This window comes from Sorex araneus, chromosome 1, assembly GCF_027595985.1.
Source record: "Sorex araneus isolate mSorAra2 chromosome 1, mSorAra2.pri, whole genome shotgun sequence".
Lineage (NCBI taxonomy): Eukaryota > Metazoa > Chordata > Mammalia > Eulipotyphla > Soricidae > Sorex > Sorex araneus.
The window spans coordinates 442,861,945-443,006,123 of record NC_073302.1 but is presented as its reverse complement, the minus strand read 5'-3'; positions in this window follow the sequence as shown (position 1 = coordinate 443,006,123).

Below are 144,179 nucleotides of genomic sequence, written 5' to 3'. Positions count from 1 at the left end.
CCTGCATATTGTACTATTGCTTTGGCTCCTTAGGTACTTAAGAATAAATAAATAAATAAATAAATAAATAATTTGGAGGGAAAATAAATGGTTCCTCCCCGCGTGCAGTTTCTTCCCAGGAGAGAGACCATTCAACCAAAGCTCAAGACCATCTCTGCGCATTCTTGCTCGATATGCCAAGAGTAAGAGGCCCAGAATCTACGTCCCTTGGACCATTTTTCAGGACTGTGTCAAGGAAGATATTGCCATTAAGAAACATGTCTTGGGGCTGGAGCGATAGCACAGCGGGTAGGGTGTTTGCCTTGCATGCGGCCAAGCCGGGTTCGATTCCCAGCATCCTGTATGGTCCCCTGAGCACCGCCAGGGGTAATTCCTGAGTGCAGAGCCAGGAGTGACCACTGTGCATCGCAGGGTGTGACCCAAAAAGAAAAAAAAGAAGCATGTCTTCCTCCCGGACCAGATACAGACTTACTGCAAACCCCAAAGCCCAGGGTTCCTGCGAGGCTCCTCAATTCACAGTCTGCAGGCATCCCTCTCTCTGCACCCGCTCCCCCTCTGCACTGGATATCCTGGCAAACGGGCTGCTGAAGACAGAGCAGCCCGTTTGTCTTTTTTTTTTCTCCCCCTGCAGTAACCCAGTCCTTTCTCTCGCTTCCAGTAATCTCTGCCTGCATCCTCGAACTGGTTGCAGGATGCTTATTTAAGTGGCCAAAATTTTAGACCTCCTGGTGTAAAACAATACAGCAAGAAGCACTTGGCAGATACTCATCATCTGTGTATGAAGTGCAGAAATTTTCTTTAAAAAAGAGGGAGGGAGAGGAGGACCCGGGGTTACAGAGACCCTGGGCTTCTCCCGAGGGAGGAGAATCTCCCCTGCAAAGGCAGGCAACCGTGGACAGGAGTTGAGGGACAGGTAATGTGGGTAGAACAAGTCTTTGCTGCAGAGTTGATTTTGTAGGGCGTTTTTACAAACGGTTCCAGCCTGGGGAGTTTCCACACAGATCAGAGTCAGCCGGGAAACAGGATCCACTTTGGGCTCCTCGTTTTTGTTTGTTTGATGGCCCGATCCAGCTGTGTTCAGGAAAACACTCCTGGCTCTGCACCCAGGGCTCACTCCTGGTGGGGCTCAGGGGACTTTTGGGATTCTGGATAACAAACCTGGAGGGGCAGTGTGCGATGTCTGTGCCCTGCCCACTGGCCTGTCTCTCCAGATGCTTTCCACTGTGTTTAGTCATTCCGGAGCAATGCCAGGAAGTCAAGGTATTCACAAGTCCCCACGCTTCTTGCAAGGGCAGCTTCAGCCTGGCCGTATCACCAGATTGAAGGCCATAGGGCTCCTTCCGTTGAGAAGTATCTTCTAGAATTATCTTCCACTAAGTTTGGATAAACGAGGATTTTCTCCCTACATAGCTATAATAAGCCTCAGAGTAGTGAAAACAGCTCCTCCATTAGCTCTGTGAGATTGTACTGTCTCAACCTTTCCCCACATTCTAGCTATAGTTCCCAAACGGGGCCCTTTTTTAGTTCTTCAGTTACCCTGGTAAGTAAACCATTTGCCACATACTAAGATACCAATAAAAAGAGGCATTAAAAATAAGAAAATAATTTTTAATTGAAAATAGCAAAAATACAGCCTGCTCTATTAGACTGGAGCGATAGCACAGCGGGTAGGGTGTTTGCCATGCACGCAGCCGACCCAGGTTCAGTTCCTCTGTCCCTCTCGAGAGCCTGGCTACAGAGAGTATCCCACCCGCACAGCAGAGCCTGGCAAGCTACCCCTGGCGTATTTAATATGCCAAAACCACTAACAACAAGTCTTTTTTTTTTGGTTTTTGGGTCACACCTGGCGATGCACAGGGGTTACTCCTGGCTCTGCACTCAGGATTCCCCCCTGGCGGTGCTCAGGGGACCATATGGGATGCTGGGATTTGAACCCGGGTCGGCCGCGTGCAAGGCAAACGCCCTACCCGCTATGCTATCACTCCAGCCCGAACAAGTCTTACAATGGAGATGTTACTGGTGCCCGTTCAAGCAAATCGAGGAACAACAGGATGACAGTGCTACAGTGCTACAGAGACACTGTGGTTTGCAATAGCATTAATAATGGTTTCTCAAGCCCATAACTCCAACACCACACCCTTCTCCACTTACTTTATTTGTCTATAATATAAGACCACTCTATAATCAAGTGGTCTCACTCTATACAATAGGTGACTGGTCACTCGTATCTGTCTTTTATTGTTGAGATTAGGATTAATGAGTAACATAGAATATAACACAAAGGCTTACACAGGACAGCCTTTCAATAAAGACCACTTCATATATTTATGTAAAACATTACTTCCATATCTGTATCTGATTAAATTGCAAGTAATTTAATAATTTAGGGCTTAGTTTTTACTCCCATCACAAGTTTAAACACATAAGAACACCTAACCATGTGCATATACAAAATAATTTTTATAGTCCTATTATATAATATAGCATGTTCTGAGTCATTTATTGGATTAAGAAAAAAAACCCTCAAGTGTAACAAAATATTCAGCTATTCTGCCTGCATATAATATTCTTCTTTAGAGTCAGAATGATTCAAATTAGTGGAAGTGAGTCAGAAAGAAATGAACCTTACACTAAACCTCTCTATTAAACCATTACCGAAATCTAGACTTATTGATTTTAGACTTGCTTGAAGGGTCCTTAGAAGCTGCCTGAAGCAGTGTGGTAGTAAGATTCAAGTTTCATAACTGAAAAGCACGAACTTTTTAACTGTATATACTATTCTAAAGGAGGTCTGTGGAGAGGGAGGCTTAATAGTTAAGTCTGAAGACACTCAAGATAGTAACTATTGTAGTACTTAAAATCTGTATATAATATTAAAAATCCTTCCTATCCATTTTATGATTTTTAAGTCATGAGATACTAAAATAGTGTTAAACTTATGCTTATGTCATTTGCTTAAACATCCTATTTTTATTATATTAAAAGCTTCAAAACTATTTAATGTAATTACTGTTTTTCTAATTGCAAATGCGTTGAGTACTTAGTGCAGATAACTAGGATATTAGAAAATAAAACAAATGATAGTTTGTAAGGTCATGATGAAGAATAGAACAGGTAATATAGCAGCATGCTTATAGCTCATTGTTTTCTATAAGCAGTTATAGATTCGAGATAGTATTACTAAGTTTTATTACTGAAATTATTACAAGTTTAACTAGGTATGCTGTTTCAAAACAAATACCTAGAAAGTGCTTTTGCATAACATCATAATATCCTATTAGTAGTAAAATAACACTTTCATATATACGCCTTTACTTAGGCAGCATCTTATTAATGTGTATACATTTTAAATATATTATTTTAATGCTAATAAATAAATACATATATTCATTAAATATATATCACATTAGTCCCAAATAATTTTTGAGATACATTAACTGATTAAAACTATACTCTTCCAATTAGTTTTTTATAACATACTATTTAACTATCTTTAAAATAAATTTACAAATTTTCACCAAGGAGGAACATACTAATAGATGAAGGGTCAGACAATTTATTGATTTGAATTTTCTTTTTTATTCTAATATTTACCATTTTTGTTTAACTGTGCAATTTGCATTACGTCTATGGGTTATGCATTTCTTTTTTAGAAAGTGTTCACTTTTTAATGTAAAGTAATAGTGGTGATACAGTAGCAACATATACCACAAAGATTAATATAAACACAATTGTAACTGTGGCACCTCAAATAAAATATTTAAAAAATAAAAATATAAAATATTAAAAGACACATATGTATATATGCATACATACATAAACTGAAAGTAAGTTTATAAATAAAGTCTTTTAGGTTCATCTTATGAAGAATAATATTCATATAAACATGTGACAAGTAAACTGTAAATATAGAAAATGACAGACCGATTTCCTAGATTCCTTATTGAAAAGATCTTAATGATATCAAATATATTATCAAACTAACTTCAATAGAAGGTAAATGTTGCCAATACCTTTATTTTTTATTATTTATTTATTTATTTATTTATTTTTTGCTTTTTGGGTCACATCTGGCGATGCACAGGGGTTACTCCTGGCTCTGCACTCAGGAATTACCGCTGGCCGTGCTCAAGGGACCATATGGAATGCTGGGATTTGAACCCGGGTCGGCTGCGTGCAAGGCAAACGCCCTACCCACTGTGCTATCTCTCCAGCCCCGCCAATACCTTTAATTTGATTAACATATTTACAAAGAAAAAACATTTTACTTGCTAAAATATACAGGATAATCATTACCAAATATGGCTGGAAAGATAACACTGGAATTAAGGTGCTGGCCTGGCACACAGCAGCCCCCATAGACAGCTGGACTAAAAAGTTTCAATAAATGTGGGGAAGGAATGTTGTTGGCACATTAATTGCTGGCATTGGATTGTACATTGTGCTCCAAAAGCATATCAGACTTCACTCTCCTTTAAACCAGTGTCGCCTCATAAAAGTGAAAACTTAAAAGATTGATAGTAAAAACTATAAAAGAGGGGCTGGAGCAGTAGCACAGTGGGTAGGGCATTTGCCTTGCACGCGGCCAACCCAGGTTCGATTCCCAGCATCGTATATGGTCCCCCGAGCACTGTCATGAGTAATTCACGAGTGCAGAAGCCAGGATTAACCCCTGTGCATCACTGGGTGACACAAAAAGCAATATATATAATATAATATATAATATATATTATATATTATATATGTAAACATTATATATAAAACATTACATATAATATATTATATAATATATGTAAACATTATATATATAAAACATTATATATATATATATATATATATATGAACAGAAAGAGAAGCTAAAGTAGGTGCCCATGTGAAGCGGGAAGGAGGGAGCCTTGTTTCAGGAGGCCCCTGCTCTCCCCTTCACTCAACCCATTTCCTCTGGAAGTGCCTGGCAAGGTTGGGGCTGCTAGCGTGTAGTCTGAGCATCCTTCATGACATAACCAGAACATCGTCCCAGCAGCTTCCCCTGTCATCAGACTGTGTCTGATTTTCTTGGCACAGGAATGAACCCCCACCATCTGGTTCCGGGGAGCCAAGGAAGCGAGTCGGGAGGGAAGAATTTGCTCCTGGTCAAGAAAGGAAAAGGATCAGTCTGATTTCTGCACAGGTTCTCTCTGGTCTACTGCCCGCCCTCAAGTAAAGAATTCCAGGAAGGAGACGGAAGGTGATGCAAGATAAGTTTATTTGGGAAAACTGAGAGAAGAAGAGAGCCACGTGCGCAAGAGAGAATGCGGGCCTCTCTTAGATTAGACACTTTCCACTCGCAAGGTGAGGAATAGAGATGCAACTGACTCCCAGGGTGGAGAATGAAACCATGAAGGGAAGGAGAGAAATCACGCATCTCAAAGGCAAAGATGCAGGCCACCCCCCAATGAGGAAGTGCATGCCCTTGCCTTCGTATGGTTAGCTTTCACAAGGTTTAACAAAACGGCTGCCAGTCCCATGTCCTTCTCTCCCAGAAGGGAGCACAACATGACACCTGCCATAGTCATGCCGCTGGACCCCAGGGCACCCTAGGGGGGCAGTGAGACCCCTCCCTGCAGTCTCCCCCCCCCAAGAGACCCAACCCCTGCAGTCGAAAATGTCCAGAACTCAACCACTGCCATACTCACAGCTGCTCTCCACAAGCTGAGGCCAAGCCTCACCCAGGAGTGACCCTATTCCTGGACACTTCATACGCACATCACCCATGCTCCAATAGTACCACGCCACACTTGATGGGGTTCAAGGCAGGAGGCAACCAATTTTAGAGGGAAACTTTTTTTTACATATATATATATGTATATATATATACATACACAAATACACACACACACACACATATATATATGCACATAAGTCATCTTTAATAACATGTTAGTGATCTCTTATAGAAGGGATTAATGGCCCCTGGGTGAAATACAACAATCTTCATACTCTTTCCTCTAAGGAAACATTTTGTAGCATTTTCAGCAGTTTTTCATAACAAACAATCACTATCACTGTCACTCACACTGTCATCCCGTTGTTCATCGATTTGTTCGAGCATGCACCAATAACGTCTCTCAGTGTGAGAATTATTGTTACTGCTTTTGGCATATCCAATACGCCATGGGTAACTTGCCAGGCTCTGCTGTGCGGGCGTGATACTCTCGGTAGCTTGCCGGGCTCTCCGAGAGGGGCAGAGGAATCGAATATGGGTCGGCTACGTGAAAGGTGAACGCCCTACCTCTGTGCTATTTGCTTTGGAGCAGGGGTTGTGGTTTGGGATGGAAACACCTGAAATATGGTGGTGGGAAGAAGTAATGATGGTGGGATTGGTGTTTGAATATTAAATATAATCAAGTATTGTCAACCACTTTATAAAAATTTTATTAAAAATTACAAAATGGCTGCCCAAAGTCTATTCTGGGGTGTTGCCAGCAGGAAGTTTGGACATGTTGGTCGTCTTCTCTGGGCCTTTTTTCCTGCTGAAGGAATGTTCTTGGCACCAGTTCATCAGGAACGTGTGTCAGTATCCATGTCAATCATTTCTGGAATAATGACCAGCAATAATGAACATGTTGCCACACTTCCATGGCTGATGGGCAACCCGGGCCCCCCAGAGATGGGATAAGGAATCCTGAGGGGCTTCAGAGAGGTCGAGGTGTGGCTTCTGGGGAGGAAGGAGGAGGCAACCTCTCTGCTCACCTCAGACACCCTGGGACACGTCTGGGAAATCTAGGACTTCTGAGTGTGCGACAGGCCACTGCAGTCAACACCTCACACCCCACACCTCACCAGCCCCACAGGCAGTCGTGAAACCAGACCTGGGTTCCACCTGTTCTACGGAAAAAGTGGGAAATGATCCCTGCCACCAACTTCTCAGGTAATCACAAGGAAAAAAGGCTGAAGTGAAGCTTTGCTCTTTGCAAGAAAGCAAGACAAACAATGAAAGCAAATAAAATAATTTCAGGAAGAGAGAGATAGTGAAATAATTTGGGAGAGAAAGAGAGAGAAGGAGCAACGGAGATGAAAATAATATGTTCAAGGTCTGAATAGGGCCTTACCTAGAGTAGAAAAGCAAAGAACATGACCCAGGCAGGGACGTCCCGGGGAAATGTGTTCCAAAGTAAGAAAGTCTACATCTCAGGGAGATGCTGACCAAAGACGCTAAGGAAGTCCATAAGGAAGTCCATATGCTAAGAAAGTGCATAACCAAGGAGAGTGTGGACAAAGGCACCTCCTCCTCTGCCAACTTAGCTGAATGCAGTTTCCCTTTGTTCCAGAGGCTGGAGAGATAATATACTTGGCTTGCACACAGTCAACTTGGGTTCCATGCTAGATATCCATGAGGTGCTTGGAGTGATCGCTGAATGATCACTGAGCAAAGACTCCAGAGTAAGCCCTAAGTATAGCTGCGTGTGGCCCCAAGCCCAGCCAAACAAAAGTGTAAGACCCAATAGAAAAGTCACTTATAGACATGCATATGCCTTGCCCTCAGACGTAGATCATTAATAATTGTATTCTGGCAGTTTCAGATTAATATATTAGTGTAAGAGTGGATTCTTCCTGAGCCATGGGATCTCGAGAATTGTATGGAAGTTTCACAAACAGAAGTGAAAGCTTAAGAAGTTAGAGTTTATTGTATGTTTGAAGTAGATGGGTGCAAATCTCTCCTCAAGGTCCAGGTGTCTCCCTTCACCCATGTATGCTATCACTAATCCTGATGTCAGTGGGCGCCACGGGTGGCTCATGTGAAGTGGAGAGGAGAAAGACGGTCACTTTCTCCCGATCCACCTCTGCCACCCAGGACCCAGGGTTACTGGGTTCTTGTCTTGCCTTGCAGAAAGGAAGTTCAGGAGTAGACAAGCAATGAAATAACAGTTTTTATTTGGAGGTTTTGAAGGGAAGGAGGGAAAGAAAGTGGGAGAGCGTGGAGAATAATGTGCTCAAGAGAGAACCCGGGCTTCTCCAAGGGTGGAGAGAGCCCCTACACACATCCCAGAATTAGACAGGGAAGCATACAACAAATAGCCTGCAACAAATAGAAACCTTATAAATTATATGCTTTTTTCCCCCACACCAACTGTGTGACTTTAGATGAAAGACCTCCTTTCCTCACCGTTTTCTACAGCCATATAACAAGAAATTGGAGTTGGCTGTGCTAATCTTTGCATTTTTTTGTAAAAGTTAATTTATCATAAGGCTTTCATGACTTATTTTTCCAGCTACCTGAGTGACTGTGTGTGCCATGCAGAACTCACCCAGAATAATGGATCCATTCACATTATAAAATAAAAAACAAAACAAAACAAAACAAAACAAAACAGAACAGTCACTTGTTAATCATCTTGCTTAATACTGCTTCCCCAGAAAGGGTTCAATCATTTCTGGGAACTAGGCTGCAATTCAATCTTTTTTTTTCTATTTACAATCAACAAATTCAATTTCTCACATTTTTGTTTTAAAGGTAATTTAATCACTGATGACGCTAAGGAGCTTGTACTCTGACACTTGAATGCTGTCTCCTGTAGACAAAAAATGATGAGTGAATATTGATTTCCGTTGAAGTTAACAAATGTATTTCCTAAAGTGTCTACCTTCTTGTTTTGAATCATCCTACGGCAGATATGAAGCTGTAACTCCAATTTTAAGTATCTCTTACTTAGCAAAATTAACAAAGCCAATTAAATAGTACCTGACACTAGAATGTGTGTTCTTCAAAATAACTTTCTGAAGAAATCTTATTTGTGTGAATTAAGCAGGCAGATAGTAAAAGTATGTACCGGTTTTTCTACTTAGTGGGCACTAATTTAACTGAAGTTTCCAGTATTGTTGCTCAGAAGCAGCAAGGTAAATTTTAGAATAAAAATTAATATAAAAAGTTTGCTTTTGGTAATCTGCTACTTTAAGATTAATTAATAAAACAATATTTGGCTCAATTATCATAAACTGTGAATAAAAATTAAAACTTTATCTACAATACCTTGGAATGACAGTGTTTATAAGAGCAACTCTTCATGATTAAAATGGCATCCTTTGATTTAACCCAGGGCTTTACAGTACATTTTATATCTTTACAGATTATAACTTTTAAACTTCCCATAACTGTCAACTATTAGCCTAATGGGATTAAATATCTTCATTGCATTTATGCAAATGAATGGAACATTTAAAGAATGTATCAATGTTTATTTATTGGACTGGAGCGGTAGCACAGTGGGTAGGGTGTTTGCCTTGCACTCGGTCGACCCGGGTTCAATTCCTCCATCCCTTTTGGAGAGCCTGGAGAGCTACCGAGAGTATCCCGCCCACACGGCAGAGCCTGGCAAGCTACCAATGGTGTATTTGATATGCCAAAAACAGTAACAACAAGTCTCACAATGGAGACAATTCTGCTGCCTGTTCGAGCAAATCGATGAACAGCAGGACCACAGTGCAACAGTGCTACAGTACTATTTGTTGCATTCCTTCCCTAACAAATCCATTACAACAATGAGTCTTTCATGCCTGAGCTATTCTTGCCTCCCGGAAAGACTTTAAGACATCATGGTCTTTCTTTGAGTCTAGAAAATGTAAACATCAAGCTGATCTCATTTGGAACCACTGGATTCTCAGGGTCCATTGACAAGGAATATGTAGAAAATTAATGAGCACAAATGAAGAAATATGACAAAAAGTGGTTGAATCATTTCTGTGACATACTCTTCGATATTACAGGAAAAGGGTTTATTTTGCTGAAAATAATCTCAAGGCTGCACAAAACCATTGCTTTCGAACTCTAAGCCTTTGACAGTAAATTGTAAAAATAAAATAACATTTGCCAGCTTTGATCATGATTTGTTTTTGGTTGGTTGGTTGGTTTTGCTTCAGGGGCCATGCCCAGTGGTACACAGCGTCTACACTCTGTGTTTACCTCCTGGGTCACTGCGGATCCTGCATGCGGCACAATGCAGTGCTAGAGATTAAGTTAGGGGTTCCTGCACGCAAAGCATGCGCTTCTGTCTCTGGCCCAATCCTTAGTTTTGTTTTTATCATGAGTCAAATAACCTAGAATTTTTTCCCACATATCGTATTATAATATTTTCTCTGCTACTTTTCTCCTGCTGGGTTGTAACTAAGAACAACTTTAAGAAACACTGTAAAATAATTTATGCCAGACACCCAAACCCCATAATTAATCCATTAATGTTAGTCCCAGTATTTTGTTCATTACAATAATCCCGTCCTACTACCTAAATGCTAAATTATTCTGCCTGGTGAGAAAAGTTTCATGACTCAATAGTCTCCATTATGTAAAATCCATGTTTAACAAATGAAATTTTAGGTATGATTATTCTTTTTAAAATTCATGTAAACCATTTCTTTGCTTTTTTGGAAAAAATTTTATTAGATATATGCACTGACTCTCCTGCCCCCGCACCAGGCTGTCTTCACCGGGGGCCCTTTGGAGGGGGGTGGGTTGAATCTCCCTCCTCTCCCCAAGCAGAATCCCAGCAGCCAAAAACTTCCAGAACCCAACCACAGCCGTGCTCAATGCGACTCTCCACACACTTGGACAAGCCTCACACATGAAGGAACAGGCAGAAAAACCCAGGTATACAGGACTCGTAGCTGAGATCTCCAGGATTGCTCAAATCGGGACTGGGTCTTCTACACCCAGATCCCTAGTTTTCTAGTGGCTTGGCAGTCACACCTACAAACTGCCTCTGGTGCCATGAAATCTCATCAATGACCAAGATGCATAGACTATAAAACAAAGCTCCCGGAAGAGAGCAATGCAGAATCTCAAGTGCTAGAGTTTTTCAAGGTACCTGTGGCATATTAGATATGCCCAAGCAGTAACAATAATGGGCCTCATTCCCCTTATCCTGAATGCAACAGGGACAAATGGAGACATTACTGGAGCCTACTTGATGAACAACAGCATGACAGTGATACAGTGATATATGCACAGTTCCTTTTCTTTCCTGTGACTAAAATTTAATGACATATTAATACATAGTCAGTTATTAACTCTTATTCTCATTATAATATGTCCCAGGTCCTTCATTTAATTCTTTAGAATATGTCTAGATTATAGAAAAATTGTAAACAGAGTATGAGGTTTACCAGAGACCTATACCCACTTCCCCCAATTATTAGTATTTCATATTTGTGTTTGTTAAATTAACAAACTTATATGGAAAAATATTAACTAAATGTTATAGATAAGCCAATCCTCATTTTTACCTCATACTTGGTTAATTAATTACCTTAATTCATATTTGGCATTACCCAAAATATCCCACAGTATTTTGTTATGTCTCTTTATGCTCCTATACTCTTCATTGTGACAGTTTTTCAGATGCTCCAAGCTTTTTACAACCAGTATTTTGAGATATTTTTTGAAATGTATTTTAATGTAAGTTTTACTTGTGATTGTACTGGAATTAATTTATTTTTGAGAAAAATGACTGGAGCAATAGCACAGAGGGTATTACCTTGCATGCGGCTGACCCAGGTTCAATTCCCAGCTTCCCATATGGTCCCCCAAGTATTTCCAGGAGTAATTCCTGAGGAGTGATAGAACAGAAGGTAGGGCTTTTGCCTCACACGCGGCTGACAGAGTTCGATTCCTCCATCCCTCCTGAAGAGCCCGGCAAGCTACCCAGGGTGTATTTGATATACCAAAAACAGTAACATCAAGCCTCACAATGGAAACGTTACTGGTGCCAGTTCGAGGAAATCAATGAACAACGGGACAATAGTGCTACAGTGCTACAGTGCTTTGGAGAAAAAACACCCATAGAACTCAGGACTAAATCTGTCACATCACATAAAATTCATGTTTTTCAGCATGCTTAATGACTTGCTGTTGGTCATGTTCCCTAAGCACTGCTCCCCAAGAGTTTCCTCTGGAAAGTTACCCTTTCCCACCTCCCACACAGTTCTCATGGAAGGTAAAAGCAGTCATATTCAGATAAAACATCAAAATTTGATGGTAGAGGATTAAGATTAATTATTTGGAATTCTTCTGCACAGTTAGTTTGACTCTCTTCTCTCATTTATTCAATCACTTCTTTAGGTCATCATTACCTCATGGATACTTTTATTTTATACCAGGAATGATAAGCAAATTCCTACTTTGGCCATCTCATGATCTTATTATTTCAATAATAATTTTATAAATAAAATGTCCATTGCTCTCTTTTACAGTTTTTCTTAGTTAATTTCTTGGGGTGCTTTCCCTGCATGCAGCTGAGCTGGTTTAATCCCCAGCTCCAAGAATGATCCCTGAGCACAAAGCGAGGAGTAAACTTTAAGCACAGTCAGATATGACTGACTCCAGCAAAACAAAGGAAGATAATTTATTTCACTACATTTTTAACCTCCCTGTCTTCCCCAAGGCCCGCTTGGAGGGGGTGGGCTCCAGCTTCCCTCCCCACCCCGAGCAGAGCTCCCGGCGGCTGAAGACCTCTGGAGCCTATCCACAGTCATGCTCAAGGCCCCTCTCCACATGTTCAGACGAGCCTCATGCACGAAGGAACCGGCAGAGGAACTCAGGTGTGTGGGACTCGGGGCTGAGACCTCCAAGGCTGCTCAGATTGGGACTGGGCCTCTTCCGCCCAGATTTCCCATCTCCCAGTAGCTAGGCGGTCACACCCAGAGACTGCTCCTGGCGCCGTGTAATCCTGTCAATGGCCAGCATCCAGAGACTTAAAAGCAAGCTCCCAGAAGCGTGTGGCCATGCAAAGCAGACGCTCAATATCTTGTAACCTACTTCTCCCTCTGGGAGAACCTGGCAAACTACTTGGAGTTTCCTGCCCACATGGGAGATCCTGGCAAAGTTTCCATGGTGTATTAATATGCCAAAACCAGTAACAAGCTGGGTCTTATTCCTCTGACCCTGAAAGAGCCTCCAGTATGACATCTTTGGAAGGATGATAAGAGAGAGGCTTCTAAAATCTCAGGGCTTGGACACATGGAGATGTTACTGAGACTGCTCAAGAAATTCGATGATCAACGGGATGATGATGATGATGATGATGATGATGATGATGATGATGATGATGATGATGATGATGATTTAACCTTCCATGATCCCATGAATCTCAGACCTCTGGTCTTTCTAAAATATTTTTTTAATTCGACATTTTGTTGGAGATAAAATTTGATAAATCTAATAGTTTTGTCATCACAATGTTGGTCACAACTTATTGTTTTAAGAACATATTTGAATTTTTAATTTTCTTTACATGGAGGTTGTAAATCATATGTTGTAAATCATATGACATAAATCATGGGCATTGTAAATCATGCATTTTGGTTCTTGTTAATATTTTCAAAAGCACTGAATTTTGTTTCTTTTTTTTCTTTGGGGTGGCCACACTCAACTGTGCTCAGATATTACTCCAGACTCAGGAATTAATCCTGGCTGGCTCAGAGAACAACATGTAATGTGGGGATTGAAAGTGGGTCAGTTGCATACGAGTTAAGTGCCTTACCCACTGTCCTATCTCTGTTCCACAATGGAATACTATGCAGCTATTAGGAAAGATGAAGTAATAAAATTTTCATATGAGTGGATCGACATGGAGAGTATCATGTTAAGTGAAATGAGTCAGAAAGAGAGGGACAGACTTAGAATGACTGCACTCATTTGTGGAATAAAAAATAACATAATGGGAGACTAACACCCAAGGATAGTAGAGATAAGGGCCAGGAGGATTCCTCCATGGCTTGGAAACCCCCTCACATGTTGGGGGAAAAGGCAGGGACCACCAAGCAAAGGATGCTCGGAGGACTCGCTCAGGATGGAAATGTGTGCTGAAAGTAGACTATAGGCCGAACATGATGGCCATCTATTATCTGTATTTCAAACCGTAACACCCAAAAGGAGAGAGAGAGTAAAATGGAATGTGTCTGCCACAGAGGCGGGGAGGGGGGAGTAGAAGGGGTGGCGGGAGAGAAACTGGGAACATTGGTGGTAGATAATGTGCACTGGTGCAGGATGGGTGCTCAGCCATTGTGTGACTGAAAAGTAATCACAAAGGTATGTAAGTCTGTAATTGTATCTCACTGTGTTTCATTCAACTTTTTTTTGAAAATTGAAAAAAAAGAAATTGTAAGCAGGCTAAATGTTTCACATTTCACGTGACTATAAAATTCGTGATACCTAGACTTGGTGGAATATTATGCCACTGTAAAATTAATTCATAGGAAATGTTTATTATGAATTTTGGTGAAAAGGTAACTTTTGTGTTGGTAGGCAAACTGTAAATTTTCTTTATTAAAAAGAAAAGCTGATTTTAAAAATGTTTGATATAGGGCTGGAGCAATAGCACAGAGGGTTGGGCATTTGCCTCTAAGCCCTGGCCAACCCAGGTTCGATTCCCAGCTTCCCATATGGGCCCCCAAACACCTCCAGAAGTAATTCCTGAGTACAGAGCTAGGAGTAGCCAGGAGTAACCCCTGAGCATTGCTGGGTGTGACCTAAAAAGCAAAAAAAAAAGCTTGATATAAATATAGACATATATATATATGCTTATCTATCTATCTATATATATGTATATATATAGATATATATATATATATCACAGCGGTAGGGCATTTGCCTTTCATGCAGCTGACCCGTGTTTGATTCCTCCGCCCCTCTCGGAGAACCCAGCAAGCTACCGAGAGTATCGTGCCTGCAAGACAATGCCTGGCAAGCTATCTGTGGTGTATCACAATGAAAGACGTTACTGGTGAACAAATCGATGAGCAAGGGATGACGGTGACAGTGATATTTTAGTAACCACACTGATTCTAGTGAACTTGAATGAGCTTCTTTTACACCTTTTATACTTGGAAAGGCCAGTGTGCATCACAAATTTTTCTAAAACATCAGGAAAGTGTCTCCAAATTCCATCTTCTGTGTAGATATTTTGATGGTTTGTTTTCAGGCTGTTTCAGGGTAGATCTAAAGGCTCCTTGTAGAAGGGGACATAACTCCCCAAGTCTCCAGTGGCCTGGACAGGAGAAGATGTGCCCCCTGGGCTCCCTGGAACTAAGACTGTGTCAGCGTCTCCCAGAGAACTCTAGCAGGCCGTGCTTCGCTCTCCGACCGCGAGCATCTATGCTTGACTTTTACTTCCGGTAGAATTGCTGAGTATCGCATCATATATACACAGCCTCATCCTGAAGATTTCAGGGAACTTCTTACTGACCTCGTGGACATCTGTCTTCCTTCTCGCTCACTCTTCTGTTCAGATGAAACCTTCACCTTGCCCCAACTCTGCTGCCTTCCCTACAACTTTTGTAAGTACCACTATGCGCTGGCCAATAATTTGCCCATGGCAGTGAGGGTTTTCCTTGCAAATGTGCATTTATCAGGGATAGAGTTCTTGCATTGACTGTTTTTCAATAGTGAGGTTTTTGTTGTTGAAAAATTGAATGTAATCAAAGTAAAGAGAAAGTAAAGTGAAATTTATCAGCTACACAGGCGGGGTGGGGGGCTGGGGGTGTGGGGGGAGGTTTACTGTGATTCTTGGTGGTGGAATATGTTCACTGGTGAAGGGATGGGTGTTTGAACATTATATAACTGAGACTTAAGCCTGAAAGCTTTGTAACTTTCCACATGGTGACTCAATAAAATAAATTAAAAAATTAAAAAAAATAGTTTACACATACACACACATTTTTTAACTCTCCTTGGTCATTTTATAGTAGTAAATATAGTCTGATGCCAGATGGGGGAAAATCTTCTGAGAAGTGAGTTAAAGTATCTTTTTGAGTTTATAAAATTCTTATGAATAATTTCAGTCATCACTACTAAACTTAGGAACATTGTTAATTATAAATGTTATTTTCCTACTGTACTTCATGTAGAATGAGTTTTGTTACACAGTGCTGGAGATTATTTACATGTTTTCCTCATTTCAGCAGAAATGTAATTCTGGGATATTTCCAATTCTATTCCAATATTCAGAAATAAAACTACAGCTATTTTTCTTTTTTACTATGTGGACTGGTGCAATAGCACAGTGGGTAGGGCATTTGCCTAGCACATGGCCGGCCCAGGTGCGATTTCTTTGTCCCGCTTGGAGAGCCCAGCAAGTTATTGAGAGTATCCCACCCGCACGGCAGAGCCTGGCAAGCTACCTGTGGCTATTCGATATGCCAAAAACAGAAACAACAAGTCTCACAATGGAGATGTTACTGGTGCCCGCTCAAGCAAATTGATGAACAACTGGATGACAGTGCTACTATGTATTTAACTTTGCATCTGAAGCATGGAGATTTTGGGGGTTTTGTCAGTTTGTTTCTTTGTTTTGGTTTGGGGGCTGTACCTTGGTGATGCTCAGGGTTTACTCTTTGTTCTGCGCTCAGGAATCACTCCTGGGGGTGTTCATAGGCCATACTGAGTGCTGAATATTGGATCCGTATTGGCTGTATACGACACAAGTAAGCATCAATTAGGGGTGTCATCTTAGAATAAATCCCTGCAAAATTAATTTATTTCATTTCCATTCAATTTCACTGCAAGAGTCCAAGATTAATACATGAATATATACAGAATTCAATTACACTAAATTTTTTCTCTACTGATGCAAATATATATATATATATATATACACACACTCTTACATCTATGTATATACGCTTTTTATCTTTAAGTGTTTTGCTCTTTCCATTATTAAATTATTATCTGCGACATTTATCCACTGAATGCTTTAGACCCAAGAATTACTGTGTTAGAGCAGGATGAAAAGTACTTAATAGTTTTATAAACTGAACCATCTGAGGCCATGTTTTAAAGCTATTCTATGCACTGCTGAGATTCAGCCTTTATCTTTTTTTCCTTGGTGAGCCTTCTCCATCAGAAAGTTTCCCTTACCTGGGAAGTTCCTACCAGAATAGGTTGCAGATAATTCTTATCATGTGTTAATCAATTCATTAATTAGGCATGGGTTTTATTTAGTATCTGATCTCTTAAAGAGAACAACTAATAAAACCAATTATTTCAAGAGTTACTACATTACTGTCTAGTGGAACAGATTTCACCGCAGATGGTTTCGGGGCTCTAATAGTAGAAGCAATCTGCTAGTACTGGCTTGGAAACTAAAGAAAAAAGGAAAAAATCCTTTCTCTCCTTTGCACTACCTCAGTCACGGGCAAGACTTTATCTTGTAGGACATGACATGTCTTTTTGTAAGGTTTGCTTAGGGTACCCCTTCCCCTGCCCCGCAAGGACTGTATTCCTCCAGGCTGCATCCCATGGCCCCTTGTGGATAGAGGGATGCTCCTTCCGCACCTCTTATACCTCCCTCCGTTCAAGAGCACACCTGGCCCCTTCACATCACCAGGGAAACCATCGTGTCCTTTGTCCTTTTGGCGCTAGAGAGCCATTATCAATCCCGCTGAGTCCACCCAGGCTGTTCTACTCCAGCCTTTCCAGTGCCCTGTTGTGGGGTCTGCCCAGGAGGGCACCTTTCTAATTCTCCTTCATAATAGACTTCTATTTCTTCTCTTAACTCACCTCTGCCCCTCTGTCAGCAATGGGGAAAGTCAGCGATCTATTACTTTTCAGTGATCTTGGGCATACAAAACATTGGAGAATTGCCAAGACATAGCAGATACATAGAATACATATGTATCAATAATTTCAGGGGCCGAAATGATAGCACAGCGGGCAGGGCATTTGCCTTGCACGCGGCCAACCCGGGTTCGATTTCCAGCATCCCATATGGTTCCCCGAGCACTGCCAGGGGTAATTCCTGAGTGCAGAACCATCCAGGATAACCAGGCAGGAAAACAAAATGAAGCAAAAGGATAGTTTGAAATACAAATTTAATTTTATTATTAATTTGGAGGAGTATTTGGTTGGACGACAGCAGGCAGTGCTCAGGGCTGATTTCTAACTCTGTGTTTGGGGATCACTCCTGATGGGCTTACCAGAGGCTAGAACCCCGGTCAGCCACACACAAGGCGAGTGCCCTACCCGCTTGTGCTGTCTCTCTGGCCCTGAAAGAAGTTTTAAAAGCAAATAGTGATAAGGGCAATGACAAGAAGGGAAACGTTGCAGAATGCAGCTAGAGAGGGAAACTCCAGTAAGGAATTTAGTTTTGTTGTTCACTTGACATTATCAGGGAGCCTTCGGGTGTCTTAAGGAATGATGGAATGAGGTCAGACCTGTACTTAACTGTCGGAGTCCCTCCTGGCGCAGCTCGAAGTCCATCTGGGCTGCTGGACAAGAGCAGGAATACCCCTGAGACCCGGCCTTGATGGGGGAGGGGGCGAGCTGGTGCCAGGGGAACTGGCATTCCTCGTTGATTTGCATGGCTTGATGGCCTTGCGATTGCCTGTGACTGAGATAGGGAGAGTCGACACTTGTCGCGTCTGTAAAGCTCATTGTTCCACCTCTGCCTTAGCTCATAGAGAGCCTGTGGCACTTGGTGACGTTTCGTCCTGCCTAGCCCAGGTGACCATGGATTTCAGCTTCCTCTTCCTATCTCGTGATCTGCACGGAGTGCATTCATTCCGTCCTGCCCCTCTACAACCATTGTTCTCCCTTAACAAGTTTTCTCATAGCTACTGAATCTAGAGCCTGCGTGATTGATTTTGTCTTGGCCGCACTGTGCGCAGGAACCTTTGAGCACTTGTTGCTTTAGGTGTCAGAAAATAAGCTCAGTTCCCAGGGTTCAATAGCTGCAGGCCTGCTACAGTTGGGTATGCCAGTCTCTGTCTGCCTGTCGGTCTGCCTGCTTGCCTGCCTGTCTATCTGCCTGCCTGCCTGCCTGTCTGTCTATCTGTCTGTATGTCTGTCTTTCTGTCTCTCTCTCTTTCACACACACACAGCACACAGACACACAGACACACACAAACACACACACCATGTGTTTTTCTGGGGACACACACACAGACACACACACAGACACAGACACGCGCACACACACATAGACACACGTACAGACACACACAAACACACACACCATGGGGGACACAGACACACACAGACACAGACACACACACACATAGACACACGCACAGACACACACAAACACACACACAGACACAGACACACACACACACGCGCGCGCGGGCGCACACACACACCATGAGGGATTTTCCAAAAGGAACTCGATGTTGGCTCTGGTGACTGCCCATATACTCCTTCCCTTCCCTTTTATGCTGCTCTTCACCTGCCGGACACATTGATTCCTCGGCCATGTTCCCAGAGTTTTTCTTTCCATTGAAGGAGAGTCTAGAGAATTGATTTTAGGTTCATATGAGGCTATATGATTTGATTAACTTAGCCCTCGTGGAGAAGTTAGGCTTCAAAACCTCTTCTGTGTTAACAATGACATGTCATTTTTAACTTGAGTAGTTTAAGATAAATGCATTAATAGCTACTGGTGGGAACTTGCAGTAATTTCTAATGATATAAAAAGTGCAAAGAAAAATTCCTTGTGAATATAAAAATCTCTTGACTCCTAGATATAGTCAAGAAATTTGGTGGATTACAAATAGTAGAAGTTCATTTGTGCCATTCTGACTTTGGAGTAAAATTATGTGAATAGTAAAAAAATTATGAGTTTAACTCTATTGACCATTGATGCTGATGACAACCAAATTTATTTGAACTGCAAAATTAATTTTAATTGTCCACATATTTTATCAGCATTGAGGATCTTTCTATATTTTCCACTAAAATAATACAAAATTCAGAAGTAAGAGATTATTCAACAAATGGTTCCTTCTTTTATTCTCCAATCTTTCTTAAAACCAATATTTCCTAAATTTTCCATTCTACTTACAAAAGCTACTTTTAAGTTTTTGGTCTCTTAAATCTTTCACTAGAAAATTAATTCATATTACAAAAAGAGAGAGGAAGATATTAAAAATAATCAATAACTGAAAAATTATAAAATAAAGGAGTTTAATTTTATGATTCACATCTACTGAGGTAAGGATGCTAGAAACAGAGGCTTAACTGACCAGATGTTCTGATTTGCCTTAAGCACGATTTAATTCTGTAGCCTTAAAGTCCTTTCTCATTAAAATTATATTTTGCGAGATTCGACCCGGGTGGCCATGCCTCTGCACAGCCGCGGGAATGCCGAACGAGCAGGAACCAGAGGCAGCTATAAGACTTGGGGTTCCGACGAGTGCTTGCAACCATGTATGCGAAACGTGAACTAAGCTTTTGCCCCACGCCGGCTAACGGAGGAAATATCCTCTTCCTTGGTCTCTCCTCCCTCCCAGGGGAGAAGGCGTGGTGTCCGACATTTTATGGGTCCTTTGAGCAGGTATGAACTTTGTGGCAAGGAAAAAAAAAATGTGTGCTTTGAACTTGAAACCGGGACACCTGGGCAGGCTCGGGCCAGGGCCGGAGCTTGGGCTCCGGCCGAGATTCGACCCGGGTGGCCATGCCTCTGCACAGCCGCGTGAATGCCGAACGAGCAGGAACCAGAGGCAGCTATAAGACTTGGGGTTCCGGCGAGTGCTTGTAACCATGTATCCAGACTGTGAACTAAGCTTTTGCTCCATGCTGCTCCAGGAAGGGAAATGATTCAATTTTCAACTTTAATCTCCCTGGATTTAATTACTAAAATACAGAAATTGTAAACTTTTATGAGAATGAAGAGACTTTTTATCTCTTCATTCTCATCAGTGGAAAACTCAATATCAAATATTTCCTTGTCAATAGGGCTGTATTCTTGGGGGATAAATTCCAAAAAAAATAGTGAGTCTGTGTTGAAACTCCAACAATAGTGAGTTTTGTGTTGAAATATGGAATGTAATCAAGGTAAAGAGAAGAGTGAAATTTATCAGTTACCCAGGCGGGGATTGGGGGGTGGGGTGGGAGGTATACTGGGGTTTTTGGTGGTGGAATATGGGCACTGGTGAAGGGACGAGTGTTTGAACATTGTATAACTGAGACATAAGCCTGAGAACTTTGTAACTTTTCACATGGTGATTCAATAAAATAAATTTAAAAAAATAAAATAAATAAAATAAAATTATATTTTGCAAAGCTGCCAAATATTTTGAGGACTCCAAACTTACTTTCTTCTACACAAATATTCTGTATTGAGACACCACAAAAGTTTCTGCAAACATTTATCACTATTTTTCCTTAGCTGTCCACTCCTATAATAGAAATTTTGAGTAAATAAAAGCTGGGGTCAGCTGAATGCTTTGCTACCCTACCCATCTCTAATTCAGATTCTCCTGAACAATTGATATAGATTTCTCAGTTCCCTAGTCAGAACTGATTTCGGAGTTCCAAAGGCAAGAGTATTTTTCTATGCTATATATTCTTTTTTATTTCTTTTTGGGTAACACACAGTGATGCACAGGGGTTACTTTACTCCTGGCTCTGTTACTCGGGAATTACTCCTAGCGGTGCTCAGGGGACCAAACAGGATGCTGGGAATCAAACTCAGGTCAGCTGCATGCAAGGCAAACGCCCTACCCACTGTACTATCACTCTAGCCCTCTCTGTGCTATATATTCGTATACTATTCCTATCTGCTGTGAGAGGATAATGAGTGTCTAAGGTAGGGGGAAGCCAAGCTGAGGGGAAGAGTCTTTTAAATCCCTAAATACTTTCTCCCATAATTGTAGCTTTTTTGGTAGTCCCTTCCATATAAAAGTCCTCACTCAACATTTGGTGAGTGAATGGATGACCCCGAATGAACTCTATCTGCACATAAATGCTGAGGTGAACACGACACCTTCCAATTTCAGCAAATAGTATTACACAGCTGTGACCTTTGCGAGACAGCCGCATCAGCGGAAACTCATAGAAATTCAGCCAGCTAAGGAATGTTAATCTTTTGTTGTTGAATATTCAAAAGTATGCAACTGGCTACAAATTACTTCAAATTTATTTCTGTTTATAAACGTGTTCTCAGCTCTAAAATAAACTGCTCCCCAAAGTGATGGAGCCATTTTATTCATCTTTTTTTTAATTGAATCACTGTGAGATACACAGTTACAAAGTTGTTAATGATCAGGCTTCAGTCATGCCATGTTCCAACATTGGTAGTGCTTATTTCCCACCACCAATGTCCCCAGTTTCCCTGCAGGCCCCTCACCCCCCACCCTTGCAGCCTACCTCAGTGACAGGCATTTTTCCTCTCTCTCTCTCTCTCTCTCTCTCTCTCTCTCTCTCTCTCTCTCTCTCTTTCTCCTCTCTCTCTCTCTCTTTCTCTTCCCTGTTGGGCATCCTGTTGAGTTTGCAACACAGGTACTAAAAGATCATTATGTTTGCCCCTTTGCCTCTTTTCAGCACTCAGTTCTTGTCCAAAGTGATCATTTTCAACTCTCTTTATCATGAAGTTCCCTTCCCTGTCCTAGCTGCACCCCACCCCCACCCCCACCCCAATCTGTGGCAGGCCTCCAACAGTGGACCATCCCTACATGGTTGGAATGGTAGAGACATTTTGATGACACGACTTTCAATGAGGTTCCTAGGAAGCTGTATACGGATGCAGGGAAATACCCAAAGCGCCGTGTAAGAAGGAGAAAGTTGAAAATGAGTCATGAGTTCAGCCTAAGACACTGGCATCACCGTTTCACGAGTCATTGTGCAAAGGTGGTCGAGGGATAGGCACAGAACACTGTTTTCCTGTTTTGCTCTGTCATTGGGGAGCACCCAATGGACTGTGTGTGTGCCTGTGTGACAATGTGTTGAATCTGAGTTTGAAAATGTCTCCCTGCATCTGTAAGTCCCTGCAAAGTCTGGCTGTTTCAATCAATGAAGGATCGAGAAAACATATGATCTCCTGATACCTTGAATTGCTTTCTTTAGATAATAACAACCATGATAGCAGGATGAGGAGCTTGGCAGTTATCTCAAAGTGACTCTTAGTGACACTGAAGAGCAGATGAGATGGAGTCGCAGGTAAGGCTGGAACAGTGACAAAGGGGCTCTGTTCCTTCACCGTATTCCCACTTCTTGAATATCTTCGAGGGTGAAAATAGTGAGTAATAAAGATGCTCACACCCAGAGTTGGAAACTAGGAAAGTTTACTGGAACGCAGAAGAAAAAGGAAAAGGAATTTCTCAAGTGGGAATGAACTTAATATAAGACTGAGTTAACCATGACTCATTTTGTTGGGTTTCTCTATGAAAACTGGGTCTTTGTGTTACAGAGAATGCAGGGAAGTTAAAGATTTTCCTTTTAAATGAAAATTGGGCTCTTGGCAAGTGGTACAGACAGTGCAAGATCCTTGTCCAGCCATTTACCTTAGGTATTTCCCATTGTCCTTGCCTCCCTGTGACTCTAATCTCTAAGGCAGAATTTTATGAAGAATAGTTGTTAACTTCCTGTTTTACAGAAAGAACCCAGGAATTGACAGGAAATAAAAAATGTAGAAGGGGGCAGCAACCTGAACTGCTTGAAGCAGCTGACAAGGGTAAACTGAGGTTTCCTCTTTCAAAAGCATCAAATCATCAATCAAGTAAGAAAAAAAAAATTTTGGCACTCAACCAAGCTAGAATATGACATATGTGGGTCGGTGAAAAGGAAGGAAAGTTATCCATCATCAATCTGGGAGCTGGCAGTGGGCATTAGAGGATATTAACCATTATAGAAACAAAGAGGCTTATTCTACCTACAACTATCTAACCTGACTAGAAAAATAGACTTTTTGTGATTCACTTGCACCTGTTTCTCAAAAGATTCTTAACATCTGTTCTCTTGGCATGGCTCCAGGTCAAGGTCACCAGATGACCCAATGAAAATACCGTGCACATACTTTATTTTAATTTAATGTAAATCTCTCTATAGTCCTCCATCCAGGAATAGCCAAATGACTATTTTGTCTTTTTAGAGTTTGAGGCTTGCTCCATATATAACTAAATTTGACTGTAGTTGGGTATCCGTTGGCTTTCTTCCTCAGATGGAGTCTGCCTCTAGGGGGCGCACTTCACAGGCCAGCCCAACACTTAGCAGTTAACACTTTGGGTTTCTTTCTTTTGGGGGCGGGTTGGTCACACCTGGTGATGCACAGGGATTACCCCTGGCTCTGCACTCCGGAATTACTCCTGGCGGTGCTCAGGGGACCATATGGGATGCTGGGGATTGAACCAGGGTTGGCCGCGTGCAAGACAAACTCTCTACCCACGGTGCTATCGCTCCAGCCCCTTAGGGTTTCTTTCTATTGTCAGCAGTTCATCAGTTGGTTTCCAGATCATCTATGCTCCCTTTGCTCTGATTTCAAGAAAAATAATCATTGCTCCTGCCCGCTCTGTTCAGAGATGTCATTTAGGAAAGGAGTTCTCCCCACCTTTCCACCCCAATGCCTCTCTTTTTTCCCAGGCGTGGGTGTGAGAATTATGGTGGTGATGAGAATGAGATACATTCAGGAATGATGGATTAATGCAACATTCAAAAGTGTTTCTGTGTGTGGTATTCAACCACTCTGTCCAAGACCCATCTTTTCAGAAAACTTTGTGAGGAGAAACTGTTGCGTCTCCTCAAAATAGGCCCTTATGGACTGATCTATCACTTACGTTCTTCACTTATTTGTGCATGTTTCCAAAATCCTTTTCTGAATTTGATAAAGTTATTTTCCTTGGACTTTTTGAATTCAGTGTGAAAGAGAGAGATGGCAGAGACAGAGAGACAGAGACAACAGAGACAGAAACAGAGACAGAGAGAAAGAGAGAGAGACAGAGACAGAGAGACAGAGAGAGAAGCATCTGTTTTAAGTAACTCTATAAACGTTAAGAAGGCATTTCCTCCTTTTATTCCGCTTTTTTGCTATCTTTTTTTAATTAGGTTTTATTACATGAGAGAGACAGCAGCATAACTCAATCCTGCCTCACCTGCCTCTTTCCCTGGCCCCCTTTGTCTACAGCTCTGGCTCTCCGTCGGATACTCTCCACAGAAAGTGGGCTTTTTAGTTGCTTGTGCATTCTCTAGAATTTACAGAATCAACATAGATGAGCATCATTTCTAAGTGAATAGAGTTTAAGCACAGAAGTAAACTATGAGAGACCAAAATAACAAAATAAATTTTATTCTAGGACCCACTGACTGACAAAACATCCTTGAGCAAGGCCCCAGGTTTCCTCAGCTGGGAAGTGAGAATGATCTAGTGTGGTTTCATAGCAACAGCATTTTGGATTGTCTTCAAATGGGCCCTTTGGCATTCTGAAATTAATTAAGGAGCTACTTAAAAACATAGATTGGACTCCCGTATAATTGCCTTAGCATTAAAAGGTGAACTGTGTTTTATTAATTTTTATTTAGGCACCGTGTTATACACAGTTCGTTGAGGTTCAGGCATGCAATGTTTCAACACCAATCCTATCACTAGTGTTAACTTCCCCCTACCGATGTCCCTGGATTTTCTCTAACTCCCTGTTGGTCTCCTTCACAGGCACATTTGGGGACTGTGGGCATGACGCACCTGGCAGTGCTCAGGGTTACTACTGGCTCTGCCACAGGGAGGTGCCACTCCGTGTGGTGCTTGGGGGGATCATATATGTTGCCAGGGATTGAACCCAGGTCAGCAAGGCAACTTTCCTACTTTCTGTATGATCTCTGTGGCCCCATCATTTTAATGTTTTTGTTGCATGCAACCAACTGCCAGTGATTAATTTACAAAACTGAAACAGTCCAGGGAAGTACTGGTTTGGTACTGCAGAAAACTGACTCTATAATATTTATCTAATAAAATATGGGATCGCTTCACTTAAAATAACATATCTACATGATATCGTTACTGAGACTAAAATGAGACTACATAAATGTTAGCAGTAATTGAGGTAAAAATAATGAAAGTTTCTAGAAAACATTGTAGTGTTTTATAGTGATCACATTCTGAAATCCTCTCATTTTCAGCCGTTCCCAGATGAGTTTGCATGCCGGCAAAATGAAAGACGAAGCCTCACCCTATCAGGTAGAGTCCTGCCTTCTAAAACTGATCTGTTTTTAACTTGTACAAAGAATATGAACTTAAAGTAATTGGAAACAGTCAAAATGAAAGGGTGCTTTATTTGAAAATGTTGTACAACGTCATCCTGAACTTTCACAAATGGATATGAGACATAGACAAGGAGGGAATGTTAGAAACGGTCTAACTTCCAACGCTTTCCCTTCTTAAGACACTTCTCTTCATGCAACATAAGACTCGGTGGGCAAGAGTCCACTCACCCAGCCTCTCTCCTTCAAGTGAACAGTGTTTCGTTTTCTTTTGTCTTTTAATTGTATCACAGTGAGACACACAGTTACAAAGTTGTTCATGACCTGGTTTCAGCCATACTATGTTCCATCACCCATCCCTTCACCAGTGCTTATTTCCCAATTTCCCACCACCACCGTCCCAGTTACCCTCCCCCCTGCCACTTGCCTCTCTGGCAGAAACGTTTCCTCTCTCTCTGTCTCTCTCTCTGTCACTCTCTCTGTCTCTCTGTCTCTGTCTCTCTGTCTGTCTGTCTGTCTGTCTGTCTCTCTCTCTCTCTCTCTCTCCCTCTCTGCATTTGTATTTAGCTCCTCCACCAAAACTTGCTTCCTATTCAAGGTTTTATGGTGCTTTACAAAAATAATCTTGGGGCTGGAGTGATAGCACAGTGGGTAGTGAGTTTTCCTTGCACACTGCCTCCTTGACAAATACATTTTTTGTCAACTGCAAGCAAGACAAACACCTTACCCATTGTACTGTCTTTCGGGCCCCCAAAGGCCTATTTCAGTTGGATTATTGTTGCTTCAGTCTCATGCTTTCAGTGTTGGTGTCTCTGAGATTAAAATATGCACATCTACATCACCGATGTGCCTGAGGGCACTGACTCAGTTACTTCTTTTAATTCAGATCCATCTCTACTTCCCTTTTCCATTTCTTTCCTTCCCCATTTTCTAAATTAGCGATGGTCCAGGATAAATTCCAGCTACTCCCTCCTTCTATTTATGGCATTCCCTAGCCTTTGTATTCTATACATCACAGAGAAGATAATCCAGTATTTGTCCTTTTCACTTAACACAATATTCTCCAGTTTCATCCAAGTTTCAGCAAACTGCTCTATTTCATTTTTCCTTAGAGCAACATAATATTTCATTATGTAAGTATACCATGCATTCAATATTCACTCATGTGTTGTTGAGCACTTGCATTGGTTTCATATCCTAACTTTTGTGTTAAGGGATACAATTAATAATGGTGTGCCTACAGAATTTTGAATACTTGATCTTGGGTCTTGGAAATATATATTAAGAAGTGGTATTGCAAGGTCCACTGACAGCTCTATTTGCACTCTTTTGACTCCACACCAGGCTGTTTTCACTCGGCGCATCCCAGAAGGGATTGAGTGAGAACCCTCCCCACCCCAAGGGACTCAGGCCTGGCAGCTGACCTACACTACTGGCAGAGGAACCCAGGTGTGTGGGACTCGGGGCTGAGACTTCCCAAGGCTGCTCAGATCGGGACTGGGCCTCCTCCACCCAGATTTCCCATATCCCAGTAGCTAGGCGGTCACACCCAGGGACTGCCCTGCCGGCGCCATGTAATCCTATCAATGACCAGCATTCAGAGACTTAAAAGCCAGCTCCTGGAAGAGAGCGTTGCAGTCTCTTGCCCCCGTGCCTGGCTGACTTTCCCAGGGCCTCCTCAGAGGGGATGGGCTCCAGCTTCCCTCCTCAACCCTAGCAGAGCTCCCAGCGGCCAAAGACCTCCGGAGCCTAGCCACAGCCATGCTCAAGGCCCCTCTCCACACATTTGGACGAGCCTTGTGCATGAAGGAACTGGCAGAGAAACCCAGGAGTGTGGGACCCGGGGCTGAGACCTCCAAGGCTACTCAGATTGGGACTAGGCCTCTCCGCCTAGATTTCACATCTCCTAGTAGCTAGGCGGTCACACCCAGGGACTGCCCCAGGGGCAATGTAATCCTGTCAATGGCCAGCATCCAGAGACTTAAAAGCCTGTGCATAGCCACGCAAAGCAGCCGCGTGATATCTTGTAGCCTACTTCTTCCTCTGGGAGAACCTGGCAAACTAGTTGGAGTTTCCTGCCTACATGGGAGAGCCTGGCAAAATCTCCATGGTGTATTAATATGCCAAAACCAGTAACAAGCTGGGTCTCATTCTTCTGACCCTGAAAGAGCCTCCAGTATGGCATAGTTGGAAGGACGAGTAGAGAGACTTCTAAAATCTCAGGGCTTGGACAAATGGAGATGTTACTGAGACTGCGCGACAAATTCGACAATCAATGACAATCAATGGCATGATTATAATGATGATGATTATATATATATATATATATATATACATATATATATATATATATACATATATTCCTCCTGCACGGGCAGAGCCTGACAAGCTACCATGGTGTATTCAATATGCCAAAAACAGTAATGATAGGTCTCATTCCCCTGACCCTGGAAGAGCCTCCAAGTGTTGGGGAAGTTGAGTAAGGAGAGGCTGCTAAAATCTCAGGGCCGGGAGGAATAGAGACATTACTGGTGCCTGCTTGAGTAGATCAACGAACAATGGGATGACAGTGATGCATTGAGACAGTGAGAAATTTTCACACAGTTTTCCATATGGGTTGTACCAGTCTCAATGGTGTGAAATGATATCTCTTGTTATTTGATTTGGATTTCCCTCATGATAGTAATCATGATACCCTTTTGTGAGCCTATTGGTTATTTGTCTGTTTTAAGAGGAGTGACCATTTATTACCTCTCTTCATTATTTTGTAATTGATTTTTAGTCACAATAGGCAGTCTCAGGGTCTACTGCTTGTTCTGCACTCAAGAATTACTCCCGGGAGTATAGAAACAAGAAAGATTTTGATTACGTTTAAAATTCCTGGAAAACCTTGAGTCCAAAATTTTTTGAGACTCTCTTCTTTACTGATCTTATTCTTTTGATATGCAAACAAAGCCTACTGGCCTGCCAGTCAAATAAATCCTAATGGTGAAAAAAAAAAAAAGAATTACTCCTGGGATGCCGGGAATCAAACCTGGGTCAACCACTTGCAAGGCAAGCCTTCTACCTACTGCACTACCTCTCCAGCCCCATCTCCTCATTTTATAGTATTTTTGACTCTATATTACTGACCTTCAGAGATTTTTATATCTTGGTTATCAAAGCTCATCTGAAGTGTTGAATGGGAATATATTCTTCCATTTTGTAGGATTTCTTTTAGTTTTAGTCCATGTTATTTTTCACCATGCTAACATTATCTATAAGACATTGTTTAAAACAAGAAAAATACCTACATTTCATTTTTATATTTTTCAGTAAATTTAAATCCTTGAGGAGTAGGGCATAATGCTAAAATTCTTTAATTTGATATAGTTCCATTTGTTTAGTTTGTTTCCATTTCCTTTGCCAATAAATCAGATCATTGAAAATACATTTGAGGTCAGATATGGGAGTTTGCTTTCTGCCTACATTTTCCTCTCTACCAAGGAGCAGGTGGCTGAAATAGCAAGATCTCCAACCCTAACTTCTGTTTTTGGTATAGACTTCCTAGACAAAAACTGTGTTTAGCAAGAATGAAAAGGGAGTCTAAAACTATAAATATCAACTGTTATTAATCATGCAACTCATTAAAAGAGGCAGGGTCTTTGGATACTCTAAAATAGGGTATTTTTGCAGAATACAAACAGTTGGCAAATAAAGGTAAATTCTTATTTTTCTGATAGATCATATATATATGATCTATATATATATATTCAGAATATATATATATTCAGCCTAAAAATGATTCTGTTCTGGTCACTGTATAAACATTGCACTGCATTTGAGTCCAGATCATAGGATAGTTTTTGAAGTTATGGCATTAGGAAAGTGGGCGTCATAGTAATTGTTCTGAACTTGATATGAAGACAAATAATAAGATGCAGACACCTTTGATCTAGATATTGTGGCCCAGACATGGTCTTTTTTTTCCCCCTAGCACTATATCTCTGGAGTTCATATAAATCAATTTCCAGGAACATTATTTATTCCTCTCTCCAAGACGATTTGCCAGAATGAGGTCAGAAAGAATGATTAATATGACACCTAATACTGCAGCAAGAAGAAAACCGTTTTACAATTAGGGTCGCATCTTAAAGAGGCAGGTGTTTTAGCTTTGCCAGAAAATATTCATTTCACAATCTCCCCATAAGGAGCCTTAGAGGATCCTATTTTTGTAGGGTCTGTGGCAGAGAAGCTGTGACACGGCCTGGAATGAGGTGTTTGCAATCCCAATTTGACAATCCCCATGACCTCTCTGAGCCTCCATTTCATCCGGTGAAAGGGAGAAAAATGTCATGGAGTTTAGTGAGAATTAAAAGTGAAGAAAAGTAGAGGATAGAGCTTTCTCCTACTGCCAACCCTTTCATAATGGGCCCCCTTGATTTTACCCCCTGCCATCTCCCTTTGCTTAAACAATGGGGTTTAACTTCCCTCTCCTGGGTTAAGGAAGAAATTTATAAACCACAATGTAAGCTCTTTCTAGTGCATTATCTCACACATTAAATAAAAGACTCTATTAGAAGCAGGTTTATATCATTTTTCCTGAAATCTTTCAGAGAGAGAAATCAAATCACAGAAAACTGTGTGCGACCGTGGAAAGATCACTAAACAAGAATCAGGAAGATTGGTTAAATTTCCAACTTAGCCACTAACTACTTTATGGCCTTGAGGACTTCAGGCCTCTTGTGTGCAAAGATGCTGACCCAGATGTTCACCGTGGTCTGGGAAACTGAACGTCTGCCGTGCAGCCCAGGAAAAGAAAAATACTAGAAGCAGACTTTGTGATGTTCTGGTTAGGAAGTCGCATGCCATTTCTGACTTGCTCACGTTACTTCTTCTGCAGTTATTTGCATCATTGATTCCCTACATTTACATGCAGACGTGAAAATTTATTTGCCCTTGAAAACCCAAGTGTTAAATGTGAGTCCCGCATCGAGAATGTTGCTCCAGCGCCAATGATTTGTTGTAACTGCGTGGGGGACACACATAAATCAAAAACGCATTTAGAACTCTGTCCAAATTATAAATTCAATAACTTGGGCCAAATTATAAATCAAAGCGCTGACTCCTGAGCAACTGTCAATCAATGGAAATAGATGAATAACCTCAACGGAAGCCACTTGATGGGCTGGAGGAGTTGGAACGACCAGCATTGAGCTCAGATGTCAGAGCTCTTTGTAGTTCTGAACACTGGACTACATACAGGGTCACGGATATTCATAGAACCCACTCCATGGTCTTTATGCTGATTTCTTTTCTATCCAGCACAGCCCTCCACAGAAGGCTCCGTTAATACTATTTATCTTCAAGATGAAGAACTGATAATGATGAAAGCAGCTTGTCCTGTGTCAGCTGCAGCTAGAAAGTAGAAGAGATCTCCATTGCCAGAGAGCTTTATTTTAGATAGGTCTCCAGCTCTTGTAATAAATACCCTATACAGCTCCTTGTACAATTTTTCATAGATCAGAGGGTGGCTAGTGGTAGAAATTTAGAGTTAAATTATCTTCCATTGAAAACCATTTCTTTGGCTAAAGCATACAAAGAGGGGAAAGTAGCCATAGTACATTTAATTTGCCCCCTTTCCTTGCACTGATGCGTTATTTCACCTTGCCAGTATGTGTGTGCTCCCTGAAGGTCTCTTCACGTAAGACTCTTGGGTCACCAAACTTCACAGAATTATGTGCTTTGACTTTTCTCATTTCTGTGACTTGCCTGTGAATTTTGGCCACTCCTGGCTGTTCTCTCCCTCTCTAACACAAAGGGAGACATCCCACATTCTGGGGTCTTAAGATGATTATAAAGGGAAACAAAAAGTACTTTATGTCAATGGCTTTTTTTCCCCCTTAATCGCCTATTATTTTGAGATAATCCGATTTCATTTTCTAAACTACTGTGCGGTGAGTACCTACTCCTACAAGACAGGCCTGAAGGAAGCCAACAGCTCTAATTCACAGCACAACACTGAGCGGCAGTTAAAATTGTTACGATTTTGTTGGTAGTTGGTATTCTATGGAGTCTTTAAGGATATATATTAATTAAGTGTACAATATTATGTTTATATATATAATGACCCCACAGAATCTGTTCTGCATAAATGTAGTTAACATTGTTGCCCAGCTTCCTATTTTTATTTTTAGCTGACTTCTAATAGGAAATACAAGTTTACTCACACACACATACACACACACAATAACTCACAAGATTATGCCTCTCTCCATACTCACTAAAAAATTATGTAACCAAGTGCATATTTTTGTTTTCCATAAGTTATTTCCCATTTAGGGGAGAAGGTGGGGGGGTAGGAAATAACAGAGTCTCTTTACCCCTCTACCCCGTGCCTGGCTGTATTCACTGGGGCCCCTCGGAGGGGGTGGGTTGTGTTTCCCTCCCCGCACCTAGCAGAGGCAGTTGAAGACCTCCGGAACCCAGCCACAGCCATGCTCAAGGCTCCTCTTCACACATTTGATGAGCCTCACGCATGAAGGAACCGGCAGAGGAACCCAGGTGTCTGGGACCTGGGGCTGAGACCTCCAAGTCTGCTCAGATTGGGACTGAACATCTTCCCTCCAGATCCCCCATTTTCCAGTAGCTAGGCGGTCACACCCATAAACTGCCCCCAATGCCATGTAATCCCATCAATGGCCAACATCCAGAGATTATAAAACCAAGCTCCTGAAAGAGGGCGGTCGAGAGCTGTCGCTCGACATCTTACAGCCTAGTTCTCCCATGAGGACCACTAATGAGAGATACAAGCTTGCAATGATCCAATTTCTGGAAGAAATTTCCCTGAACTTAGTTGCTAAAATACAAAAATCCAAAACCGCATGGACACTATCACGCAACCTTATATCTCTGCACAGCAGGTCTGTCTCTAGTGGGGAACTCCTAATAAAAATAGTGAGTTTTTTGTTGAAATATTGAATGTGACCAAAGTAAAGAGAAAGTAAAGTGAAATTTATCAGTTACACAGGTGGGGGATGAAAAGGGATTGGAGGTATACTGGGTTTTTTTTTGGTGGTGGGATATGGGCACTGGTGAAGGGATGGTTGTTTCATCATTGTAAAACTGAGACTTAAACCTGAAAGCATTGTGATTTTCCACGTGGTGATTCAATTACAAAAAAGAGAGAGAGAGTTTCCTGTCCACATGGGAGAGCCTGGCAAGCTACCCGTGGCATATTCATATGCCAAAACCAGTAACAATGATGGGTCTCATTCCCCTGACCCTGAAAGAGCCTCCAGTACAGTACCATTGGGAAGGATGAGTAAAGAGAGGCTTCTAAAATCTCAGGGCTAGGATGAATGGAGATGTTACTGAGACCACTAGAGAAAATCAACGATCAATGAGATGATAATGATGATGGTGATGATGAAATTATTTCCCAGAGAGTGAGAAAACAATTATAGTTGATATAGGGCTTTGTCCTCTAAATGATGCTCAGTGCCACTGAGATTAAAAGTTAGTAAAAGAATGAAGAAAATAGACACATTGGTGCCCAGAAACAGTTGGACAAGTTTGGGGTGGGGAGTAGGTGGCTGCAACAAGGAATATCCAAATAATCTATCTTACATGAACCAGTACAGTACACACTGTCAGCTTTATTTAAATCAATCTCTTCCCATATTTGCCAATATAAATCCCCAGAAACCCATATGGAGGAGACACCTGAACACCTTTCTCCTTGGTGGATCAAGTCTCTATGAAACGGAAGACTTTTTATCTCAAAAGCCATTGCCATAGTTTTTGCACAATAAGCAATGAGCCTCTGCTTCTAAACACAAAAACTAAAAACTTTCAACATTTTTCCCAACTCGCTAGCCTCTCAGCATTCTTTCAGTCATAACCACTGCAAGAATCACTGGAGAGAGGGAGTGGGGGAGAAAGAGCAAAAGAAAGAGAGAGAGAAAAGAGAGAGAGAGAGAAAGAGAGAGAGAGAGAGAGAGAGAAGAGACTTCACATAAGAACACAGTTTGGCAATTTCCATTACATAACAGTGTCATTTTTAATAGCAATAGCACAGCAGGTAGGGCGTTTGCCTTGCATGCAGCCGACCCGGGTTCGATTCTTCCATCCCTCTCGGAGAGCCCGGCAAGCAACTGAGAGTATCTCGCCTGCATAGCAGAGCCTGGCAAGCTCCCCGTGGCATACTAGATATGCCAAAAACACTAACAACAAATCTCACAATGGAGACATTACTGTGCCCGCTTGAGCAAATCGATGAGCAACGGGAAGCCAGTGATACAATGATACAGTGAAAAGTGTCATTGCATTTAGCATAACTGTACCTGTTGTTGCTTTCAGTAGTGGTGGTAGTAGTATTTCCCTCAGTAAGTTGGAGACAGGTCAGCAGAACTGTCTAAGGTAGCCAGTAGCCGTGATCTCAGAATCACTTGGATTCCTCATGAGCCATAGTTACTAAGATCATCCAACAGCTGATCAACAAGTAGATGGAGCGTGTATTTCAGCTAGAATAGGATCTCATAATGCATATTGAAAGAAGAGAATATTAGATAGCACAATAACACAAAATTATTCAATCTATTAAATATGATATTCAGGGGAATAGCAGAAGAGGCATGCAAGTGAAATGTATTTGATGTATTCACTATTTTCCTTTGCATTTGAAAGTATATAGTTCTTGTCAGCTCTCCTAGAAGACAATTATGAAGTCAACCTTAGGTCAGAAATTCTATTCCTCATTTTATATCTGACAAAAATGAGGTGAAGCAGAATTCACTAGCTTTCACAGAACCATGACTTGAAATTGAGATCAACGAATTCAGCTATTGTCAACCTCAAAGTTCCTTTCGGTAGAACTTAGTTGTAGAAATAATACATGGATTCATCCTCAACAAAGCAGTTTAACATTGCCTTGGGTAAATGAACAAGAAGCAGGCATTGTTTCTAACTACTACTAAACAATAGTTTTAAATTATACTATCTAATGTGTTATATGATGTGTCCATAATCCTAATGAATAACCACAGGATATTAGAAAGTAGAAATGTCCTTTAACTGAAGACATCTCTTTCCACAAGTAACTATTATTTTCAATTAAATTAATATTTCCTCAATTTTCAGGTATTTTTCATTTTTATTGTGTTCAACCGCATGTGATACATGATATATATACTTTAACTTTAACAAGTTAAGTGTACAGTTCAGTAGTGTAAGTTCATGCATATTTCTATGTAACTTGTTTTCAGATGTCATTCTACCTGGTAAAATTAAAACTAACTATTTTACAAATCTTGGGTTTGAGATATAGTACAAGATATAAAGACTTTGGCTAGAGTGCAGTTCACTCAGATATGATCCCTGGCAATACCTATGGTCTTCTGAGCATCTCTAGGAGTGGACCCTGAGCAGAGAGCAAGGAGTCCATCAGAACAGTACCAGGTGTGGCCCCAAAACTCCTTTTCCTAAAAACAAAAAAAGCAAGTTACATATCCTTTCTTGCCAGTCCTGGACAATATACTATTTCTACCCCCGTCTCAATGAGTTTGATTACTCTTGGTCCCTCATATAAATAGACTCACATACTAGTTATTATTTCTCTTATTGGTATATTTCATTTTTCACAATGTTTTCAAGATTCATCTAGGGCATAGTAAATGTCATATTATACTTTTTAAAGACTTTGACTATTTCATTATGTATATGTGCATATATACACATGTGTTTGTCTAGATATCTCGAAGAATCTCACACAGCAGAGCCTGGCAAGCTACCCATGGTGTATTCGATATGACAAAAAGAGTAACAGGCTTCATTTCCCTGACCCTGAATGAGACAGAGATGAATAGAGATGTTACTGGTGCCAGCTCAAGCAAAGTGATGAGCAACGCGATGATAGGCATACAGTGATATCTACATATATATGTACATATATATGCATGTATATATTAAGGCACTCATATTTTTACCCATTTACCTGTCAAATCCTGTGTTTTGACTAGAGTGAATAATACTGCAATGGATATAGTTAGACAAATAATGATTTCCATGATTTTTAATTTTAACTTATTTTGAACACAAATATTTTTATACAATATGTTATGTGCTTATGTATCTTGAAAAAACATTATATTCTGAGATGCATCCATAATTGAAAGTCTGTTTTACCTCTTAAAACAAATCCCCTGTGTAATACAATTTCCTGCTGATGGACATTTGATTGTTTTTCATGCTAGTATTTTCTTGCTGACTTGAATTTTTTTATGTGTGTCATGGAGTGTCCTCTACAAACTCCCTAGATAGTTATAAGTGTGAGTAAAATATGAGAAATATCAGCATTACTTGGAATTTTAATAAAAATGCAGAATACAAGTCTTCATCCAGATCCCCAAATCACAACTGCCATTTATAAAGAGTGTTATGGGGTTTGTTTGCACATTAGAGTTCTAATGTGCTTTTTTCTAGATTTTCCTACAGATATGATCACCACTAACCACATGTGGTTACTGAGAACTTGACAAGTAGTTATTCATTGAGATGTACTAGAAGTGTAAATAGCACAGTGCATTTCAGTCACTACATTTTAAAATCATAGTGGATTACTAGCTGAGGAAGGAAGAAAGTGAAACATTTAACACTATGTTGAATGTTTTTAAAGTTAACTTTAACTATCCTGTCTTTATAATAGTTTTACCAGAAACATGGCTCACATTATAATTCTATTGGACAGAATTGTTCATATCTTACATATCTTACATGACTTTGTTGACTCAGAAGCTGTTAAGCTTTGTCAGGTTACACCATAATAATGTAGTGTTGAAAGTCAAGTGAGTTTTATATTCTGGGAATAAAAAGTCGAAGTGCTAGAAGGCAACTCCTGGACACACCGAATATGACAGAATAAACAGGGTTTAAATCCTAATACTTTCCCTAGAGCAAAACCAGAAGTCAACCATCTAGTACAGTTCACATTGGCTTAGTGATGGAGGACGCAGCTGAATGTTGGAAGGAGGTGACCAAAAGTTCAGAATGTTGGGCGACCGGCAGGAAGCTTGAGGCTCTGAGCAGTGACCAGGGGAAGGATACAGCTGCAGGGGAACATGATGGAACATACAAAAGGCCAGGACTCCAGTAAGAAACTTTACTTAGGGTGAAGACCCACCACACAGCAGTCAGAAGCTCAGTGTTGTAAGTAGACACTAAGTTCCATTGATTTAAAAGACAACGAGGGTCTTTGGAAACCCAGGGAAGTCAGTCTGCCAAGTGAGGTCCTATGCTTACAAAAAACATGGACATTCCTCAAAAACAGACCGAGGGCCAATACATTTTTGCTAAAGGCTGAGAACAGGTTCAGTTATAAGGGGAAAGGCTTCCATGAGGGATTTATATTCAGGTGAGCAGTCCGCAGTCGGAAGTCGGACCTTGACCTAAAGGTCCACTGTTGTAAAAAATTCAAACGCGTGTGCACGCGGAAAGGGGTGTGATGTGTGTTGTTCTCGGGCTCTCTGGGCAACGATCTCTCTCTCTCTCTCTCTCTCTCTCTCTCTCTCTCTCTCTCTCTCTCTCTCTCTCTCTCTCTCTCTCTCTCTCTCCCTCCCTCCCTCCCCTCAGGAGCCCTTGTGTATGAACCGACTGGGTTTTTTTGTCTTCTGCTTCTGTGCGTGCCACTGTGCTCTCTTCTTTCTGTCTCTGTATCTCTATCTTTGTCTCTGTAATCTCTCCACTGGTCTCTTCTGACCTCTCTTTGTCTGTCTTCTCTCCTTTGGTCTCTTCTGGTCTCTCTCTCTGGAGCCTTCCTGCTTTAGTCTCTGAAGCCCCACTCACTCTTACTTCTCACTCGCTTTGTGCTCTTTCCTTCCCCTGCTTCTGGCTTTGATGATTCTGTTTCTCTCTGTGCTCTGCTTCTGTGTCTTCTCCCTGTTTCTGGGTCTTCTCTCTCTTCTGTGTCTTCTCTCTCACTTCTCTTAAAGTCTTAGTTTATATAGCAATCACATAGGGTGGTGACACAAAGGTGGGTTGAACATTAACAAATTAGCAAAGGGATAAAACCACTACTCCAGGAGATTAACAAAATCTCATCTAAGGAGATTACTCCAGATTACTTGGAGATCTGCTCAAGGATGGGATCCAAACAAGGTTGTGTCACTTTCTTCCTTCCTCAGCTAGTAATCCACTTAAATAGTTCTAGTAAATCTACTTCTAATATTCCTAGCAATGTCTTTATGTATGAGCACAGTAAGAGTTATATCAGACTTAAAGTTTGGTTCTTCCTGAGGACATTCTATACATATATTTCAGACCACAGTCCTCAGGCCAGGGGTTAGTCTTCCTAACCTCAGGAGGGCCCCAGTCTCATCGTTACTTTTGGATCATGACAGCATTTGTCTATGACCATGCTCTCAACTTATAGTTGAGTATTGTGGTGTTTTGGCCTGGCCCATTTTGATGCTAGGGTAGCTCACAGTTTGCCCTGGGTCCATTCCGTCCCTCGTCGGGACCCTGCTTTTCAGGTGCTAGGAGCTAAGGGCAACTGAGTCGAGAAAGCAGATGTCCAGGAGTAAATATAATTGAAGTCAATCAGCTCCCAACTTACAAAGCGTAATATTAACTGTCTTGCTGTGTCCATACAGAAAGGACATTGCTTTAAGGTAAACTAAATTCCCTGTGGCAAGGCTAAAAGGACAAACCCAATATTATCCTATACACTGTGTTTTCAAAAAATAAAATTACAAAAAGCCACTGCAGCTCTATCTCCTGTCACCTGCATTCGGTGATCTCACACTGCTTCCCCCACCCCAGGAGGCCGATGGCGAGAGGTGGACAAATGAGGAAATGAGGGGGCCAGGATAGTTGGTGTCAGTTGCAGTTTATTGCAATCTCATTTCCATTCTCTGATTCTCCTTTAGCTTCTGCCTCTCCCGACATTCTTCTTTTGGATCCCTCAGCCCGTTCTTATAGTCTAGTTAAGTCCCAAAGCATGAGGCGTTGGGACTAACACGTAGGTGTGGTCATACAATCAACAGAGGTAAAGTTCTTCCCTCAGGAAAAGCTTCTTCTAGGACAGATTCTCTTTCAGCAGGAGACAACCCACCCAAGAGCCAAATCCCATGGGTGTGTTTCTCCTCTCATGTAAACATGTTGTTTACATGTCCAACAAACATGTAAACATTCATAATATTAGTCATTTTGTATGGACACAGTAAGGGACACATTAAACTTATAGGATTGCTCTCCTGGGGCCATCTCGCTATAGGTCTCAGACTACAGTGCTCAGCCAAGATTAGTCTTTCCTAACTTAGCAGGATCCTAATTTCATTGTTACTTTTTGGATCATGACAGAATTTGTCCATGATCATGCTCTTCACTTATAGTTAAGTATTGTGGTGCTTTGGCCTGGCCTATTTTGATGCCAGGGTAGTTCACAGTCTGCCCTGGGTCCATTCAGTCCCTCGTTGGAACCCTGCTTTTGGTGTGCTAGGTACTAAGGGCTAATGAGGCTTAAGTTAAGAAAGCAGATTCCTGGGAGTGAATGTTATTTGGAGTCATTTAACTCCTAAGTTACAAAAGCATAATATTAACTGTCTTCCTATGTCTATACAAAAAGGACATTGCTTTAAAATAAAAACTATGCAAAAAGAAATAAGAGAAGGAGAAAAGCAATATTTAATTCACAAATAGAAAATCATAGATTTCTGAGGAATCTGATCTTACAAGTTAACAGAGTCTGGTTAAGGGGAAAAAGTGATAAACTGGTTGGGGAAGAGAGCACAGAAAAGTTACAGATAAGCACAGAGAAATAGGAGTGACTCGGGAGCACTGTGATAGGTGTGACCCAATAATCCTAAACTCCCTGTGGCAAGGGAGAAAGGGCAAACCAATGTTAATCACCAGTTTCCCCAGACACCGAAATCCCGAACGACTGAGTAGATCTCTATAATCAGACCCCGAGTCCTGCCATCTAGCAAAGCAAATTTACAAAGTTCCAGCCTAGTTACAGGTTGAATAAGAAGCAAATATTTCTGAAATGAAATTTAATTATACAAAAATGGGAAGTCTAGTAAACAGTAAATTTTAAATAACTATTATGATAGAACAATGGTGGAGGAATATTGGCACTTTGGTTGTGGATGTGGTGTACTGTGATTTGTATGCCTGAAGAACAGATATTAATACTTTGTAAACTATTCTACTCCAGTAAAACAAAGTATAGAACTAATATGAGGAGAATCAAGGAAATACATTAAATACAATTAACATGAAAGAAACATTAATGACAAAAAGGTATTTCAGAAATAGAGGGGATTTTATTCAGAAGGGAGTTGAAATTGATCTATATACAATTACAGAGATGTTAGATGAAATCTTAAACGTTCTTAATTCCATTCTCACAAAGGAAAGAAAGAATAAGTGAAATTTAAAAAAATAAAATACCGGTATTTGTGCATATAAAAAAGGAGACATAAATAAGGTGTAACAAAACATAAGTTCACCTATAAGATTTATCAGACTATTTGAAGATTAAACATACATATAAAGAGAATCTATTAGGTTAAGAGGAGAAGTGAAAGAAAGCCTATTGAAAAAAAAGCAATAGCTGAAAACTTTTTATTTTAATTTAAATTTTATTGAATCACCATGTGGAGGGTTACATAGTTCTCAGGTTTATGTCAGTTATACAATACTCAAACACCCTTCCCTTCACCCGTGCCCATATTCCATCACCAACCACCCCATTATACCTCCCGCTCCCTCCCGCCCCCCCAGTCCCCGCCCTTGTAAGTGATAAGTTTCACTTCGTTTACGCTTTATCTTGGTTATAGTCCATGTTTCAACACATAACTCACTATTGTTGCTAGGGTTTCCCCCCCAAGAAGAAAAGACAGTCCCACTGTCAAGGAAGCATTTGATGGCTCTCCATTGCTAAGAATGTAGAGATATTAAGTCCCGCTGTTTGTTACATAACTTTTCTATTTTTTTCCCCCCCTCGTCCCGCGCCACCAAGATCACGCCTGTTTAGTAATCACCACGCTGCCTGACAAAGGGAAAACAAACCAAAAAAGATGGTTATTTCTCGTCAGCAGCCAGCGTGGGGCTCTGCCTTAGTTGATAGTCTGGTAGAATGTCTGCAAGCAGTTTCTGGAACCAAAAGTAATACGCTGGTATCGGCCCCGGCTCAAGATTCCACCAGCGTCCCGCTGTTCCAAGTACATAATAATTTATTCCCTTGTATCCCATTCCCACGCCACCAGGTCCGTGTCAGCTTAATGGACATCATACTATGGTTAACGCCCCGCCGTGTTTCTTCCCGAGAAAGAAGGATATTTCTTCTCAGCCGGCGTGGGGATATGGCTTAGTTCAGTCTATAGAGATGGCTACCACTTTGGTAGCCTTCAATATTTCAGCAAAAGACTTACTATTCTTGTTAGGATTTCCCACCAAAGTCCGACCCGTTAAAAGGGAACCATTTCATATTGGTGATGATTAAATGACAATAGGTTGCGCGGCCATGGCAGCGGCCTCACGGCTTTGAATTTCTGTATAAAGTGCAGGGAAAGTACAGCCAGAAATTACACGTCGCTACAAACTTTAACCCTATTATGGTCCCCCCAAAGTCCAACCCATTACAAAGGAACCATTTCATATTGCTGATGATTAGATGATATTAGGCTGCCGCGGCCGCGCGGTTTTGGGTTTCTAAATAAAGTCCAGGGAAAATTCTGCCTAAAATTCTATCACTAAATCTTTTACCCTTCAACAAAAAACTTAGTACTATAGTTTGGAGTTTCCCCCCACGTTAAGCCCTGCCAAAAAGGAACATTTACACGTTGCTGACAATCAAGAGATATTAGGTCAAGGAATATATAGCAGCCGCGCGGTTTTGGATTTCTATATGAAGTCCAGGGAAAATTCTTTTGGTAATTGCATCACTCGCTGGCAGCGCCTGGGCCAGAAGCTCCGAGCATACAGTTTGGAGGCATTTTGGGGGCGCCGCTCGTGTCCAAAGTGATTCAGTTGCCTCCGGGGTCGATCTCGCGCGGGGCCGGAAAATAGCTGAAAACTTTTTAAACTTAATGAAATGGTTAACCATAGAAATCCAGAAAACTCACAGCAGGTTCAAATTTCTAAATGTGAAAATAATAGACATTTATGGTCAAATTACTAAAATTCATAATAAATAATAAATAAAAGTAAGCAATAAATAAATGAATAACTTATTTTTAAGACTCCTAGGGTAACAAAACATAAAAATTATCCAAATCAGGCTCTCTTTGAATATATCAGTAGAATGTCAACAGTCTTTACAATTCACAATTCAAAATAGCCCAAACTAGAGACTGGTAAGATAGTATATAGGAGTGAGTATATGGTCCCTCGAGCATTACTGTGTGCAGCCCTGGAGTTCCCAACCGTCTCCGGGTCCAACCACAGCACCTCTGAGACACCATATCCTTGCACCCTAAAACTGAACCAGTGTTACATTTGGCCTAGTACCACTGAAAGTGATTCCTGAACCTAGGGAGCACTGTTTGGAGGGAAGTTACTGCCTCAGATGAGAAATAAATAAAAACTGTGGGTAAATTACACTCTAGCCAGAAAAATTGTCACTCAAATAGGATGGGAAATAAATATTTCCTCAGAAAATACAAATATTATAGAGACTACTAACATCAGACCTCTACTGCAAGAAAATCAGAAAGGAGTTATTTTATATTAAAAAAAAAACAGGGAAAAAAGAGCACAATACCTTGAATGATGTGATAGCCTATAATACAGAATAAAAATATAAAGGTGAGTTGAAATAATAATTCATTAAATGGGAAGGAAATGGCAAAATACATTTAACCTACAGAGGGTGACTTAATGTCAGCACATAAAAGAACATCTGCTATTCAGAAAAAAAGAATTTACAAATCTTCATGACATCCACAAATAAGTGTAGTAAAAACAATTTGACTAGAAAATGAATGGAAAGAATCACCAGGGAAAACCACTTAAATAGAAAGCCAAACAGAAAATAATGAAGAGCGAGTTATTAAAAATATAACATGATTAGGAAAACAAAAGCCTAAATTATAGCAATAATCACCCTAAATGTGAAACACATGAACTAGATGAAAGAAAATAGAGGTTAAATAAGAAAAAAAATACATTTACAGTATACATACTAGCTAATTGTTATCATAAGTATAGACAAACATGGACTCATTTTGTGAAAAGCTAAAATAAGATATTGCTAGCTAATAATACAGAAAGGGGAAGAAACTGAAATTTTAATATATGATAAAATATCAGCTAAAGAAAGTTATAAAGAGAGTCAAAGGTATATGCAATATAGGAATTTCTTAAAGAAACCTCAAAAATATATAGCTAACAACAATACATATGTATATATGCACGCATACACACACACTCAACACAGAGCCACCTACATATATATAGGACCCTGTGTGGTCCAAAATATATAAAATAACTGACCCAAATATGAAGGGAGAAGTTAATAGCACCACTGCAGTAGAGTTTTTAATGTATCATTTGCAGTAATAGATTATCAAGGCAAAAAAAAACAACAACTCAAAAATAATGTTGCTAAAGGAATTAATTTATGTAGAAATATTCACAATGAAATAAATGAACGCACATTTTTCTTGAGTATACATAAACATTCTCAAAGATAGAGTATATACTGGGACACAAAAATGTCTCAAAAACAAACATTGAAATAATATTTTCCATCATTTGCTACTTTAATTGTATAAAATTAGAAACAAACAACAAAGGGATACCTAGAAATATTTCATAGACTTAATAATAAGCTCCTAAACAATGGGCAACAAGGAATCCATGAAGAAATAAAAAATTACCTCAAGACCAATGAGGAGAAAGAAAAAAAGTATTCTATCCTATGGATTGTGCAAAAAAGAGAGACGTTTTCATTAAATGGAAGAGATTGTAATAGTGTCCCAATTCAATAAATAAGAAAATTTGCACAGTCTAACCTTATGTGTGAAGAAATCAGGAAAAGAGCAGAACAAAAACACAAGTTGATGTGGAGAAGGAAATGATGAAAGTCAGCAGAAACAAATAAAATAGAAGCCCAAAATGTAATAGAACAGATCAATGAGCCCTAGACTTGGCTCTTTGAAAAGTAAAATTAATAAGTCATTAGCAAGGCTCACTAAGATAGCAAAGATAAAGAAACTAATTATGTGTGATTTACAGAAATAAAGCATCAAAAGAGATAGATCATGGCAAGACAACAAGCATCTATATGCTAACACATTGAACACGTCAGAATATATGAACATGTCTTTAGTATCTTATGCTTTCCGACTGATCAGGAAGAAATACACAGCTTGAACGGACCAACAACAGATACTGAAATCAAAACACTAATCAAAATTATCAGCACAAGATGACAATCAAACTTTGAATTTTAACATGAATTCTACAAACCTATCCTTCTTAAACAATTTTTAAAATTTATACGCACATAAGCCATAGTACCCTGATCCCAAACCATACAATGACCTCTCTCTCTCTCTCTCTCTCTCTCTCTCTCTCTCTCTCTCTCTCCCTCTCTCTTTATTTCTCGACATAACTCTGAGGAAAAAGCAAAAACTATCCAAAAAAAATTGGCAAATAAAATCCAACAGTGCATCACACCAGAGAAATACCTATTATCACCAAGTAGGAATCATTCTAAGGATAAGAAGATAGTTGAATATGTATATCAATTTATATAATGGACCACAGCAACAAAGGAAGAATACAATTACATTATTTTGTGATGATGCTGAAAAAAGAGCTGATAGAATTCCACATCCACTCATGATCATTAAAAAAATACTCAATAAACTGTCAATAGAAGAAAACTATCTCACCATTAAAAATATCACAAATGAAAATTTTTTTTTATTTTAAATTTATTTATTTTTAATTAGAGAATCACCGTGAGGGTACAGTTACAGATTTATACACTTTTGTGCTTATACTTCCCTCATACAAAGTTTGGAACCCATCCCTTCACCAGTGCCCATTCTCCACCACCCGTAAACCCAGTGTCCCTCCCACCCTCCCCAATCCCATCTCCCCCCCACCCCACCCTGCCACTGTGGCAAGGCATTCCCTTCTGTTTTCTCTCTCTAATTAGCTGTTGTGGTTTGCAATAAAGGTGTTGAGTGGCCGCTGTGCTCAGTCTCTAGCCCTCATTCAGCCCGCAACTCCCTTCCCCCACATGGCCTTTGACTACAATGTAGTTGGTGATCCCTTCTCTGAGTTGGCCTTTCCCCGGAACGTGAGGCCAGCCTCGAAGCCATGGAGTCAACCTCCTGGTACTTATTTCTACAGTTCTTGGGTGTTAGTCTCCCACTCTGTTATTCTATATACCATAGATGAGTGCAATCTTTCTATGTCTGTCTCTCTCTTTCTGACTCATTTCACTCAGCATGAAACTTTTCATGCCCATCCACTTGACTACAAAATTCTTGACCTCCTTTTTTCTAACAGCTGCATAGTATTCCATTGTATAGATGTACCAAAGTTTCCTCAACCAGTCATCCGTTCTGGGGCATTCGGGTTTTTTCCAGATTCTGGCTATTGTAAACAGTGCTGCGATGAACATACATGTGCAGATGTTGTTTCGATTGTACTTTTTTGCCTCTCTGGGATATATTCCCAGCAGTGGTATTGCTGGGTCAAATGGGAATTCAATATCTAATTTTTTGAGAGTCGTCCAAATTGTTTTCCAGAAGGGCTGAACCAGTCGGCATTCCCACCAGCAGTGAAGAAGGGTCCCTTTCTCCCCACATCCTCTCCAACAGCGGTTGCTTTTGTTCTTTTGGATGTGTGCTAGTCTCTGTGGTGTGAGGTGGTATCTCAAAGTTGTTTTGATCTGCATCTCTCTGATGATTAGTGATGCAGAGCACTTTTTCATGTGCCTTTTGGCCACAAATGAAAAATTTTTAAGATCATATTAGATGGCAGAAAACTGGAAATGTCTCCCCTTAAGATCAGGAATGGGGTAAAGATGCTCAATCTTGACCTTCCTGCTAAGAATGCTTTTAGAACTGCAGCCAGATCAATTGGCAATAAGAAACTCAAAATAAATCCAAATATGTAAAAAGAAAAAAAAGAGATTAGTTTGCAGATGATACAACAATGCATAAAATAAACTGTAAGATATCAACAAAATCTACTAGAGATAATGTGACAATGTGGTTGGATACAAAACACACACACATTCACACACATACAAAATCAGCTGCAGTTATATAAACTAATAAAAATAAGAGTGAATAGTATCCAAGCACAATAAAGACAGGGGTCAGAAACCATTGGAAGTCAGCCTCAAGTGCTGAGGAAGAAGGCAGTTGGGATAGAGAAGGAAACACAATGACATACAAGTTGGAAGTGACCACTCTGGCAAAGAAAATGGGTAAAGGAACAAGAGAGAGAGAGAGAGAGAGAGAGAGAGAGAGAGAGAGAGAGAGAGAGAGAGAGAGAGAGGAGAGAATGCCTGCCATAAAGACAGGTTGTGGGGAGGCTGGTGAGAGAGAAACTGGGGACATTGGTGGTGGGACATGTAATGTACATTGGTGGAAGGATGATTCTTGGAATACTGTTTAACTGAAACCCAACAATGAACAGCTTTGTAACTCTATCTCACAGTGATTCAATATTTATTTTAAAGAGTTAATATTAAGGAGTTGGAAAGATAACCTAGTGGTTATAGCACTTGCCTTGCATGAAGCTCACTCGACTTCAATCGTCAGCATCACATATTGTGTCCTGACAACGCTCAGGAGGGATCCCTAAGCACAGCGCCAGGAATGAGCCCTGAGTCACTCTCCTTCTCCCCAATGCCCAGCCCCCAAAATGTGAGCAATTAAATAATTATTCCATCTCACTTAAAATGATAAGATATTTATGAATGAATTAACAGAGCAAATATGTCCCTGTATTGGAAGCTATAAAATTTCAAAAGAAATATTAAAACAGAAACATATCCCATGTATGAAATGGAAGGGAAAACACTATATAAATAGCCATATTGTCTACATCAATTTAGACATCCCCCCCCCCAAAAAAAAACTGTTTCTTTTACAACCAATCTGGTTTATAACCCAGGTGTACCACTTAGTGTCATGTGACCTTGATCTTACTTTTTCCAACTCTAAGTGAGGGTAAACATAACACACATTTCATGGAGGTGGAATATGGCCACTGGTTTATGGTGGGGCCATGCAAGTGTCCATGCTTGTGCAAAGCCAGCAATCATACTATCCTTGTCATCCCGGAGACTAATGATTGCTGCGTGGGAACACAGATTTGTGCCCACATACTTCCCAGATGCTTTCAAATCCTTGTGGTCCCCTTATTCCACTTGCATCTAAGATGACCTCCTTCCACTTGCCCAGCCCCGACCTGCTCTACTACCTGAATCACATCCTTATCTGCTCTGGGACTAAGCACAACTTCCCTTTTCTAGAACCTTCTCCACCTACTCTTGTTCTTTGATGTTTGTGATTCTGCTTGACCTCTCCTTCCTCTGAAAAGCCAGACCACCCTGTGTCAGTTCCCACATCGAGTATTCTCATAAAATCCCTGGACGTCATCACACACATGTGAGAGCTGGAATTTGCGAGACTGGGTCTGTTTTCATCTGCCTTATGTCCGCACGGTTGCAGAGTTTCAGCTTCCTTCATTTTAGCAAACACAATTCTGAGCTACTTGATTATGAAACTTAAATCTAATTTTAAAATGTACCTGTTCATTCTCAGCAATGGAAAACAAATTATCAAATGCTTTCTTTTCAGCAGATCGACTTTAGGGGGGAGAAACTCCAAATCAATAATAGTGAGGTTTTTTGTTGAAATATTGAATGTAATCAAAGTAAAGTGAAATTTACCAGTTACACATGCGGGGTGGGGGGCTGGGGAAGTGGGGGGAAGGGGGGAGGTATACTGTGATTCTTGGTGGTGGAATATGTGCACTGGTGAAGGGATGGGTGTTCGAGCATTGTTTAACTGAGACTTAAACCTGAAGGCTTTGTAACTTTCCACATGGTGATTCAATAAAAGAATAAATTAATAAAAAAATATATATGTATATATATATATATATATATATATATACCTGGGGAGACTAATAGTTTACGCTCCTGTCACTGTTGAGTCTTGGAACATAGAGAATAAAGGTGGTTGCCCAGGTTAACTAATGTAGCAGGTAATTTCTAGCTTGTGTTTGAGAATTTGTACTCGGTAAGGATTGAGGCATAGTCACATGCGAGTGCTCCGAGCTCACTCAGATCCCCTTCAGCCTCACTGTTATCCAAGCTCTGCCTCTAATCAACCAAGCCACATGTGATTCTACTAGCCCTCTATGTTTTTTGTCATTGTCCAGGCTATTTCTGCCACCACCAGAAACGCCTTATATTCTTTTCTTCCTATCTAATTGCCTAATCTTCCAAAATTGATCTCAATTATCACCTCCTCCAGGAAGGCGTCTTCCTTGTCTCTTTCCCAAGTCACTTTCAATGACAGCATCTGGATCTTGGGCCTCTCCCATCTGCATCATGATCTATCCTCTTTTATTTTCCCCTTTATCTGTTCAATGAAATAATCAAAATGTCTAAATTAAACCTCTATATAATTCTATATTATTCATTATCTTAACCAGAGATTATTGATATAATTTTTATAAAAGGTTTATTATAAAAATATGCTTCGACCAGAAGAAGTGAGAACAATATTAATTATTGATGCATTGTCTGAAATTTTTCCTTTTAAGATTTTTCAATAAAGAGTATTGATCTAGAATTAGACAAGATAAATTATTAGAAATCTCACATACACTCTACGTATTTTTTTCTGAATATTTTCTCTCCCATCAGAAACATTTACAATATTTCCATGCAAATAAATCATAAGTCCTTTACCCAAATGTATTCCTAAGAAGTAGATCTTGTTGTTGCCCTTCTGGATAACAACTACTTTTTAGTTATTTATTAGTAGTTATTAGTATTCTTCAACATCTCCCCATTGGGCATTTTATCCTTAAAGATACGAATGCTAACTATACAAATCGAAAATTGTGCAGCTAGCACTTCATGCTCCATCTAAATATATTTGTCACTTGTGCGGAAGCTGTAATCTCAAAAAAGGACACAGCAAGGTTCCTTAAATGTTAGTCCTTCATAGATGATTGCTCAGAAATGAAGGCTATTTTAAAATGCTTTGTGCAACAGTGTAACTTCGGATTACTTGACTTCCCTAACAGAAAAAGAAAGAAATGGTGTAAAGACAGGGTAAGGAGAGAGTGCTTCCATCACCGTGGGAAAGAGAGAAACAGAATGATATTTCAGATAATTATGGATGGGTAATTTTCCCTTCAATTAGATTTTTAAAATTCCAGGTCTGCTTTCTGGTGTCTGTATTACCACCTCTCTTTTCTAATTTAATGTTTGTCAGAATAAATTCATGAATAGTAAAATGCAGTTGAGGGTTTTATGGGACCTATGCTTGGTTTAGGTATGGGTTACCAGAATAGAGAAAAATAATAAAAGGTAGGGGGGAGAAAACAATGTGTTAAAAACAATGACTACTGAGAAATTTTTAGCCATTGAGAAAATCAGATCAGATAGGAATTAATCAGAAAATCAGAAAAGATAATAATCAAGTAATATATTTAAGTAGGTGTAATATTAATAAAATCCCAAAGATCATATTTAGGTCAATTATAACTTAACTGCAGCATAGACGATGAGTTCAACCAAAATAAATGGTAAGTGAAAGGAAAAGGTAAAGTTTACTTCATCTTAAAAGTACACAGAACTTAGAGAATCAAAACAAGCTTGTGACTAGGTGACTGATATATATATGATAATTGATTAATTAATCATAGTACACATGAATGACTAACAATGCTTTTTTGCACAAAAATGTCTATTAAAAGGCATTGTGAAAACTTACTCATAAACAAATTGTTCATATTTTATCCAAATGGCATCTTATCTATAATGACAATACTATAGTATAGTGGGTTATAGTCTAGTCCTTATAGTACATGGCTAGGACAGAAAACAGTGGGTTAAGTGTATTACTTCACTTTAGTGTATACGAAGAAATAAAAATAAAAGCAAAAGGAGCTATCTAAAAGCTTGAAGGAACTTCAGAGTTCACAGATAACTCATATTTCTTTAGACATGATATATGTTATATAAAAAATTAGCAGGAATGTAACCAAAGGGACAAAGCTATTGATGTTGGAGTAAGACATGGATTTGGAGCATGATGTTCTTGTGCTGACAGATCATCCCAGACTTTGTGCCTAGGGATCACTCTTGGATGTGCTCAAGGGAACTTATGTAGTGCTGAGGATTATATCTTGGCTGGGCTTATGCAAAGCAATTGCCTGGCCTGATATACGATGCTTCAGTCTGCATCATAATTTTTTGGCAAGTTGCATAAGCCTCATACTAACCACAAAGAAAAAAATCTATTGTAACTATATGAAATATGTGTCAAAGCTATAATATACTCATCAAAATAGTTAAAAGTACAAGACAGAACATGATAAATGAGAAAAGGTCTCGAAAAGAAGCAAATTGTTCATAGAACATTATCTATTAGTCACCATTCTAAATAATTGCATCAAAGTTTCTAAAACACATAGAATCGTTTATTAAATTGAAAACCCAAAGATTATGATTTATGTATTCTTGTAATCTTTAAAAAACACATAGACTAAGAATTTAGGAATGAAAGTATTTCAAGAAACTGGTAATTAAAAGAATGTTAAAAGGCAAGGTAAAAGACATGAGATCAAAAAGAATAACCTAGATTAGGGAAAAAGATGAAAAGTGGAGAGCTTGGAGGAGGTACTCAAATCCAGACCCTCTAAGTCTGAAGCATGGGTGTAAAAATATTTATCAAGAGCATGATGCTTTAAGCAAGAATGAAGCATGTTTATTGAGGAGATAAGATACAGCATTGTTTCAACGAGCAGTGGAGGCCTCCAAGGAAAGAGGTCTATTGGGATATTTTGTATAGCTTTTTTTTGGGGGGGGTCTGATTCTTATGAGCATGTATTACTTTTTATTATTTATTTTTATTTTTTTAATTCTTTTATTGATTCACCATGTGGAAAGTTACAAAGCTTTCAGGTTAAAGTCTCAGTTATACAATGCTCAAACACCCATCCCTTCACCAGTGCACATATTCCACCACCAAGAATAACGATATATCTCCCCCCCTCCCCCCACCTCCCCAGCTCCCCACCCCGCATGTGTAACTGGTAAATTTCATTTTACTTTCACTTTACTTTGATTACATTCAATATTTAAACAAAAAATTCACTATTATTGATTTGGAGTTTTGAGGTGCTTTACGTGGGAATCTTCTATTAACTACTGATTAGCTAGTCCTGGGAGGGGGTGACCAAAAGACACAAACCTAACACTGGGGAAAAAAAGTTATATTGATCTAGAACAATCTCATGTTAGGGCGCTTGCCCTGCAAACAACTGATCCAGGTTCAGTCACTGACACCCCATATGTTTCCCTGAGTCCCACCAGGAGTGACCATTGTGCATAAAATCCAGAGAATCCTCAAGCATTACTAAATGTAACTCTCTGACAAAATTTTAAATAAAATATTCTAAGCCAATCACATATAATCACTGTATCACTGTCATCCCCTTACTCATCAATTTGCTCAAGCAGGCACCAATAACTTCTCCATTGTAAGACTTGTTGTTACTATTTTTGGCATATAGAATATGCCATGGATAGCTTGCAAGGCTCTGCTGTGAGGGCGGGATACTCTCGGTACCTTGCGAGGCTCTCCTAGAGGAATGGAGGAATCAAACCCAGGTCAGCCGTGTGCAAGGCAAATGCCCTACCCCTGTGCTTGCAAGGCAAATACCCTACCCACTGTGCTATTGCTTTGAGTGCAATCACATATAAAGGATAAGAAAACCAGATACTAATTTGAATCAACTATGTGTTCTAACCAAATTCTATAATATAATAACACACCACATATATATGTATACATACATATATATGTACATACTAACATAAAATTATTTATCCTAACATGGGAAGGGAGAGCTGTGATCAATTGTAGGAACTTAGGTGGCAAAGTCTCATGTAGACTGTATGTCTTGCTTGGCTAAATTGATAAGGGAGAGATGCCTAGACCAGTTGTAGGCTGTGGAGCCATTTCAGTGCACCAAGACCTTGGTCAAGAGACTCCCAGATGAATCCCAGAATTGATTAGTACCCTACAGAGTTGTCTCTAGATTCCAGACATTTGCAATTTTGGAATTCCAGAAAGCAGCTTTCACAGTCAAGCGACTTCTCATTATATTCAAAGTAATCAATAGAAAATGAATTATCTAGCATCTGCCTCTGGCAGGTGGGCTTGAATGGTGGTGGTAAAATTTGAGCAAACTATAGTGCCCCAAAGTAGAGAGAGAGTATGGAGGACCTTGTCTGTCATCGAGGCAGGGGTTGGGATACTGGGGACATTGGTGGTGGAAAATGTGCACTGGTGGAATGATGGGTTTTCGATCACTGTATGACTGAAAGTCAAAATAAAACTTTATAACATATCTTGCAGTGATTCAATAATAAAAAATAACAATAAGGCAAAAAAACCTGCAAAACAATGGCTCAAATAACAAATTTAAAAGAAATAAAAATTTTCCTGTGGTGAATGAAAAAGTGGAAACAAACATATCCAAACATATAGGATGCAGCAGAAGCTGTTTTAAGGAGGAAGCTCAGAGGAATGACTGTTGAAAATAAGAAAAGAGAAGGATCTTAACAAATTGCTTAATTCTCAGCTAAAAAATTCTACAAAGAAGATAAATTTAGTTCAAAGTCAGAGTAATCAAGATTACAAAATAATTAGACAACAAAATAATAAAAAAGAACAATCAGTTCCTAGAGAAAACAAATAGTCTAAAATAGACTGATGAGAGAAAAATGATTCAAATTGATAAAATTATAAATTAAATGAAGTAATTTATGAATTAAAATTTATAAATACAAACAATCATAAGTGGCTGCAAGGAAAATCTATATACCAACACCTGGAAAATTTAAAATGAAATGAAGAGAAAAAAGTACTAGAAACTTAAAAGCTAGCAGACTGAAACAGGAAGAAATTAATCTGAATATACATACTGCTATAAGGTAATAGAAATAAAAAACAAAATTTTTAAATAGATAAAACCTAGGACAAAATTTCTTTACTACAAATTTGATAGTACAGAGTAAATGTATTAACTCAATTCTTTCCTTTCAAAGTTTTTATAAATTTGGACCAGAAAAATAGTACAAGAGACAGGTTGCTTGTTTTGCATATGCCAGACCGATACTCTATCCATAGCACCCAATGTGGTACCTAACCCAGCCAGAATGATCTCCGAGCACAGAGCCAGGAGTAATGCTGAGCACTAAAGAATGAGATCCAAAATTTAAAATTAGAACAAAAACAAAAACTTTTCAAAAATTCAGTGAACAAATACTCCAAAGCTTATTTTGCCAGGATATCATAGCACTAATACAGAAAAGAATTCAACAATAAAATAAAACCATGGTTAGAGCAAAATAGTCCAGAAGCTTCCTTGTACACAGCTGACCCAGGTTCTAGCCCCAGCACCCAATATGTCACCCCTGCCCCACTAGGAGTAATCCCTGAGTCTAGAACCAGGTGTAAACCCAACAACAGCTGATAAGGAATCCTAAATAACAACAGCATAGCATGACAAAATTAAATGTGTATATACATATACCCCCTTGACGGTTCGCCACCTTATCATGGCGAGGGGGTGGCAATGGTACCAACCAGCAAAGAGTGAACCAACATGCCACCCACACGGCAGAACCTGGCAAATTACCAGTAGCGTATCCGATATGCCAAAAACAGTAAGGAAAATGGGCCTCATTCCCCTGACCTTGAGAGAGCCCCCAATATGGCAGCATTGAGAATAATAAGCAAGGAGAGGCTACTAAAATCTCAGGGATGAACTAGGCTGCCAAAATGGACTAAAATGATTGCCTGCACTTTTAACACATGTATGCTGGCATTGGAAGCATTTTTTGAGGACCTAATGGTACAAGTGCAGAAGATCGAGTAAATCATTAGATTGACTGAGAGGAGAAGGCATCGATCACATCATGCCGTTTTCAACACTGGAGAAGAACTGTTCCTTGGAACAGTAGAGGCATTGGTGGTGTCGGTGTCCACGTCAACACAAATCTCGCCATGAGCATTGATTCATTCTTAAGTCTAACAACCAGAATCAAACGCTTATGTTTGAATAGATGTGGCTTATTGGTGACAATTTCTATCTTTGTCATCTACGCACCAACATCCAGCTACAATGAAGAAGAAATTGAGAAGTTCTACATGGAGTGGGAGAAGTTCTATAAAGAAGACCACACCTTCTACAAGATCATTTTAGATGATTTTAATGCCAAAATAGGACCACGTAGAGAGCCCTAAGAACTCCACATCGGGACCCATGGCCTAGAATGGAATGAACAGGGTGAGAGACTGTCTGAGTTCATCATGTCGACCAAGACCATCCATGGTAACTCACAGTTCCAGAAGGCCAAATCTAAACATTGGACATGGGAGTCTCCCGATGGACAGTTCCACAATGAAACTGACCACATCATATTCAATCGATAATTTTACCTGACCGATGTCACTGTTGTCCCAAAATTCCAAACGGGATCAGACCACCATCTCCTTCGTATTTTTTTTTTTTGGAGACAACCGCTGGAATAAAGCTGTTACTGACTGGATCCCATGGGATGTCAAAAGAATGCCTGGCCACCCACCTATGAGATGGTCAGACTTCTTTGTCAAGACCTTGAATGAACAGTTTGAGGCTATTTGTGTTCCTGGAGCAAGCAGATGCCACTGGGCTACACTAGCATGCGACAGAGACAAATGGAGATGTTACTGGCACCTGCTTTAGCAAATCGATGAGCAATGGGATGACATGTGATACAAGTGATACATGTAGAGGATTGAAGCTATGAAGAATTTCAAACCAGTCATACAAATAACTAAAAATGGATTTAAAACTTGGTTTTAAGCCTGAAAACTATAAAATTAAGCATAGAAGTTCTTTGACACGGCCTTTGTCAGTCAATTTTTGAATATGACATCAAAAGCACAAGCAACAATACATGAAATTTCCTATCAGTGCTGATAAAACTAAAAGGGCACAGCAATTAAATAAATTTTAAAAAGTTGTCATATAAAAATAGAGAAAATAATTGCCAACATGATAGAAATAAGTGGTTAACATGGCGAGAGCCACCCCCTAAGACTTCCATCCAGAGGTAGGAACTTTGCAATATTGTGGCTTGTAGGCGATCATGGGAAGGAGGTGTTACCGGCACCGCCCTCAGCCCAGATAAGATCCGGAGCTGCTGCTTGCGAAACAGACCCTCTGCTCCTAAAGACTATGATCCAAGAGGTCTTCTAACCCATTTTGGCACCCAGAGCAGCTTCATACAGACATGCATCTAGACTGTGAACTGAAGAAATTCAAAATGAATCACATAGAGTCTTCATTCTCAGCAATGAAAAGAAATTATTAAATGCTGCCTTTTCAGCAGACCTGATTGTTGGGGGAAAATTCCAAACAATAATAGTGAGTTCTCTATTGAAACATTGAATGTATTCAAAGTATAGAGAGAATAAAATGAAGATCATTAGCTACTTAGGTGAGGGCTGGGTGGGAGGGGGGTATATTGGGGTTCTTGGTGGTGGAACATGTGCACTGGTGAAGGGGTGGAGGTTGAATTATTATATGACTGAGACTTAAACCTGAAAGCTTTGCATTTTTTTCATGGCGAGTCAATATAATAAAATAAAATTTTAAAAAAAGAAATAAGTGTTTAAAACCCAAATATGCAAATAATTCATATCATTCAATAGCAGAGAAGTTGAATTTAAAATGAGCTAATATGTTGGGGCAATTGTACAAAAAGTGGTAGCTGCAGAATTAAGGTGCTTGCCTTGCAGACAGTTCACTTTGGTTATAGGCCTCTCTTTCAGATGGTTTTCTAGCACTTTCAGGTATGTTCTCTGAGCACAGAACCAGGAGTAAGCTCGAGAACCCATGAGAGTGCCGAAAAACAAGACAAAATCAAACTAAGCAAATTAAAATGAGCTAAGAGTCTGTGTAAACTTTTTTGTAAAGTTAACTGAAGAACTTGAACACACAAATGTACTCAATGCCAGTAAGATTCAGACAAATGGAAATCAGAGTCAGAGTGAAATGCATTCTCAACCATTAGAATGGCTGTTACCAAAAATATAAAAAATACCAAGTGCTGGTGAGAACAAGGATGGATGCTTATAGCATTTCACTAGGAGAAATAAGTCACACAGAGTAAGAAAGATCATCACTTAGGTATAGAAATTTCCAAAAGCCCAGAGAAAAGAGATTAGAATGTTGGTTATCAGGGAAAGGGTGATTCGAGGGGGATTTAGATGTATTTACATATTAGCACTATAGCACCATAGCACTGTCGTTCCCGTTGTTTATCATTTCCTCTAGCAGGCACCAGTAATGCCTCTATTGTGAGACTTGTTACTGTTTTTGACATTTGAATATGTTATGGGTAGCTTGTCAGGCTCTGCTGTGCGGGCGGATACTCTCGGTAGCTTGCCCGGCTCTCCAAAAGGGATGGAGGAATCGAACCTAGGTCGGCCGTGTGCAAGACAAATGTCCTACCCGATGTGCTATCACTCCAGTCCTGTTTATATTGTATAATACTCTAAGTATAAGTACATATTGTTGACTATTGTTAAAAATATATTTTAAATCTGAAAGTCAATAAAAGAGTAAATCTTTTAAAAAATATTATGAGCAAAATAAAGGCACAATAAATAGTTTCAGATAATATAAAAGAAAAGTGGTAGCTGTTGGGGACTGCTCAGGACCCTGAACAAAAGAGGACCCCGAAACCTTTACCCTGGACAAACCAGAAAATTCCATTACCAGCTTTGCTTGACCTGAGGCAAAGGTGCCCTTGTGACAAAGGAAATAGCCAAACTCAAGAGGTAAAAGTAGCCCAGGGCAGTTAACTAAGAGACGCCATAAAGCCCTAAAGTAGAATACCTTCCTCTACACTAAAAGCCTTGTGCATTCCTCCTGCCAGATGCTCCTGCCAGATAAACCCTTGCCTTCCTCTCCCCACTATTTCTCAATCTACTCTTGAAGAATGTTGTAAGCCCACCTAGTACACCCCGAACCTTTCCTTATTTGGTCTAAGAAGACACTTCCCTGATGATTGACAACTTATGTACCAACCCCCTGCTAAGAAAAGTATAAAACCAGCGTGTCAGTTAATAAAGTTGCCCTTGATCGGCATGTGTCGTCTTGGGCCCCCTGTTTACTAACCTCACTAGTCTTATTTCAGATCGAGACCCTCACAGAATCCACCTAATTAGGAGCGCTTTCCACTGTTGTCTCTCCGCGGGCCGGAGAGATCTCCAGGGGAACGCGCAGTAGCTGCAGAAAGATATCAGAAAACCAAGCACCAACAGCAAATTTTTGCTTATAACTTTGTCTAATGTTGCATTTGATTCAATAGTATTTATTTCTTGGTATAACCTACATACAGAAAAATAGGTAAGAGGAGTAAAAGAACTAAGGAGGGAAAAATAATTACCACTAACTGTAAATAAAATTATATATAGAATTACTGTAATGAGGAGGAACAAAAAATTACTATGCATTCTTAGTAATCAAATATTTTCCAAACTTTATGAAACTAGATTAACCAATTTCATACTATGAACCATCTGCTAGCTTTCTGACAGTACCTTAACACAGGTTGTCTTTTTTTCTGTTTTGGATGTGAAGATCATCATAATCTAGTATTATTTGCTTATTTGTTTTGACATATTTTATGAAAGTTTCATTCTCCTTTGAAATTGTATAAAAAAGAGGGCTAGGAAGAGTTTTGTGACTTCCAAATGGAAATATTTATAATTAAAGCCAACATATGGGGGTGGCAGGTGGTCATCTTCCTCAATAATGGTTATGATAGGAGTTCATTTAGAATCCTAAATTGAAGAGCAATGAGTTCCAAATGCATAATCTGTGCAAGTAAAATAGCAAGTTGAGGCATATAACCATCAGTTATTTAAGGTTCAAATCAAGGAGACTTAAGCACCCAGTGTTTTGTGAAGAAAATTCTTTCACTAGTTTCCACTCTCCAAAGTATAATGATCACCTTATCAATCAACTCCGTCATATGTAACTGGAAAAATAAAACAATATTGATTTTTTAATAAAATTCTTTTTTGTTCTACATAGCTGTGGAAGCCACAGTAAATGATACTCTGGGGATTCAAGGCCATTCAATCTTGAGATCTTAAGGATTTCACTATTTTAAACAGATATTTAGAAACCAACAGTTAATTCCATTTAGGTAGGGTGTTTACCTTGCATACAGCTAAGCCACTCTGGTTCCCAGAAACCCATATAGCTGCCGAGTAGCCCCAGGAGTGACCCCTATGTGCAGAGTCAGGAGTAAGCCCTGAGCACCAATGGGTGAGCACTTCCAAAAAAAGAAAAGTATTTTAAACGTGTGATTTATCTCTGGTACCTGGATTTGTTCCCCTGACCTATCAGCAAAGGGTAAATAAAAAGTGGAATTATGCTGCATCAAGATTAAGGAGTTATATTTGCCATAGGCCACTGAAGTCCTTCCCAAAATTGATTTGCCTAGAAAGCACTCACAAAGTCATTAGGAAAATCTTTCTTATGCTTCCTCCCATCATTGCAGTCAAAGAATGATCCAATCAGGTGCCCATTGTTGCTTATGTTTAGAAGTATTAACACCTGCTTGTTTCGTTTGCATTAATGCAATCAAATAATTCATTGTAAGCAAGTGAGTAAAGATTAACGCATTTCAAGAATCTACAAACATTTAGAATGATTCTGTCTTGAAAAAATAATATCTTCTGTGGATTAGAAAGGTGAAAGGAGAGAAACTGGCCCTCTCCTTCTTCTTCTTCTTCTTTTTTTTTTTTTTTTTGTATTGGTGTCTAATTGTTTTAAAACTAAAGCATTGGAAATTAGTCTGCATTTCTCTGCAGTTGAACTTGGCTTACAATATGAGTCTGGTCAACAATCAATGTATCTATATAAAATTGCAGTCTTGCAATTCAATGTTAAAGACAAGAAAAATTTCCCGCTGTCCTTGAAGGTAGAGTGGCACTACCGGAACCTACCAGAGTTTCATCTCTTGCACCACAGAGAGTACCCTGAGCAACATCAGGACTGACTTCTAAGCACAAAACTAAGAGGAAGCCCTGAGCACATCTGAAAAAAAAAAAAAAAAAAAAACTGAAACCAGACATACAAAGCAAAGAGTTGGCTTGGAATTGACAACTCTGTTAAGAAAGAACTAATAGAGACCAGAGCGGAACTAACAGGGTGCTTGCCTTAGTGTAACAACACAGGGTTCCATTTCCTGCACTCCATAAGGTTCCCCGAGAGAGCCTTGCAAGGGGTGATCCCCGAGTGCAGAGACAGGAGTTAGCCCTCAACATCCCTCAGTGTGACCTAAACCACCTACTTAAAACAACAAAAAGAACTAATAGTTCCAGAAAATCTAAGGTTTGATTCTGTCCTGTTAATAACACATTTCACACACCAAGTCAACTCAAGTTAAAACTGAGCATCAGAGTTTTTTCTGAATTATAAGTTGGTCTAATGTTTGTGACTCTAACTGGTCAATGATTCTGTGAACCTAACAATAACATTTATTAACACCAAAAGAAATGTATTGATGGTCAGGTATGCTGAGATAAACGGTGTTTCTGTTTACATAAACAAACAAATACAAGGGGTAGAAAATGCCAAAACATACCAAAGATTTGTTCTGTAACAGATATTTTCAGACTTTCTAACTAGGGCTAAGGTTAGCATAGTTAAGTTTTTAAAAGGATGACTACAATAAGTTTGGTAGTTGAAAAGAATAAATGACTAAAGGGAATGATATCATACAATGCATAAAATTTGGGTATGGTATAGGAAAGAAGACAGGATAAATATTTTGGAACTAACATGAATAAAACAGTGGTCAATTGGATATTGACCTGTTTGTAGCACTGTAGAAGTCGTCCCTTTGTTCATCGATTTGCTCGAGCAGGCACCAGTAACCTCTCCATTGTGAGACTTGTCATTGTTTTTGGCATATCGAATAGTCACAGGTAGCTTGTCAGGCTCTGCCATGCAGGCGGGATACTCTTGGTAGCTTGCTGGGCTCTCCGAGAGGGAGGGAGGAATTAAACCCGGGTTAGTATGTGCAAGGCAAATGCCCTACCCGCCGTGCTATCACTCCAGTCCATCGTCACTGTGGAGAGGAATGAATTTACTATGCAACCTTGGGAAGTTTCATTATTTCAGTCAGGCAGCATGAAGAGCAGATGTAAAAAACTAAGGCTCGCCGCCGAGGGGCAAGTGCACTCGCGGGCTCTCCGGGTGGCTCTGCCTCACCGCCCGCATTCGGTGCCCTGGAACCGCAGTGTGTGGACTGGATCGGGACGGCCGGTGGTCAAGGACAGGCGAAGGAAGAACGAGGACCAAGCTGGTTGCTGATTAGTTACCATTTATTCAATCTTCCATCTTTCTCATCTCCCGCACTCCCAGCACCGGCCTCTCTCTGGATCAACTGCTGCTTCCCCCTGGCTTCTCCTGCTCTCTTCCTTTTCTCCCTCTCACCTTGCCCTCTAGGCTACACCCAGCCAGGTAGCAAAATCAACATAAGAAAGCCCTTCCTGAGGGCAGGGCACTCCAAAGCCCTTCCTCACTCTTAAGGTTTTTTTTCTTTTCCTTAGTCCAGGAACTTATTAACATCTTAATACTAGTTATTTTTGTATGGACATAGCAAGGGATACATTGAGGCTTGCAAGGCAGCTCTCCTGGCAACATCTTGCCACAGGCTCAGACCACAGCACTCAGGCCAGATTAATCATTCCTCACCCTAGCAGGGTCCGAATCACTGGATCATGACAGCATTTGTCCATGATCAAGCTCTTAACTTATAGTTAAGCATTAGGCACTTTGGCCAGGCCCATCTCGATGCCAGGGTAGCACACAACTCACCGCTTGCCCTGGGTCCTTCTTGTCCCACGTCGTCGGGACCCTGCTTTGGGGATGCTAGGAAGTAAGGGCAGCTGAGGCTTAGGTCAAGAGAACAGATGCCCTGGAGGAAAATATCATGTAGAGTCAAATGACTCCCAGGTTACAAAAGCATAACATTTGTTAAGTCTTCCTGTGTCCATACAAAAAGGACTTGCTCTGAATAAACTATGTAAAGGACTCAAGGAGAAGAGTAAAACATTAGTTACAAGTCAACAGAACACCAAGAAAGAAGCTACAAATAAACAAAGAGGAATAGGAGCACTATAACGGGAGTAACCCAATAAACCTAAACTACTGAGGCTATGTTATCCTACAAGCAGACACAATTTTTTTCGTTTCTCATCTTTGGCAAGGGACCGAGAAGAGGGATTTAACTGTGTATCTGGGGTGATGTCTGTGACTAGTCTCTACTGTCCTAAGAAGGAAGTCATAGGGTCGTTTGGCCTCTGGTGTTTCAAGCTGTAGGCCTCCATTTCTTTCTCTGTGGGCTCCTGGGTTTCATAGATACTATTGTATGGCCGATTCTGTTCATCGATCTGCATGATCTTTTTGACATGAAGAAGGGGGGCCTCCTTGGCACTCAGTACCTTCTTCAGTTTTTGTGTTTGTTAGTACTGTTTGTATTAAACATAATTTTGACTCTAACTGAATGTGGGATGAACAGAAAGAGATCAATCTCATGGAAGGTCGATTCAAAACATTAGAGGTATCAATGCCCTAGCATTGACTATACTATATTGATTATATTATATTATATTATATTATATTATATTATATTATATTATATTATATTAACTATTGTACTAGAGCTATAGTATAGTCGGTAGGGCATTTGCCTTGCATGCAGCCGACCCAAGTTCAATTTCCAGCATCCCACATGGTTCTCTGAGCACCACTAGGAGTAATTACTCCTGAGTGCAAAGCCCAAGAATTACCAGGTGTGACCCAAAAAGCAAAAAAATATATAATGTGGCAATGCTGACTTTCATATTTTTTGACAGGCAATCTTTTTTAATCTACATTGAAAGTTGTTAAAAATAATTGAAGTAAACCATTTTCTCTAGTATTTTACAATGTTACAAAAGTATTAAATACACTGACACTTCAAATACAGTTTAACAAACTTTACAATATATACAAATCCTCCATACTAAAAGTCATGTTAAAAATAATCTTTCTTTCAAAGATATAATTCACTTAAGCAAACACTCAAGTATTTCTGAACTAAGAGAATGTAATCACCTGTTGAAGTTAGAAAAAACAATTAAGAACTTATGTGGCAGACACAATTTGACCATCATGGACTTTCATATTTTTATGAGGAAATGCATAGTATTGAATTGGCCACAGAAAGGATGGATATTATCTGAAAAATTAAAAAATATATAAATATAACTTTTAAGATCATACTTTTAGGAGAAGTAGGCTATAAGATATAGGAAGTAGGCTATAAGGTTCCAGAAGCTTGCTTTTAATTCTCTGGATGCTGCTTGTGGAGGGGATTACACGGCGCTGGGGGCAGTCCCTGGGTGTGACCACCTAGCTACTGGGAAATGGGAAATCTGGGCTGAGGAGGCCCAGTCCCAATCCAAGTAGGCTTGGACAGCTCAGCCCTGGGTCCCACACACCTGGGTTCCTCTGCCGGCACCTTCATGCATGAGGTGCGATATCTTATAACCTACTTCTCCTCTGGAAGAACCTGGCAAACCAGCAGGAGTTTCCTGCTCACATGGGCAAGGTCCCCATGGTGTATTAATATGCCAAAACCAGTAACAAGCTGAGTCTCATTCTCATACAGTACCAGTGGGAAGGATGAGTAGAGAGAGGCTTCTAAAATCTCAGGGTTAGGACGAATGGAGACATTACTGAGACCGCTCAAGAAATTCGATGATCAACGGGATGATGATGATGATGATGATGATGATGATGATGATGATGATGATGATGATGACGACGACTTTTAGGAGAAGGTAGAAAGTGAATGGCTTACTTAAATATTTTTTTTTTTGCTTTTTGGGTCACACCCGGCGATGCACAGGGGTCACCTCTGGCTCTACACTCAGGAACCACTCCTGGCGGTGCTCAGGGGACCATATGGGACGCTGGGACTCGAACCCAGGTCGGCCGCGTGCAAGGCAAACACCCTACCCGCTGTGCTATCACTCCAGCCCTGTAAATATTATTTTTCAAAAAGACTCAAAGGAACAGAAAGACAACCAGGTGAAATCCATGTATATAATTCAAAGACATGGATGTAAAAAATATAGTCAGTATTATTCAACAATGCAAAGAGGAAAAGAAAATGAGGCCTTACATACCAAGGCACGTAGGGCATTTGCTTTGCACACAGCCAAGCCCGGTTTGATTCCTTCGTCCCTCTCAGAGAGCCTGGAGAGCTACCGAGAGTATCCCACCCGCACAGCAGAGCCTGGCAAGCTACCCGTGGCATATTCGATATGCCAAAAACAGTAACAACAAGCCTCACAATGGATACATTACTGGTGCCTGCTTGAACAAATCGATGAGCAATGGGATGACAGTTACAGTGACATAACAAGGTAGTCAATGGCACTAGTCATTTTGGTTCTACAGATTGACATGTAATATAAATTTAAAACAGTTGCTGTAGATTCAGAAGCTGAAGGTATAGACACAGAAGTGCTATCTGTTGACTCTTTGGCCCACTGGTGTATAAATCAGGAAGAAAATTATGGTGTATAAGAGATAAAAGACAAGGGTGTAGCTAGTTGAACAAACAGATGATGGGGTAAATTTTAATATGTAGGAAAGATAGTGGGGACTAGTAAGAGCCAGCAGGGAGTTGAAATTTGAATACCCCAGAGAGAGCACACAAATTGGTAATGTCCTTCTGGGGGAAAGGGCAAAGCTCGTGAGCACAGATACAAAAAACATCTGTCTAGCAGAAGAAAATCTATTTCTCCTCTGAGATTCCACATTGCAAATATCAAATGCATCCCGCTAACCAATCTTCTTGATAGACTTTTCTGAATTAATTTAGTCTCCAGAGGTTCCAGAGATAAGGTTGGAAATTCAAATGAAAATTTGAATGAAGAAAATTTAGTCAAATTCAAATGAAACCACTTCCCACCACGTGATAAAGGCAGCTAGCTTTATCAGGATGCCGCTTTCAGATCAGAGGATGCTTGAGTAGCTAATAACAAATGATGACTTTTGAAACTTAAGCTATGTCATCAAGAGATGAGTTGCTTTTCATCATTTTCATGTTTCTGTAAGTTGTACATTGTCTGCTATAAATAAACTTTATAGACTTATGCCAATCAAAAATCAAACTATAAACACTCATCAAAGCTCACAGCACCACAGCAGTCACTAAACTTTTCTACTTAAATTATTTTTCCAAAATGCCTGTACTGGACAGAATATAGGAGTCTTTAACTGTTCAAGTACTTCCTTTGGCCCCAAGTACTTTGAATGAAATTAAAAAATAATATTTTTCTGTAGATTTTTATGGCATGTGCTGAAATAATTTTTTTCAGGTACAGCCAAGCCTGAAATGAATACACTCTTCAGAGACTTTATAAATAGAAAGTGTACAAATTTCTAAGTTCAAAATTACAGGCAGGGCTCATTAAAAAAAGTGCAATAGATTGAAAATTTGTCAATCTTACTTTCAGATTAAACCTGCCTAAAGACAAGAGAATATATATATTCCCAGAGATGCTGTACACACTTCAGTTTTTCACCCAGTTTATACTAAAAGAGGCAGAAAGATCCAGACAGTCATTATGGCAAAGAAAACAACTGTTTGTGATGTAGTTCCATGCATGCTTCCAATGAACTTTCACTGCTAAAGGTGTTTGTTTTGTAAAATTTATGAATGTGTAAGCTATCTGTGATGTATTCGATATGACAAAAACAGTAACAAGTCTCACAATGGAGATGTTATTGGTGCCCGTCGAGCAAATTAATGAACAACGGGACGACTGTGCTACAGTGCTATCTTTTCTGGTCCGATTGAGATTTCACTCCAGATCCTATTCTAATACTCTTCTTTGCTAGTCCCTCTCCAAACTGGAGCACTCCATCTTTAAACTGTGATCTGTTCTGTGGGAGCAGTTTCAAATATTACACATTCTTTTTCCAAATTTCACTAACCACTTCCTCTTTTTTGATTGCCTATTCCCTGTCATGATGTTTAGTATCTTTTTAATTATCTTCTTTTTTTCTTATTTTCTTACTATTGATTTATAGAGATCATAAGCCTTTGAGGCTGGGAGATATTTAGTCAATTTTTATTTCTCTGAGCATATAGCTCAGCATTTTAAGTAGATGTGTTTGTGTTCATAAAGATTTGAGTTTTATTTTTTTTTAACTTTTTATTAAATCACCATGTGGAAAGTTACAAAGTTCGCAGGTTTATATGTCAGTTATAGAATATTCAAACACCCATCCCTTCACCAGTGCCCATATTCCACCACCAGAAACCCCAGTATACCCCCGCCCCCACCCCCTACACCCTACTATATAACTAATGAATTTCACTTCATTTTTTCTTTACCTTGATTACATTCCATAATTCAACACAAAACTCACTATAGTTGTTAGAGTTTCCAAGCAAGAGAGACAGACCTACTACATTTGATAATTAGTTTTTCATTGCTGGAAATGAAGAGATATGTAGCCCCACTGCTACAAGTACATAGCACTCTCTCTCTCTCTCTCTCTCTCTCTCTCTCTCTCTCTCTCTCTCTCTCTCTTTCCCTTTTTCCTTTTCCCTTTTTTTTTTTCCCTTTTTCCCCCTCATCCTCCTTCCAGCGCCTCATAGTATGGTGTACGCCATGCCACGTCGGCCAGCATGGGGCTTTTGCTTAGTTCACAGTCCAGAGAGCTGGCTGCTACATTAAAAACATTCAATATTTCAACAAAAAGTTACTGTTATTATTTGGAGTTTCCCCCCCCAAGTCAGACCTGTTCAAAAGGAACCATTTCACATTGCTGGCAATTATAAATGTTAAGTCGCGCGGACGCTTCTGCGTCCGCGCGGTTTTGGATTTCTGTATAAAGTCCAGGGAAAATTCTGCCAGATGCTGGAACCCCAATTTCTAAAGCTGTCTCTGGTTCCCGCTCGTTGCACATCCACCGGCTCTGCAGAGACATGGGCACCCGGGCCGAAAACCCGGCCGGCCGGAGTGGAGCCCCAGCCCTGGCGGGGGCTGGCCCTGTATCCCGCGGCTGTTTCAAGTTCAAAGCACACATTTTTTTTTTTTTCCTCGCACCAAAAGTTCATACCTTGTCAACGGACCCACAAAATGTCGGACACCATGCCGTCTCCCGGAGGGGAGAGAGACCAAGAAGGAAGGTTATTTCCTCCATTAGCCGGCGTGGGGCAAAAGCTTAGTTCACAGTCTCCATACACGGGTGCAAGCACTTGCTGGAACCCCAATTCCTAAAGCTGTCTCTGGTTCCCGCTCGTTGCACATCCACCGGCTCTGCAGAGACATGGGCACCCGGGCCGAAAACCCGGCCGGCCGGAGCGGAGCCCCGGCCCTGGCGGGGGCTGGCCAAGATTTGAGTTTTAAACAGAAAGAGATGGCAAATTTAGACACCATGAACAATGAGAAATTGCTCTTATTATCATGTGTAACTGTTTTTACTGTCTATTGGAATTATTAGTTCATTAAAAATTCAAATTCTTTAGTACTTTAAAGGCCACTCTCTTTTTTGTGTCCATATGCCTAATCGGCACGTGACTCCTCAGCATTATATTTTTATAATATTAACTACAGTCGAAAAAATGTTCATAAGTAAAGTAAGCAGCTTCTTATTCGATAATAGAAAATGACCAGTGGATTTTCATACGTACCCTCAAAGATGTTCTCTGGGAATTAGAAGACTAACTGGAGTTCTAACAATCCACTTTAAATTGATGAATTATGTAAAGCTCCCTGCCTTTCCAACCAAGATGTGAAGCATTATCAGAGTTCTGGCTCCTCGTCTTTCTGCAGCTTTTCTCAGTGTCATTGCTACTTAAAACTTCCTCTTGAAGTATTTCCGAGACACTTATTATCAAATTATTATAAAAGTTCCCTTTACATGAGCTCTTACAAAATACATTTTCAAAGTACTTTAAAAGTCTATCAGTTAAACATCTTCACTGGTTTCTGTATTTATGTTGCTAAATATCCATGTTTCTACCCAAGCAGTAATAGTTCCAATGATAGCTTTTTCATAAAACCTAAATGCATAGCAAGGTTTAAGTTTTAAATTAAATGAAAATGAAGCAATCTATATAAACTTATAAAGGTCTGCATTGTTTCTGATTACAGGATATTAATAGTCAAAACTTTCCAAAAATCTAAACCATTCTTAATATGGTAGCCTTTTTGTACTAGAACTTTTTGGCACAAATTCCTTTTCACTGGGAATAATGTAATTATTCTCTTCATCTGTAATTCATGTTAACATAATACATTTTAGATGAATTATTCACAGATAATCCTAACAATCTCCCAGAAGTCAATCATGACCTACATCTCCATCAAGACTCTCCAAAACATAAAAAATATGTAATATGTAATAGCAAACACCAATAGAGTTAAAATCAATGTGAGTATATATAAGCACAAAGGAATTATCATGTATTTCTCACCCCCAGTTACTGAGACTCTACAAATATCTTTCAAGGGTATACCTCCTCTGACTCTCCTGACTCAATTTTATAGCCCAACAGCCTCTCCTGAAGTTTTAATAAGCATTTATCAAATTTAACAGGTATAAAACTGAACTCATCTTCCCCCAACCTGTTCCTCTCAATCCTTCTTCTCCATCTCTGTTATCTATATTCTCCATCCTATCAACTGTGGCTTCAGTTGTTCAAACCCAAACTTGGAGTAATCTTAGATTTGTCTTGATTTCCCACTGCATACTCCCCCTTCCAACTCAAATAGACACTCGGTTGCTCTGCATTTGATTCTGCCGCTCTGAGCAACTGCTGCTTCTCATAGTAACCTCTCAAAGTTATAAGTTTTTATCTAATGAGTTCATTACCACTAGTTAAAACTCATTATATCTCAATAGGTGTTTGGATCATTTTGAGAGCAGTCTAGAAATATTTCTGTTTTTCTCCTTTGTATGAATTGTAGAAACTACCAAATTATATCTTACAAAGAATTGGGTATTCAAACCGGACAATTTTAAACATAAGTATGAATATATGCTGTCATCACATGTCAGAATGCATGCTATAACAGTGAACTGTCCAGAGGGAAATTTCTCCAAAGTTGTGGGAATGTAACACTTCATTTTTCTACAATCTTTGAGTTACAGAATTTCTTCCTCAACCCAATCTCCAACAATCCAAGGGGAGTAGGACCCTTCCTTGGTTGCTCCATCTCAATTCCATGAATTACTATTTCTGTGATCTTATTTCTGTGGGATATCTGTGCATTCCCTAAGGGTCTCTTTAATAATTACTTGACAACACCCTCTAATCCAATTTCCTTTTGTTATTTTCTTATCTTAAACTATGTCTAAAGTAATGGATCATGCTTGACTATTGGTTTTCTTTGACTGGTTCATCCATATATACATTATTTTTCATGATATAATTTCATATACAGTTTCTACTGCACATTAGTGGAGAAAAGGCAAACTATTATTCAATAAATGAGTTTGTGGTATCTATAAAGATACCAAGACAAGCCTCATGCATGAAAGAACCGGCAGAAGAACCCAGGTGTGTGGGACCTGGGACTGAGCTCTCCAGGCTTTCTCAGATCGGGACTGGGCCTCTTCTGCCCAGATTTTGCATTTTCCAGTAGCTAGGCAGTCGCACCCAGAGACTGCCCCCGGCATCATGTAATCCCACCAATGGCCAACATTGACTTAAAACCAACAGAGACTTAAAACCAAGCTCCCGGAAGCACGTGGCCGCTTTGAGGCTATGTGACATCTTATTGCCTTCTTCTCCCTCTGGAAAAACCTGGCAAGCTACTGAGAGTTTCCTTCCCACATGGGAGAGCCTCGCAAACTCCCCATGGTGTATTCATATGCCAAAACCACTAACAAGCTGGGTTTCTTGACCCTGAAAGAGCCTCAAATGCAGCATTGTTGGGAAGGATGAGTAGAGAGAGGCTTCTAAAATCTCAAGGCTAGGATGAATGGAGACGTTACTGAGACCACTCAAGAATTTGATGATCAACAGGATGATGATGATGATGGTGATGATGATGATGATGATGATGATGATGATGATGATGATGATGATGATGATGATGATAATGATAAAGAAAAGCAAGGGGGCAAGCATAAGGAAGGAAGGAGCTGATTGTGGGTCATTGTTTTGTTTTAAATGCAAAATAAATTGAGCATGCGTTTAAAAATAAAATGGAATGCCCTGTATTTTCCTTTACAATTCTAAAGTTTTGTCTCTCTGACTTTAGAGTAGAAACACCCTCCAATTTTAAGAAATAGCAATAACTTTAAGAGAATTACAAAGATTTGAATATGTAAATATCATAAAATGTATACATCTAGGGTTAGAAAGATTTTACAGAGGCTTAAGTAATTGCCTTGCATGCAGCCTGACCCAGTTTTATTCCCTGGACTGCATATGATTCCTTTGTAAGATATAATTTGGTAGTTTTTACAATTCATACAAATGAGAAAAACAGAGAACGCTATTCGAGTATCTCAAAGAGAAATTGAAAGAGCTATGCTTGGAATATCTCATTTCACTCAAGTGAGTGAAGGAACCTGGAGTTCTGACTTCCCCTGATGATCAAGAATCAGGGAGACTGTCTCATTTGCCAAGGCATCAAAAATCAGATGGACCAGACACATAATGTGATTTAGAGACAACTGCTGGACTAGAGCTCTTACGGAGTGGATTCCACAGAACATCAAAAGACCACATGGCCACCCACCTACGAGATGCTCAAACTTCTTTGTCAAAACCCTAAATGAATGTTTTGAGGCTCTTTGTGTTCCTGGAGTGAGCAGATACCATTGGGCTACATACTAATGTGACAGGGATGAATGGAGACATTACTGGCGCCCACCTGAGTAAATCGAAGATCAACGGGATGACAAGTGATACAAGCTTTCCACGCTGTTCTCTTCCTTCTGCTCAGTTCTGGCACCAAGCCATTACTCATGTTGAGTTTTTGACCCAAGTACACATAGCTGCTGCATTCAGAGATGTTAATTCTGATGAGAGCAAACGTCAGGGAGTAGTTCATTTTTAATGAACATCGTCTTGGTGAGATTCAGCTGTAGTCTGACCTTTCCACACTCGAAGTCAAAGTCAGCCAGGATTTGTGCCGCTTGCTGATGTTTGGTTTTATTAGAATGATGTCATCAGCGAAGAGGCAGTGGTGTAGTTGCCGACTGTCTATCTTCACTCCCATTCCTTCCCAATTCAGTTGTCCCATGATGTTCTCGAGGATGGCACTGAAGAGTTTCGGTGAAATGGTATCACCCTGCCGAACTCCTCTCTTTACATCAATGATCACTTTCTTGTAGAATGGTGAGATCCTGGTGGTGAATCCGTAATACAGCTCGAGGAGGATCTTGATGTACTGAGTTTGAATGCCTGTTTGGCTAGGGCTTCAATGACCTCTTCAATCTTAAGAGAATCAAAGGCCTTCTTTAAATCGATGATTGTTAGAGAGAGCAGCATCTTGAACTCTCGAGGCCTCCACTACCTCCACTACTCAGCCACCACCACGCTCCAGGCCTCTTCCGGACACTTGGACTGAGTCTCATGCATGAGTGAAGCCTCACACAACCAGGTAAAGCAGAACTTTGTAACCTCGGTCTCCAGGCTCAATGGAACCCAGAATCAGAGATCCTCTGACTGCTTCCCCTAATCCCCAGCATCCCAGGGATCATACCCAGATGACCCCACTCTACCAGGGCCAGATAAATACCTCATCAGCCAACCTCCTCTTCCTCCACCTCCCAGCCACCACTATGCTCCAGGCCACTATCTGGACTGTGCGGCCACGCAACACATCATACACTTAATACCCATTTTCCATAATTACAGCACCATATTTGATGAGGTTCAAATATGGCATGAACCATAGGAACACCTGTAAGGGTGACTAGAGGCTGCCCTAAAAGCTTCCTTCCCTCTTGGAGAGCCAGGCAAGCTACCAAGAGTATCCTGCCCACATGGCAGAGCCTGGCTAGCTACAGCAGAGCCTGGCAGGCTACCCGTGGTGTGTTTGATATGCCAAAAACAGAGAGAGGAGAAAGCAGATGGATTAGAGAAGGGATCACTAAGAAAATAATTGCTGGAGGAATCATTTGGCATGGGAGATGCATGCCCAACGTAGATAATGGAACAAACATGATGACCTTTCAGTGTCTGTGTTGCAAGTCATATGCCCAAAAGTAGAGAGAGTATATATATATATATATATATATATATATATATATATATATATATATTGGGGATATTGGTGTGGTGGGGATTGTGCACTGGTGGAGGAATGGGTGTTTGTAACATTGTGTGATTGTAACCCAAACATGAAAGCTTGTAACTATCTCACAGTGATTCAATTAAAAAGAAAACATATCACCAATGGGCCTCATTCCCCTGTCTCTGAAAGAGCCCCCAATATGGCAGCATTAAGAAGGATGAGCAAGGAGAGGCTGATAAAATCTCAAGGACTAACTAGACTGCCAAAACAAAGAAGGACTTAATGATTGTCTGTACTTTCAATGCACGGATGCTGGCATCAGAAGCATCCACTGAGGACCCGATGGTGCAAGCATAGAAGATCAAGTATGACATCATTGGTCTGACTGAGACGAGAAGGCATCAATCACATTATGCCATTTTTGACACTGGAGAAGAACTTTTCCTCGGAATATGCGACAAGAGAGGCCTCGGTGATGTCAGTGTTTTTGTTATCACGAACATGGCCATGAACATTGATTCATGTGAATGCCTAACAACCCAAATTGGGCAATTACGCTTGAGTAGATGTGGCACACTGCTGGCAGTTTCTATCTTCATTGTCTAGGCACCAACATCCAACTACAATGAAGAAGAAATTGAGAAGTTCTTCATAGAGTGGTAGAAGTTCTATAAAGAAGACTATACCTTCTTGCCCCCTCTCCTGGCTGTCTTCACTGGGGCCCTTCAGAGTGGGGCGGGTTGAGTTTCCCTCCCTGCCCTGAGCAGAACTCTGGCAGCCGAAGACCTCTGGAATCCAGCCACAGCCATCCTCAGGGCACCTCTCCACACGTTCGGACAAGCCTCATGCGTGAAGGAACTGGCAGAGGAACCCAGGTGTGTGGGACCCATGACTGAGATCTCCAACCCTGCTCAGATCAGGACTGGGCCTCCTCCACCCAGATCCCCAGTTTTTCAGTAACTTGGTAGTCACTCTCACAAACTGCCCCCCATGCTACGTAATCTCATCAATGGCCAAGATGCAGAGAATATAAAACAAAGCTCCCAGAAGAGAGGACATGGAATCTCCTGCCCCCTCACCAGGCTGTCTTCACCAGGGATCCCCCCCTCAAAGAGGAGTGGGTTGAGTTTCCCTCCCTGCCCTAAGCAGAGCCCTGGCAGCCAAAAACCACCAGGACCCAGCCACTGTCATGCTCAAGGCCACTCTCCAAACGCTCAGACAAGCCTCATCCATGAAGGAATTGACAAGGAACACAGGTATGCAGGACCCATGGCTGAGATCTCCAAACCTGTATCACTTGTCATCCCATTGCTCATCAATTTGCTCAAGCGGGTGCAAGTATCGTTGCCATTCATTATATATTGTTTATTGGACCTGACACATAGTTACTAAAGTCTTAAATAGCAGGCATCTAGGAAATCACACCAAGTACAGCTGTTTGTACTTTATGGGACAGTAATGTAACAAAAGAGAAATCACAAAACACATGAGGTTATGGTAAATGACATTATGGGAAAAAAGTAACAAATATGCCACCCAAAAACCTAAAAGTATAATATATTAAGAACTTATAACTACAGAAATAAAAGAAACAAAGAAAAGATGGACAGTAAATTAATAGGCCTTTTGTAGAAGATAAATCAAAACAAATTTTAAAATGAAATTTACTTAGCACTGAAGCACTATCGTCCCACTGTTCATCGATTTGTTCGAGCAGGCACCAGTAACGTCTCCATTGTGAGACTTGTTACTGTTTTTGGCACATTGAATACTCCACAGATAGCTTGCTGGGCTCTGCTGTGCAGGTGGGATACTTTCGATAGCTTGCCGGGCTATCCAAGAGGGACAAAGAAATGGAACCCAGGTTGGCCACGTGCAAGGCAAACCTGATAGCATAGCAGGAAATTATACTTAAATACATTAATTCAAAAAAATCGTATGTTTCATACATACAATAGAAACAATTTAAAGATGTACTTAATGTGAAATGGAAAATTATTATATTTATAGGTTAAGTATCTATAAATTGAGATTGATAGTTTTATATCTAATAGATACAAACTAGTGGACAGAATTTTTTAGCCTGTGGCATTATTTAATTTGATGATACCATTTGTAGGATATCATTGGTTTGTCCTTTCTCCCTTGCCACAGAGTTTGGGCTTATCTGGTAATAATCTCTAAACAGGGGCCGGAGTGATAGCACAGCGGGTAGGGCGTTTGCCTTGCACGCGGCCGACCTGGGTTCGATCCCCGGCATCCCATATGGTCCCCCAAGCACCGCCAGGAGTAATTCCTGAGTGCAGAGCCAGGAGTAACCCCTGAGCATCGCTGGGTGTGACCCAAAAAGCAAAAAAAAAAAAAAAAAAAAATAATCTCTAAACATTTTTAGACAACATTGGTATGTCCTATTCTCCTTGCCACAAGGAGCTTAGGTATATCGGGTCACACCCATCAAAGTGATCCCGTGTCACTTCCATTCCTTTGTCTATCTGTAACCACTTCTCTATGCTCTCTTCCCCAACCAATTAATCAGCTTTTCCCCTAATCAGACTCTGTTAATTTGTAAGGTCAGAGAACACTGAACTTGTATTGTAAGTTAAGTTTGCCTTCTCTCCTTGTGTCTTTTGAACAGTTTACTTTAAAGCAATGTCCTTTCTGTATGGACAAAGAAAGACAGTTGTTAATATGCTTTTGTAACATGGGATTTAATTGGCTTCGAATATTATTCACTCTCGGGCATCTGCTTTCTTGACTTAAGCCTCAGCTGCCCTTACTTCCTAGCACCCCCGAAGGCAGGGTCCTGACAAGGGATGGGATGGACCCAGGGCAAGCAGTGAGTTATGTGCTACCCTGGCATCGAGATGGGCCTGGCCAAAGTGCCTAATGATTAACTATAAGTTAAAAGCTTGGTCATGGACAAATGCTGTCATGATCCAAAAGCAACGACGAAACTAGGACCCTGTAGGGATAGGAAAGACTGATCTGGCCTGAGCACTGTAGTCTGAGATTGAGATGACCCCAGGAGAGCAATTCTATAAGCTTAATACATCTCTTGCTGTGTCCATACAAAATGATTAATATTATGAATACTTATATGTTAGTTGGACAAGGAGAAGAGAAACACACCCATGGGATTCCACTCTTGGGTGGGTGTCCTGCTGAAAGAGAATCTGTTCTAGAAGAAGCATCCCCTGAGGGAAATAACTTTACCCCTATTGATTGTGACCACATCTATGTGTAACCCCTCATGCTGGGGGATTTAACTAGGCTGTAAGATTGGGCGGGGGCCTGGTCAGTCACCAGGACCAGATCTGGAGAAGCTAGATCCAGATCCAGATCCAGAGGAGGAGAATGAAGTAGCATGGGGGAGGAAGAAGCAGGAGGAGAATCAGAGGAGAATGGAGATGGGAATGGAATAAACTGCAACTGAGACAAACCAGCCTGGCCCTCGTTCCTTCCTTCGCCTCATCATCACCATCCACCCCGCACGCCCCCAGGGTCGGGGAAGTGGCTGGAGACTACCGAACGCTGGCAGCGGGAGAAATAGAGCGCCACTGCCCTGTGCCCGATGTGGTGCCCCCTCCTCTTGTTTGTGTGTTTACACACTATTGTTTTGATGAGAAACAACATTTTATTTTTAAATCATCACTTATTAGTTGAATAATTCTGATTCACTAAATTACCATAGTATTGAGGAAAAATTGAAAGCATACTGCTCAAAAAAGGCCCCAGCTAATTATTCTTCTTAAACGTAAAGCAATATTTGTGAAGGTTTATGATATTTTATTGTCAGTGACCAAATTGGAAAAATTTTTAATGAAATATAAATTATCTTGAACAACTACCTTCTTCATTTTATTTTTCTCCATTCAACTTTATTATAAAGAAAATCATCATCATCATCATCATCATCATTATCATCATCATCATCATCATCATCATCATCATCATCATCAGGGCCCTGAACAGTGCCAGAGTGATGTGAGTCATCACAGGTAACATGACACTCAAGGAAGATTGCACCCCCAGGCCATCACATTGAGTCAACATCGGGTATGCCAAGAATCAAAGAATCATTAATAATGCACAGGGGTCCCCTGAACACCACTTGCAAGACTCCTAAGGAGGGGGAAAAAAGACTCTAATTATAAGGCATTCAGAGAAGACCAATGAGAAAGCAGAATGAGTTCTTTGTATAGAGGAAGAAGTCACCACATGCTTTGGGAAGTAGAGATTCTCAGTAATGGTTTTCTATAATGCCTTTGAAAGAGCACAGCTTTGAAAAAGATTTTCTTTCCACACTAGGGCTGAGATAAATTGAGGCTATCAAAACTACACTTTATAATTAACGCTTTGGTTCATACGTAGAAAGAGGAGAGCTGTTTCCATCACAAAGACTAATATTAAGATGTTTTCTGGAATATTTCCCTTTATTCACAGACAGTATTATGACTCAGATAGAATAAGTAATAAAGCTCATCTAGATAAATCAGCTATCATAAGATTTATATATAACTAAGTTTACTATATGACTTATTTTTGAATTGGGACTCTTAGTGACAAAATAAACAATTATCCTATTGTTATTCTAAAAGTTTTTCCTAAGTTTATGATTTATTTTCCTTTATAATTCTCTATTTCTTAATTGTCTCTTTCCATACCTCACTTAATTGAATCCATTACTTTGTCTGGATTTTAGACACTTAAGTTTTTCTATCTATGGGATGATGAAAGTTTATGAGTATATAGGTAAAAAGTTATTTCCAAGTGACCCATTTTGACACACTGTTCTGGAACTTTGATTATAAAATAGTGAATAAAATAAGAACTAATTCCACTTCTCTACCACCCTCAGCCTCTGTTCACCTTAGTAGACCTTAAATAAAACACAACAAAAATTTTTGCTATCACTGAAAGATGATAATTTTTAGAGTAGGAAAAAAATGAACTCTCTTTACATTTTTTTTGGCCTTCTTATTAGTGTTGCTGGTATGTACTGATCAGTTTTATGTTTGTGAAACAAATAAAACAAAATTTTGAAATTAATTACTCTATGAATTTGTAGGTAATCATCAAGTGCATTTGGTTAAAAAAGAAAGATTTCTCCCAGTAGAATTTAAGCTTTTTAAAATAATTACACTTTAAAAAGCATTTAAACAATCTTCATATTTAATTCATGAATATGGAAATTCCTTGGATTTTATGACCAAATAATTTGATATGCAAAACAACTTAATGTTTTCTCCTCTGACTCAAGATGCCTTTTTGCAACTAATAAAAATAATTACTCTCATTTCCTCTTATGTAATAAACTATGTGACCTGCACAATTCTAAGCACCGTGTATATATTAAAATAATCATCACAACCACCAAACAAAATAATAATATTTTCTTCATTTTACCCAGAAAACACAGAAAAGTTTTATAACTTGCTGAAATTCATAAAAATAAGAACTGGCGAAAGTAAAATTAAGACCCAAGTCTATTTCATATATTTTTAATTATTTAAGTTATATTCACCCAGTTCAGTAGAGTATACAGTGAGAAATTTTGGTAATTATGTATAATTACCTCTACATTTTTCTCTCTACCAAAAGAAAAAAAAACTTAAAAGCTGAAAAACAGTTCCATTCCATGACCTCTTTAAAATAATTTTCTCTTCCAATCTCCAGCCCCAGGAAACCACCAATTGCTTTTTTTCTGCATTTACCCCCTAGAAAATGCACATAAATAAATTACACAGGATGTTCTTTTGTGTCACTTTAACTTGAAAATATTGAGATTTTGGCCATGCTTTTTTGGATGTTAATATCACCTTGCTTCCTTGTGAGCAATTGTCTATATTAGCAATATTCCCCCATTTTCCTATTTATTTACAAGTTAATAAGGCATTTGGATGCTTCCTAGCTTGTGTTGTTTTTTCCCTTTAGTTATAAAATTGGTGGTGTAAATAGTGACACAGAAATCTTTAGAGACATCAGTAGTTCAAATTAGTTTTTGTTGTTTGCTCTTTTGTTTGTGGGCCCACACCCGGAAGTGCTCAGGGCTTACTCCTGGCTCATCACTCAGGATCTGTCACTCCTAGCGGAGCTTAGGTGCCTGGGATCAACCAGGCTTGGTCACACGAAGGCATAACCCAGCCCATTATCTCTCCAGTCCAATATTGTATTGTTTTTGTGGGAAAACTCAGAGCAGAGATGTGGTTTGTATATAACAGTTTATAAAGATTTTGCAGTATTGTTTTGAACTTGACCATGCCAGCATTTTCACCAGCATTATATAGTTCCAGATATTCCCAAGGTTAATTCAAATGTTTTTTTTTTCCTTTAAATTTTAGATATTCTAATGGGTATACAAAATAATCCATGATTTACCTTATAATTGTCTTAGGACAAGCGTAGTGTATTTTATATTTTCACTGGACAATTAGACATTTTATCAAGTCCTTTTACAAATCTTTCATCTATTTTAATTGATCTCCTTCTATTACTGATTTTTTATTCATTTTAATTGATCTCTTTCCATTACTAAGTGTTTGGTTTTGTTATCATTTGGAGGCTACAGCTAGCTTGCTAAGACTCTACCCTTGGCAGTGCTTGGGGCACCACATCATGATGATAGAACTTCTGCTTGCAAAAACACTGGTTTCTCTGCTTGCAGTTCTCTGGCCTCTATTCCTGATTTTTAACATTTATTTCTGTAAATCTCATAGGCAACTTTTAAAATATGTGTGCTTGCTCTTAAAGGCCTCGGCCTCCCTTGAACACATTTTGGTTGCCTTTCTCCTCCCTGGAGAAGCCTTCCTTCTTTCTGGAACACACATTTCTCCCTCAATTTCCCCATATGTTCCAAATAAGATAAGAGGATTACGAAAAAAAAAAAACTACATGTTTTGCATTGTAAAATGTGTAAGATCTGTCATTAAGGGTAGAAACAGGAACAAATTTCAGTTTTGTTTGCTAAGTCTTAAGTCTCCACCTCTGTCTTTGCTCTTATTCTGTGGAATATCTAGAAAAACTATTAAGAGAGTTTTCCCACAGGTGGTGCCAGTGGGAAATCAAATGACACACTAGCCTTTGAAAAGGGGCCCTCCATTTAAACTCAGCCCACATTCATCTTGCTTCTTCCACCCATCTCTGAGTCAGCTTGGTAGACACCTACATCTTTCCTTGAAGTCTCACAGTGCCAGAATGAGCCTTTCCATATCCTCTGTGTCTAGCATCCTAGATCGTTACATCAAAATCATATATATTCTTTTTTTTTCTTTTTGGGTCACACCCAGCGATGCTCAGGGGTTACTCCTGGCTTTGCACTCAGGAATTACTCCTGGCAGTGCTTAGAGGACCATATGGGATGCCGGGGATCGAACCTGGGTCGGCTGTGGGCAAAGCAAACGCCCTACCCGCTGTGCTATCGCTCTGGCCCCGCATATATATTCTTTAAAAAAATAAAAAACAAACAAATGAAAGAATAGAGCGTCCAAGGAAAACAAATTCTTAGAATCTGACCTTATAACTTAGATCCCCCTGGGTGAGTGGAGTGAGAGCCCCATGGACTGTGATGTAAGTTATTGGCATTTGGGTGGTAGGTGTGATGTGGTGTCATTATACCCCCAAAGCATTTAAGCTTCTCCACTCTAGCCAACTGATTTTCACTCAATAAAATATTTTCAATGAGGAGTAGCAATCTTTATTCTTAAACTGATTACTGTAGACAGGTCAGTTTGATACAAGTCTAGCTCTTAAGTCCACCTGTATCCGATCCTTAGTTTCTGTTGGTTTGCAATCGTATTCTCTATCTGGTGATTAGTACCTACCGAGTTTATCCCTCTGATGGCTGACTGAGCTTTGGAATGAGTTAAGCATTGCTCAGTTTCCTAATTTCTACTGAGCATCTGTTTATAGACCTGAAAGACCAACATTGTAAGTTTGATCATTGTCACTGAGGGACAGATGTTTGGTATTGGAACTCTATGGGACCTGAAGTCATGTGTCTTGGCCTACAGACTTGATCTAATGGATATGTGACTGTTAGATTATATCACAGGTCTCAAGTCTTTGGAATCTGTGATGAATACTAAATCTAAGAAAGTAACTGCTGCCCTATGACAATTGCTATTTGAATGGTTTGGAGTTGTACTTCTTAAGCCATGTGATTCATTAAGATTCTGAATTTGCCTTGGTCCCTAATGCCACTGATCCTCCCCCCATTCAAATGAAGACCCTGATATCCAGAGTTATAGAGGAAAATACTATGTAGCTTCTCTGACAACCACACACAAGCAAAGGGTTAATTCTAACTTTGTCACGTAGCACTGAACCCTTATAATACTGATTAGAAGCTCTCTGGAGTAAGAAACATGGACAGGTAAATCACTGTAGCACTGTCATCCCGTTTTTCATCGATTTGCTCAAGCGGACACCAGTAATGTCTCCATTGTGAGACTTGTTACTGGTTTTGGCATATCCTATACTCCATGGGTAGCCTGCCAGGCTTTGCCATGTGGGCAGGATATTCTCGGTAACTTGCCAGGCTCTCCGAGAGGAACGGAGGAACCAAACCCGGTTCAGCCACGTGCAAGGCAAGCGCCCTACCCGCTGTGCTATGTAAATAGGGTAGAAGAATTTCTCTTCCCCTACTTATAACCACAAAATGTTTTCTAGGAACCACAAAAGCTAGTTAGAGAAGAGAAAATTTATTCAGAATATACGAGAACTTATTTAAAACTTAAGTGTGCTATTAATCTTTCACACCTTCATGTTACAGGTTCTCAATTAAATTTATCATCTGCTAAAAAGGAGCAACTCTTCAGCCCAATCAATACAAAGACTCAAATTATAGATTTATTTGTGGCTCCCAGTAACTTTCCACAAATTTCCACCAATATTCCTAACAAGCATAAAATAGGATGTCTCGCCTTAAACCATCAGACATTATATTACCCAGACTTCCCAAAGGCAGAAAACCATAGTCTGTCCTGAAATTCTATTAGACATGGAGGTTAAAACCCACTGCCATTATTTTATAAAAATCAAAAAATGAGGAAAGTAGCAAAACAGTTATTCAAAATAGACATAAAAGTGGCGATATGAATAAATGTTCATTATCAGTGATTATCAGGTAAATCCAAGTCAAAATGATGAGATATTACTTGACATTCGTGAAAAATCCACAAAGTATGGAAACAGCCAGCTTTGGCAGAGGTATGGTGAAAAGAGGACTTCTAATTCATGGTTGTTTAGTTTACTCCACCCTGAAAAACAGAATGAGAATTAAGGATAAATCTTCCATTTTATCTGGTTATTCCCTGTCAGGGCATCTATCCTAAGAAAACCAAACTGTTAGTCCCCAAAGGTGTATAATCTGTGTGTTCATTACTCACAGGAGTTAAGACCTGGAAATAACCCAAATGACTAACAACAGGCTAGTAGTAAATTGTAGTAAGTATAAACAATGGACTTTTAATTTGCTACAACTTGGATGGAAGTAGGGGATATCATATTAAGGGAAAATTACTAGAAGGGAAAGGATGAATACTGGATGGTCAAACTCCTATGGACTATAAAGAGACAAGAGAATACAGAGTCCCCAGTGAAACAAACCCTGAGGTATCACCAATACAGCAGTGAACATAGGCTGCCAAGGGACCTTGCAATGTGCTTGACAGAAGTCATTGACATACGGAAACTTTTGTAAACCATATTAATATGCAGGATGCTTTTCAAGTTAAATGGACTCTTTGGCCCTTAGAAACAGGTTTTTCCATGTAGAAGTTCCCTATGAAATTTTGCTTCCTGTTATATAGATAACTTGTCCAATATGAATTTAAATAGGCTCTTTAAGAATTGAAACCCATTGTTTAAGAGCTATTTAGAGAAAGGGTGATTATAATCATTTGCATATGCATGATCTTCCTTCTTCCCAATAAAGTTACACAAAAGTCTATTTTACTTGAAAGCAAGGTAGTGTCTTTGTCCTGCATTTTGGATATTCTCCTGACTGTACATTTATACTTAAATGATGTATTCTTTCACATGTAGATCTAGAAGCCCTGATGTGACTTGTACCTGACAAGTAATTAACTCTATCCTTCACAGTCAGAATTCTCTTTTAATGTAAAAAAAAAAGAAATCTTCATTTGCAATGACAGGTTCTTCTGTATTGATGCTGCAATTTCTAGCATACCAGAATCTCACTTATTTTTCAGGGCTTTATAGGAAGGTTTCGGACCGACACATTATAAGACATTTTCTGCCCATTTTCCATAATTACCCCATGATATTTGATGGAGTTCAGATAGTAGGCAACAAATCATAGAGAGTAATAAAGAAAAACATATATAGCACACACACATATCTCTCGGAGAGCCCGGCAAGCTACCGAGAGTATTCCGCCCACACGGGCAGAGCCTGGCAAGCTACAGTGGCTTATTTGATATGCCAAAAACAGTAAAGATAGGACTCATTCCCCTGACCTTGAAAGAGCCTCCAATTGTTAGGAAAGACGAGTGGGGAGAGGCTACTAAAATCTCAGGGCAGGGAGGAATAGAGACATTACTCGTGCCGAGTAAATTGACAAGCAACGGGATGACAGTGATACAGTTATAGAAAGGCTACCTATAGCAACTGTTTCATACTCCAGAGATGGGTAGAGCATTTTATATCTCCTCCAAATAGAAGACAAAAAAGTTTCTTCAGGGAAAGTGATGACTTTTACATGCATAGTGATTCACTGATCATCCCGGTGCTTTTTTGCTGTCACTGTCGATGCTATATCTATCCAGTGAAGAACACACGAGGCATTATCCTACTTTACACATGCCAAGAGTGAGGTCTGGTGACTTAAGAAATTTAAAACATTTAATAACATTTAAGGAAGTTGGTTAAGAACAATAGGTTAATTGCCTGGTACCCAGGGTCTAGTGTTTTCCTACATACCAAAGGGCTCCACAGCTTATCCCTTTTCTTCTCACATGATGCTCATCACTCATCACCTTGATTTATGTTAATGTCCATAAACTCATTTAAATAACTTAATTTTTATTATGTTGGATATAATAAATACGTTAAAAACACTGAGACAGATGTAGATTTGTAGATACCGAACTGGACTTGGGTAAAATAGTGAAAATTTAGATCCGGATTTAAGATCTGTATACATTAATACATACTATGATTGAAACCTTTTACATAGACATCCATTCTAGCTAAGGAAAGCACGTAGTAACCCAAAATAAGATATATAAGAGCTTTTAGGTGACTTGAAATTTTTTTCTAATGCAATTTAGTAGGACTACATTTGATTCCAATATAAAAATAAATATTTTCTTCGAAGATACCATAATTGATGTAGACAATTTTCATTGGCTCACTTAATTCATTATGATCACAGACTTAATATAATTATTTCAAAAAGCTTATCTAAATTCTTAGACGCCCATACCTGTTGTCAAATCACTACTCCATTTATTTTTCTCTCAGAGTTAATACTCCTCAAAATCAATCTTGCGTCTTTGTCCACAGTCCCTTTTTCTTTCCTTCATCTCTATTGAACTTTCCCTTTAATTTCCCCTCTGAGGTCCATATATTTTGCTGATGGGAAATAGAACACATCCAAATTATTGATCAGGAAATTCTTCTTTCACCATGATCTATATTGTCTCAGTACCTCTACCCTAGGTCTATCTGATAGACTCCGTATTATATCCAACGTCATACACATCAATGCCATTTTAAGAGCTATGTAATTACTTCTGCATTTAACACATGTCTTTTAAAAAATGTTTTTTTGGGGGGATAAGTGGGCACCCAAACATTGCTCAGGGATCATTACTGGAGGGTTTTGAAAATCATATGAGGTGCAGGGATCAAACTGGGGTCAGACACGTACAAGGGAAACCCCTTACCTGTTACTATTGTTCCTGCCCAACACTCAGCTCACTTGGTTCTTTTAAAAATTCAATGAAATGATAAATATCATAGATAGAAACATTTAGTATATTTTTCAAGTACAACTATAGATATGTGTGTATATATGTATGTGTGTAAAATGTTTATAGATATGCTTATAAATTAGGTCTTTTCTTTCCTAGGTGTATTGTCGGAGTTTAGAGTTATGATGTATCTATCATTTGTAATCTAATGAAAATTACATTTTAGAATCTATATGTGTTAAAATAAATTAATCAACATTTAATTAATGGAACCATTTTATGTTTCATAAATTTTTAACTATAGTCATAAATATTAATGATACTTTTAAAAACAAATTTTACCCAAAGAAATAGAAACTAGTGACTATATTCAATTTCACAAAGTTTCCTCTTGTATTTGGTGTACTCTATCTAGTTTTCCTGTCTCTCTCTCTGTATGTGTACTTATGTGTGTAAAAAATACAAACTCGCACACAGAGGGGTGATGTGATGTGTTGTGTTCTCGGGCTCTAGGGGCAGTGCTCTCTCACACATGCCTGTTTTGTTTGGTGCTCTTGAGCCACTGTGTATGGACCAGATCTGGATGGCTCCTCCTTGTGCTCTGCTTCTGTGTGTGCCACTGTGCTCTCTTCTGTCTGTCTCTCTATCTCTGTCTCTGTAGTCTCTCCTCTGGTCCTCCAACCTCTATCTGTCTCTGTCATCTCTCCTCTGGTCTCTTCTGATCTCTCTTCTTCCAATCTCTCTCTCTCTCTGAACCCTTCTGCTTCTCTCTCTAGAGCCCTTGTCGCTCTCACTTCTGACGCTGACCCCCTACTTCTGACTCTGACCCTTACTTCTGATTCTGACTCTCACTTGCTTTGTGCTCTTTCTTTCCCCTGCTTCTGGCTCCGATGACTCCCTGATTCTCTTTCACTTTGTGCTCTGCTTCTGTGTCTTCTCCCCTACTTCTTTTACAATCTTAGTTTATATAGCAATCATATAGGGTGGTGACACAAAGGCGGTTTGAACATTAACAAATCAACAAAGAGGGATAAGACCACTCCTTCAGGAGATTAACAAAATCTCATCTAAAGAGATTACTCCAGATTACAAGGAGATCTGCTTAAGGGTGGGATCCAATCCAGGGTGTGTTGCTTTCTTCTTTCCTCAGCTAGTAATCCACTTAAAAAGTTATAGTAAATTTACTTCTAATATTTCTAGCAATGTCATTCTGTAGAGCACAGTAAGAGATATATCAAACTTAAAGTTTGGTTCATCCTGAGGACATCTCACTATATTTCCTAGACCACAGTCATCAGGTCAGGTTAGTCTTCCTGACCCCAGCAGGGTCCTGTCCTCGTCATTATTTTTGGATCATGACAGCATTTGTCTACGACCATGCTCTCAATTTATAGTTGAGTATTGTGACACTTTGGCCTGACCCATTTTGATGCCAGGGTAGCTCACAGCTTGCCCTGGGTTTATTCCGTCCCTTGTCAGGACCCTGCTTTTGGGGTGCTAGGAACTAAGGGCAACTGAGTTGAGAAAGCAGATGCCCAAGAGTAAATGTTATTGGAGTCAATCAGCTCCCAAGTTACAAAGCATAATATTAACTGTCTCCCTGTGCCCATACAAAAAGGACATTGCTTTAAGGTAAACTAAGTTCCCTGTGGCAAGGCTAAAAGGACAAACCCAATGTTATCCTACACATATGTACATATATATTTTTAAAAAACTAATATATATTTTAGTATATATATTTAGTATATATTATATATTTAGTATATATTTGCATGTTTATATAAACCCATATTAGATGTTTCAGTAAACTAGGTTAGGTAAAATTAAGAACTCTCTAAAACTTCAAAAGAAAATTCACATAAAATCACATTGACCACAGTTCTTCTCAAACTTATTTAACTTTTCCTGATTTATACTGGTTATATAGCTATATGATTATGACTTTTATGAGCCCAGGAAGTCAATAGAAAGATAGAGCATTAATTTTAGTCTCCCTTGCTAAATTTATGAAATAGTGACATAACAGGAATTATCATTAATCTAATATTACCATCTTTATGATGATTATTCATCACTTTAAATTTTAAAAAATCAATTTTATTTTTAAATGGTTACAGGATAACAATAGGTATAAAAATTACAAATAGCCTTAGAGTTTCATTTGCTTTTCCAAGAGTTTTCATGACATTAATTCCGGCAAACTATTCTAGCCTGCCCTCATGCATAAACTCCTGGTTCCTCATAATAGCATATGGCATTTCAATTTCAAACCTGCTCTCAATAAACAGAATAAAGAATCACTGTGCTCGTGTATAAACTGCTTTGTGACTCAATGTTTATCTACCATAATCAATAACTCCCAAATTTTTAAAAATCCAAGCACATGAAAAGTAAAACACTTTTATTTCATATGCTAAGGAAATTCTTTGTTCTTTGCTGAAGTCGAATAGATTATTTAAGCCTTAAGAGCCATAAGGTAAACTTCATTATGCAGAAGCTGTGGTGCAAATTAAGCAGTAAAGTATTCAAGCAATATGCTTTGTACCTTAAGGTGATTTTGTTTATGCACTTATTGATTTTTTCAGATGTATAATCTAGTCCAGCCCCTCAATCCATCAGCCTCATCTGTCCCTATAAACCCCAATAATGTAATAAATATTACCAAGGAACATACTTCATAATTCAGAGCAGTATCTGTTTAAAGAAACATCAGAAAATTAAAGGAACCAGTCTTAATAAGCATCAGAGTACCTTAAGTTAATAAGGTTAAACTAAAAGTGTTTTAAAGAAAAATACTTTGTTTAATTAGGCTTATTAGAGGGATTTTTGTTTCCATAATATAAATTTGTGTTGTAGTTTCTGTTTTTAGAAAATGGAATTAATTCTGATCTTCATTTACTTTCAGCTAGTTCTCACAACCCTTTTTTTCCCTTAGAAAACCATTAATTAACATTTTAAAGGGCATACAGAATAAAACATTTAATTAGCCTAGGTGTTACTACTATTATAATAGCAATAACAAAGAATCAAGACGTTATTTTGGCTTTATACTGCTCCTAGGGTGAAAATGTAATTCGTGACTTTGCTATCTACTTAAAACTTCAAGAACACGTGGTGCAAGAGTCCACATTTTCCTTTATTCATCTGCAATAAAATAAACTTTAGGTGTGATTTGTTAGCTGTATCACCGTCCTCCCATTTACAAATTCTTCCAATAAATTTAAATGAGCAGCTCTCAAGTTCTCCGTGCCCATGTCTACTGCAGGGCTACTATATTGACCCCGTAAAGCAAGGAATCTTCCTTGTAGAACACACATTCAGAAGTGTGAGACAGAAATGAATCCATTACACAGGCAGCAACTTGGTGCTAGGGCTGCGAAGGCATCGCATCTGAACAGGAACACAGCTGAGGAAGAGGAAATTTCAGGGCACTTCTTAGTGAGGGCAGAGACTGAAGAAAGAGCTCTGAGCTCTGCGACGTTGGAGAACCGAGTTAAGAAAAGCCCAGCTGCTTGAATCCAGCTGACCATGCCGAGCAAAAGAAATGGGAGGTAAGTTCAGTTATAGATGGACATGTAAGAACCCGGGAGAATCATCCTCACAACAATATCATAGGGTTGGAGCAGTGCCCTGGGCAAAACTGTTCAGGTCTTACAATGATGGGGGAAGCAAAAAACCCACCCGAGAAAGAATAGAGGAAGATGGTTTAGGATCTTTTAGATGTAGAGAGTAACCGAGACAATAGTAGGATAGAAAACTGTCAGACTTCATGCTTTAAAGGTGCCTGCTGACTGGCTGTGTGAATTCCCTTCTGCTTTTATTGTACCTATTGAATGCTGATGCGCCTACTAACTGCCTTTATGTCTCTGTCAGCCTAAAGGATCGCTCACTTGTTGAGCCAGGGTAGTTTATTGCATTGAACAAACGGCCTCTCTGTGACCCTCAAGTTGGGACAGCACTCTTGTGTTTGTCTCTTTATGTGTTTATTCATTTATTTATTTATTTATTTATTTATTTACTTTATTTATTTATTTTGCTTTTGGGGGTCACTCCAGGGACTTAAAAACAAGTGGCTGCTTTGCGGCAGTGCAATATCTTATAAGCTACTTCTCCCTCCGGGAGAAACTGGCAAGCTACTGAGAGTTTCCTGCCCACATGGGAGAACCTCCCAAGCTTCCCATGGCGTATTCATATACCAAAGCCAGTAACAAGCTAGGTCTCATTCCCCTGATCTGAAAGAGCCTCCAATGTGGCATCATTGGGAAGGCTGAGTAGAGAGAGGCTTCTAATATCTCAGGGATAGGATGAATGGAGAGGTTTATGAGACTGCTTTAGAAATTTGACAATCAACGGGATGATGATGATGATGATGATGATGATGATGATGATGATGATGATGATGATGATGATGATTTTGGGTCACATCACACTCAGCCCATGTTCAGGTTACTCCTGGTTCTGTACTCAGGACTTATTTCTGGTGGTGCGTGTGGCACCATACGAGATGCCAGGGATTGAACCCAGGTCAGCTACATGCAAGGCAAATGTCCTACCTACCTACTATCACTCTGGCCCCTATGTACTTTTTCTTCTCTCTTCTTTTCTTTTTATTTTTTTGTCTCACTCTGTGACTGACCTCCACTCCACAGAGGTCTAAGGTCTAAGGTCTAAGGTCTGATTGGCTTTAGATAAAACCTGAAGCCTTCAGAGCTCAGTTACCTCATACTAGGGGGATGAGATAACACTAGAACTACTGAGTAGGAAAATTACCTGATTCTATTTTTGCTGTAAAGGCATACATTAGATATTGATGGAGTATACACATTTTTTAAAAATATTTCTGTTAATATTTCTCACTTTTGATACTGGCAAAAAGTATATGAGCATTAAGTAAATTACATGCATAATGTCTGCCACATAACAAGCTCTTAGTAACAAATCTTTGTGTGTTTCTCTTGAGTTAGAGAAAACAACATCTTATTTCTTTCCAAATGAATTTCACACATCACCCCTACTTCCTTAATTTTGTCATTTTATACCTTGAGTGGGTGTTTCTCTGTCAAATACTTCCCCCTTCCTCTATGTTTCTTCTGAATGACATATTTTCTTAGTCTAAGAGCATATCAGTTTCCTCTGACCTCAAACAAACATGTTTTTTTTCTTCATTTGTCATTTTTCAGCTATCCCATCAAAATGCACCACTGTCTTTTCATTTTTATGCAAAATTTTACCAAAGTGATGGTCAATATATAATGTTTCCATTTCTTTAACATTCTGCTGTTCGCTCATGCTTATAGTCCGAATTTTGCCATCACAATTCTATTGAACTAAAGTTTACCCAGTAGACAAGGCACTGGAAATTTTTACTGATTACCCAGTAGATAAGGCACTGGAAATTTTTAATCATGATGACAATGAAATAATCCTGCTACTGCAGGTTGAAGAGTCACATGTTTGTCAAAACTTCAGAGAGGTATAGATGATTTTTTTTAAATGAATGCACTTATCATTTTGCATCTATGGAAAGGCGAAAGAACGAACCAAGACAATAAAAAAAAATCTGAAAAAAAAAAACAGTGGAGAACCCCAGTTGAATATTAGAGTGAGGACCTCACTTTTTGCCAGGATACAAGAGTGGCAGTGGGTAGAGCTCTTACCATAGGAAAAAATATTTTGCTTTAATCTTTGAAAAGAGCCATTCCAAATTTTGACCTATGAAACAAAGGAAAGAAATGAGGGAATGTTTTTGACTATTGGATTTATATTTGAGACACTCTGAGACTCAGGGAGAACAACACTATGTGAGCAGAATGTTCTGGTTTCCTTGAGATTAACCCATTCCTAGAATTCAAGGCAGTCACGGTGGCTAGAATTGATAGGAAAAATTATTATGAAGAAAGGAGTTGAAGAAAATGAGATCCAGGAAAATTCATTTAGATTTTGAAAAAATTAGAGTGAAACATGCTAGGGAACAAACTACAGGGACAAATAAGTATCTAAAAGATAGAAATGGAAAGAAAAATTTCTTTTCAATTTCCCAGAAATATGAAGACCAAGAATAGTCGAGATGTTCCAAATTGGAGACTAAGTGGAATGTCCAAACTTTCAGTTAAAGATCTTATGAGTGTTCAAAAAGCAAAAAAAAAAAAAAATGGAAAAAGGGGCTGGAGTGATAGTAGCACAGCGGGTAGGGCGTTTGCCTTGCACGAGGCTGACCTGGATTCAATTTCCAGCATCCCATACTGTCCCCTGAGCACTGCCAGGGGTAATTCTTGAGTGCAAAGCCAGGAGTAACCCCTGTGCATCGCTGGGTGTGACCCAAAAAGCAAAAAAAAAATCTTATGAGTGTTCAATTTTTGCACTAACAAATTACTCACAACAAATCCATTAACTTGATTTGATTTGAATTTAGTCAGATTTCTCTTCTTTCCACAAGTCTTTGAGGAAAAAGATTTTGGTCTATGGTGACCCATAGACCAAAAAGTTGAGTTCTTGCCATTTGTAGTAGCATAAGTTGATATAGACAGATGTAGGTGTAGTATGTGAAATGAAATAAAAGACAGAATCAGGCATCATGAGTTCACCCAACTGTAGTGCATAAGGGAAACAAACTGATGAACTAAATAAAACAAAAGTAAACTATTGAACTAAATAGTTATTCATTATTACCAGTGAAAAATGGCAAATTGGCACCAAGAGGATATATGTATAGTGATGGATAGAATTATTTTTTCTGTGCTGAACTTAATTCAATATACAGACTGGTGGAATTTCAGTGACGAATACACAAAACTCACATAATGTCTTAAAGCAGTGCTTTTTCAATTAAAATAAAGTATGAGTGGCCCATAGAAAGAGCTCTTGGGTCGGGCCCCCCCACCTAGAGTCTGGGGCTCTGAAGCCCCCCACCCCCACGTTGCCACTCTCAGTCACCTCTCCTGGCCCTCCTGACCCCCTCCTCCCTCCGGGTATCTGTACTGAACCGCCCAGGCTTCTGCGCTGTTTCTCCACTAGGTTGTTGGGGTCGTGTCCTTATGTCAGGGGGCGTGGTCTCAAAATGGGGCGTGGCCTCCAACTGGAGCAGTTATTTCTCCCCTTCCCTGCATCATACTTAGGTCACAATCTGTGTAACCTATTCCTTTGAAGAGCACCCTGGCCATCTTAGTCACTATACGCTAATAGTCAACTAGCCTATCCTATCCTAATTTAACAAAAACTGTCAGTGAACACAACAAGCTGCACAAAAGCCCTTTATAAAGAGGTCATAGCCTCACGTCTTCAATAGAGGCCCTACATAAGCTAAGGAAGCGCGCCTGAGAGTAAGGCCCATTACAACATGAAGAAACAGCGAAAATCCCTACCACCAGGAGAGAAGGAAGAAAGGATCTTAGAAACCTCAACAGGGACTACCCACAAATACAACCTCCACTCAGATAAAGAATTCAGAGAGGAAATCATGAAAATGGTTGGTGTCTCAAAGCAAATATGGAACGAACATCCAATAAATTAAGGGAGGATATGGATGCAGAATTGGTATGGGCCACCAAGATAATACAGGAAGAAATGAGAGTAGAAATTTCAAAGTTACAAACAAAAATGACACAATTAAAGGAATCGGTAGATAAAATAAAAAACTAAGTAGGAGCCCTCAAGAGTAGAATGGCTACAGCCAAAGACAGAATCAGTGAACTAGAAGATGAGCTGCAGAAAGCATATCACAAAATCACGAAATCCCGTTAATCAGTAACATCTCATTTCATCCTTTTCCTGAGATCTTAGAAGTCTATTTTGACTTGGCCCTCCTAAGGATGTTGCACTGGGGGCTCTTCAGGGTCAGGGGAATGAGATCCAGCTTGTTACTGGATTTAGCATACGAATACACCATGGGAAGCTTGCAAGGCTGTCCCATGTGGGCAGGAAACTCTCAGAAGATTGCCAGTTTCTCCCAGAGGGGAGAAGTAGGCTAAAGATATCACTTCTGAGAGCTTGCTTTTAAGTCACTCTCTGGATGTTGGCCGTTCATGGGATTACACACACCTGGGTTCCTCTGCCGGTACCTTCATGCATGAGGCCTGTCCGAACGTGTGGAGATAGGCCTCCAGCATGGCTATAGCTAGGTTCTGGTGGTCTTCGGCTGCCAGGAGCTCTGCTCGAGGTGGGGAGGGAAGCTGGAGCCCATCCCCTCTAAGGGGCCCCGGGGAAGACAGCCAGGCATGTGGGCAAGAGAGTCTCTGCATCACTCTCTTTTGAGAGCTTGCTTTTAAATCTCTCTCTGGATGTTGGCTGTTGATGCATATAGGCAACAACAAATAATGGCAAAAGACCTCAAAATGGCTCTAGAGCAAATTAGAGTCCTAGGGGATGACCTCAAGAGAAAGAACATAAGAATCATTGGAGAACCAGAAGCACAGGGAACCAATCCCAATGAAAAAACCACAGTTAAAGACATCATTGCCAAGAATTTCCCAGAGCTATAGAATGCGGGCATCCAGATCCAAGGAGCCCAAAGGGTGCCAGCTAAAAGGGACCAAAACAAAAAATTCCCAAGGCATATCATAGAATGATGAATGCTGTGGATAGAGACACAATACTGCAAGCAACAAGATCAAAGAAGAAAATCACATACAAAGGAGCACCCCTTAGATTCACAGCAGACCTATGAGAGGAAACCTTCCAAGAAGGAAGACATTGGTGGGATATAGTGAAAAAACTCAATGAAATTAACAACTTACCAAGATTACTTTATCCAGCTAAACTCTAAATTAAACTTGAAGAAACCATACACTATTTCACGGAGAAACAAAAGCTCAGGAACTTCATACACTCAAGACCAAACTTAAAAGAAGGACTAAAAGGGCTACTATAAGACAAGGAAAAACCCTACAAGAACAACAAACCCTACAGAAAGATGGCACAAAATCCCATGACAGTAATTTCTCTTAATATCAATGGTCTAAATGCACCAATCAAGAGGCACAGAGTAGCAAAATGGATTTGGAAACTAAACCCAACTTTCTGCTGCCTGCAAGAAACACACCTGAACAGTCAGAGCAAACACAGACTCAAAGTTAAAGGATGGAAAGCAATCCTACAAGCAAACCACTCCCTCAAAAAAGCTGGGGTGCCCATACTAGTATCCAACAACATAGATTTCAGGCTGAAAAAGATCAGAAGGGACAGCTAAGGTCATTTTTTTATTCATCAAGGATATGTACAACAGGAAGATCACATTCTTAAACGTATACGCACCCAATGAGCGACCAGCTAAATACTTAAAACAACTCCTAAAAGAATTTAAGAGGGACATCATTAGCACCACGATAGTAGTTGGAGACTTCAACACCGTCTTATCACCTCTGGCTAGATCAACAAGAACAAAACTCAGCAGGGAAACAATGGCTCTAAAGGAAGAAATGGAAGAGACAGTACTAATAGACCTATACAGGGCTTTACACCCCAAAAAAGAAAGAATACACATTCTTTTGGGCACACATGGAACATTTTCCAAAATAGACCACGTTCTGGGTCACAAAACATACCTCAATAGAATCGGGAAGATAGAAATTTTATCAACTCTCTTTTCAGACCATGATGAGCTGAAGATAGAAGTTAATCACACACAGACTCAGAGAACCAAATAGAACACCTGGAAATTAAACAACTCATTGTTGAACAATGAGTGGGTCACGAAGGAAATCAAGGAGGAAATAAAAAGATACCTCAAAACAAATGAGAATGAAGACACAAGCTACCAGAACCTATGGGACGCAGCTAAAGCTCTGTTATAGCCCTGCAAGCATTCCTCAGGAAGGCAGAAATGGCGTACATAGATAGCTTGACTTCACAGCTCAAGATCTTAGAAAAGGACCAGCAAAAGGAACCCAAACCAGATCAAAGGAAAGAAATAAGAAAACAGAGAAGAAATTAGCGACATGGAAACCCAAAAAAACAATCCGAAAGATCAACGAACCAAAGAGCTTGTTCTTCGAGAAAATAAATAAGATTGATAAAACACTAGCGAGACTCAAAAAGAAAGAGAGAGAACCCTAATAAGCCAAGTCAGAAATGAAAAGGGGGACATCACAATAGAAACCAATGAAATTCATAAGATCATCAGAGACCACTTTGACAATCTGTATGCCACAAAGCAAGAGAACCTAAAAGAAATGGATAAATTCCTGGATTCCTACAATCTCCCAGGACTGAACCAAGAAGATTTGAAATACCTGAACAAACAGATCCATTAATATCAAGGAAATTTAAACTGTAATCAAAAGTCTTCCCCAAAACAAAAACCCAGGTCCAGATGGTTTCACTAGCAAACAGTTCCAAACATTTAAAGAGAACATGTTGCCAGTTCTCCTCAAGATTTTCCAGGAAATTGAAAAAACAGTAACCCTCCCAAACAGTTTCTGTGAGGCACATATCTCCTAATCCCAAAAGCAAATAAAGACATTGCTAACAAGGAAAACTGCAGGCCAATATCCCTGATGAACACAGGATGCGAAGATTCTCAACAAAATATTAGCAAATAGAATCCAGCAACTCATCAAAATGATCATACATCACGACCAAGTAGGATTCATCCCGGGGAAGCAAGAATGGTTTAACATTCGGAAATCAATCAACATAATCCATCATAACAACAAAAGTAAAAATAAAAACCATACGATCATTTCAATAGATGCAGAGAAAGCATTTGACAAGATCCAACACACATTTATGATGAAAATTCTCACCAAAATAGGCTTAGAAGAAACTTTCTTCAAGAGAGTCGAAGCCATCTACCACAAACCTGAGGCAAGAATTATCCTCAATGGAGAAAAACTAAGGGCCTTTCCTCTAAGATCAGGGACAAGACAAGGATGCCCACTCTCACCACTTCTGTTCAACATAGTACTGGAAGTACTTGCAATAACAATTAGGCAAGAAAAAGACATTAAGAGCATTCAGATAGGCAAGGAAAAAATCAAGCTCTCAGTATTTGCAGATGACATGATTCTATACCTAGAGAATCCCAAAACCTCTACTAAGAAACTCCTAGAAACAATAGACTTGTACAGCAAAGTTTCAGGCTATAAAATCAATACCAAAAAATCCATGGCCTTCCTATACGCAAATAATGAGACAGAGGAAAGTGACATTAAAAAAATCCCATTCATAATTGTGCCCCAGAAAATCAAGTACCTCGGAATCAGCCTAACTAAGGAGGTAAAGTATCTCTACAAGGAAAACTACAAAATGCTACTCAATGAAATAAAAGAGGACATGAGGAAATGGAAGCATATTCCCTGCTCATGGATAGGAGAATTAACATTGTCAAAATGGCAATACTCCCCAAAGCACTATACAGATTAATGCGATCCCTATAAGAATACCCATTAAATTCTTCAAAAAAAAATGATCAAACACTCCTGAAATTCATATGGAACAATAAACGCCCACGAATAGCTAAAGAAATTCTTGGGAAAAAGATGATGGGAGGCATCACCCTCCACAACCTCAAACTTTACTACAAAGTGGTAACAATTAAAATAGTATGGTACTGGAACAAAGGCAGAGCCGTCAATCAATGGAATAGGGTGGAATATCCCTACATGCAACCCCAAATATGTGATCATCTTATCTTTGATAAGGGAGCAAGAAATGTGAAGTGGAGCAAGAAAAGCCTCTTCAACAAATGGTGCTGGCACAACTGGCCAACCACATGCAAAAAAATGGGCTTAGACCTCGACCTAACACCGTGCACAAAAGTCAGATCAAAATGGATTAAAGACCTTAGCATCAGACCAGAATCCATAGATACATGGAAGACACGGTCAGAAAAACCCTCCACGATATTGAAGCCAATGGTATCTTCAAAGATGACATGCAAATGAGCAACCCAGTGGAAACAGAGATAAACAAATGGGACCATATTAAACTAAGAGGCTTCTGCACCGCAAAAGATACAGTGACCAGAGTACAAAGGCAATCTACAGAATGGGAAAGGATATTCACCTAATACCCATCTGATAGGGGATTGATATCAAGGCACCCCTACAAGAAGAAAACATTCAACCCCATTAGAAAATGGGGCCAAGAAATGAACAGAAACTTTCTCAAGGGAGAAATACAAATGGCTAAAAGGCACATGAAAAAATGTTCTTCATCACTAGTCATCAGGGAGATGCAGATCAAAACAACTATGAGATACCACCTCCCACCAGAGAGACTGGCTCACATCCCAAAGAACAAAAGCAACCAGTGTTGACGTGGATGTGGGGAGAAAGGAACCCTCCTACACTGCTGGTGGGAATGCTGACTGATTCAGCCCTTTTGGAAAACAATATGTCACTTCTCAAAAAATTTGAAATTGAGCTCCCATTTCACCCAGCAATATCACTTCTGGGAATATATCCCAGAGAGGGAAAAAAGTACAGTCGAAATGACATCTGCACCTGTATGTTCATCTCAGCACTGTTTACAATAGCCAGAATCTGGAAAAAACTCAAGTGCCTGAGAACAGATGACTTGTTGAAGAAACTTTGGTACATCTACACAATGGAATACTATGCAGCTGTCGGATAGGATGAAGTCATGAACTCTGCATATAAGTAGATCAACATGGAAAGTATCATGCTAAGTGAAATGAGTCAGAAAAAAAGAGACAGACAGAAAAATTGAACTCATTTTCGGAGTATAAAACAACAGAATGGGAAACTAACACCCAATAATAGTACAATAAGTACCAGGAGGCCTACTCCACTGCTTGGAAGCTGACCTCACATGCTGTCGGAGAGGGCAGCTCAGATAGAGAAGGGAACACCAACCAAAGTGTAGTGGAGGATCCACTCAGGATGGGAGAGGTGGGTTGAAAGCAGACTATAGATTGAACCCAGTATCTCCATTGCAAACCATAACACCCAAGCGAGAGAGAGAACAATAAGGAATTCCCAGTCACAGGGTGAGGGGTTGGGGGGATGGAGACAGCATGGGTCGGGGAGGGACCCTGGGGCCAGCAGTGGAGGAGAATGGGCACTGGTGGAGGGATGGGTACTTGAGTATTGTATAACTGGATCACAGGCACACATCTAAAGGAAATTTATTACAAATTCCAGTAAAATATGCCAAAGCTTGACAGTATCAATGGATGACATGCCAACTAATACAAAGCCATGCCAACTAATACTAAACTAGTAGAAGTCCACAGCTTCCCAAGCCTCATGAAAAGTATATCGAAATACTGCAATAGAAATCATAAATGTCATTGTATTTAGATTCAAGAGTCCTATTTCAAGGACATACCAGTAGGAGTAAAAGAAGATATACGTATTAAAAGCAGTCAATATAACTTTGACTCAAATGACAGAATATTGGAAATAGCTCATTCCAATTGCAAAGTATACCCATACCCCAGCAGGTAGGGCATTCGCCTTTCATGTGGCCGATTCGAGTTTGATTCCTCCGTCCCTCTCGGAGAGCCCGGCAAGCTACCAAGAGTATCCCACCTGCACAGCAGAGCCTGGAGAGCTACCCATGGCATATTCGATATGCCAAAAGCAGTAACAACAAGTCTCACAATGGGGATGTTACTGAGTGTTGAAAGTAGGTAAAGAAATATACGTGATGAACTTTTGGATTCTGCATTGCAAACTATAATGCCTACGATGAGATAGAGAAGGAGAAAGAGAGAGAATAGAGGTGCCTAACATAGATGTAGGCTGGGGTGGGGAGTGGTTTGGGGGATGGGAGGGAAACTGGAGACATTGGTGCTGGGAAATTACACTGGTGGAGAGATGGGTGTTGGAACACTGTATGACTCAAACCCAATCAGGAACAGCTTTGCAATGCTCTATCTGATAATGATTGAATAAAATAAAAATTAAACAAAAATATAAATGAACATTGTATGCTACAAAAAACAAAGCCACAATCTAGCCTACAATGCAGTATCATTGTATATCTTTAATCTTGAAAAAAGTTACACAAAATAAAGAATGTCTAGCCGTCGTATTTTGCTAAAAATTTAGGACCCCATGTCTGTTTCCTCATGTAATTATCATCATATTTGCTATTTTAATTGTCAGACTATTTCAATTTATCTAGGAAACTAGATCAAAGCATTTGATATTAATTTTTTCCACTTTTAAACTTCTATGGATCTTCTATTTAGGTAGCACTGTAGCACTGTCGTCATTGTTCATCAATTTGCTAGAGCGGGCACCAGTAACGTCTCCATTGTGAGACTTGTTGTTACTGTTTTTGGCATATTGAATACGCCACGGGTAGCTTGCCAGGCTCTGCTGTGTGGGCGGGATCCTCTCAGTAGCTTGCTGGGCTCTCTGAGAGGGACGGAGGAATCGAATCCGGGTCGGCTGCATGTAAGGCCAATGTCCTACCCACTGTGCTAGCACTGCACTCCCTCTAGCTAGGTATTCATACAAATATAATTTAATTTAGAAATCATAAAAGAAGGGGCTGAAAAGATGGTATAGTAGGTAAAGTTCTTGCCATGTACCACATAAGGTCCCCTGAGTTCTTCTCAAAGTGATTTCCGAGTGCAGTCAAAAATAAGCCCTGAACACCCTGGGTGTGGTTCAAAAAATCAAAGGAAAAAATAACTATAAAAAATCATATTTTACATTTGGTTATAAAAAAAATTAAATGTATTATGGAACTGTACAAGTAGCAATTGTTTCATGAATTTTCTGTATATTCTTCAAACAGAAACAACCCATGCTTCTTTTTTTAATGAAAAAAAAAGTTTAATCAAAAATAAATACTTTAGAAATTCAGATCAGAAGAAAATGTAGTTTTTTCTTAGAAACTGACATATTCCTAGTCATCTGGATTTATTGCTGTATCTGCATTAGATGAATTTTACCTGACTATAGATATTAACGATGTTATGCATTAAACTGCTGCATTTCATTAAAATCCATCAGAGAGTGCTATTAGAGAGCTTAAAAAGTGTATATATTAAAGCTATAATAGAGCTATACTTCTGCTTATGTTAAGATTCACCTCAAATCATTTCTGCAAGTAGATAATACCTGAATTTGTGTATTCATTTTCAATTGCTGACACAACCAATTACCATTAATGTAACATTTAAATAGCATAAATTTATCTCATAGTTCTGTAGGCCAGAAGTCCTGATCGAGTGTGATTAAGAGGCTCCGAGGAAACTCTCCTTCAAAACCCAGGCACACTGTTAGCAGAGTCTAATTTCCTTGCTTGCTATCAACTCGGCCATCACTTAATCCCCGGAGATGGGGAGATGGTGCTTCAGTCTTTGTGTTCCAGGGTCTATCAGGGCCCAGCAAATCTGTGCCCGTCTCTATCACCCCGAAAATCTCAAACTCCTGCTACACCTCCTTTCTGTCTTCAGCCAGAGAAAATTCTCTTCTTAACAGGCTTGTGTAATTAGTTTGTGGCTATTCAGCTAATCCAGGATAATCTTCTATCTCCAGCCCCATCAACTTGACTTCATCTGCAAGTCCCTTTGGCACAAGTCCCAATGACACATCTTCACAGGTCTTACTGTAGGTCCTTGGGGGGGGAGGGGCATGTAAGTGGACACAGAATTAATATTCTACAAAAATATTTAATTGTAATTTTCCTTAGCTAATCACAGCCTGAGCATCCCAAATCATAAAAGTGATTATTGCATAATTAAAAATTCACTTTGACTTTACCAGTCATGCATTTCCATGTAACATGCAAAGAAAAGAAACACATGTTTGCCAAAATTGTTTGAAATAAGAAGAATAGAGTTCTGTAAAAAAAAATCGTTTGCTTGTATCAGGAAAAGAAAAATAATATTTTTTAAATATGTGTTCTTGCTTTATATTCCAGAATATCACATTTGCTTTAAAAAGCTCCCCTATTTGTCAATCTGTCATGAAATACATTTCAGCTTCAAGCTTCATGCTCCTGGGCAAATCAGAAAACATCTCATTCAGCGGAAGAGGCTGAAACTCTAAGCAATGCAATTAATATCTTCCATTTTTTGCCATCAGCACAGAAAGCAAACTCCTTGGAATCTGAATCACTAATTGCGTCTAATAGCTTACATCTGGCTTGTGCAAGCTCAGCACATTAGTCCTGGCTTTTCATGGCCTGAGCCGCAGACACGAGGTGGACATGCTCTGACTGAGCTCCCAGCAGTGACCACATTCTAACCTTATCAAGAACTAGAATGAGAGGCTGGAGCAATAGCTCAGCGAGTAGGGCGTTTGCCTTGCACACGACCGACCCGGCTGGGTTCGATTCCCAGCATCGCATATGGTCCCCTGAGCACCGCCAGGGTTGATTGCAGAGCCAGGAGTTACCCCTGTGCTTCGTCAGGTGTGGCCCAAAAGGAAAAAAAAAAGACTAGAATAAAACTTCCAAAAATTGGCTGGAGCTCTGCTTCTGCTTCCACTCAAAGCAACTTCAACTGGCAGTTTTGAGTAAAAAGATGCAAATACCATAGAAGAAAAATCTTCCCTGGAATGTGTCAGATGAATTTTTGTTTAAAAATCCAAGCGACCTGGGGTTGTATACTGATTCATTTAATTTTGTCTATATGTTGTGAAAACTCAAATGTCTTGAATATATTAATTTTAATAGCTATATCAGAAAACCATTCATCTAAGGTTATAGCTCAGGGCATAGAAAAGTCTACAATTATCTTGTATAACTGAGACTTGGAAAACAACTTCTCATTTCTCTCCTTCCCTTTTATCACTGAAACCACCATTCTAATCTCTGTTTCTTTGAAATGCTTTTAAAAACTTCATACAAATGGGATCACACGGTATTTGTTCTTAAGCAACTAACAATTTCACTTGACCTATAGTTCTAATTTTCTGGACTGGAGCTATATTACAGTGGGGAGGGTATTTGCTTTGCCTGAGGCCAACTTGAACTCAATCTCTGGCACCTTATATGGTTTCCTGAGAGCCACCAGGAGTAACTCCTTTTTTCTTTTTTCTTTTTTGGGTCACACCCGGTGATGCACAGGGGTTACTCCTGGCTCTGCACTGAGCAATCACACCTGGCAGTGCTCAGGGGACCATATGGGATGCTGGGAATCCAAGCTAGGTCAGCTTCATGCAAGGCAAATGCCCTACCCACTGTGCTATTGCTCCAGCCCCAGGAGTAACTCCTGATCACAGAGATAAACTTATTTTTTGCTCTCCACCCCCCAAAAAATACTAGGTTTTCTAATTTAAAAAATTAAAGTTATAATATTCATGTATATTGTCACATATTGCAAAATTTGTTTCCTTTCAAATGACTAATAACACTTCAATTTGTATTCTTAACACATATGATTAATATATGTATAGATTTAATTTTATTGATATATCTATCATTGATGAGCATTTAGGTTGCTATCATAGCTTATCAATAATAAATAAATAAGTTTTCAATTAACATAGAAGAGCGAATGTATAGTACGCTAGAAAAATATTAAAGAGGGTAAATTTCATGCTGTATCTTTAACCAAAACATAAACTCAGAAACACATGCTATAGAATGTGTGATGGGTGTATCTATGACCTTGATTGTGATCATGATTTTAGAGGTAGATGCATTCCATCAAAACTCAGCAAATAATGTTCTATATATCAATTATATCGTAGTAAAACTATTGGGAGGCGCCACTGCCCAGTTATTTAAGCCCTAGGACTCCCATATTCCTCCTTTGAAAGTTTCTTGACATACCTCCTTACTTATCTCAACCTAGTCATTTGTATTTCAGTTTCTGATTCTTGAAACATCTCTCTGTTTCTATGAATCTTTTAATTTCCTCTTGGGTTTCCTCTCTGATCCACTGGTTGTTCAGTAATGGGCTATTTGACTTCCAGGTGTTGGAATTACTTCTCTGTTTCTGTTTGTGATGAACTCTAGTTTTAGTGCCTCAGGGTCTGAGAAGAAAATCGGTATGCTTTCTGTCCTCGACTTTGTGGAGGCATGTTGTGCGACCCAGTATGTTGTCCATCTTGGAGATTCCATGTGCATTAGGAAATATTGTTTATTCTGCTATTGGTGGATGAAAAGACACACACATGATATCATATAAATATATCTGCTAACCCCTCTCTTACATTTCTTCCTTCAAAGCAAGTATTTTTTTAGGTTTTTTTTGGTATTTAAATTTTATTGTAATTACATTTGCTTTATCTTTAATTTTTTTTAAATTTTTAATTAGTGAATCACCGTGAGGGTACAGTTACAGATTTATACATTTTTGTGCTCATGTTTACCCCATACATTAGAAAAAATGAGGTCATGAAGTTTGCATATAAGTGGATCAGCATGGAAAGTATCATGCTAAGTGAAATGAGTCAGAAAGAGAGAGACAGACAGAGAAAGATTGCACTCATCTGTGGAATATAGAATAATAGACTAGGAGTCTAACACCCAAGAATAGTAGAAATAAGTACTAGGAGGTTGACTCCATGGCTTGGAGGCTGGTCTCTCATTCTGGGCAACTCAGAGAAGGGAACACCAAGTAAAATGTGGTCGGAGGTCATGCGGGGGAGGGGTGACGCGTGCCGAATGTAGACTAGAGCAAGTATTTTTTTTTTTTTTTACTGAGCTTTAGTCTATCTGATCTATTGTGAAGTGACAGACTGGTGTTAAGTCTCCAACTGTAAGAAAACACGCAACCCGGAGATTCTTCTTCCAGCTATTTATTAAGAAACCTTCTCATGCAAACGGAAAAAAGGACGAACGAAGCAGGGACTAAGGACGAACGAAGGAAAAGGAACCAGGGGGGCCCCTAGCTAGGCAGCTTCCCTCCTTATATACATCTCGCTGCTTGTTTTCGCCCACGTGTCTGCATCTGATAGGTTAGTTACAGCTTATGGGCGTGGCAAGACATCCTGTTTCCTTATTAGGAATGGTTTTCGAAGCACACAGGTGTTGTTTACGAAGAAAGGTGCAATTTACAAGCACAGTGCAACTGTTGTTGCAAAGCACGGTCCCGTGGAGGCTCTCCACAGTTCCCCCTTTTTGTTTTAGAACAGCCAGTCTGCGTAGCAACCTCGGCCCCCTTGGCCTTACCCGTCATTGGGAGCCCTCTCGCTTTTAGGTCCCTGTCTTAGGTTGGTCCAAGGGTCAGGTGGGGTATAGTGCACCCTTTCAAACTCCTCAACTACAGGAGGTCCCCTGCAGTTAAGGGCTCTCAGCTGCATAATACCTTTGCTACATCCAGCTAACCTGATTGTTCTAAGCGAGATTATTATTTCAAAGTTGCAAGCCAAAGCTGCGGGGATTGCTGTGCCTCCAGGGCCACGAATGCCTGTAAATATCACGCTTTTGTAAATAGTTGTTCTTGCTGCATTTTGTATAGACACCAGGCAAAAAACCAAAGCAGCAAGAAGCAATAAGGACAGTACTGCTCCCACCCCCGCCCACTCTTTGATAAATGGAGGGGACTTCTACTCTGGGCCTATCAAGATGGGTAAGAAAGGGGGAAATCTATGCACAGGCGTTAAAGCAGGCCATGTTGTAGCAATGGCCCAGGAAGCTGCTTCTTCAGCTCATATCACAGGAATCAGGCTGAGCACGAGCACCAGTTTGCACATCTTGGTCTACTGGAGGCGCAGTCTTCCGTGTCAGGCATTCAGGAATCCACACTGGTTCTGCCCTGACCTGTGGAAAAACACAAAACAGAACCCCTGGCCCAGGTTAACACGGGGTCCGGGCTGTGCCATCCACCAGAAAGGGTATAGGTGGAATCAGTTTGGCGATGAATCAGGAGACTCTGGTGGTCTGAGATCCAAATCAGGTGCTTGAATTCTGCTTCTGATAAGACGTAAAGGGATCCAAAGTTTCTTAGCGGGGTTATCATCTGTTGAAACAAAAGCATAGCCTTTCCTCGAATGAGGAGTTTCCCTGCTACATTCAAGTGAGAAAATACCTCCTTTTTGTATTGGATTTAACATTCCATATGTCCACTGAAAATGCAGAGGTGATGGGCTTAAGGCCGCAGTGTTCTATACTGAAAAGGGGTTGTAGTAACTTTATCGGGGCAGGGAATAGGCTGCGCTTCCTGCCGTCCCTGGCTGCAGCGATTATACTGATTGGAGCTCTGAAACTCCACACTGGGGAAAGGGGCTGAAACTGGGAACATCTCCTGATTTTGAGGGGCCTGGGGCTGGTCCCCTTGCAGGTGTCCCGAGTTGGGGTCACCCACTACATCAAAATTAAAACGACAATCTCTGGCCCAATGATTTCCCCTCTTACACCGGGGACAGGGCCCGGGAGGTGCAAGTCTGGCTCTGCAGTCTCTGGCCCAGTGGTTTCCCTTCTTACACCTGGGACAGGGCCCAGGACGTGCTCTCGTAGCACGGCTTGGGGGCGCATAGCAATCTCTACGAAAGTGGCCTGGTTTTCCACAATTAAAACATCTTTTCTGAGCTTGTCTCTGTAAGGCATAGACCTGTACCTTATGTTTAGCAGAGCCAACATTCCTGCATGCTTCCAAATACCCGAATATGTCTTCCTTCTCCTTAATAGAGAGCAGAATGGCCTGGCAATCCTTATTAGCATTTTCAAAGGCTAATAGTTTAGTCAACAGTTCCTGAGCTGCCTTATCTTTAACCTGCATTTCAATGGCTTTCATCAACCTTCCTATGAAATCTACATAAGGTTCTGAGGCTCTCTGGAAAATCTTTGTAAAACTTCCCTTAAATTCTGCTTCTGCATCAACTTTCTCCCATGCACGCAGGGCTATTTCACGCACATGAGCAAGAACAGCATGAGGCAAGGTGACTTGCCTTTCTGGGTCGCGCCATTTCCCTTCACCAGTTAACATCTCACAAGTCAACTTAATACCTGAAAAGTTTTGTCCAGCATGGCCTAGGCCTTGAAGCTTTGCCTTGGCCTCATTATAGAGCCACATTCTCCATTCCAAGTACTGAGAACGGCTTAAGCATGTCTTAGCAACCATGTGAAAATCTTGAGGCACCCAGTAGGATTTTTTACTCCAGTATGCAAGATACTCCCTACAGTACGGAGATGTAGGCCCGTACGAGACACAGGCCTGTTTGAAACAACTGAGAGAATCCATCCTTAACCTGTGACAAGATGGATGCTGCTTCTTCTCTGCCTGGACTGGGCGATTGGGAGCATGTCCCGATCGGTCTGGAGGCCGCTTGGCTGAGTCACTCTCGGACTCAGAATCTGAGTAAGTGGCAGCAGACTCATAACCCACATCACTTCCATCTAATACACTGGAAGTAGAGCTATATTCACCAGCCTCAGAAGTATTTTTCCTATGAAAACCCTTTCGAGACTTAGGTGTGGGAGGAGCTGAGGCCGTATTATTCCTAATGTTCTCCACATCTATTGCACTATTCAAAAATAGGAGAATAGAATTAACAATCTCCCATGTAGTCCAGAATTCCACGGGGATCTCAGTCCCTTTCTTAGATGCCTTATAGACATTTTTCCTAACTTGTCTCCAAATCCTGCTTTCTAGAGTTCCTTCGTCTGGGAACCATGGGTTAACCTCATAAACTACTTTAAGGCAGGACCGGAGTTGGTCTCTGGAAACGTAGAGTTCCGGGTTTCCTATTCTGCGGGAGAGAGACTGAACGAAATCCACAAATGACTTGCCCTGTTCAGTCTGGCTCGAGAAAATACGAAAGATCTTGGGAAGGCCCAGAATCTGTCCCATCTTAGTGGGGGACTGCTGCTAGGATTCTAAACCGCAGCACACACAAAAAAATCCTGATCTCCCGCTCACCTTCTAAAGTGGGGCGCACCGAACGCTTATTCTTACCTTTAGTTGATAGTTCGTGCCGACCCAGGGACGCCAGCTGTAAGAAAACACGCAACCCGGAGATTCTTCTTCCAGCTATTTATTAAGAAACCTTCTCATGCAAACGGAAAAAAGGACGAACGAAGCAGGGACTAAGGACGAACGAAGGAAAAGGAACCAGGGGGGCCCCTAGCTAGGCAGCTTCCCTCCTTATATACCTCTCGCTGCTTGTTTTCGCCCACGTGTCTGCATCTGATAGGTTAGTTACAGCTTATGGGCGTGGCAAGACATCCTGTTTCCTTATTAGGAATGGTTTTCGAAGCACACAGGTGTTGTTTACGAAGAAAGGTGCAATTTACAAGCACAGTGCAACTGTTGTTGCAAAGCACGGTCCCGTGGAGGCTCTCCACATCCAACTACTGTTTATTGCTATCAATGTCTTTCTTCAAGTCTATTAGCAGTTCTTATAAGTATTTTTCTGGTCCCTCATTAAGTACATATATGTTTAGGAGTGTGAGTTCTTCCTGATGTACATATCCCTTGATCATTAATAAATGAGCTTTGCTCTTTCATTTAGCTTTTTTGATCTTGAAGTCTATGTTGTCTGATTCTGCTTTGGCCACCCCCGTCTTTTGTGGCAATTGATTGTTTGAAGAATTGTCTTCCAGCCTTTGACTTTAAGTCTGTGTTTGCTATGACTGCTCAAATGTGCTACTTGCAGAAAGCAGAATGTTCCGTGCAAATGTCTGATCCATCCTGCCACACTCTGCCTCCTAATTGGTGCATGTAGCCCATTGACATTGAGAGAGTCTATTATCGGGGAGCTCTGTGCCATCTTTCTAGAGGAGTTTGGTGTGCTTGTGAGAGTTACTTTGCCTTAAAGGAGCCCCTTTGGTTCTCCTTGTAAAGATCAACTTGCATCTATGAAATTTGGGAGCTGATGTTTATCTATGAAGTTGTGGCCTGTTCCTTCAAATCTAACGTGAGAGTCTGACTGGGTAAAGCAGTCTTGGTGAGATGTTCATTCCATTGAGTTATTGTCACTATATCCCATCATTGTCTTCAAAATCGACTGTCTCTAAGTGGTACCCCATTTCCACCTGGCAAGCATGAGTGATGGAGGTGATGCCACATCACACACCAACCTCCCCTCTTTGGAGAGGTTGAGGTAACAATGACTCTGCAGTCTTCAGGGAGAGAAAGGATGATGGACGTGGGGAGTTGGGGGCGGGGAACTTCCTTCTCCGTGGTTGCACTCCTTAGTTGCCCACAGCCTAAGCTACAGGCTTACTACAAATGCTCACTTGGGTGTTTTTCCCTTTGGGTTCTTCTGCCGATTTTCCTTCTTCCTATTAGCACTTCTGTGCTTAAAATTTAAAGGGGGGTGAAGTTACTCATCAGGGAGTCTTACATACTCTGCATATCTTGTTATTTATGGATACCTTGAAGTATAGAGAGCACTCAATCTTAGTTACTTGCTGGAGAAGGGTTGCTAAAAGCTTTTGTAGAGCAATTCCCTGTGACTGTTACGGAAATCTTAATATTAAAACAGCTAAAAGAGACCAAAGGCGCCAGGCACAAAAGAGAAATAGAGTGACAAGAACTATATTATTAATATTGAATGTTTCAAAATAATTAAAAACAGAACCAAAGTGGAGTACCTTTAAAATATTATAAGAATCATTTAATGCATTTTAATTTATCTCACTTGATATATCAGTAGATGTATACATACATAAGTATACATAGATCATTTTTAATATCATTGCACAACTTCCAAAGAAGAGCATACTTCATCCTTACTCAAGGCTACTGAATTTTGGGGCTGGATGTGATAGTACAGCGGGAAGGACATTTGCTTTGCATGCGGCCGAACTGGGTTCAATTCCCAGCATCCTATGTGATCCCCCAGCACCGCCAGGAGTAATTCCGGAGTGCAAAGTCAGGAGTAACTTCTATGCATCGTCGGGTGTGACCCAAAAAGCAAAAAAAAAAAAAAAAAAAAATGGCTACTGAATTTCACCCTTTGTGTCTCTCAGATGTATACTTACGCTTATGTTTGCTTCCAGTGGATGTTTTTCCTTAGGTCTGATAAAAGCAATAATTACAGTCATTAAATTAATCTCTCATTTCGCATTATGTATGAACACAAACATAAACACTCTACGTGGCTTTTTTTCCAGCTAGTCCTTAAAACAACCCAATTAGACACCTACAATTAACATCCACATTTTGTCTCTAGAGAAGGTGGAAAGGGGTAAAAACCATGTCATTGAGTTTTGAAGTGCTCAAGGTGTATTGGGAACACAATACATGGGGAAAATACCCCGTCCTTAGGCTGTGTTCAGGGAGAGTCTCGCGGAAGATGGGAAGTAAACGCATATGAAAGAATGGATGGGGAGGGCTTGGCCGAGAGAACTTATCTAAACGGGTTTCCATGCGGAGGAATAGCTTAGGTGTCAGGATGGAACTGTCAGAAAGCACCGGGAGTAGATGAGGTCAATTCCAAGGGGCAATGAGACAGAAACGCTTTGCGAACAGTAATGCGGGAAACAGTAGCGTTTGTCTTTAGCAAGGGTTCGGGCACAAGAGGAATTTGCTTGTGGGGCTTCTCATGGCTGGAAAAGAAATCTCACAAGGGAGGTAGGAGGGCAGACCTTGACTGAGAATCAGAGAAGTGAAAGAGATGAAGTGAAAGAGTCCGGTGGAACCATCTGGGTAAAAGAGTTCCCAGAAACTTGAAGGATGGAAACTGCATCCTGGGGGCCTTGGGACAGCTCTAATAGCTGTTTGGTTCAAATGATTCTTGCATTTTCTTTATTTTCTTCCACCCTTCAGTATTTAAATCCACCGAAAGTACATTTTCAAGTCTCAGTTGTTCTAACAGAACTAATAGAGAAGATTTGTGTCCAGCCTGAGGTTAGACTTGTAACAAAGAATGAGCAGGACGTTGGGCAGCAGTGTGATTAAAACAGCAAAAATTAGAATAAAGACTCCCAAGGGAAGATGAAACGCTGGGTGACAGAATACAGCTGATCCTGGCGTAAAAGTTTGGTTTTCTTTTCAACCAGGACCTAATTGTAAAAGTAAGACAATAGATAAGTCTAGGTTGACTCCTATTGCATGCATTGAATCGAATTCAGTTACTGAAAAAATAAATGGAAGCACAAAATCTATTAGAGTACAAATATTTTGCTCATTTGAAAATAACAGAAGATAGCAATTTCATAGTTTCCAATGAGTGAACAAATTACGAACTGCTCAACTATTCATTGAAAAGATAATTCTTGTAAAAATTAATTTTTCTTTAATAAATTCTGTCCCACAATTCTTAAAAACATGATATGTAGTTAGCAGTACTTTATTCTATTATAAGAATAGTGTTTTCATACTTTTATCATAATAAAGTGAAATTTAAATATAAATTTATATTTATGAGCAGAATATCACTCAATGTGAATGAATTTGGTAGCAACATTAAAGACAATGTGATAAAGATCATGAGATAAAATATACATGAAATATTAATATTATGTATAGATCTAAAATACAGCATGCCAGAATTGACGTCTATTTTTAACTAGTAAGAAATAATTGTAAATATGCATATGTAAGATGGTACTACTTGAAATTTTTGTATAGGTAAATGTTGCAAAATTACAATTCTCAAACAAACATGTTTATCGCCTCTCATAGTTACTCTATTTTTGTGTCTGTGAGATGCTTAATATCTACCTGTGAGTAAATTTTTAAGTATGTAACACATATTTGCCACCTACAACCACCAAACTGTAGTGAGGTGACCATAACTTCTTCACTAACAAGTCTCTCATGTCCTTCAATTCATACCTATGATCACAATTAAGAATGCCGTGTGTGGTTCTATAAATTAGAGTATATTAGATTCCTCATGAAAGTAAAATATTACAGTATTTTAAGTTTATGTTATTAATTAATGTTTTATCACAGTGAGATATACAGTTGCAAAGTTGTTCATGATTTGGTTTCAGTTATACAATGTTCCAACACCTGTCTCTTCACCTGTGTACATTTCCCACCACCAGTTTCCTTTCCTTCCTGTCCTCCACCCCACCCTCCCTCCCTGCCGCCACGCCTGGCCACTCCCCTCACCTCTATGGTCTATGCCAAGCACCAGAAACTTTTCTTCCTTCTCTCTCTCTCTCTCTCTCTCTCTCTCTCTCTCTGTCTCTCTCTAAAGCTCTTGCACTCTCTCTTTTAACCTCTTTATTTCTCTTTTCTCTCTCCTTTTGGGCATTATGGGTTGCAATGCAAATAATTAAGAGTTATTGGGTATATCCCTTTACCTACTTCAACACTTACTTCTTGTATAAAATGATCATTTCCAACGTTTAAAAGTCATACTGGTCCCTTCTCTATCCTAGCTGTCCTTAGTCCCCACACACACTTGTGGCAAGCTTTCAGATATTGATAATTGTTCCTAGCCCCTGTTTTCCATGGCCTTGGATATTTGTCTCATACTGGTTTTTTTTGTGCTTTTTTTTTTGCTTTTTGGGTCACACCCATCGATGCTCAGGGGTTACTCCTGGCTTGCACTCAGAAATTACTCCTGGCGGTGCTTGGGGGACCATATGGGATGCCAGGGATCGAACCCGGGTCGGTCGTGTGCAAGGCAAACACCCTACCCGCTGTGCTATCACTCCGGCCCCTCATACTATTTTTTAATATCCTACAAATTAATGCAATCATTTTCTATCTGTCCCTCTCTTGTCTCTCTTCTTCTGACTCATTTTACTCAGCATGATACTCTCCATGTCCATCCATTTATAAGAAAATTTCATGACTTAATTTTTCCTAATGGCTGTATAGAATTTCATATTTTTTAGTTTGAATATCTCACTTTATAACCAACATGCATACATAAATGCATTTATCATTGTATCACTGTCATCCCATTGCTCATCGATTTGCTCGAGTGGGCACCAGTAACATCTCCATTGTGAGACTTATTGTTACTCTTTTTGACATATCAAATATGCCACAAGTAGTTTGCCAGGCTCTGCCATGCAGGCAGGATACTCTCTGTAGTTTGCCGGGCTCTTAGAGAGGGGTGGAGGAATTGAACTTGGGTTGGCCACATGCAAGGCAAACACCCTACCTGCTGTCCTAGAGGTCCAGCACCAAATGCATTTATAAGTATATATTTAGATATGTGCATATTTGTCAGAGTTTTATTTTTTCATTAATAAGACATTTCCAAATCTTGATGTTGGGAATAATGTCCCAACATACATGCGCTGCATAAGACTTTTTGAGTTATATCTAGAAGTAGGATTGCTAGATATGTTAGTTGTAGTTTTAACTTGAGGGAAAAACCTTACAGTCTGTTTTACAATTGATTGTACTAGTTTATAGCAACAACAAGAATTTCATTATCAATTTCTCTTCATCCTCATTAGCACTTTTTATCTCAATATTTTCATAAAAAATTGTATAAGGGATAACTCATTGTAATTTTTTGTTTGTTTTCATTGTTGTTTTGGGACCACACCCAGCTGTGCTCAGGACTTTTACCTCTGCACTTCAGGGATCACTCCTGGTGGTCCTCGAAGACCATATGGGTGCTTGGAATTAAACCTGGATTGGTCTTGTGCAAGGCCCATGCTCTATCTGCTGTAGTATCTCTCTAACTCATCTCATTATAAGTTTTATTTGTATTTTTCTGATGGGTAGTAATGTTCTGTACCTTTTCCTCATTTTGTTAACTATTGTTATGCTTTTATTTGACAAATATATTGTCACAAAAATCAGCTATTGTTGAATAATATTGGTTTGTCCTTTCTCCCCCACCACAGGGAGCTCAGGCTTAGGTTACACTCATCACAGTGCTCCAGAGGCACTCTCATTCCTCTGTGTTTATCTTTCACAGTCTCCTTTGTGCTCTGCTTCCCCTATCTGTTAATCACTTCTATCTCCAAATCAGGCCCTGTGACTTATAAAGTCAGATTCTTCTAAGGACTCTAGATTTTGTGTATGCAAATGAAATACTGTTTTTCGCTTTCCTTAAGTCCTTCGCATAGTTTACTTTAGAACAATGTCCTTTTTGCATAGACACAGGAAGACTGTTAATACTATGCTTTTCTAACTAGGAGAGTTAATTGAGTCCAAATATATTTACTCCTGGGCATCTGTAATATTTACTAGACCTAAGCCTCAGTTACCCTTAGTTTCTTACGCAACAAAAGGAGGGGCCCTTTGAGAGATTTGGACGGACCCAGGGCAAGCCATAAGCTACTCCAGCATCAAAAAGAAGCAAGCTGTAAGCTTACCCTGGCATCAAAAAGGGACAGGCTAAGCACCATAACGCTTATAATAATTACGTTAAGAACACAGCCATGGACAAACTCTGTCGTGGCCCAAAAAGAAGTAACTGAATAAGGACTCTGCTGGGCTTAGGAAATATTAACCTGCCCTGAGGACTGTAGTCTAGGATCTATAGCGAGATGTCCCTAGCAGAGGCACCTTTTAAGCTTATTATATCTCTTACTATGTCCATACAAAATGACTAGGTTATTAAGGAGTAAATTTAAGATGAGAGTTTAATTGGATTTGGACTAAGAAAAGGAGAAATAGGACCTTAGATGAATTCCGCCTCTAGGAGGATCTCCAAGCAGGATGAGATTTTGTCCCAGAAGAAGCTTCCCCAATAGGAAGAGCTTTATATCTGTTGATTGGGCAACCATACCTATGTGTATTTGCTACCCCCAGTCCTTCAGACTATCTGGAGAATGAAGGCTGTTGGACTGGGTTGGAGGAGACTGAAATGAGGGGCAGTGGGATATTGGAACAAGGGGCGTGGTGAGACTGAGATGCAGGCAGAGTGAGAGCTGAATTGGGCGGAGATTGGAATGAACAGCAATTGATCACCAACCAGCTTGGTGGCCCTGTTCATCCCTTCATGTGTCTGTGTGGGGAGGCTACTTTTGACCCCAAATGCTCGAGTTGAGCACCCACCTTCACCTTTTTAACTCACAGTCATAATTTAAAAAGAAAATCTCTTCAGGTTGAAAGATGTGTGCCGAAAGTAGACTCTAGACCGAGCATGGTGGCCACTCAATCGCCCTATTGCAAACTACAATACCCAGAAGGAGAAGAACAAGGGGGAATGCCCTGTCACAGAGGCAGGGTGGGGTAGTGGGGGATAGGGTGGGGGTGGTGGGAGTTATACTGGGAACATTAGTGGAGGAGAAGGGGCACTGGTGGAGGGATGGGTAAACGATCACTGTATGATTAAATGCAAACAGGAAAGTTCATAAGCTTGTAACTATACCTCACAGTGGTGGGTGATTCACTTATAAAAAAGAAAAAAGAAAAAAAGAAGAAAATCTCTCCCCTGTTCAAGACAAGGCCTTTGTCCCAATATTTTCTCTAGTTTTAGACTTTATGTTCCAGTATTTATGTCACTTAGAGTTGCTTTGCATGAATGGTGTGAAAGAAGAGTGATTTCATTCTTCTTCACTTCTTTTCTCCATTGTTTGTTCCAGGAACCCTGTTGAAGATCACTTTATGGTAAGTATATGGATTAATTTTGTTGCTCTCTATTATATCCTAGTGGTGTATTGATCGGGTATTAGGAAAGCACTATTCTTTTTGACTATTGTAACTTCATAATTTATTTCAAAATTGATAAATGTGACTCCTTCAAGTTTATTATTCTGCTCACTAAAGCTTAAACCATAAGGTTCTGGCAGCTCCATACAAACCTCAAGGTTTTAGTTTTCCTTTAAATACTGTTATTGGAATTCCGATGCATATTGAATTAAATCCATAGACTATAATTAGTGTTATGAACATTTTAACAAATTGAATTATTTAAGTTCAAATATACATGATATATTTTTTTCTATTTGTGTCTTCTGTAAAATTTTTAAATTTTAAATCTTTGTTAAAATTATTTAACAAAGTCATACAAGTGTAATAGTCCTTCCCACTTTTTCAAAAAAAGTCACACACCTTTTGGGGGGCAATATTCTAATAGTGTTTTTTAATTATTATTTCATATAGTTATTTGTGTTTAGAACCACTGATTTCTCATGTTAATTTCATGTCCTCCAAATTTATTTATTTATTTGTTTATTTATTTTTGCTTTTTGGGCCACACCAAGTGATGCTCAGGGGTTACTCCTGGCTTCGTACTCAGGAATTACTCCTGGCGGTGCTTGGGGAACCATATGGGATGCCAGGGACTGTACCTGAGTCAACTATGTGGAAGACAAACACCCTACCTGCTGTATTATTGCTCTGGCTCCTATTCTCCAAATTTATTAAATTTATTCATTCTAACAGTAGTCATTGAGTCTTTAAGTTTTAGACATACATAATGGTGTCATCTACAAATAGATCATTTTACTTCTTCCTTTCCAATTCTTAATGTCTTCCCACTTTTTCTTGCTCATTTCTTTGGAATTAGACAAGAAATTCTTTATAGTTAGAACTTTGAGTCCATGTTGAATAAAAGTATCAAGAGTGCCCTTTCTAAACCAGTATTGAGTCTTACCAGAAAAACCACATGTTTTTTTTTCCTTCATCATGATGTTAACATTACAGTCTTTAAGACTAGCCTTTATTGTTTTGGTACACATTGCTTCTATAAATGTGTAAATAATGTTTTTATTATAATGGATATTAATTATAAGATCATTATATATAAGATTATTCAATAAATAATATCATTTGTTTATTGAAATTTTATGCCATTTTATCTTTTAACCTACTAATGTGTTAATTATTTTGTATATATTGAATAACCCTTGCATCTAGGGTATAAATCCCATTGACTCATAGTTTATAGCCTTTCCAATATGTTGTTTAATTCACTTAACTAGTTTTTTGTTGAGATTTTGTGTTCTTGTAGGATATTGACCGATAGTTTTTGTAATATTTCTTGTGGCTTTCATATCAGGAATATCGTGATCTCATGAAATAAGGCTGGAAGTATTCCATCTTCTTTTAGTGTTCTGAAGGGTTCAAGTAAGATTGATAATGATCCTCTTTACATTTAAATTAGAATTTAACGTTGATGTCATATCTTTTTTATGTTGGGGGACTGTTTTAATTACAATTCAATATCCTTTCTTTTACTGGGTTGTTCAAGATTTTCATTTCTTATTGATAATAAAACAGTCCTACTTGCTGTCATCTGCATTTCTCTTTGCATTTAAGAAACTACTATTTTAATTTATGAAGCCCAAGTGAGTTCAGGAACAGAAAGATTATTATTTTTGCTTTTTTATGTTTGGGACCACACCCAGCAGTAGCCAGTAACTACTCCTGGCTTCGTGCCTAGGGATCACTCCTGGTAGTGCTGGGGGGACCATTTGTAGAGTCAGGGAATCAAACCCTGAGTCAGCAACATGCCAGGCCAGCACCCTACTGCTACTATCTCTCCAGTTCCTCCCCAAAAAAAATTTGCTTAAAGAAAACTAAATGGAAGAAATCAAAAAGCTTCCAAGTCTTAACTAAAACACATAAAACAAAATAGATAAGAATACATAAATTTGCTAGAGAACTCCTTAGTAGAAGTTACCATGGTAGTATTTAAAATATTCTATTTTAGGGGCTGGAGCGATAGCACAGCGGGTAGGGCGTTTGCCTTGCATGCGGCCGACCCGGGTTCGATCCCCGGCATCCCATATAGTCCCCCAAGCACCGCCAGGAGTAATTCCTGAGTGCAAAGCCAGGAGTAATCCCTGAGCATCACTGGGTGTGACCCAAAAAGCAAAAAAAAAAAAAAATCAATAAAATATTCTATTGTTAGTCCACATTTTACTCATAAGTGCACACTCCAACATTGGATTGCAATACATATCTGCTAATTCAGATTTTGGAAAGGTATATCAGGATAGTATTGATACTGATGCTACATCCATTTTTAATGACTGCAATATTTATGCAATATAATAGTTGAAGAGTCTGCAAATGAATAAAATTTTAATATATATTTTTATAATTATTCAGGTTCAGGTTTAACCTCCAAAAAGTTTGCATTGAATTTGTTTTATAATTTTATATCTCTTAGTGAATTTTTGGATTTTAGAACTGTAAATAATAAATGATGGAGCCATATTCTTTTTACTTTATTTACTGATCCTAAGGTTTTTCTTTCCTCTTGGTTTTTCAGACAAATAACTTTATAGAACTATCTAGTATTACCAATGCTGAGCTTTTTAAATTAAAAAAAATAATGCACATATTATTCTGATATGTAAATATATGCAAATCTACCTGCTGTGGTATATTGTTAATCACTTTTATTAAGTATTTGGGAGCAATAATAATAAGATCCTTTCTTCAAAATGTTTAGTTAAATCATAATTGTTACTAAACTATCTCTATGAGATGTGCATTTTTAACAAAATCAAGTAAACATGTTTTGTTTTCTTATCAGACATATTGAAAGCATCTTTATATTAGGAAAAAGTTACTACAGATAAAGCAATTTACTGTAACAAAAAATTGAAAACAAATGATGTGGTATTGCTTCATGGTTCATTTCAACATATACAAAAGAATCCAGATTTTGTATTGTTCAGCTCTGAATAGTAGTCATTATCAAAGAGTTGGTGGCATTTTCCCCGTGATCTAATTTCTATAATCCTTGATAATGTATTCATCCTCAAGGAGAAACAAAAAGCTGATATCTTGACTTCTGACAGTCTAGATTATTCTTGTCCTGTGTTCTTTGTATGTATCTGATTGTATTTTTAAGCTCCCATTTATCTTGTTCTATTTTTTGTCCTGTCAACAATGGCTATCTTAAAGTTTTATTTAATAATTTTATGAAATAAGTTTCTTAAGTGAAATAGATAGTAAAGGATTCTTATAAGAATACTAAATCTAAGATGTGCTTGCTGGCCAGTAAACTATTTTTAATAAAGGTATGATAATCCTATTCAGGAGGATTGAATCTAATCAATACTGAATGCAAGAATATGTAATGTGATGACACTGCTTTTATGTATCTTCTCATAAAAATAGTTATACCTTTTTAGGTTATCAATAATATCACTCTTCCTTAGTTATAGTCATGGCTATAACTCTAGTTAGTTCACAAAAAAATGGATATTCTTGGGTGAGGGAAATGGTTTAATTGTTAAAATCCATGCCTTGTAGACCCCCTTAAATACCGCCACCAGGTATGAATTTGAAGGACCTGTCTACCATCATGTCAGCCTTATCAACAATGCAACAATAGATAACATCCTAATGTTTGGGTGAAGTAGAAGCATATTGAAATTGGATGAGTATAAGCTTAAGTATATGTTTGTATCCATGTTCTTCAGAAACAAAATCAAGAATTTTCTTTTAATTTGAATGAGTCTCTTTCTACTGTACGGTCACTTAATGCATAAATAAACTATCTTATCCTCCTTTCTCTTTGCTCCAGAGCTTATGTTCTAATGATTTTTTTATATAGTAACACAATTTCAGTTAAGTAAAGAGTATGCAAACTGATGTTACTTTCTAAACATTCAATCTTGAGCTAAAAAAGGACTTAAGAGAGTAACTAATAATATTTAACTGCTTGGCCTTTCATAGAAGAAGCATCTTAAAGCTTTAGATGATTTTTAAAAAATCAAAAGAAATTCATGTTACATTATCTTCTATTTTATATCCTCAACAATATCACTTCCTAAGTATGTAGATACTGTAAAGTCTCACAAGAATATTAATACAGCAAATATCCTTATTCAAATTGGAGAAAGAGCAAACTAGGCTGAGCACCATCTTTGCCAGTGGGAGGACTGAGCTTGATTCCTGGAACTGCACTCCTTCAAACCACCAAGCAGGCAGTAATCCCTGACTAGTGTGTGTGTAGTTCCTCAATATATTTAAAGATCTATATACATATATTTATTAATACATATGCATCTTTACTCAATTTCAAGCACTGTAGCACTGTCGTTAAGTTGTTCATTGATTTGCTCAAGCGGGCACCAGTAATGTCTCCATTATGAGACTTGTTGTTACTGTTTTTGGCATAGTGAGTACACCATGGGTAGCTTGCCAGACTCTGCCATGCAGGCGGGATACTCTCGGTAGCTTGCTGGGCTCTCTGAGAGGGATGGAAGAATCAAACCTGGGTTAGCCATGTGCAAGGCAAATGCCCTACCACTCAATTTTATAAATTAAGAATATAAAGTATCTTCTTCCCATTTCTCACATTATTATACACAGAAGTGTAATATGAATATAAGATATGCCATTGGAGCTAGTCTAGTCTAGTTTTTCATTGAGCATAAATATACCATCTCCAGCTTAAAAAGAAAGGAAACTTCAAAGTAAGTTTATATTTAGTTTTAAAAGTCAGGTCTCCGTTATATTTCAATTTCTCACACAATGCTTAACTCTGGTAGGAGTAGAAATTACTTTTAGTTGGAAAGATTGTTTTAGAGTCACACAGAGCATTAGCCTTCATAGTTAAGTATTCCTTAGATCCTAAAATTCTACGATGTTCTTCTACCACCCCATACCCTTGTAATACTTTGTGTTGCACTTGTCACCAAACACTAAGACAAACGCTACCAGACTCCAGACTGAGAAACACTACTATTCTGAGACCCAACACTACTGTTAACTGGGATTGTCCTGGAGGTCCAAGCTCTGCTCGGGAGTCTACCCCCCACCAACCCCTACCAAATAACCTAATGTTAACTAATGGTAACTGATATATGACTCAGTAGAAGAGCACCAGCATTTCAAATGTGAAGCCCTGGGTTTGATCACAAGGCATTTTTCATACCAGGCATCTCTGAGAAAAAAAAGAAGAAAGCTATATCAACAAAATGTCCCCCCCGCCAGCTAAAGATAGAACAATTTTTGAAAAAAAAAGAAACAAATAACTTAGCAATAGTATTATTATCCAAATGATATGACAAGTATCTCTAATTCAATGCTGATATATAGCAACTAAAAAATAAGTATAGAGAGATATCTCCCATATAAATGGTATCACTGTGTCAATGTCATCTCGTTGTTCGTCAATTTACTCAAGCAGGCACCAATAACGTCTCTATTACACTGAACCCTGAGATTTTAGCAGCCTCTCCTTACTCATCTTTCCCAATGATTGGAAGCTCTTTCAGGGTCAGGGAAATGAGACCTATTGTTACTGTTTTTGGCATATCGAATACGCTACGGGTAGCTTGCCAGGCTCTGTGGTGCGGGCGAGATACTCTTGGTAGCTTGCTGGGCTGAGAGGTATGTATATATCTGTTACTGCATTTTGAATATGAATACACCACAGGGAGCCTGCCAAGCTCTATTAAGTGGGCAATAGATTCTCGGTAGCTTGCCAGAGCTTGCCAGGTACTCTGAAGGGGAGAATTAGGGTATTAGATGTCGCAGCCGCAATGCGGCCGCGCTTTTCCTGGAGCTTGGTTTATATTCTCTGAATGTTGGCCACTGATGGGATTACACATTACACGCTGGCGGGAGGGGGGGGGGGCCGAGGGGGCAGGGGGGCAGTTTCTGGGTGTGATTGCCTAGCTACTGCAAAATGGGGGATCTGGGTGGAGGAGGCCCAGTCCTGATCCGAGCAGCCGTGGAGATCTCAGCTCTGGGTCCCGCACACCTGGGTTCCTGCACCGGCTCCCCCATGTGTGAGGCTTGTCCGAACATGTGGAGAGTGACCCTGAGCATGGCCATGGCTGGGTTCCCGAGGTTCTCAATTATTGAGGCTCTGTTCGTGGCGGGGAGGGAAACACAACCCGTCCCCTCCGAGGGGCCCTGGTGAAGACAGCCAAGTGCAGGGGCAAGAGACTGCGTTGCTCTCTTCCGAGAGCTTGGTTTTATAGTTTCTGGATGTTAGCCGTTGATGGGATTACACAGCACTTGGGCCAATCTTTGGGTGTGACTACCTAGTTACTGGAAAATGGGGGATCTGGGTGGAAGAGGATAATCCCATATAAACAAATTTCAAATAATATACATAAATATTCTAAAAGATAGAGTTTAGTTCCCTGGCCTTCTTTTTTGGTAGGTGAACTGGATTTATTAACTCACTCGTAAAAAGCATAGGAGAGAAAAAGAACAACTTTACAGTAAAGACACCTGGTCAAGATTTCTTAAGTGACGAAAATAATATCACCAATAGTATCAGATGGATCTGATCTACTTTCTCATATGATGTGGAAAAAACATTCAGCTAGTGGTGTTACAGATCCCAATAGCCCAATCAAATGTTGATCTAAAAAATCAGAGAAACCCAGACCATGTGACTCTCTACAGAAATACTTATCAACCAGATATCCAAATGGGACCACCAGTAAAAATTGTATTAATAGGGGGCACAGCACAAGAGTTGTTGACCAGCTAGTAAGACAGATGGAAGGAACTGATACCACAGAAAGGAAGTGATGTCCAAAAAAAAAGTGAGGAACACATCTCTAGAGAGACAATTGGCCAACACTACTAGATATTCTGGTTCATGGGATAATTGAGGTATATATGGAAAATGTGAATGTGTATAAAACCTCACCTACAGGCACCAAGAGGAAAGCTCACAGTCAATCTCCCTGTTGTCTGAGCAAACTAATTCCCACATTGGCAATTATTCTCCTTTGGAGAAACAGTTTCTCATTTGCTAATGGACCATTAATATAAATAAATATATCAGCAGATAACCCTATCATTTATTTTAAAAATAAAACCTGAACTTCTCTGCACAGAAAATTATATGTTTCATGTAGTTACAGTATGAGACAGGCTGAAGCGATAGCACAGTGGGTAGGGCATTTGCCTTGCACAAGTCCGACCCAGGTTCGATTCCTCCGTCCCTCTCGGAGAGCCCGGCAAGCTACCAAGAGTAACCCCCACGCATGGCAGAGCCTGGCAAGCTACCCGTGGCGTATTTGCTATGCCCAAAACAGTAATAACAAGTCTCACAATGGAGACGTTACTGGTGCCCGCTTGAACAAATCGATGAATAACAGGACGACAGTGCTACAGTGCTACAGTATGAAACATGTACACAATGGTCTGTAATTGGGGGTCAAGCTTGGTCAACTCTGTAAAACATATTTTGCCTTTGCTACTATCTCAGAGCTCTCTATAAATAACATTCAATCTTTCTAAAATTTCTGTTTTATGGAAGCACCATGATTTACAAAGTTACCCATAGTTGGTACTTAGACATACAATGTTCCAGTACCAATCCGAGCACCAGTGTCAACTTCCTACCAACAATCTGACCAGATTCCCTCTCCTCTTCCAACCCCTCACCCCGAGCCTGTGATCGTGACAGGCAACTTTTTAAGTTTAGTTGTTAAAAGTTCATGTCTCATGATTTTTAGTTCTATCATTCCTTACTAGCACTGATGTACCCAAATCCCCTTGGTGCCTGGACCCCATTGCTTTTCACCTGTCTTGTCTAACCTCTGCACCTCATTCAATTTCTTTTTTGGTGCCAAGGGTGATCTAGGTCTTTCTCCTTTAAACCATTGCATCCCTTCATCCAATTATCAATAACATTCATTCTACATTTCTTCCCCTTATTCAGAAAATTTCTTCATTGATCTCATAGTTTCTTACAAACTGCTAATAGTGAAGAGGAAAAACACACTTAAACTTAAATTACAATTGAGTCCACATGACACATTAGTGCCATTGAGTTTTGGCATTTATATCATAACTTCTGTCACTGATCTTATAACCCAGAAATAATTAAATTTCTCAATGAGCATAACTTCAAGTGGCATATGTTTGTAGTCCACTTTATCTAAGGCAATGGTGACCACAAATATTAAGTTTAGTCGATTCACGTGTGATTGCTATTGTTCAATAGGCATTATGGTTTGGAAGGAGAAGGCTTGGCAAGAAAATCCTAAAAAGGAATTTTCTAATACTTATAATAAACAAATAGTTAATATTTTCATGCCCAATTTTAGTGTTCACTCAAGGACATCTTGTGCAGTGCAAAACAGCATGTTTTATACATAGTAGTTCATATCTTACTCAGTTCATACAAGTTCTTTCTACTGATTGCTTAATAAATTACTGAACTAACATGCTGTAGTGACAGTTAATTTCATAGCCAAGCAACGTCAATGACAATATGATTATAGATAAGGATTTACCCTCAGGTCAATTGATGTTGGCACTAACAGGCCATCATATATTTATTATATTATAATATACATATACTATACAGACTACATATATAATGTCTATTACAATAATAGATATAATATCCTGTTATATATCTATATAATATACATATATATTATGGAAATCCATATAGCACTGTATAGCACTGTCGTCCCATTGTTTATCAATTTGCTCAATTGGGCACCAGTACCGTCTTCGTTATGAGACTCATTATTGTTTTTGGCATAATTGAATATGCCATAGGTAGCTTGCCAGCCTCTGCCTTGAGTGTGGGATTCTCTAGGGAGCTTGCCAGGCTCTCCGAGAGGGACAGAAGAATCAAACCCAGGTCAGCCGCGTGCAAGGCAAACACCCTACCCACTGTGTTATTGCTCCAGTCCATAAACTCAAATATTTTGTGTGTTGAACTATACTATTGAAAGCACTACATGGGGCCAGAGTGATAGCACAAGGGGTAGGACATTTGTGTCACATGCAGCTGACCCATTTTTGATCTCTGGTGTCCCATATGATCCATCCTTATACTGCCAGGAGTGATTTATGATTGCAGAACCAGGAGTAAACTCTGAGCATTGCCAGTGTGACACCCCCTTCCGGAAAAAAAAGAAGAAGAAAGAAAGCACTACATCTGATAAACTTACCCATTTCATTGTAAAAGAAGTGTAGCTAACAGGTCTTACCTATATTATGAAGCAATTTTATATAACAAATGCTGTCCAGTTAAGTCAACATCCTAAAAAAAGATGTGGGAAAGAATAGAAGCCCTAAAGTATAAAGTACATCTCCATATCAGAGAATTATTGCAAGATGCTATCATTTCTTTAGTAAAAATTGCATGTGTCCAAGAATCAAGAAATCTTACTTAATACTTCATATTTACGTTAATTGAAATATTTTGAATCCTGCGAGTATAGCATTCATCAGTTCCTAGGGGGAAGTGTTTTCACAAGAAGATGGGATAGGATAATGACTTTATGAGCTTAGATAAAATAGTTATTTGGGCAGTGTAGGCTCCTGTTTTTCAGCGAACCCAACTGGAACATTGTGACTGGTCCTAATTACCAAGAGGAGATGACCTAGCATCTAAGATTGGAAACTAAAAAAGATTTTGCCTAGAACTCAAAGGACTTTCCTGATTATTTTGTTCCTCTTAGTTTCCTCTCAGAAAACTAGCAGCCAAAACGGGAAAGACCACTGAAGGTGGAACATATTCAGGACAGACTATTTGGGTTACTAAACAGGTAAGGGACCTTGACAAGTCAAGGTTTCATTCTAAGGCAAAAGAAACAAGGAAAGGTCCTTGGACTAATAAGAGAAACAGGGAGAATCAAAGCTTTCCATATTTCCTCCTTGCTTAAACAGCTGGCTCCGAAATCACTAGTTTCAACAGTTCATGTTCATAATCCTTCCAAAAGTTGAACTTGCTTTTTAGTAACTGTGAGTTTAGTATCACCAGATTCAACCCCTCCAGGTGTTGGTGGGTTGATTTCATGAATGTGAAATCATTAAATATGTAGGGCTGACTCTAAGTTACACGTGGAATATAAACTGGTTTGTATCTGAGACTAGTACCTCGTGTGTTGTTCAAGGTTCAACTGTATTATTTATAATTTTAGTGCCTATCTGGATAGTTTTCTTCCTCTCCATCTACTCTTTTCTCCTCTATATTTTATACAAGTTCTGTTGACATTAATTTTTGTCTTAAATAGGGGATTATCCAAAGGATCTGTAGATCTGAGGTAGCTGTAGGAGCAGATTTGGAACAGAAATATAAAACTGTTTCCTCTTTGTGGATAGAGGGTAAGAAGAGCAACACTTCGAAAAGAAGTCCTGCTTCTTAGATGGAGACGGAGCTGTTCGAACGATGCAGTTACATCCATATTCACACAGAATGGAGAGTGATGTAGTCACTGAGTTGGACTCTGCCAATCATTCATCCCCTTCCAACTTCAAACCCACCCATCCTTGCCAAGCTTTGTGAGGCTGGACAGAGGCTCTGCAAACCATATTACCCCTTTGTCAGCTCGATCAATATCAGACTGTACAAATGGAAGCCTTTAAAAAGGACACTGCCAAACCAGAAGATGAAAACCACTTCTTTCTTTTTGGTACATGCTATTATCCCAGGTGATTTTAAGTGGAGAGAGATGCCAAGGTCCCCGCAGGATTACCATAGCATTAAGCTGACTTTGCAGTTAAGTGTGAAAATCCACTCAACAGTTCTTTGTTCCCAACTGACAGATAATCTTGGCTCTCACCGTTCAGCAACTGAAGCCCTTCCAGCAGTGAATTTCTTTTTCCCCCTCAAAATATTGGCTGCAGCTCTTGCTCTAATGGCCTGGTGGTGGCCAGTTTTTTTGTCCCTGTAGCCCTGGGCACTGTGATTTTCTGGCAGCTGCATCTTTATGCCAGTGGTTTGAATCTTGCTTTTACCAGGTTCAAAAACTTGAACTTTCCAGATTCTTCTCTTCTTAACTTGCCCTACAGATCCAGAGTAAAGACTGTGCACTTAAGGCCCTTTAGCCCTTCATTAGTAAACCATATACTACCCAGAAAAGATCCTTTTTATTTTATTAGCGTAGCTGAGGTAATATGGTTGAAATAGTTTGGTTGCAATAGGCTGTTCTCCAATAATATGAACATTGATATTTTGGTTTGCTCATTTGTGTTTTCTTGGACCATCAACTTTGTTGAGCTCAGTCTATACATGATAACCAGCCTTTTTAGATTGTAATTTCAAGTTAAACCGAAATTTCAAAGTATTTGATATGCCAAGTGGATATATTTTGCATTTACATAAAGCAGTAGAAAGTCTGGGAACCAGGTAATAGTCTATGTGTTAACACATTTCCAAAATCCTTGTCATGCTACTTTTGAAAACTTGAAGGATAATCCCCAAAACACATAAATTTTTTCTTTTCTTTTTGGGTCACACCCGGAGATGAACAGGGATTACTCCTGGCTCATGCACTCAGGAATTACTCTTGGCGGTGCTCAGGGGACCATATGGGATGCTGGGAATCAAACCTGGGTCGGCCACGTGCAAGGCAAATGCCCTCCCCGCTGTGCTATTGCTCCAGCCACATCTTCTTGATGTTGTTCCTCTAAACTCCTTTCTGCGATTCCCTTAATACAAGTCTGATTTCCTGGGGCTCATTTTAGGTTCACTGGCCAGAGAGGCGTGCTTTATTCACTCACTCTGCTTTCCCTTATGAAAATGCGTCGTATCCAGTGCTAAAGGACAAACCAGGGCGAGAAAAAAGGCAGTGGGACGAGGAAACAGTCTTCTTTCCATCACAAAGTTGCACCTACAGCTGCCTCAAATTTACAAACCCATCAGATAATCTCCTACCTAAGAAAAAAAATAGTTTATTCTCCTGAGAAACCTGCTTCTCTAAGTCTCTCTCACAGAATTGCGGATTGCATCTGCGACATTATTGCTGCCTCTATGACAGAAATTTATGTAATCACTTGCACTGACTACTTTTACATTTAATGCAATCATTTAGCTGATATATACAATATAATATATTAACATGACTATAATTTTTGATAATTATAATGTATAATATGTATAATATTTGAATTTAGTTATTACTCAAATGCCCTATGACAGAAACAAAGCCACTTATATTTTACTCTAGGATTATGCACATACCCAAGAAGTAAAATCATGGAGGGGAATCAGGGGGGTTTGTATTCTTAGTTTTATTATTCTTATTCTTATTCTTACTGTTTGGGGACTTCAGGACACACTTGCCTTGAGCCAGATTAGATGACTTCTGAATTCTCTCAGAACTGTCAACGCCAGCATCTTGTTTGGAGTGGGCTTACGTCAAGGGCAGGTATACTAGCAAAAAGAAAATGGCAAATATATCAGTTTGGTGGTGGTACTGAATCCTCAAATAGTTATTCTCTTTGTCAAGGTGTTAGAGTGAATTTAGCAGGAGAGAAAGGGTAGATTATGATGAGTCATTTTTTTCTGGGAATGAAAGTACTCTACCCATTATTTAGAAACTTAAAAGTTTAATTTATGGCTTTCCAAAATTCCATAATATATATATATATTTATTTATCAAAGGTGCTTTCCTTGTGATTTATTGCATTGTCTTTAGGTAGAAGTAGTCATCAAGAACTGGCTGGTGGAATTCAGTTCACAGTAAATGTAGCATGATAAATGGCAAGGACTCCGCTATCAGGAAAAGTGAATAAAAGGAAAAACTTCTTAAGAAGTAGCATAAAAAATAAAAAGGAACAAAATATCTTAATATTTATCTTAACATAAATATTTTCAATAATTTTAAATCCTCAGTCAAGATGTAATACATGGAAAATATTCGAAAATCATTAGTCCTAAAATAAATAAGCTTTAAAATTCATTAATTAGTACATATTCTTCAGTACAGGATTATTGACAACATCTTCTGAAATATAATATTTTAATTCCATTTTCCAAAGTCAGTATATTTTTCTATATCCAACAGATAAAATTACCAAACATCAATTATCCAAAGATATATTGTATTTGGAATTGATTTCTTTAATATAAAACTAAGTGGAGGACCAGTTCTTTATTTCACTCAGACTGTTGGGAAACTACCACCAAACTGAGACAAATGACCACCTTTATTCTTTTTCAATAAACTTTGGTTATAGTTTATCTCCTCTCTGACTTATCTCTCCTGTGAAAATCCAGAAGAAATTGGGAGATAGAAGTGCTATCTCCTTTGATAATTCCTTGATATTCTGTCAGTATTTCTTTGACATTACTGCCTTTCCTCATACTCAGTGGAGCGAGATTATCTCTGATAATATGTGTTTGTTCTGGGCTAGAGAGATAGCACAGAGGGTATGGTGCTTACTTTACATGCCACTGACTCATACTCAGTTCCTAGCACCTCAGATAATTTCCCAAGCTTGTCTAGTAGCGATTCCTTAAGTGCACGGCCAAAAGTAAGCCCTGGACCAACAGCCATGAACCAAAAACTGAAAGAAGAGAAAACAATGTCATAATGTTGAGATATGCACTGTCGTAGCACTGTCGTCCCGTTGTTCATCAATTTACTCGAGCGGGCACCAGTAATGTCTCCATTGTGAGACTTGTTGTTACTGTTTTTGGCATATAGAATATGCCATGGGTAGTTTGCCAGGCTTTGTCATGCAGGCGGGATACTCTTGGTAGCTTGCCAGGCTCTCAGAGAGGGACAGAGGAATCGAACCCTGGTAGGCCACGTGCAAGGCAAATGCCCTACCCGCTGTGCTATGGCTCCAAACCAATGTTGAGATATAGTATTCAATAACAAGGCCAAAGGACCCATAGTTTACCGACTGTCACCAATATTGTTATCCAGTTGCTCATCGATTCGCTCAAGCGGGCACCAGTAATGTCTCCATTGTCAGACTTGTTTCTTACTGTTTTTGGCATGTTGAATATACCAGGAGTAACTTGCCAGCCTCTGCCGCGAGGGCAGGGTAATTTTCGGGGCTCTCCAAGAGAGGGGCTGAGGAATCGAACCCTGGTTGGCCACGTGCAAGGTGAACGCCCTACCGCTGTGCTATGGCTCCAGCCCATAGTTTGCTGACAAGGATGAGAAACAGAGAAAAGACCCCATTGGCAGTATTTTAAGTCCATCACAAAAATGCAATCTGAACATACCCGGAGCCCTCCCAGGCAAGGTGGTTTGTCCCACTTCTTGTCACCCTGATCAGAAGGCTAACACATCGCATTCCTCATGGGGAAACTCAGCTGTGAAAGATTTGGCCTTTGAGAAATCTTTAAATATTAACCTGTCATCCACTCCTGTTCAGAAAAGCAAAATGACCCAAAGAGCACATAGAACTGTCCACTGAAACTTCATTACTTTATAGAGTAGGCGGTAAAAACAGAGGCTCTGATGACTGACAAGACGAAATGCCAACACATGCTTGAAACAGCTACGCAGTTTCAGTCTGGTAGGAGCAAGAATTAAAAGGTATTTTCTTTAATTATTTGGCTTTTGGGGTGAACCAGCTATCTGTACTCTGGAATTATTCCTGGCAGTGCTCAGGGGATTGAACCTGGATCTGCCACGTGCAAGTCAGACACCCTACGAGCTGTCCTATTGCTCCCATCCAAAAAGGTATTCTCTTTATCAAAGATAAGGGAAGATACTTCCTTTAGCCTTCATTTCCTTGGAGAGTTCAACTTCAAAACACTTCTCATCATTCCATTATTTCTTTGTAACTTTGAAATGTACGTAAATCTTTTAAGAGCTAAATAAACATCTACATAAGCTTTCAAAACTAAGAATGCTTTTTCTTATCCAGAAGACGTAAATCATGTATTTGAAATGTCAAAGAAATACTGAAGGAATATTAAGGAAGTATCAAAGCAAGTAGCTTTGTGCATCTCAATTTCTTTAGGAAGGTAGCATCCAAACTTAGAACTCAACTCATTTTAAGAGCCATAGTACATCAGGTAAGGCACTCGCCTTGCAGGGGGTCAACCCTGGCTTGATCCAAACACCCATGTGGTCCTCCGAACCTGACAGGGATGGTCCCTAAGTACAGAAGGGTGTGATAAAAAATAGAAAAAAAAAGAGACAAGACCTTAACAACCTACAGTGGGCCCTCCATTCCACATTGCAAAATTGCCACTTGTCATAATGATATGAAAAGTCCATTTCCCTTTGTATGAAACCTACCAGCTTAACACTGCAGGTCACTCCAACCACGTAATGAAGATAGAATGGACTATGTGTGACAAATTATGTTGTCAAGTCCTCTTACTTGAGGTCTCGTTATTGTCTGTCTTGAGAACGTGTTTGTAACGGTATGCATCTGCTTTGCTCCATGAAATGTCTTTCTGTCTGCAAAGCTTCCTTTGGACAGTCTTGGTGGGCAGTCTGTGCTGGATTTCACACCCTAGTCAAGTGCATCTTTCTCCCAAAGGAGAGTGGTTTGACTTCTGTACGTTTATGGAGAGATTTCTCTGAGCTGGAAGGACATTTTGTTTCAGTTTATACTTCCCCCAGTCTGAAAAATCATACGTACTTTTTCAAGTTTCTGCCAGTAATTTCTTGTACAAGAGATGACAGGATTTTTAAAAGACAGAGAAGCCCCGTGCTCTGGGTATCACAGAAGTTCTATGTCCTTAATTAACAAAGAAACAAACAGCGTCCGTCATTCACTGACTTCCTGTGTAGTAGCATAGCATGAACAAAGATTTGGAAGCGGGACAGGAGTGTTTGAAGAATGTTATCAGTTTTGACAGAAAATAAATCACTTGTAGAAACAACATTTCCTTAGAAGATTCTAATTAGTAACAGACTAAGAAAAGTAAATATTTGTAGAAAGAATAAATGAAGTATGGATAATGTATTATGGATAATGTTTTCTTCCCTCACCTTCTTCAACTCATTTCCATTTCCTTGTTGGTGCTGTTGTAGTTTAACTAATGTGCTACAATAGTAGAAGCATCTATTATTGACAAACAAAGTTACTGTATCAAAAACTCAGGCATAGGAAAATATTTTTCAGTTGAAATCTGTGCTTGTTATCATACTTCGAAATGACTGGTTTTTATAAGTACTGATACAGCTCAAAAATAACTTTGACTAATGGGCTAGAGAGATAGCATGCAGGCTAAGGAAGTTGCCTTGCCTGTGGCCAACCCAGGTTTAATTACCAGCATCACTTGGTCCCCGCAGCACTCCCGGGTGACATCTCTGAGGGAAGAGCCAAGAGTAAGCCCTGAGCATCACCAGATCTCGTATGGTCCCAAAACCAAGAAAAAAAATTGATTAAGATAAATCCATTGTTTTATTTATTCTAGAAGGAGGGGACTCTGTATTCATAGAGCATTTTAGAAGGTGTTGTACTTGTTACAGGATATCACCCCACACAGCTTAGGGAATCATATGGTACCTGGACCTCCTGCATTCAAAGTATGCATATAGTACCTGGACCTCCTGCATGTAAAGTATAGGTTGAGCCTATTTAGGTCTCTGGCCCCATAAGAGGAATTAAAACATAAGCTTTAGGGAGCTGGAGCGATAGCACAGCGGGTAGGGCGTTTGCCTTGCACACGACCGACCCAGGTTCGATTCCCAGCATCCCATATGGTCCCCTGAGCACCACCAGGGGTAATTCCTGAGTGCAGAGCCAGGAGTGACCCCTGTGCATTGCTGAGTGTGTTCCAAAAAGCAAAAAAAAATTTTAAAATTAAGCTTTTCGGTTCTGCCCACAGATTCAAGTGAGAATAAAATTACCTTCAAAGAATTTATTAGTACAAACTTATACTTTTAAATAAAAAGAAATGCCAAAGCTATTGTCTACAATAAGGCAACAGGATAAGACTCATCATTTACAGAAGTTCACTGATTTGCTCTCATGCCGTCAGACTTGATATTATAGGGATTTTATTTTTAAGTGTCAGTGGAAAATACCACTTTGGTAAATTGAAGACTTTCTTTTCCCAACTGAAGAAGAAAATGTGGAATTCTTGCATTTTTCAGGGCACTTATTGGGTTTGCATTCCAAACCACTCAGTAGTTTTATTTAAACATAATATAACAATATTGTCTATGAAAGAGTGGCAAAGCCTATTTTCATACAAGCAACTTAGTACTTGTAAGCAATCTTTTCTATGCAATCTCATCTACTGGGTAAAGTATTCTTCTAATATTTTTAGTGTAAACATATGGAAGAAACTATCTTTGTTATTGTTGTTATTTTGACTATTATTTTGACTATTTGTATTGGATAAGTATGGAATAAATTTTACTTTCAAAGAATTTTAGCATCACTCATTTAGTTGAGATAATGAATTTCTCTTCTAGGTTATAAAATAGTAATCAGCCCTCCCTCAATTAATAGCAAATTTAAGTGTTAGATGTTTATCAGAAAAAAATTATATAAATTTTTAAATTAAATGTATGAATATTTAATATCTCAGAGAAAAATATTTCAGATAGACTTATAAAACTACAGTATTTTGCAGAGATGGTACTACCTGTAGTAATTTAAAATTAAATCTAAATAAGAAATATTTATTCTTTTTATTTTATTTTATTTTATTTTATTTTATTTTATTTTATGGTTGTAATCAGGACTTACCTCTGGCTCTGTGCTCAGAGATCACTTCTTGAGGTGCTCAGGGTACCATATGGAGTGCTGGGGATCAAACCTAGTTGGGCCATGTGCAAGGAAAGCATCTTAATTAGTGTACTTTCTCTCTGGGCCTAGCTATGATATCCTTTAAGTATTTTTAAATATGCTTTTATTTCAAATTCAATTAACTAGATCTGATAGGAGAAAATAAAAAATTCTATTACATTGTGATTCTTATTTTCTATAGTATACCTACTTCTTTCCTAAGTGTGCATTAATATAATTTTATCTAATAGCAGACCTGTACTTAAACAACATAAACTACTAATATCATATGAAATTTAAAAAATCATCTTTGAAAAGGAAAATGCTTGTTTGTTATTCTAATAAAGCCCCCCAGGAATATCCACATTCCCAGAACCTAGAAAGGCGGTACCTACAAATTTTAATTCCATCAAGTTTACATATTTGATTTGAATATGGAAAAAGAAGTTTGTTACAAGTCAACAAATTTGAGTGACCTCCATAACCTAAAAACAGGGTAATTGTTTTATTTTTTGAATGAATGCTGCTCTGACAGTATTTTTATTTTAAGCATTCGATTTAAAAACTATTGCAAAATTAATATGCTTGTATTAAGTTTACTGAGTAAGCAATGAATGAAAGATTATTAAATTAATATCTGTCCTCCTAAAAGCACATAGCCAACCAAACAGAAAAGGGCAAAGGGTAGAGGTGTTTTAATAGTTGGATACCCCTTCCACTGGGAAATATTTCTTACCAATAGACTATAGAGTTGACTTCAAAGACAGAAAATGGTGGTCAGGTTTTATGCTTGAAAGAGTTCAATGACTAAAAATCTATCCATAGTAGTTTTTCATAACTCATGCCTATTTTTAAAAAGTTATGCATGAGCATTTGAGAAATATGCAATATACAATTATATATCCCATGTTTCTTTCCTGGAGTGCAGTTTTTATTATGGTCCTAATAAAGGAAAGTTGATGGTGGATCCATTGTCTAATCTGTACTGGCCAGTATTGTCCAGCCAGGGCTCTGGATTATCAATCAACATAAAGGTATTTATACATCTTTCTTGATTCAATCAAAGCTAAAAGAATGTGGCCAGCTAGATTTCCCAAGAGACAAAATGTCACATCTTCTAAACTCTTAGCCTCAGGGCATTCTGACTTTGCTTTCTTCTTATTATTTGGGTGTATTTAGCTTATTGAGGTAATACTAGTTTAAGAGTGCAGATGTTATTTATTTAGGTGATCCCATGTTACCACGCTATATGTACCACCAAAGTGTCAATGTCCTTTCATCACTGTCCAATGGACCTTTCCTCTCTGCACCACCCTCTTTGTTAACCTCACTTCTCTCGTCAGAGTTAATGGGTTTATTTTCATTAGACACTATTTATTGCTGTGTTTTCTTTTTATACCACCTGTGAACAGGGGATCTGCTTTCTTTTTTCTTCTACCATATTTCAGTTAGCATGATATTCTCCAGTTCCACCCATGTTACAGCAAAGGACGAAATTTCTTCTTTTCTGAGAGCCAAGTATAATTCCATTGTGTAAACAACTTCACTTATCTACATCAGGCACTTGGGGAGAACTGACCAAACAGTCACTTCTACAATGGACATGTATAGATCAGCAACATGGTGCCAGCAAACAATATTCTTTATCATCTTTGATTATTAGGGAAATGCCAGTAAAAACAGCCATGAGCTATCTCCTCTCATTAAGTAAAATATCTATATGAAAAAGCCAGCAATAATAGTATTATTTGGAGACAGAGGAAAGGGAACCATTATCAATTATTGGTGGGAATGGAAACTATTTTTGCTTTAATAGTTCTAAAGAATCTTCTCAAGGTATATTTGATGGTACAGTGGGAAGAGAAGAAAAATATTACCAAAGATTTTGACTAACTTAATATCTACTGAAGGCAAAGACAAAACTATTGATAGGAGGAATACATTGTTTCTTAAACCATTTTATGTTAAATTTCAAATTTTTATGTTATCTGTTTTGAAAATTGTAAATATATGCAATCTCATCACTTTTAAGTAAAACATTTCTCTATAAGGATTGTCTTATTTTTATTTTTATTTTTTTGGTTTTTTTTTTTTGGTTTTTTTTGGGTCACACCCGGCGATGCACAGGGGTTACTCCTGGCTCTTCACTCAGGAATTACCCCTGGCGGTGCTCAGGGGACCATATGGGATGCTGGGATTAGAACCGGGGTCGGCCGCGTGCAAGGCAAACGCCCTACCCGCTGTGCTATCGCTCCAGCCCAAGGATTGTCTTATTTTTAAAACAACTGTATTTTTAAGTACTTTGGTTTCTAATACATTGATGATAGAGTTTCATGCATACAACAATCCAGAACCACAAGTTCTTCTAGAGTGTATGTAGGCCTCCACCGTCATCCCAGTGTCCCCCAATACACCTCATCCCATCTCCCCATCCTTTGCCAGGTCAAACTCACAGGTCTTGTGACCAATTCTCAAGTTCTGTTGTCTCCAATCATTTATTATCCCCTTACTATAACCCAAACATGAGAGAAATCATTCTGTACCTGTCCCTCTTCTGGCTAACTTTATTAGCAAGGTAATCTCCAGATCCATTGATGTGGCAGTAAATTGCCTAATTTTGTCTCTTCCTATGGTGAAGTAGAATCCATAGTGTATAAGTCATGGTTTCTTTGTTTAGTCATCTGTTGTGGATACTTAGGTTGTATACAGACTTTGGCTATTATGTATAGTACTGCAATAAATGTAGAAATGTAAGTATCTTTTTGGACTAGTTTTTGGGTCCTTGAGTTAGATACTGAGAGGTAGAATTTTTGAGTCACATGGAGACCAATTTTAAGTTTTTTGAAAAGTGTTCACATTTTTTTCTAAAATGGTTAAATCAGTAGACATTCCCAGCAGCAGTGGGGAACGTAGAGAAATGTAGGACAAAAGGTCCTCTTCCCTATATCCATGTCAACATTGGTTTCTTTTCTTTGAGATATTTACCAGTCTCCCTGGTGTGAGATGATATCTTCTTGTCACTTGATATGTGTTTCCTTGATAAGTGACTTGGAGCATTTTTTCATAGACCTGTTGTCTATCTGTCTGCTCTTCTTGAGATTTCTGTTCATCTTCTTTCTGTTTTTACTGGGATTGACTGTGTCTTCTTGTTAGCTTTTATGGGATTGACTGTGTCTTCTTGCTAGCTTTTATCAGAGACCTAGTAACAAATATTTTCTACCATCTGTTGGGTGTCATTTTTAAGAGTTAAAGTTAGAAGGGTCCCAGTCAAAACAGACCCAAACAGAAAAAATCCTAAGACACATTATAATCAGAATAGACAAAAGGCAAAGACAGATATAGAATAATAAAAGCAGCAAGATCAAAGATAGAACTTGCATAAAAAGGAAGTCCTCTCCTTAGACCACCCATGAGCTCAGTATTTCAGAAGCAGCGGAGGGCAGAGTTTGGGTACACAACATCTCATCCCTGAAGACTCTGGGGACACATTCGCCAGCAGAGGGAGGGAGCCCTTGGAGAATTTACTAGCTGGTGAAGGTGGAAGAGCTAAGGAAGCAACTGCGTTGCACCTCGCTCACTGCAGCCTAGTAGGGAGGGGGTTAGACTTGATCTTCAAGCTGGCTGGCCTATCAGGGTCTGGTCAAAGTGCATCTCCCCAAAAATTGACTTCTTGAAGTTAAATATTTGTTGTTTTGAAGTCTATTGTATTTTCTCAGTAAGCGTTTAGCGTTGCTGTATGTCTTCCTGTGGTGGAAACTTAGACCCACATCTGGAGCCTTCCCTGATGCCTTCCCTTTCGCCTCGTACTCACAAAATCTCCCATTGCCATCCACTGACACCTAAACTCGTCATTAAATTTTTTCAATAAATAACTATTATTGTATTGCTTAAAGTGCTTGGTTGAAAAACTGCCAGGGGGTCCAAGCAATAGCACAGCAGGTAGGGTGTTTACCTTGTACACGGCCGACCATGGTTTGAGTCCCAGCACACCATATGGTCCCCCAAGCTCACCAGGACTGATCCCTGAGCACAGAAGGAGGAGTAATCCCTTGAGCATCACTGAGTGTGGCGTGAAAGCAAGCAAAATAAGAAAAAATTGGCTAGTTCTCAGATGCTTTTGTCCATAGAAAACTCTAAATATTCTTTCCTAACTCTAGCCACTGATTCCACAAAACACTTAAAGCTCAAATTCTGTTAAGCATCTATGCCTGACATTTTCTTTCAAAAGGAAATTAGGAGTAATCAATCATGATGGCCTGAGGGACTTTCCAGTGAAAAGAGTCATTTGAATATCTGACTTCTAGGCTTCACCTAATTTGTTATGAATATGCATTTCTCCTTTCATGAAATGAGTCTTAAAAAAAACATAATGGGCATAAAACTTTAATATAAACTCTATTTCTTAAAGGACCTTGCTTCATTGGACTTTTTGTTTAGGAAAACATGGCACAAAATGCAAACTGTTTTCTTTCCATTATCAGTTGTTTTTTTCTTTTTTAATTCTATTTTATTTGACTTACATTTATATCACTATATGTCAAAACTACGAAAGTGCTAAAGTAGTTGCTGGTTTTATGTGTCTAAAGGAAATTACAAAGGCACATAAAATAATATCTTTATGATTAATTTTTTTTTTGGCTTTTTGGGTCACACCTGGCGATGCACCCGGGTTAGTCCTGGCTCTGCACTCAGGAATTACCCCTGGCCGTGCTCAGGGGACCATATGGGATGCTGGGATTTGAACCCGGGTCGGCCGCATGCAAGGCAAACGCCCTACCCGCTGTGCTATCTCTCCAGCCCCTTTATGATTAATTTTTATTGCATTAAATTATTTCAACTGTGAGGAGTATAATTATAAAATATTTTAAAAAATATTTTTACTCTATCCCTCCCTCAAATGTGCCATGTTGTACATGCATTCTTCCTAGGAAAATACTTTCTGAATGACAATAGAGGTAGATGCTATAATTTGCAAACCATTTTATTTATTGACCAACTAATATACTTCAAAACTTTCATTGTTCAATCTTATGATGGTTGCCCCCTCTGTTTTGACATGGAAGAGATAAGCCCCCAGCATAGGGTACAAACAATGTCAGGCAAAATTAGATTATCCCCTTCCCTGTCCTAGGATAAAAATGTTCTTCTGTTTTGATCAGCATTTTTATTATACCTTATTATGCTTATACACATTATTCAATATCTAGAAACTAAAACCTCTTAATATAATGCTAATATGTAGAACTTCTCTAAATAAGAAAAAGAATTAAGTCATCAACTTGGAAAATAAAAAGAGTTAGGGGAGTACAGAAGTATAACACCATCACTTCCCCCAAACACACACACACACACACAAATACACACACACATGCACACACACACACACACTTCCTGGGAACTTCTTGGGATTGAACAGGTCAATAAACAAACAAATATCAGAAAGATTAGTCAGAAAAAATATGACACAATATGCAGAATTGTCACCTTTGTAAATTGTAAGTGGATTTATATTGTATGGGAACAAATATCTGCAAATGCTGAAACATCTCTTCCAGAGGACATGAAAGAGGATCTAGAATATGGGTGAAGATCAGCCACTAGACCTCACATCTCTTCATTCTCAGCAATGGAAAACAAATTATCAAATGCTTCCTTTTCAGCAGGTCTGACTTTGGGGGGAGAAACTCCAAACAATAATAGTGAGTTTTGTGTTGAAATATTGAATATAATCAAAGTAAAGTGAAATTTATGAGTTATACAGGCGGGGTGGGGGGGCTGTGGAGGTGGGGGGTAAGGGGGAGGTATACTGTGATTCTTGGTGGTGGAATATGTGCACCGGTGAAGGGATAGGTGTCCGAGCATTGTATAACTGATACTTAAACCTGAAAACTTTGTAACTTTCCACATGGTGATTCAATAAAAGAAAAACTATTAAAAGACAAAACCAGAAAAAAAAAAGAAATTACTATCTTCATGAAGGGGGCGGCTCTTTTATGATGCAGACCAAGGTACCTTGTGGATGATAACTCATCAAGTTTGGCTGGGTCTCTCCTTCTGATCTAAAAAAAAAAAAGCGACTTGTCAGGTCCTGTTTATGATTAGATATAAGTTTATAACATTATTGTCTCTAGATGAGACTCTCACCTGTGCTCAAGGGTATTGATGAGATTCATTCGTTCTCTTCCTGTCAAATGATGTCACCCCCATGTGATCTATCTCTGCTCTGCCCCATTATGCTTTAAAATTGGCAGCCATCAAATTCCATATACATCCAGTATGAATTTTTCTCTGTTCTTTTTCTCCCCAACAATCCAATGTTCATTTGTTTGCTCTCCGGCTTCAGAAGAGCCCAGACAGAGAATCAACAGGGAAAGATTTCCGCCCCCCGTCCTCTGACACAGAAGCAACTTCCTGTGTGAGCAAATAAGCATTCGTGCAAAAGAGCTTACAACCTCCCTTTTTTAACCTTTGCTTATCTCCCAATATTAAAGCTCTTTGCGTGCATTTTATATTTCGTTTTAAACATGTCTACTCAGGAAGAGTCCTGTAGGTTGCCTGTAGAGCCCAGAGGTGTATGCAGGATGTTTTAGCACATTTTACAAAAGTTATACAAGAAACAGACCACCCTCCCCTGGGCATTCATTAAGCCACGCACAGACACGGGTGGACTGTGCTGAGACAGGATCCTTTTCTTCCCCTGATCTGCTAATCACTTCTTTTGCCTAACCCATTTTCCATCCCACCCATATGTAACTCCCCAAATAAGAGTAAGAAAACTTTGAAGGGATCTTTCCGAGTAGTTAGCACCAGAACAAATCTTTTTGCAACAAATATTATCTCTCAAATAATTGACTTTCAAGCCCCTCATCTTGATTCCAATAATAACCCTGAGGTCTTTCTGCAAGGCTGGGACAGATCCCTGCTGGGTCGTGCAGACTTTTCTTGCATATGGAATTCCCTTGCTTGGTAACACGTATTAAAAATAGTACCATCATCTGATACAACAACCACAAGATTAGATCCTGCAGGAATAAAGGTTGGAGACACTCTGTCAGTTAAAAAAGTAACATTTCCTGTGGTTGCACTCACTGGAAGCAAAAAGGAACATTAAATAAACAAGTGAAACATAATGAATGTTGACTATGGTTTTGTGACCAATGGAAGAAAGGATATCATAGTTCATTCATATATAGTTGCAACCATTGTATTTTTTTCCCTCTATTCCCTTTATTAACTTACCTAAATTGTGAAGGGTGCTGACCATGTAATTTTCCCTTGAAGATATCAGTTAACAAATGATACAACTAGCAAAATCAAAGAAGGATCATCTACACAGGATGAATCCATAAACAGGCAGGAGTGTGTGTCCTGGGATGATTATATATTAAAACTGGTTTATCCGAACGACCGGCTACCTTCAGCAGAAATGTGCTTAGGTACTGTTGTTTCTAAGTTTAAGTACAACTAGAAAGGTATGGATAGATTTTTATCAGCGGGGCTAGGTGTGTAAGGCATGTACTCCAGCACTCTGAACTATAACCCAACTGCCCACGTATGAAGTCTGAGTTAGCATTTGCAGAGAGGATGGTGCCACATTTGGGAGTTTCCGGTGGCAGACCAGAAGTGGAGATTCATACACAAAAAGTTGTGCTAGGTGCTATTCTCAAGAGCAACACTCTGACAGGGAAGAGCAGTAGCGGCGCTGAGAAGAGCAAAAATAGATCAACTATTTAGCCTAAGCTGGCATCAGCTCGCTCAGTGGGATGCTCTGAAGTAGAAAGACTGAGGGCTCAGAGCCATTCGACTCTCCCCTTCCTCCGTGATTAAATTTTAGTTTCTCCTGGAATGGTTCTAGATGTCCTTTTGCAATCTGTCTGTGGTTGCAGTTCTCTAAATAGACTCCTGATAGCTGATTTTCATTTGTTCACTTCTAGATTTTCAGCAACATGAAGTCACCATGGTGTGTGTGTGTGTGTGTGTGTGTGTGTATATGTATATAATATAATATATATATCACAGTATCACAGTCTCACAGTCATCCCGTTACTCATCGATTTGCTTAAGCAGGCACCAGTAACGTCTCCACTGTGAGATTTGCTGTTACTCTTTTTGGCATATCGAATATGCCACGGGTAGCTTGCCAGGCTCTGCATATTCGTGGTAGTTTGTCGGGCTCTCTGAGAGGGGCAGAGGAATCAAACCCCGATCGCCATGTGCAAGGCAAACGCCCTACGTGCTGTGCTATCGCTCCAGTCCAGTATATATATATATATATATATATATATATATATATATGCATACATATGCATATATATACATATATATGTGTGTGTATGGAATTTGTAGCTTTTGTTACTTTGGTAGAACACTTGTAAAAGTAGGAGAAAAGTATTTACTGTTTTATTGTTTATATGCCTGTATATATTATATTTTTATGACAAACAAATCTTCTATTGGTTAAAAGGTAAAGGATTTTATGTACCAAAGAAAGCAATGAAACATTTATCTTATTTCTTCTAGTCTTTTTATTTTTTCAACCAATATTCAAATGGTTTGCTAGTATTTTGTGAATCATTTGAATCACACTGGGAGATAAAAACAAATGTAGCTTCTGATTTAAAATTGATTTGGCAATATTGGCTCAATGTAATTTTCATGACTTTCCACTATAAGAAACAAAATGACAAATAAAAATGAATACTCAAAATACTACCAAAATGTAGTCATTGCATTTCAAATATATAAAGTTTCCTATGAAACACATACTTATAACAAAAATAAGAAAAATAACTTCTGATCAACATATGCTATTTTATGTGATAGTAGAACGGGATATATTTTATCATCATGCTTTATATTCACAATGATTGTAAATTTGAGGGTTCTCTTTACATTAAAAATTGAGCCACTCTATTTTACACTATCAGTGCTTTTGTTTAAGGCAGAATAAATGTTATTTTCATATCTGCAATCTCTGGAAATGGTATTTATTAAATCTGTGAGACTATTATCACCATCTATACAAAAACACAAAAGAAACATAATTTATCAGTAAGCTGTTATATATCTTATTCCCAAATATAAAAAGCACAATTGTTAGTGTCAGAGACAGGCAAGATCTCTGGTTAATACAAGATGAGGAAAAGTTTTAACAACTACTGGGTGTGGGCATATCAAGGGCTAGAAAGTTCCAGTAAGAAATTTCTTTAGCGGTCTAGTCACCTGAGTCAGAACATTTGCTGGGAATTACAGTAATGCCATGTACTGTCAGTAATTGCACTCAGTATATAACTAAGAAAATCTTTAATAACAAAACATTAAGTAAATAAATCTATACAATTGACTTATTTCTAGACAGAAATATATTCATCAATAGACAACAATACACTAGGACTTAGATTTTAAAAATAATAATAAACAAAGGAATTTTTAATTATATTTTAATACAAATGCCTGATATATTCAAAATTTAAGTTATGTTTATGAATGCATACAAGGAGGAGGAGTGATGGTCCAGTAGTTAGGGTGTTTGCCTTGCATTTGACTGACCCGGATTCAATCCCCACACCTCATATGGTCCTCTGAGTCCCTGAGGAGTAATTTCTGAGCACAGAGCCAAAAGTAACACCTAAGCATCATTGGGTGTGGCCCCAAACCAATATATAAATATACATATATATGTGTCCATATATTATAAATGTATTATTTATATACAAAATAATGTGTGATCTACTTCAAAGTCTAAACAACTTTTTAGAAAATTGCTGTATATTTTAGGTGCAATGTAAGAAAAAATACAGAGAACAGAAAATAAGTAATTTTTAACCAGCGTTTAAAACTGAGATTATGGCATCAAGAAAATATAGATAGAAAATTATATGGCTTTAGATAGGATTAGAGGTAATAAACTTCTAAATGAATATACTAATTATTTTAAACAAGAAAAACAATGTTTAAAAGCCAGTATTGCATGAGTAATAAAAATAATTGAAATTAAATTATCTTTGAAGGTGATAAATATCTTATAGTGACAATGCAAATCAAACTCGTGGTTTATCTATTTGGAGAGAGAAATAATTATAATTAGACAAACGTATTATTGAAGTGCAAAGAGCTCATTGCAATCTATTGAATATCTTTGTATTATAAAAGTAATGGGATAAACAGATCACATAAAAAGAGAAAACTTTAAAACTAGTTTCAGACATCTCCTTGGGAAAGCTACATGCCAGTGGACAGTAAAACAAATACTGATGATTTTTTAAAACTCTAATAACCCAATCATTTTAGACATAATTTCTTGTTTGTTCACTGCTGCCACACAAAAACAGCAAAAAGTACATCTTTCCTGGAAGATTTAAAACTATGTCCCCCTTGTTTGGAGAAAGTGTTTTTGTTGTCATACCTGAGACACCTGAAATGTAAAGCAGAAATCAAAAAGTAATGGGGCTGGGATGCTGTTTAGTGGTTGAGCACATGTCTTTGGTCGGCTCTTCTGAACCACATGGACCACCGAAGCATTCCAGCTTAACCTTGTCTGGCAAAACAAAAACATATCCATTATTATTAGGTGGCAGAGGAACAAAGAAGACCAAAGAATTAAGATACCTGTATAAATATATATTTACATATATATATATAAAATTAAATTTTAGAGTCATGTGTTCATGAAAAAGCAAAGGAAGCAAAATTAGAGACAGGAGCTATGTCAGAAAATAAAAGATAAATAGGCAACTTTTTTACAATAGCCACAATATGGAAAAAACCAGAGTGCCCGAAAACAGATGATTGGCTAAAGAAACTCTGGTATATTTACACAATGGAATACTACGTAGCTGTCAGAAAACATGAAGTCATGAAATTTGCATATAAGTGGATCAACATGGAAAGTATCATGCTGAGTGAAATGAGTCAGAAAGAAAGAGACAGACATAGAAAGATTGCACTCATATGTGGAATATAATGTAACTGAGAAGTACAAGCTTACAATGTTGCGATTCCTGGCAGACATTTCTCTGGACTTAGTTACTAAAATACTAAAATACAGAAATCCAAAACTATGCTGCTGCTAGTGTGGCCTCCTGACTTCATATCTCTTCATTCTTGGCAATGGAAAACAAATTACCAAATGCTTTCTTTTCAGCAGATCGACTTTAGGGGGGAGAAACTCCAAATCAATAATAGTGAATATTTTTTGTTTAAATATTGAATGTAATCAAAGTAAAGTGAAAGTAAAATGAAATTTACCAGTTACACATGCGGGGTGGGTGGCTGGGGAGGCGGGGGGAAGGGGGGAGGTATATCGTGATTTTTGGTGGTGGAATATGTGCACTGGTGAAGGGATGGGTGTTTGAGCATTGTATAACTGAGACTTTAACCTGAAAGCTTTGTAACTTTCCGCATGGTGAATCAATAAAAGAATTAAAAAAAAAAGACACAAGAGGAAATGAAGTTTTAGACTGCATTCAAATGGATGGAATTAACAAATACTTATTTGCTACTTAAAACAATAAAGGCAGAAACTCAAAAAATGTAATAAACGAAAATGGAATGTTAAAATGTATTATTAAGACATAGTAAATCTGAAAAAATGTTCACAAAAAAAAGATAAATAGGCAACTTTTCACAGCTGAACATAAAGGACTTTAAAGTGATATCACCTGTGACTGTTTTCTCGTAGAACTCTCACTATACAACTGTTCCTGCTACTACTGATGCTTCTTGCCTTGTTATTGATGCAGCAGCTGGTCAACTGGGATCTCTGTGTTCATCCACAGGTCCTAGGTTCTTTGATATTTTCATGAGTGAAAATATTGAGTAATAAAGATGATCAGAGTCAGCGTTAGAAGATAGGAATGCTTATTGGAGAGTAAATAGTAGAGAAAAAAACTCCTCAGCCGGGGAATAACTTAGTATAGGACTAAGTTAAGTATGGCTCATTTTATATGTGGCTCATATATATGAAAACTGGGTCTTTGTGCTACTTATCAACGGATGAGAGGATTCTCACTTGTTTTCCAGAGATGTCTTGTTAATTTAGAGTCCATCTCTGGCGTTAAGACTAACACCCTATATTTATTTATGGCCTTTTAGTTTATATATTTGACCATCTCTTTTGGTCCATTGTCCATTACCTTTTGATCTCCTGTGAACCCAAGAGCTGGAGCAGAATTTATGGGCTTCGGAAAGTGTAAACTACCCTGTCTCAGAGACACGATAGGAATTGCAGAAATGTCTTAAATGTAGATTTAAGTCAGTGAAAATGGAGCTTCACATTGTACACATTCAATGCCATCCCTATAAGGAAACCCATGACATTCTTCAAAGAAATGGAGCAAACACACCTGCAATTCATATGGAACAATAAGCCTCCACGAATAGTTAAAGCAACTCCTGGGAAAAAGAATATGGGAGGAATCACCCTCCCCAACCTCAATCTCTACAACGAAGTGGTAATAATTAAAAGAGCTTGGTACTGAAACAAACGCAGAATCACAGACAAATGGAACAGGGTTGAATATCCTGATACACATCCTCAAGTATATGATCATCTAATATTTGATAAGGGAGCACAAAACGTGAATTGGAGCAAGGAAAGCCTCTTCAATATATGGTGCTGGCAAAACTGGACAGCTACATGCAAAAAAATGGGTTCAGATCTCTAATTAACACCATGTACAAAAGTCAGGTCAAAGTGGATTAAAGATCTCAAAGAATTCATAAGGTACATGGAAGACAAGGCTGGCAAAACCCTCCACGACACTGAAGCTATTTTTAAAGATGACATGCTACTGGCCAAGCAAGTGAAAACATAGATAAACAAATGGGACTATCTTAAACTAAGAAGCTTCTGCACCTCAAAATAAACAGTGACCAAAATACAAAGACAGTCTACAGAATGGGAAATGTAGACCCAATACCCATCTGATAAGGGGTTGATATCAAGGATATACAAGGCTCTGGTTGAACTCTACAAGAAGAAAAATTCCAACCCCATCAAAAAATGGGGGATGGAAATGAACAGAAATTTTCTCAAAGAAGAAATCTGAATGGCTCAGAAGCACATGAGAAAATGTTCTACACCACTAATCATTAGGGGTATACAGATTAAAACAACAATGAGATATCATTTCACACCACAGAGACTGACCCACATCCAAAAGAATAAAAGCAACCTGTGTTGGTGCGGAAGTGGGGAGAAAGGGACTCTCCTTCACTGCTGGTGGGAATGCCAACTGGTTCAGCCCTTTTAGAAAACAATATGGATGATTCTCAAAAAAATTAGAAATTGAGCTCCCATTTGACCCAGCAATACCACTCCTGGGAATATATCCTGGAGAGGCAAAAAGGTATAGTAGAAATGACATCTGTATTTGTATGTTTATTGCAGCACTGTTTACAATAGCCAAAATCTGGAAAAAAAATGGAGTGCCCCAAAACAGATGACTGGTTAAAGAAACTTTGGTACATCTACACAGTGGAATACTATGCAGGTGTTAGAAGACATGAAGTAATGAACTTTGCATATAAGTGAATCAACATGGAAAGTATCATATTAAGTGAAATGAGTCAGAAAAAGAGAGACTGACATAGAAAGATCGCACTCATCTGTGGAATATAAAATAAAAGAGTGGGAGATAAACACCCAAGAATAGTAGAAATAAGAACCAGGAGGTCTGCCCCAT